General features: G+C 40.8%; 1 protein-coding gene and 1 non-coding gene across 4 annotated transcripts; both read left to right on the top strand.

Annotated features, from left to right (window-relative positions):
• The first annotated feature begins 34,384 nt into the window (after nt 1–34,384).
• On the top strand, nt 34,385–82,664 carry DAW1 (dynein assembly factor with WD repeats 1). Of its 3 annotated transcripts, none has more exons than XM_047721425.1 (13): nt 34,387–34,516; nt 45,779–45,851; nt 49,248–49,392; nt 51,053–51,111; nt 53,715–53,837; nt 57,911–58,010; nt 62,055–62,162; nt 64,275–64,381; nt 65,269–65,371; nt 66,113–66,227; nt 78,326–78,402; nt 80,261–80,423; nt 82,623–82,664. In XM_047721425.1, the coding sequence occupies exons 1-13, from the start codon at nt 34,435–34,437 to the stop codon at nt 82,655–82,657; spliced, it is 1,290 nt and encodes a 429-aa protein (XP_047577381.1). In that variant the 5' UTR covers nt 34,387–34,434; the 3' UTR covers nt 82,658–82,664. The 3 variants fall into 3 exon arrangements, with proteins under 3 accessions (XP_047577383.1, XP_047577381.1, XP_047577382.1); XM_047721426.1 differs by lacking the exon at nt 34,387–34,516 and adding an exon at nt 38,320–38,352; XM_047721427.1 differs by lacking the exon at nt 53,715–53,837 and having other exon boundaries at nt 34,385–34,516.
• An 18,356-nt stretch (nt 82,665–101,020) lies between these two features.
• Nucleotides 101,021–101,299, top strand: LOC125096692 (small nucleolar RNA U89). The gene has a single exon (XR_007126349.1). It is a non-coding gene; the product is annotated as a small nucleolar RNA U89 (small nucleolar RNA).
• Nucleotides 101,300–102,112: the final 813 nt, after the last annotated feature.

Below are 102,112 nucleotides of genomic sequence, written 5' to 3' on the forward strand. Positions count from 1 at the left end.
TTGTTTGCTTCTTTTTACTTCTAATGTATGCTTCTTAACCCCTCACCTTTGTGATTTATGTTTTGGAGAAACAAGGACCTGTTTTCTGTAGTTTCTCATCTTCAGGGTCTTGCTGAATTTGCATTTGTATGCTGAGATTTTGCCTGTTCCCTAACTGAGTTATAAATAGAGGCTGCATTGAAGCTCCATTTGAGGAAGGGACATTTTACAAGTGACATTGTGCCACCTTGGCATAAAGTTGCCTAAACTGTTATCAGCAACAGGTATAGAGGGGGAGACTGTGGACTTGGGCCCAAGCCTTCAAAGAATGTGAAGAATTGATTAAGACCTTCACTTGACAGCTGGGGGGGTGGTGTGTGTGGGCTAATGACATGCACGTATTTCAAAGAGGGTGATGGGGAAGGGGGACAGTAAGAATAGAGAAGCTCCATTGTAGAAGCACGGGAAGGCTGTTTTCCATCTGCTTCTGACCTTGTGCTTGTTTTGAGAAGACCCTAGGGGCAGTGATGTTCTTGCCATAGACTCAGGTTTCACGTGAGGGAAGGAGCTAGGGGAGGGAAAGATGGAAGGACAGAAAATAGTTGCCAGAAGAGGCCAGAGGGTGACATCATGGAGATGAGCTGGAGGCACCCAAGAGTACTGGAGTGGGAGCACGAGACGTGTGAGAAAGGACAGATGAATGCAAGGGTTTGGGCTGGGGTCCCAGTCATGTCATCAATAGTATCTAAGCCTCTGTGCTAGTATCACCTGCTAAGATCGTTGATGTATTATCTCATTTAAACACAAGGTATGTCCTATTTTGGGGTCCATTTTGCAGATAGAGAAACTGAGGGTCAAAGGAATTAAGGAATTTACCCAGTGTCATACAGTCTTGTGAAATACTGTGGAATCAGTTGGTCTCAAATTCTGCCCAGACATTAAGGCATAAAGGTGTTTCTGTGTCAGTGAAGAGACATCTGTGGTGTTTGATGCTTCTTCTTCTTCTTCTTCTTTTTTTTTTAAGAGTTATTTATTTATTTTGGAGGGCAGAGGGCAAAGGAGAGAGAGGATCTCAAGCAGTGATACGGGACTCGATTTTCCAACACTGAGATCAAGACTGAGCCAAAATCAGGAGTCCAATGCTCAATTGCCTGAGCCACTCAGGCACCCGTGTCCTGCCCGCCCCTACCCCCGCAGAATGTGTTTGACAGTTTTTAATGCTGTGATTTTTCTTTCTTATTAGATGGCTCTTTGTCATCATTCCAGCGACTTCCTGGCTTCCACATGGTGGGTGTGATCTCTGGTTCAGAAACTGTGTTTCACTACTTGAAGGAATTCCATTTCCTAGGTCTCCACCCTCAAGGTTCCCTGGGCAGAGTTTGCCCTCACCACCTGCATCTTCCTGCCACTACCACACCACTCAGCTGGGCTCTGGACCTTGTCTGGGCCTGCCTCGGCCTGCCTCTCTCCCTCCTTCAGTCTACAAATCAGCTTGACAAAGTTCAGATGTGAAACCTGCCTGCCAGTGAGTCAGCCCAGGTGGCAATGTCAGCGCAGTGAAGAAGTGTTTTCTGCTTTACAACAAAGCGGGGTAAAAATATTGCCTCCTAAAAGCCAAACTAGAAACCACCACCAACATGGAGTGACCAGGATTGGCTGGGCTGCCCCCTCTCTGAGCGTGGCTGCCTCTCTTCTTGCTCCCTAATCCCACTTTCTGACACCTGCTTTGCTTTAATCTCATGCACGTCTCGAATTTCTTGGTTCCTACCTTTTCTTTCAATCCGTCAGTAGGTTTCAGTTCTTGGCCCGATCAACCAAAACCTCATGATGGGTCAGCCCCCTTTCTGGCCACCTGATCTAGGTTGGTCTTCCTACTTATTTCAGAGCAGCGTATAAGTTGTTGGGGCTTCTGTTTTCACATTTCTGAAGTGGGTAATCTGGCGCCTGCCCTATAGGGTTCTTATAAGGATTAAATGAATTTATACTTGGAACCATTCTCAGCACCTCGTAGACACCTACATATTATCATTCTTGCCACTGGCACTACCTGTAAATATTTATTCATTTATGTACCAGTTAGCTGGTTTCTTGAGCATCTTTTGCTATTGTAATAGATGCTCATTGCTTCACAGATTTCCTTCTACTTGTTCACTTCTGCATCTCCAACACCTAAAACAGTGACTGCCTAAAGGGGATTCTCAATAAATAGTTAAGTGAAATTATAATACTAATCAGACATGTGTTCATGGGACATGCGCATATAGACAAAGAAAATCTGCAAGAAGAGAAATATATTTATTGTATGATCTTGTGTGATAAAAAATATATATATATGCATATTCATAGAAGAAAATGAAAAGAGAAACACCAATCTGATTATTTTTCTTAATTCTAGGCTTTGAAATAAGGGGTAAATTTTGTTTTTTTCTTAACATTTCTTTTTATTTTTGAAAAATTCTCCACCAGGAAATATCTGGACCTACTTAAAAATAGAAATAGAATAGAAATACTTACCTTATTTTATGTCTTACTTGTTAAGAGTAGACGTTTCTAGAGATTCTGCTTTATTAGGTCCTGAGTGAGGTCCAAGAATCTCTCTACAAGTGCCCAGTGGATTCTCACTATCGAGTGAATTTGGTTCCTGGAAAAACTCCATGAGTAAGGGATCAGATCTGTTTATCCCTGTGGAGGTTAGGGTCAGCCCAGAGGAGTACTATCTTTTTTTTTTTAAAGATTTATTTATTTATTAGATAGAGAGAGAGAGAGGAGGCGCATGCAGGGGGAGGGGCAGAGGGAGAGGGAGAGAGAATTCCAGGCAGACTCCATGCTGAGCACAGAGCCTGATATGGGGCTCAATTTTACCACCTCATGATCATGACCTGAGCTGAAACAGTCAGTCATTCAACCAACTGCACCATCCAGACACCCCTGTAGGAGTCTTATCTTCAAAGGGTCTCTAAACTGGGAGGTTGATTAAAGGAAAAGTTGATAAAAGCAAGAAAATTTTTGTTTTCTTCCTTAAGGGCTGGCCTTATTCATCTGAAGGAAATGAGTGAGGTTTATCTCCCTACACAGTTGGATCAGGTCACTCCCTGCTTCAAGGTGGTGCCCTGTGGGACATGTGTGCCACCTTGGATCTGTCCACCATGGGGACCAGGACTGCATGATCAGCAGGAGGTGAGGCTGGCAATGGAGCCCAGGTCAGGTTGGTCCCCAAACCCCCACCGTTAGAGCTACTGAAGAGAATGAGACCATCAGATTATTGGTAGCATTCCAAGCACATGTATCATATGCAGAAAACTAGGACCCTGTTCACCACTCTTTCCCGGAGCTCAACAGAGTGCCTGTCACATTCTAGGTTCCCAGGAAATACCTGTCAAGTCAATAAGTGATTATGAATCATTTCAAAATTTACAACATGCTCATTTACAACACTATAAATCTGTGGTTTTCTTTAACATTGAGTCTTTAATTTTCAGAGAATTCAATGCAGTTGATACCCAAAAGAGGGATAAGAAATTATAAAGAATTTGGGCACAGCTGTGGTCTTTGTCTGTCTTCAGCTCTTCTGGTGACCTCCATGTCACTATCAGAGTCAGAATATTGGAAGCAAACAAGTGTCCATTTTCAGGTATTTCAAAGGCTGTCAAAGGTGATGTGGGAGATTTGCTCCTCCGCCTTTACTATCTGATTTAAGTTCATTGTACACATACCCATGATCATGTGTCTTTTTCAAAATCACAGATTTCTGCTATATTTCTGTTTTTTTGTTTTGCTCTGTTTTCTTGTCCATCTTCAGTCAACTCTCCAACTGCTTAGGTTGGAGTTGGATCCGGAAGGCAAGGTTAGAATCTCAAGGTGAGACCCCAGGAAAAACTAAAGAATGATTCCATAGGGAAGTGGATATAAATTGTCATTTAATTGAAAAGAGGCCTGAATGAATTAAATACATTGTTCTTTGCTTAAGGTCACAACTGAGTAAAAGATGAAAGTAAAGGCCTCTGAGGTCACTTTTTAAAAAATGTCATTATTTTTAAGTTGTGCCTTCTACTCTAGGTCCCTGTTTTAAAATAATCCTCTTTAGGGGTGCCTGGGTGGCTCATTCAGTCAAGCTTCTGCCTTCAGCTCAGGTCATGTTCCTGGAGTCCTGGGATGGAGTCCTGTGGAGGGTTCCCTGCTCAGTGGGGTGTCTGCTTCTCCCTTTCCTTCTACCGCTCTGCCCCTCCTCCTGGACTCCCCCCCCAACCCTCGCTAATGATCTCTCTCTCTAGAAAATTTAAAAAAAAAAACTTTAAAAATAAAAATAAGTAAAATAGTAATCTTTAAGATTGCTTCTAATCTTATATTTTGTAATCCCATGAATCTGTGATGGACTACTTTTGAGATCCTGTTTTGGTATATTAACAATATCTGAAATGTGCTTTCAGCTAACAAAAATATTTTTTAAGAGCTTGGTAGTGTATCATATGCAATTATTAAGTTTATTTACATTCTGAGGAGCACCTAGCTGGCTCAGTCAAACATATGACTCTTGACCTTGCGGTTGTGAGTTCAAGCCCCATGTTTATTTAAAAATAAATCTTTTTTAAAAAATTTACATTCTGTAAAGTAAAATGTGGATTTGTAAGTCACAGTTTAACCTGGGCATTTCCTTTATTGCATGGTTTTGAAAGAAGTTATTTCATTCTTTCTGCAAAGCTGGCTATTCCTAAGAGAGAGTTCCTGCTAGGCTGATAAACTCCTGAAGACAATAATGTAATCCATAGGACAGGAAACTTTGGAAATACCAAAATGTTAGCATGGGGGTTCTTGGACCAGCTGGAACATTGACCTCATGATGTCTATAAGCCTTTACACCTTAAAATCCTACATACCTGGCCCTGGATTTCCATGTTAGGCAGGTTGCGTCATAATTACCTGGAGAGATTTTAAAAAATAGATGGTAGGCTCTATCTAGAGAGATTCTTACACTATGGGGTGGAGTCTGGGAATGTCTTTTTTGCTCTCAAGGGTCCAATGTGGTTTGATGTTCCAAATTTTGGGATTCCTGCCCAAACGTAAATTCCTGTTATTTCAAAATATCTTGTATTTTAGGATACATATTTCTCAGACCCAGAAAACTTTATCAGTCCACATTCAGTGTGGATGATAAAAACCACTACAAGTATTTTAATCAAAAAAGGTTGTAATACAGGAAATCAGGTCTTAGAACATTATTGGAAGGGCAGACAGAAGGCATTCCAAGTTGGGTCTCCAGGAATAAATTGAGAACCAGAAAGAATCGACCCGCCATGAGATTCGAGAATATCGATTGAAGTCACCCGCTGCTGGTAAAGTGGACCTTTAGACTATCTAGAACATGGAAAGTAGGCACCCAGGGCTGCAACCCAGGTAACAGGAAGCCTCACCAAGGAGCACCAATAACTTGTTACCCTTCAAGCTAGAGATGAATGTGGAATGCTAGCAAAGGTTCGCAAACCTCATGATTTCATGGCTTTGCTGGAGAGTACAAACTAGAGAAGGGCAATGTGAAAGTGAACCTGGCTCAGTTCTACATTCCAAATCTTGACCTACTACATCTATTAGGTTGATCCTGTCACACCCAGCATACTAGCTGTAAGGGGTTTGGAAAATGTGCCTTTAGCTTTCCAGCCTCTCTGATTATGAGAAGGAGGGTAGAGGGGAGGCTGAGGGGGTCCATCTCCGACAGCCAGCATACCAGAAAAACACATGGCTTGTACAAAGACCATTTCTGTAATGTAGAGCGAGGTCACTGGTCTGACCATCATGGGGAATATAGACGGGAAGATGTCAGGAGGCATGGAAGCGAACTTGGGATTTGACTCTGAACCGCTGAAGGGTGAATAACAACATTTGATTTTTTTGGCTGCAGGGAGTGGGATAGGGTAGAGGAGAGCAGGACCAGATGCCAGGTACACTGTGTTGCTCACTGTGGTTAGAATCATGGGCTTTGTTGAGCATATTCAATAATATTATTTTAAATATATTTGATTTGATACCATCTTATTTTAAATTATACTCTCTATTATGAGTTTTAAAAGATGATTTCATTCATTACAATTCCTTCCTTTTGTTAACATTTTTATTATAAAAATTTTCAGATATACAGAAAAGTTGAAAGGCTAGTAGGAACACCATGTACCGAATAACTAGTTTCAACACCTATGAACATTTTGCCATATTGTTCTCTTGCTCTGTTTCAATCTCTGTCTTCTCTCTCTTTCTCTGAATTATTGATTTGAATTATTCAACAGAAGTTGCAGATACTGTGCTCTTCGTACCATAAGAATTTAACAGGCATCTCCTAACAACAGTGAAATTCTCCTCCCTAATCAATAGGTCAATTATCAGCCCTAAAAAAATTAGCAATCATTTTGTAATATATCTAGTGCCTAGTCTGTATTATATTTCCCCCAAACTGTGCTTCACAGATTTTTTTTTGGTTATTTTTTTCTTTCAAATTAGTTTCCAACAAAGATTCACACATTGTGCTTGCTGACATATCTTTCGACCAAGTATTTATGTCAGACCTGCTCCATTTACTTTAAAATCATATTGTTTGAAGGTTTGTTTCATAAAACTGCACATTCTGCATTTGACGATTGCTTCTTTTAATTTCACTGTCTTTTTAAATTCTCTGTCCTCCATATTGCCTTTAGACCAGGAGTGAAGTCTAAGAGCTGATCAGATTCAGGTAAAATTTTCTGCCCTGATTTCATAGGTGAGGTTAACGTCACGTGCTTCCCTTCACAACGCACACAATGCCAGTTATTCCACAATTAATGATGCTAATTTGGTCACTTGGCTCAGATGGTGACAGACATCTCTCTCTTATAAAGGAGGTATCTCTCTTTGTAAAGAGTAGGCAGTCTGTGGGGTGGCACTTCTGATTCATGTCATGTCAGTATCCCCAGTGTAATTTACATAGTAGTTTTACATCCAGTGATGATCCTTCATGAATTAATTATTTCTTTGGTGGTTGTCATTCTCCCATTATTCCTTCTATATTATTGGCTGGAATTCCTCTGTGACGAAGAGCTATTCCTCAGCACTTTGGGAAGATTTTCCCAAAAAGGTATTAATATCCAGAATAATGTTTTGGTATGATAGATAACTGCCAGTAGTGTGGATTTTTATTTATTCAATTTGTCTCGATCATTTAGTATTTATGGATCCCATAGTCCTAAAATTTGGCCCCTGTGTGTTTGATATGCACCCACTGATCTTTGAACATTCCCTACTTTCAGCACAAGATGTCCCAGGCATTTTTTGCACTTTCTCTCCCTCAAAACTGGAATCTCCTATTTCTCCAAGAAATCATAGTTAAGTCTGGGCAAGTAGGAGGAGTCTATAGAAAGCACGATCTTTGTTCTAAGGTACTGATTGTCACTAGGGGTCCTGCCTGGAACATCTCCCAGGGGAAAAAAACCAGGGAATATATTTCTAAAAATATATGAGTTCCCATTGACATTTTCAATTAAGTATTACATTTTGCCGTTGTAATTAACATTACAGAGTTTTTACTTAACTTCTTGGATTTTAGTTTTGGTCTCTCTTTTTGCACTGTAAGTCTTGGCTCCTGACAATGACAGCATATTTACTTGCTTTATCTTACAGTATATATGAAATAGTTTCAAAATAGTAGCAATGTTGTTATTAACAATAAAAACCAATAAATGAAATTTGTAATTTCTTTTTAGGTCTATATAGAATATGTCCCACTAAGTTTACATAGACTGCTATGTTCAAAATCACTTCAAATAAATATTTTCTTCTGTGTTGTTATCAATTTGACAAACAATTAGGAGCATTGTTTCCTCTTTTCTTTTTCTTTCTGATATCTTTCTCTAACATTTTATTATAAGGTTCTTCAAACATGTAGAAAAGTTGAAACAATTGTACCGTGAACACCCATATACCCACTAACTAGATATCATGATTAACATTTGACACTATTTGTCCATCTCCATCAATTAATCTGACATATTTTGATGCATTTAAAATAACTTGCAGGCATTAGTACACTCCACTCCCAACCATTTCAGTCTGCATATCAAGAAAACTATGGTTTGATATTTGTTTCCACTACTCTAATTCTTTAAGCTAACTTACATAAAACAAAATGCACAAATCTTAGGGGTTCCTGGGGTGGCTCAGTGGGTTAAGCCTCTGCCTTCAGCTCAGGTCATGGTCTCAGGATCCTGGGATTGAGCCCCTCATCGGGCTCTCTGCTCGGTAGGGAGCCTGCTTCCCCCACTCTCTGCCTGCCTCTCTGCCTACTTGTGATCTCTCTCTCTCTGTCAAATAAAAAAAAATCTTTTTGAAAAATGCACAAATCTTAAATGTATCATTCCATGGGTTTTGACAAACAGATACATTTAAAGATCTAAACTGTGATCAAGTTGTATTCTCTTTTGTGTTTCATTTGTTTTACTTTGAAAAGTTTTGGGATTCTTCCATATTGAAGTATATATTAATATGTATTTATTTTTTATTACTGAGTAATATTCCTTTGTATAGATACACCACAGTTTGTTCATTCAATTCCCCTATTGATGGACATCTAAGCTGTTCCCAGTGTGGGGTTTTTACAAAGAAAGCTTCTATGAATATTCTTGTAAAGTCTTTTTGTGGGCATACGTTTTCATTTATCTTGGATAAGATAAGTAGGAGTGGAATTCTGGATCAGAGGCTAAATGTTTATTAACTTTATAAGGAACTACCATATTTTTTTCTGAAATGGTTGTAACATTTTAAAATGCCACCAACCATTTAGAAGACGTCCACAACCTTGTCAGTCTTTAATGTTATTATAAAAAAATTTTTTTAAAGCTATTCCAGTAATTGTGCAGAGGATTTTGTTATCATTGTATAGTTTCATCTTTTGAGTTTGTAAATATTATGATCTTATCTTGATTTTTTAAAAAGATTTTATTTATTATTTGTTTGACAGACAGAGATCACAAGCAGGTAGAGAGGCAAGCAGAGAGAGGGGGGGAAGCAGGTTCCCTGCTGGGCAGAGAGCCCGATGCGGGGCTCTATCCCAGGACCCTGAGATCATGACCTGAGCTGAAGGCAGAGGCTTAACCCACTGAGCCACCCAGGGGCCCCCTTATCCTGATTTTTAAAAAGGTTTTATTTCTTTATTAATTTTGGGGCTTCAGTATCAATTCATCACAGAAACTAAAGTCTGTGTGTGATTTTAGGTATTACTTAATTTAACACCTTTTAAAAGTATAGAAAAGGAGGATTAGGGAGCTTGTCCAAGTATATACCAAGAACCTTCTAGAATGTGAACTATGAGATTTCCATCCCAGTGCTTTCTTTTCTGCAATGCCCCTCCCATTTGACCATGTGCTTTCCCCCCTTAGTGATGACATCACCTTCTTGCAAAAAGTTGCTTGTTCTTGACTTTAAGAAAACAGTATGGCTGACCATGAGGACAAACGTGATCATTTTGCGTGACACTTTGATCTTTTTTTTTGTCCCATTGACTCTTAACTATAATCCAGTAAGAAGAATGTATTCATCAATTAAGAGGAAACTTGATGAAGGAGGAGGGGCAAATAATGGGACAGGTAGAAGCCTTGAAAGTCTTTCTTTTCACATATCTCAAACATCATTTTCTGAGTGTTATAGCAATTCACAAATCAACTCTTTTTAAAATTTATTTATTTGAGAGAGACAGAGAGACAGAGACAGAGAGTGAGCACAAGCAGGGGGAGCAGCTAAGGGAGAGGGAGAAGCAGATGCCCCACTAAGTTGGGACCCTGATGGGCTGGATCCCAGGACCCGAGGATCATGACCTGAGACAAAGGCAGATGCTTAACTGACTGAGCCACCCTGACCCCTCTCCTACCAACTCTTGAGGAAGATCTGCAATTACCTCTCTGCTAGACATGTACTTAACATTCAACTTGAAGAACATTTTCAAACCCTCATTGTCCAATAGAGGAGATATTAAAAGTGGGAGAGATTTGAAAATGAGAATTTTAAACTGGCTTCTCACAGATGCCCTAACCAAAAATCATTTAAAAAATTACAGAGCATTAACTCATACATTTAATTAACATCTAAATTAAAGGAGACATTTGTTTTTAAATGGGGAAATTTTTACTAGCAATACTTCACTGGCATTAAAATGAAGTCCCTGAACATATGTTTATGATGGCAATTCTTTAACATGTTGAACTTCACTCCATCTCACTTCTACCACCTCTCCAGTAATTGATCTCCAGAGAAGTATGAAGACACTTCTTCTGACACTGACACAGAGTCAGATCTGGCCCCATGTGTCTCCATTTGCATCTTTTAATTAAAAAAAATCAGTCCAGAAAGACTTGTACTATATGTTGGCTAATTGAATTTAAATAAAAAAACCTTGTAATTGTAGAAAATGTACTGGTGGGCATCTATTAATTGACAAGAAGGATGGGAGCTTCAGGAGGGGCCCCATGACATAGGTAGAAACAAACTCTTCTGTTTGCATCTTGCCTCAAGTGGTAGCAGAACTCCACAGAAAGTCCCTGGAAAGCCCAGATCTCTTGATCCCAGAACTGCTGGAATGGAAAGTCGGGATGGAAAGGCCCCTCCTGAGCTCAGGAATGTGGAGACTCAGTGGGTGCTGCCAGTCTTTTATCTTAGGGCTAAAGGCACTGGCATGGGATGTGTACCACAGCTTGCTTCCACCTGCTCAGCAAAAAGGCTTATACAAGCTTCATCCCATCTACCAGCAGTATCAGGGGAGCAAAGCTTGTTACATGTCAAAGAAAAGAAATTATCAGAGTAGGTGTCATCCATGCACACTTGACCCAAGTTCTCCTAAGGTAGATCCTTGGAAAAATTTCAGACTCAGAATAAGTCTGTAATGAATCATGAGCATAAGGGAATTTTATGAATTAATACATGCATGGGAACATATTCTATAAGCCAGTCATTTGGGTAGCTCGGGGCATTTAGAGATGAAAAATGCCCATCCTTGCCCATCAGATGGGTAAAGAAGGCGTGGCTCTGAATCAAAAAGAATTCCCATAGATGGCCAGTGGGAATGTAAATTGTTACCACCTCTTGGGAAGGTAGTTTGGTATTTCCTACCAAAGCTGAGCACAAGTGCGCTCCATGACTCAGCCTTTCTTGCTCATTCCTGACCTGGAGAAATGCAGGCGCCCATGTGCTAGGCTTCTTGTCCAAGAATGTTTTCAGCACCCGTGTTTACAGTAGCTCCAAATGGGTTCACCGACTTTATAATGAATAAATCGTGGAATGTCTCATGGGATTGAAATCTGGAGAGAGGGGAAAATAAGCAAGCTACACCCCAACACCATAGTCTGGAATCTTAAACATGGCCTGAGTGCAAGAAAGAAGACAAAAGAGAGAGATCTGCGTGTTCCATCCATGGGGTGATCCCATTTCTATAAAATTCGAAATCAGGAAAAATGAAACTTTGTTGTTTAAGAAGGCATAGACAGGTGGTAAAACTCTAATGAAGAGTGAGGAAGTGATTAGCATTTAGGACAAGAATAACAGTTATTTTCAGGAGGGAGGAAGCCACGTGTGTGTGTGACACAGAAGGATACACGACGTTTGGGGGAGTACAGACCCAGGTTTTTAAAAAATAATTATTCAATATATTGTATGTTTGTTTTGTGCATTCTTCCCATGTTGTTATATCTGACATTTCTTCTTTTTCAGAGAGAGAGAGAAAAAAGGATGAGCGAGGTGGGGGCAGAGGGAGAAGCAGGAAGCCCGATGTGGGGCTCTATCCCAGTACCCTGAAATCATGACCCAAGCTGAGGGCAGATGCCCAACTGACTGAGTCACCCAGGAGCCCCATACCTTTTTTTAAGGTTTTTTAAAGACGTTTAAAAAAAAAAAAAACTGGTCAATTTATAATCTCACCTTGAATTTTTATTGATAAGGAGGTTAAATTCATGAGGTAATAGAAGCAGAGATGACATTTGACTAACCAGGCTAGGAAGGTTGGGAGAAGTTGTGTTGGAAGAGCAGCAGGAGATACTTAGAGAAAAGAGGAAAGCATTGTAAGCAGAGTAAGACCGCTTCAGGAGAGTAAGTGATGGGCCAGCACCCCAGGTTTGTGGGTGAGAGCATAAGAAAGGGGCTGGCAAGGCAGGTCAGAGGCCAGATGTCCTGCTTGTGTTCAGGAGATTTATTGGAGGTTTTTTTGAAGCAAGGACATTCTTGTTATGAAGCAAGAACAAAAAGACCTAAAAAAAGAGGAAACTTTTTAAATGAAAACTTAGAAGGGAAAATGATACAAAGGAGAAAAGAAGGTAGGGAATGAGTCAGGAGGAAATTTGAGGGAAAGTGTATGAAAGGAATAAAATCTAAAAGTATAAGGAAGGCCTACAGTGAGAGACGGGAGGGTTGATAAGCCTAATTTGCTCTCAGATGCAGGAAGGGGAAGAAAGACACATGGAAGAGAATTGAGAAACCAAGTTTTAACAGAAAAAGAAGAGAAACTGATCAGACATGGCTAATGGGAATGAGAAAATTAAAAGGAGCAAAAATAAAACGAGGCTTATTTTTTAAAAGAACAAATATTTATAGGAAATCAAGGGGGTTCATATTTCAAAGATCAACAAAACCAAGTAATGGAAAAATCTTTAGAAAAAAAGCAGGAATGGTCTTAAAAGTCTGCTTAATTTACTCATTTGTAAATGCTGAAGGAAACCATCAGGCAAATGGGGCAAAAAATATGAGTTATGATACTAGAGAAAATATAGAAGGAAAAAAGAATGAAAATGGTTAGATTTTTTTAAGTTTCTGGTGTTCTTACTTCTTATTTTGCTAAGAAAAAAAGGAAAAAGAGGACAGAAAAGAAGAAAAATGAAACACACCACAACGCCAACCATTTGGGGTCACTCCAAGTCATTGAAACCAGAGGGAATGGGGATCGTCATCACCGTTGGGAGGAGGATGGGAAAATCATGAGTTCACTTTTCCTGGGGGCATGACACTCCTTCAACTGGAAAGGCAAGTTCCACTCAAGCTAAAGGAGCAGCTAGGAAGTGACCTCACAAAAATCTTCCTCTGCTCTAGGGTAATTTATGCCTTTCATGATTTAACTCAGTCTACCACATCTTGACCTAATTGAAAAGTGGGTCAGACTAGTTTTTTTTTAAGCGGAAGCCTAAAAAACCACCCTCCCTTCAACAAATTCATATTTTGCACTATTTAACATTTTTTTACATTTCTAACTTTTTGGAGATGCTCATAAAAACTGCTGGAGCCAGTCACAGACCCTAGACTCTGAAACCATAGAGAATTGGAAAGAAACTGGAAATTCACAAGATAGTAAGAGGACTTATTCACAGACCCTCCTGGCTTGGCCCTGGTGTTAACTTAGAAGACATTCAACTTTCTGATGTGACATTTCTCCTTCTCTGAGTGATCATGGAAGTGCCAATAAACCCCATTTGGGCTCAGAGATTTCTATGAGGGGCTGAAGGAAGACTGTGTGAGGGGAGTTAGGGAATTGAGGAGAAGTGAGGGAGAAGTGAGGAGAAGTGAGGCTGTAGAGTAAGTTGGGGGCAGGGACTCCCAGGCAACACAAAGGAGTTTATGAGGACTATAAAGATTGGTAATATGCTCAGATTTGACACTTGAAGCAGGTTAGAAGGGACCAGAGCCTCTGGCAGAATGATGGAGAAGAAACTGGTCTGAGTGTAGGTCTAGCGTGGGAAGCTGCTTACAGATGAACAAATTTCTTCTTGACCTGGACCATAAACTCTCCTGGGAGCATGAATATCCACTCATTTTCCCGTCTGCCTGGTTGAAACGAGTATGATCACCCAAGGAAGGTTGCCAGATAAAATAGAGGCCAACCACTTAATTTCGAATTTTGGATAAGCAACCTATTTTAGCATTATTATGTTCCATGCAATATTTGGAGCATACTTACACTAAAAATATTATGTGCTGTTTATCTGATATTCAAAATTAATAATAACATTTTGTATTTTTATGTGCTAAATCTGACCACCGTATCCCCAAGGCAGTCTTGGGAGTCGCAAATAGAAGAACATAGAGCCAAAATATGGAAGGAGCCCATGTCTCTGAATCAAAGCTGGCATGAGAACCATACAGGAGGGCTGCCTTGATTTTAGGACTCTGGCTTCCACAACAGTAAGGAAGTAAATTTATGTTTTAAGTCACCGGGGTGTGGCAATTTGTTACAGGAATTAATACATAGCCTAATACTTTGGAACTACTGAAACTCTTTTCCTCTGTTTTTCTTCCTTTTCTGCCTTCCATGTCTACCCCTTAGACACAGAGAATGCCAGCACTGGGAGTATATTAGTGGTAATGGAACTAATTTACTTGTTTTCAGATGAGGAAACTGAGGACATGAGGACCATTTAATTCACTTGGAGAGTAGCTCTCAGTGTTCTTCCTTCCACACTCTCTACACAATCTCATATATTTCTTGTCCTCTTCCTCTTGCTCTTCATCTCATCATCTCCCTCTTCCAAAATCTTTCTAGTCTTTCTGTTTCTAGCCCCCATTTTTTTCTCTATCATCCATCCATCCATCCATCCATCCATCCATCCATCCATCCATCCATCCACACACCCATCCATCCCTCCATCATTTATCCAACAAATTCTTCCCAATTTTTGTTCATTATTTATTCCAAGGAGCACTGTTCAGATTCACTAGTCCTCACATACTCCTCCCCCAAATTTAATCATTTTGTCCCTCCTTCATTATGGTGTGTCACTAGTTATAGATCGATTTGGGTCAAGAAATTTCCTTTTTAAAAAATGCAGTATCTCAAGGGAACCTGGGTGGCTTAAATGTCTGAGTCTTGATTTTGGCTTAGGTCATGATCTCAGGGTCATGGGAATGGAGCTCTGTGCTGGGTTCCCTGCTCAGCAGGGAGTCTGCTTGAGATTCTCTCTCCTCCCTCTCTTTCCTCCTCCTTGTCCTCCTGCCTGCTCACAGGCTCTCTTTCTCTCTCAAATAAATGAATAAATCTTTAAAAAATAAAATAAAAATGCAGTATCTCTAGTTTGTTTGTCAGGTTTCCATAGGCAAAAACCATCTGGGACACTTGTTAAGAACCCCACCCCACACCCACTATTTGTATATTGTTTCAGGGCTCTGTATACTTTGTATATTTGAATACTGTTTAAGTACTTTGAGGAGCACTTTGTAGAAACCACTGGTTTCCCAGACTCTGGGATTTCACAGATTGGTCTTAAAAAAAAAAAATGTGGGGGATTCACAGTGAAGGGGTATTGATTAACAGAGTTACCAAGTCTTTATTTTTCAAAACAAAATCATGAGACTATTGACCAAGTAAACATGCCATAATTTCATTTTAATAAGAATATTTTCACATCATAAATATGGGAAGAACAATTTCAGAGTAATGGAAACTCATCTTAAGAAAGCACAAGAAGTAAATTTCTGTGGATACCTAAATGTCTCTTTGAAAATAAAATATATGAAAGCATGTAGGTACATAAAAATAAAGAACAACACAGCAGTTTATTTTACTTGGAGTGTATTTTTCTTTTACACAAGCTTGTCAATTTGCACATTTATATTTGAAGTGGTGTGAAATGAGGTGACAATATCCTACTTCTTCCTGCATTTAATGTTTATCAGTTATTGCTGAAAATCTGTTCTCAGATGCATATGTTGACAGAAATAGAAACAACTTTCTTCAGGCGATCTCTCTCCATCTAAAATATCCTGGATAAAGATAAAGGAAGGACTTCACGGCTCCAGCCATTTCTCCTGATTTTTCACATTCTCAGTGATGAAAGCAGCTCTGCTTGGTGATTTGCCAGATTGGGAAAGAAAGAGCCAAAGGCTCCAGGGGTCCCTCCGATCCTGGTTGACCACTTCCACCCAGGGCTGGCCACCAGGGAGCTGAATGCAAACTTCTGGGTCCCCATATAGGTCTGGACAGGGGAAAACCTCTTCCCCAACAGAAACCACATCTTGGACTTCTGTTTGGGAGCTAACCTTTCTTTACGACATTTGGAAATCTGAGGAAACTTTTTTGGCCAGTGGTTCTCCGATTCTCCAGAATCACCTCTACAGTTTCAGAAATATTCAGGCACTTGGTTCCACTTCAGACCTATGGGACCAAAAATTTTGGAAAGGATATGTTTGACATATGGTTTTGTTTCGCTGTTGATTTTTAAACTGCAGAATGATCTGGTGCCCATTCTAATTAAGGAGCTTACTGTATGCACCCGTGGTTTTCACTGATGCCCATAAGTATGTTTACTTAGGGAGCAATGCCTGAGCCGTACCCCCGAGCACTCATATCAGAATATCTGGTGCAGGAGGGAGCCTGGGCATCCATAGATTTTAAAAGCTTTCCAGATTATTCTAATGTGCTGCCAGAGTTGAGAATAACAGGGGGAAAATGCTTGTATCCACATAATTTTGCACACCATTTCATGAGCCCAATATTAAGGAGCCCCACACATGACACTTGTAGACGGTAGCCAGCTACTCCTTATTGTGATTTTATAAATCACGTGGGCTTTTTTAGGAGGCAGAACCAGAGTAAGCCTTGTAATAGAAGCCAAAGCGTTCTGAATACTTCCTGAGTGCCCAATCCTGTTCTAGGGGTTTACATGTATTCCTACAACCCCCAAGGATGCCAGGAGGTTGGCACTATTATTTTCCTTGTTTTGCAAGAGAGAGGATGAGGGTTAATTCTGTTGCCTGGATTCATGCAGCTGAGTCATGAGGCAGTGTGGCTCCACACTTGCCCTCTTCCCCAGAAGGCTCTGAGGAGCACGAGGTTTGGCAGGGAAATGGTTGGGGGGGGTGCAGATGGTTAAAGAGGGCAGCGATTGTAAAGGCTTGTAACACCTTGGCAATGAGCGTGAGTCCAGGGGGCCCCTTGTGAAGGGTAGATGTGGAAGGGAGAGAGGGTGGGAGCATCCCTGGTGGGAAAGAGAATTGGTGCATGAAGGCAGCAGAGGCTGAGACAAAGACAAATGTCCTTACTCTGTCTGAATAATTTCCCTCAGCTTTGCACCCACAGAAGGGGAAGGAAACCATTATGCAGTGTAAGGCGTGCAAACTAGACTGCTCTCCATGGTGAACTGTTCCTATTCCCACGTGGCTGCCCAAAGAAAGCCATCTGAATTAACGGTACAGCATCAGACTTGGGGTCTCTAGAATGAGGGAGGTGGCAGCTCCTTTCCCTTGTGTTGTTCACACCACGTGCAGAGAATGAGCCATACTTGGAAGAGGAAAAGAGAAGAGGGTGTGAGGAACAAGCAGGGTTTCACAGTGACCTTGAAGGGCACAGAGCGCCAGCTGCTGTGAGATGTCTTGAAGGAGATTGATTAGACCCTCTGAATCTGGTCTCCAGGGCTGGACTGCAGGCAGATACAGACTGAGGGTTTATCCCATTAGAACAAAGCTATCTCTGACTGCCTTGAGAAGTGAATTACTTATTCCTGGAAAGAACAAAGGTAGGCTGAACCATGCCTGGGAATGGGGGTACCTTTCAAGGTCTTTGCAAGTGACCTTCTGTGATGATTCCTGATCCTCATTTAACTGGTGAACAACGGTTTATTGTCCTTGGGCTTGGCATGAGGGACGCGGTGGTGAACCCACAGACTTGGCAAGTAGGGAGGAAAGAGACACGGACAGTTTCATGCCTGTACTCATGATCACTTGCTCCTAAGACCTAGAATTCAGATTCAGATTAATTAGCACGATGTTTCCTTTTATATTTTAGAGGCAACCTCTCCCCCTCTTTCCCTTTCCCTCTTCCTCTCTCTTTGTTCACATGTCCTATGTATTTCCTCCTTCTTGGCCTATTTTTAATGCCTCCTCTTTCCTTGTCATTAACCATCTGTCTCTGTGACTTTTCTCTCTCTTTTGTCCCCTGTTCTTCCCTTTACCTCCTTCCTATCACCCACTAATAAATGGGTGAAATTAGTACCCATATTAAACAATATCTAAGCATTATATTTATATGGGCATATATCAAAATATCTGCTCATCATTTTTATATTTTCAGTTACATTAGAAGGATTGAAATATTGAAATAAAAGAGAAAATAGATTTCTTCCCTCCTCTCAGCCAATTCTCAAAGGTGAACTTCCTGTTTCCGCCTTGGGTATGGGAAGTACCGAGCAGGTTACACTATCAATATATCACATATCCTATGTTTTGTTCCTCAACAGTGAATGGCTTTCTTGTTCTGCTGTGGTTGATCAGGTACCCACATTTCTAGAACAATAACATCAGTAAGACAGCAAGTCCTGAAAGCTAACTTCACTTCATTGTTTCAAAAGTGGTGGTTTCCACAGTGAAGAAACGCAGTTTGAATTTTTGTTCTTTTTACCTGTGGAAGTTAACACTGTGAGTGAATTCTGAGAGCAAGCATTTCAAACAGTTCTGCTTTAACATGAAAATGGAGAGCATATAACAACATATTTTAGGAACTTTCACTTGGAAAGGACTAAAAAAAGATCACTCTCGGCATTGCTACATATTAAATAGCACTTTCTGCTCCAACAGAGAAATAAATCAAGATGGTAGAGGAAGCAGGGGGTCACATGAGAACCCAGTTCTACTATCAGTAACTAACTACTTAACAAACATATCTGGTTGAAGCCATGACGTAGTCTAGAAGTTTTAATGGGAAATTAGGCCAGTGTTCTAAAGGGGGCTTTTGCCCAGAAACTTTCTACTTCTAAAAAGAAATCAGATTGTTGTGATCTTTCCCCTGGCTCTATGCCCTGTTAGATAATATCACAAATTCTTTGCTTACCGTTCCTATAATGTTGCACATTTTTTACTCATTTTATTTCTGGAAAAGATATGACCAGTTGCCAAACTGCCAAACAGATCTGTCAATTGTTAAGGGATGAGGAACCACACTCGGTGATGTGTGCCAGGTACTATATTCGGTGGTTTACACTCATGATCTCACTTATTTCTCACGACAATCCTTCCAGGTAGAGGTTAGCATTATAGACACGGGATGCTGAGGCTCAGCTCTGGGAAGGTCAGGTCTGGGTAGTCGAGCAGGGATTCAAGCCCCAGTCCTGTGGCTCTAACAGCTCTCTGACCTTTCTATTGCAGCTGAGAACAGAGCCCTCATCAGAGTTTAAACACCCCTTCCCCCATTCTTTTTGAAAGAGGGCTAGGGTGGTGAGGTCACATAGGAAATGAGTCCTAGAAGGATGTCTGGGAGATGCAGTCTTGGTTTCCAGAACAGCCTCCAGCTTGCAGTAAGGCCTGATTCAACCCAAGGGGTTTGGAATGGACTAGAAGGAGCCTGTAGCCAATGCTTTGCCATAGACCACACTTTTGGCTACTCAACACCCACAAATACCCTTCTTCCCACATGTAAACTTTCGAACCACAGCAACAGCAACAAAAAATGCCCTCATTATTGTCATGAGACCATTCCCCAAAATGGAGACACCTTCCCTCCAATGTTACCCAGCATCAGCAATCATCTCTGGGTGATGTCTTTCCTCTTTCAGTTCAGGCTCAGTCTCTGTTGCTTTACTATAACCCACCAGCAACATTACAACCAAGCCCTCTGCAAAATAGTTGGGAAAGGGAGGGAGGAGGAAGCTATGACACCGCAGGGAGGGCAGGAGCCTGCTGCCTGCCGCAGTGCTCATTTCTGCAACTGATCGTGTGGCTTAATTTGTTATTTGTTATTTCTACCTTCCTAACTCCACTTCCAGTTCTGGGCTCCCTTTGTCTCCAGCCAGCCCCTAGGTTAGGGTTCTTTATTCAGGCAGGAACTGAAACCTCATTCTTGAAGGGCATGGATCTTAGGGAGGTCCTGGTTATATGGGTTCTCATGGTTATCCATTGACTTTTACCACCTGACGAGGTGTGGCATAGAGACTTTCCACAGGACTGCTTCGTTTGCAGAATGTCCTCCCATCATTTGCCTGACTTAACAGGAACTCCATTTCCCCTTGATAACCAATCTAATCCCCTCAGTCAATGCGGCAACCCTCTTTTTCTTCGACCTGTTTATCCAAGGACACAAGGAACCCAAAAGGGTCAAAAGGCAGTTCTTGGCCATAATTTTGTCCAATGGTGGAATACTTTTGTCCTTGGGATCTCAGACTTCTAAACTAGTAGAATAACAGCCAAAAAGATGTTGAGAGAACTTTAATGAGTGGATTATTAGATGGGATGTTAGGAGATGCCACGCTCATTTCCATTTCAGAGCAATACGTTCTGACTATGGGAGAATCAGTATACAGTATGGTTGCTGGTTCAGAGCGGATAACCGTTATCGGGAACAACACACCCTAATCTAACCCAGTGCTGCTTTCCACCCAGTGCTGGAACTGAATGCCCCCACGCCGGTTGCTTCCAGGTGGTGAGGCTTGGTTAAGAGGAGGGAATGCTTGGACTGCCTCAATTGTTGTGCATGGACAAGATTTTTGGCTCAGAAGCAGCACTGTTAGCTATCATGATGATATCTTAGCCTGTTTAGGCTACTATAACAAAATACCACAACTGGGCAGCTTATACAAGTAAAAATTTATCTCTTATTTATTTATTTATTTATTTATTTATTTATTTCTGGGGTCTGGAAGTCCAAGATCAGAGTGCCAGCTTGGTCAGATGAGAACCCTCTTTTAGGTCACAGAGGGCCCCTTGCTGCATTCTCATGTGGGGAAGAGGGTTAGGGAGCTCTCTCCGGCCTCTTTTTGTAAGTGCATTAATCTCATTCATGAGGGCACCACCCTCATGATCTAATCACCTCCCAAAGGCCTCCTGTCTGAATATCATCCCCTTGGGCATGAGGATTTCAGCTTATGAATTCAGTGATGGAGGGAGAAGGCCCCATTCTGTGTACAGCAAAGCATACGTCAGATTGTGTTGCAGGAAGAAGCATGGGTGGGAGAGAAGATTGCTTATCCTGCATGAGTGTCTTTTCCACTTTCCTGCCCTCTGCGATAAGAAGTTTCACTCTAATTAACCTTCTGATGGTGTCAGCCTGGACCTCGGGTTATGGTACACAAATGGGATTCAAGGTTGTTTACTGCTGTGGGTGATGGGGACACTCAGCGGTGGCAGCAGGCAGGCCAGCCCAGCGGTGAGAAGAAATCCTGTCTGGGCCATGTCTTACCTTCATCCCTGTCTCTACAGCTACTTCACTCATTGCCCACGAAGCCAAAAGTGGAGTTGGTGGGCAGGAGATGGACTGACAGCTCCAGAGTGGGTTTACTTTGTTTTGTTCTTGATCGCCAAGACCCTTCACTCTGGGGGTGGGGGGGGGTGGGGGGAAGCTGTGTCTTTGGTAAGCACTTACTTGGACATAACAAATATTCTCACACTCTGGCCCCGTTCTGAGATGCCCTTCTCCACCTTCGTCTTCTCTAGACTTCATTGTCACCAAACTCCAGCATTTTCTTTCTAATTCCCTGAACCTTTTTCCTAGTTATTGCGGTTGCTCACATACCAGGCCTTCCTTCCCACCCCGTGCCAAATAGACTTTGAGATGAGCTGTTTCATGTTCTGTCCTGAACTTGGATTTTCATTCCCCCACTGTCTTTGTGAGTTACTTCTAACTGGAACTGAAGCTTTGCAGCTGTCCACTTCTTTTTTTTTTTTTTTGGCATTTTGTAAACATATATTTTTATCCCCAGGGGTACAGGTCTGCGAATCGCCAGGTTTACACACTTCACAGCACTCACCATAGCACATACCCTCCCCAATATCCATAACCCCACCCCCCCAACCCCCCTCCCCCCATCAACCCTCAGTTTTGTGAGATTAAGAGTCACTTATGGTTTGTCTCCCTCCCAATCCCATCTTGTTTCATTTATTCTTCTCCTACCCCATTAACCCCCCATGTTGCATCTCCTCTCCCTCCCATATCAGGGAGATCATATGATAGTTGTCTTTCTCCGATTGACTTATTTCGCTAAGCATGTTACCCTCTAGTTCCATCCACGTCGTCGCAAATGGCAAGATTTCATTTCTTTTGATGGCTGCATAGTATTCCATTGTGTATATATACCACATCTTCTTTATCCATTCGTCTGTTGATGGACATCTAGGTTCTTTCCATAGTTTGGCTATTGTAGACATTGCTGCTATAAACATTCAGGTGCACGTGCCCCTTCGGATCACTACGTTTGTATCTTTAGGGTAAATACCCAGCAGTGCAATTGCTGGGTCATAGGGTAGTTCTATTTCAACATTTTGAGGAACCTCCATGCTGTTTTCCAGAGTGGTTGCACCAGCTTGCATTCCCACCAACAGTGTAGGAGGGTTCCCCTTTCTCCGCATCCTCGCCAGCATCTGTCATTTCCTGACTTGTTAATTTTAGCCATTCTGACTGGTGTGAGGTGATATCTCATGGTGGTTTTGATTTGTATTTCCCTGATGCCGAGTGATATGGAGCACTTTTTCATGTGTCTGTTGGCCATCTGGATGTCTTCTTGGCAGAAATGTCTGTTCATGTCCTCTGCCCATTTCTTGATTGGATTCTTTGTTCTTTGGGTGTTGAGTTTGCTAAGTTCTTTATAGATTTTGGACACTAGCCCTTTATCTGATATGTCATTTGCAAATATCTTCTCCCATTCTGTCAGTTGTCTTTTGGTTTTGTTCACTGTTTCCTTTGCTGTGCAAAAGCTTTTGATCTTGATAAAATCCCAATAGTTCATTTTTGCCCTTGCTTCCCTTGCCTTTGGTGATGTTCCTAGGAAGATGTTGCTGCGGCTGAGGTTGAAGAGGTTGCTGCCTGTGTTCTCCTGCAGCTGTCCACTTCTAATGTATGAAGGCACATTTAAATGATGTTTAAGTTTTTGCCTTCCTCAGTTTACTGGTGGGCTCCTCACATGGCTAGAGGTGTGGGTGGAAGAAACGACATCAGTGTAGCCATACAGACACCCTTGGGGTATAAACTTTGTTCATGCAACTGATTTATGCCTTCAGGATGGGCTCCTGCTGGATCCCATGAGTGCTGCTGGTTCCTCCTGACATTATAGCTTGACGAGCCAGATGTTATCCAGTTCAGGAGGGGCACCTCCATCTACAAAGCCAGCTGGTCTTTTGGTCAGGGATTTAGTCTCTGCTAGGGCTCCCGAGCAAGCCAAGCACTATCTTTCTAAAGAAGATGTACTTAAAGAAGAGGTCATGGTTTGCTTTGAAGCCCAGTGATTTTACCTTTATGGCTGTCCATAGGCTCTGTACGTCATCCTGAACATGCTTTGACCCTTAAGCACCAGGAGGTGGCGCTGTTTCCAGCGGGAAGAGTTGAGAAGACTCCTTTGGCCAGGCTTGCTCCAAGTTAGCCGCGGTAGAGGTTACTCAGTTAGAGTTGAGACTTTCAACTCAAAGCATCCTAATAGTCCCACAAGGTCTTTTGCCTTTTAATTGGGTGGGGGTAGGGTGCAACATCTTATTTTTCTCTTTGAAACTGATATCCCAACAAGCTTGAGAATGCTGGTCTCACACAAACATCTGTAAGGTGGCAGATCCTTACATTTAACAGAATTTATCTTTGAACCACTTTATAGATGGGTCATGGCAGGGTATCCTGCAGCTTGCTGCTCGCCGCGTCTTATCAGCCTGGTGTCATTACCTAGCGAACCAGCGTCATCTCGTGGGCCAGGTGGTGGGCGGATGGGTAGAGGCGGCGGATGGCCAAAGTCCCTCTGTGCTATGGACTCTCAGTATTTCATCCTGCAGTGGTTACTGCCCCAGCCTGGTCAGAAAGCCACTCCCAGATGCCTATCTTTGAGGGCGTGTTGCCTCCAGTCACTTTTCTTACCAATTAATGATGGGCAGGAGTTTATTTTGAACACAAAGGATTAAAACGGGGCGGGGGGATAAGTTTTCCAAGTCCCTCGAGGGCTAGAAGAACAGATTTTTTTTTTTTAAAGATTTTTATTTATTTATTTGTCAGAGAGAGATCACAAGCAGGCAGAGAGAGGAAGGGAAGCAGGCTCCTTGCTGAGCAGAGAGCCCAATGCGGGGCTCGATCCCAGGACCCCGGGATCATGACCTGAGCCAAAGGCAGAGGCTTAACCCACTGAGCCACCCAGGTGTCCCTAGAAGAACAGATTTTGACCAGATACTTCAGGCAGGTCGAAACTCCCCTGCAGAGTGGGTGAAGCAAGTGTGTGGCCAGCTCTGCCACGGTCAGAAAGCAAGGGATCGGGACACCAGCCTACAGCAGATGGCAGTGGCAGATGCCGTACTGTGGGCATTCTGGGAGGCCCGCACTCTGCTTTCCAGCAACCATGAAGTGAAAGACCCCATGTGGAGCTCTATTAAAGCTGCTGCGGAGAAACTCTCCCTGCTTCCAAGGCTGAGGGGCAGAGCTTGGCAGCTGCAGCAGGTGCTTCGTTGCCTGCCTGGCAGGACACTGATCAGCTCCCAGATGGCACAGGAGCCAGTTGTTTGGTGGAAGTCAGCCCCTCCCCCCCCATGGAAGCTGGCTCGGCTCAGAGGTGACCTGCAGGCTCCAGCAGGCACGAGGCCACCTGCCAGGGGAATGAAATAGAGCGGAGAGATCCTTCCTGCTCAGGCTGCCAAAGTGACCATGTGAGAGTTTGGGAAATACGAAGACTTATCAGCCAATTCCCTTTGAAGAAGAAGAGGAAGGGGAAGTCTTTCAAGTGCTGAAAGTGTCTGAAAACGAGCTGGTATGGGGAAAGGAGGCTGTCACATAGGTCCAGTGGGGGACCGCAATGTGGGACCGAAACGAGAGAGCTAAATAGATGGGAAAGGCAGGAGAAAAACTAAAGAAGCTTTGAAAGAGAAGGGAGTGTGAGTGGGGTCACAGAAAGAGAAGGGAAGGAGTAAAGGTCTGGACCCCCACTAATGGTAGAACAGAGATGTGGGTTCTGCTACCCCTTCTGGCCATTACCCACAAATATTGATGCTCTGAGATGTCGGACAGTCTAGGGGATTTAAGCTCTGAGGAAAAGAATGACAACAACAATGGCTATAGCACCATGGGTCTCAAGTTCTTTATTGTTGAAAGTATTTTTGCATATATTGCCACTGCAAACAAGGCTCAGTGAGGGCAGTTTGATTCTTTCCCTTTTCCATTTTGAAATGCCACCTGTTAGCCACCACCATGCATGGAGTGTAATTATCCCCATGAAGTCACAGTCCTGGCTGACAGAGAGCCACACTGTGGTCATGTTAGAGTGTGTCAGACATCACAGTCCTGCTGGGACCACGGCTTTTGAGTCTTCACAAACTCAATCTCTGGGAAGTAGTTCTTCCTTCATGGGGAAGGTGCTACATTCTTCAAAGGAAAAGCAAGAGAAAATGGAATTTTAGTTTTCTTTTTAAATAAAAAAATGTAGACTAAAAAGCAAAAAAGTTGGTTAAATAAGATAACTATTTTAAATGGCTGTACATAGGGGAGCCTGGGTGTTGCCATTGGTTAAACCTGACTCTTGGTTTTGGCTCAGGTAGTGATCTCAGGGTTGTAGGATTGAGCCCCGATCAGTGGGGAGTCTGTATAAGACTCTCTCTCTCTCTGTCTCTGACCCTTCTCCCCAGCACCCCTTCCCTAAAATAAATAAATCTTTAAAAAAACATAAAACGACCGTACAGCCAGAGAAGGAGGCTTAATCTCAGAGTCTCAGTTTCTCATTTTTAGAATGCGGAAAGTACTCACTTTCTAAAGGTTTTGTGAAGACTGAATCAGGTCATCTTTTGTGTAATACACTTAACCCAGTGACTGGCACAGAGTAAGCACTCAGTCAATGTTAATTATTATTATTATTATCATAACTAGCATATTTGGGTGTCATTAGCACCGCAGTGCAAACCACATATTTTGATTTCTTACAGCATGATCGTAAGATCAGGTAGCATGATCGTTGTTCTTATTATATATTTAATAATTGATTGTTTCTCTTAAATATATTAAATTGCGGCTAAGAATATAGCACTAACACATAGGTAAAGTTAAATGCAATAGAAGACAATAAGTCTAGCTCACCCATATCGAACATTCTTTCAAAGGCAAGAGAAACACACCTTTAAATGACAAAACCTCAAGAAATAAATGCAAACTTACGAGATAAACAGGAATCAGTCTTGTGTACTGTTTTGTTATATCCAGGGAATGGCCTTCAAAGACGGGTTTCTGAAAGCCAGAAGAAAGGAGCGTACACTGCAAGAGTGTGTACTTCTTTGCCCAAGGACATGGGCTCTGGACTTTGGAAGGCAACAGGTGTTAGGGCTCATAAAGAACGATGTACACTGCTGCCCCTACTGCCAATGAGGCAGCTAAATAACCATAACTGGATTGTAAGAATCCCTCAAAGTGGTCTTTATTCTGAATAGGGAGCTAGTTATTTTGTGCATGTATGCATCGTAGAGTTAGAGAGTTCAGTTGTAGAAGCAGATCATTGCAGGATGATGATATTTAAGGGAAAACAATTTTAGGTGCCTGGAGACTTAAAGGGCCGTAAGAACACTCCTTATATTTCTGTCATTAATCTGCACAAGAACTCCATGAGGCAGATACTATTATTATCCTCGCTGCAAGTGAAAGAAGCCAGAAGTCCTAAAAGTGACCCTGCTCTAGGCGTCAGAACTGGCATTCAACTTCAAACTCCTCGGACCCAGTTTTGCGTCCTTTCTTGGCCAGGATGCCTTCTTCTAAAGAGCACACAGTCGTCAACTGCATCCAAAGTTTGACGCTTGGGCAAGTCTAACCTAATCATGTAACTCTATCTCTCCCTCAGCCTTCCGTCACTTCTGCATGGAAAAGCAACTTGCAGGCAAATGTACTTCCCTCGCGTGAGGCACACAGGGAAGTTTAGATGGGTCAAGGCTTTTGTGTGGGTACCGTTGTAAGGATCAACCCTCCCTTGGGAATGCGTGGAGGACTGCGGGCAGTCTGTGCAGCACACTGAGCCTGGCCATGAGAAACCTGGCCCACACCCAGCCTGGGTTGGCCGGCTGTGGGAGCCTAGCCCTGGAACCCTGGAACCCTAGAGTGGTGAAGGGGCGTCATTTGTAGTTCTCCAGCCCAGAGGTGACAACATTTTTATAATCTGTGCAAAGGCATGGTGCGTGTTAGCGGTGGCTCTGTGTGAAGTGCTTGCTGGGTGTTTACCTGCCTGTGGGGGATTCCCAAGTCTGGGGGCTCAGGGGGTACCAGGGCACTGACTCCAAACCAACTCCCTTCACCAGCATATTTAGAAAATGACCCTTTCATCTGTGTAGATGGAGGAAAGATGGAAACGGTTTGTTATAAGATGTGGAAGGCTTACGGAGAACTCCTTTGGTGTTTTGGGATCCAGGAAGAAGGAGACCACCCTTCTGTGAGATGATGCTAGAATCCAGCAAGCCTTGCAAAGAAGCTTTCCTGCTTTACTGTAATGGGTGGAAATAGGGCAGAAATGGCAGCCCAATATGGATTAGAGGGAACCCCCTTGTTTCTTGTGGTCAAATTGGCAAATTTAGATATTTGAAAATTCTCGGGACCCATGAATGAGTCATGGGAGGTAACAAAGAAAGAGCTAGAGAGCCTTCCAGGATCTGCTGGCCTAGAGGAGAAAGAGCAGATGTGAGGCACACACTGTCCCACTGGGGTCCAGAGCAAGACATGGTCTCATCTCAGCTCCTGGCTGCAGTGAGGGGTGGGAAGCACCCTGGCAAGTGGGGGGAGGGATTGCAAAGTAGGCGGGCAGGACCCAGGGTAACCATGACTGAGAATTCTGGGTCCTTCTCCACAAGACATGATAAGTGGCTATGAGACGTTCAGAATAAACTCTATTTGAGAAGGACAAAGCAAATAACAGTTCTGAATGCAATGAGGTTTTAAAGATGAAAGGCTTCCAGAGGAATCCCTGGAATGATCTGGATTTGCCGAAAAGTGGCCCGGTGCAGTCTTGAGAATGGGAACTTGAGGCAGGAATGGCCTTATTAGCCTTGAGGCGAAACCCACACCCACCCCATACAGTTGAACTGATCATGTGGCGAAGGTGATTGGAGCCTGGTATGACTTTAGAGCAGATGAACTGGGAGTTTATCAGGTGGAAGGAATGACAGAATGAAAGCCCAGAGCGTGAAGAAGTTGGCACTGTTATGCTGGAACTGAATGGAATGAAGGATGATTTGCCGATGAGTAACTCTGGCTGAGGACAAGTGACTTGCTCAAAGGTCAGCGATGGGAGGGCCAGGACTGGAACTTCCAACTCCCAGGCTACCGTCATTCACCAGCCCAGGGTTACTCCTTTGTGAAAACACACAGGCAGCACAAAATGAAGGAACTACAGCATCAAAAGGGAGATGAAACTTCTTATCTAGTTTTGGCTTTCATCCAATTAACACTGAGTTCTGCAGTCATCCTGGCAGCTGGTCAAATTGTTTCAGCTAAAACACTTCCCGTGCTGGGAAATCTTCAGTACTTTTTGAGACAGCCTAGCCCATTACTGGACACATAGGTACAAAGTTCTTTGTACTGAGGCGAAATCTGTCTCTGGGGATCCGGCTCTCTCTCTCAACCCTGCCCTCTCTCTGCATGTAATCAGCTACTTCCTCTTCCACACGGATCCTCCAAGTTCTTAAGCATCAGACACTGATGGAGGACCCACTGTATCCTCCAAGTTCTTAAGCATCAGACACTGATGGAGGACCCACTGTGTATCAGGCACAGACATGGAAGGTGGTGTGAGAGGTCCATGGCCGCTCCCCTCGTTTGAACGTTCTCATGTCCTTACACAGCTGTATTCTTCTTTGGACAGTCTCTAGTGTTGTTAAGATCTATAACCCTCTTGCCCCTTCTAAGTCCTCATGGGCCATTTCTTTCTTTTTTTTTTTAAGATTTTATTTATTTGACAGAGAGAGAGAGAGAAATCACAAGTAGGCAGAGAGGTAGGCAGAGAGAGAGGGGGGAGGAAGCAGGCTCCCTGCGGAGCAGAGAGCTCGACTCGGGGCGCGATCCTAGGACCCTGGGATCATGACCTGAGCCAAAGGCAGAAGCCTTAACCCACTGAGCCACCCAGGCGCCCCCTCATGGGCCATTTCGTTAAGAAGACAAATCTATTTGGATCTACAGACAAAGTAGTTATGTCTTAAGGAATGTAAGCTCGTTTTACTATTCACACTAATTATACTAATACAAACATAACTAGAAAGGTGTTTCTATTGTCAGATATCATACAAAGGACTCCAAATTGCTTGTACGGGGGTTATCAGAGTAATTGTCGATATAGATTATCAATTTAGATGAGAGCAATGGGCATACACCCTTCCCCAATTTCAAACAAACCACCTTAGGAAAATAAATGCTTATCACTGTCATCATCAACCTTGATACTTGCAGAGTGTTTCTGAACAAGCCAAACTCGGAGATAACAACCCCATTAACTGGATGCCGGGATCATTCTTATCTTTCTGATGAGGAAACTGAAGCCTTAGGGCTTAGGGACCTTGTCTAAGAGCCCGCGGCTGGTAGATGGCCGAGTGAGGTCTCAGGTCAGGCATGCTGCTCTTCGTGACAGAAGCTACTGTGGACCAGCCCTGTTAATGCGGCCTGCAGGTCCCGGTAGGATTAACTCAGAGACTGTAAATGCAGTCCTACCTAGGGACATGCCCCCCACCCATAAACACAATAGTTTCAAACCCACCTGAAGTCTGATCCTCTCTAAGAACGACTTCCCCCAAATTATTGTTTTCAGAATTAGACCCTTTATACCTGAAACATGCCTGGCACTGGCAGGCCCTCTAAATATACTTAGTGCATCCATTAGTGGCCCTTGGTGTCACTGGTTTTCTAGTCCCAGATAAGAGCAGGCACTCCACAGGTCCTTCAGTGAGGTGGAGGCAGGAATGGGAAGAAGTTTCAAAAGCCCGGAGGCAGCCCCTCTGGGGCGGCTGTACTGGGGTCCCACCGCCTGGGAGGCTCAGCCGATCTCTCTTGGTGGTCTTGGAAGATTCAGATCTCATTCTCTGTACTTTCTTTCCAGGAAGCAACTGTGCCTCTCTTATCTATGGACTGGGTGTCCCCGAGACTAGTGATTATAGGGTCCCATTTATGCCAGGGCTCTTTCCAGGAGGAACTGGGTCAAATGGGAGCCACCATGTTCCACTGGAACTGCATTCCTGCCCATCAGTCTTGCGGCGGTGCTGAGCCAGATCCTCCAGGCTGACTCCTGCCTCCCTCCCTGCATCCTTCTTCCCCTCCTTCCCTCTCTCTCCCACTTGGAGACATTCCCCCACCCCCAGCCTTCCTTCACACTCTGATATCCACTGGTGTCTCTCAGCACATCGGAGCCTCTGAAACCCAATTAGGTAGAGAATTCCAGTTTCTTCCCACACTGTTTCTAGGTCTTACTCACATCCTCGGATGTGACCAAACCGCTTACTGCCCCTGACAATCAGGGAAGACTTCAGGATATATAAAAGGCCTGATGGTAGGGGCAGAGCGCCCACCTTCTCTCAGGTCTGGCCCACCATTGTAACATATTGTACCAACTGAGTGGTTTTCCAACTTTATTGTTCACCAGAATCACCAGAAAAGCTTGTTCAAACAGGGATTGTCAGGCATTCGCTACCAGCATTTCTGATCTTGTAGGCGGTAAGGTGTGGCAATAATTTACATTTCCAGCAAGTTCCCAGGTGGGACTATGCTGCTGGTCCAGAGACACACTGAGAACAGAAACCCAGTGTGGCTTTGATCCACCAGACAGAATTACTTCGGGGGAGTCAAGTTAATGATACCAAATTTTTTAAGCTTCTGGCTGTTCAAGGAAGCTGTCAGTGGGAAGAAACCCAGAGTCAAATGTTACATTTATATATACAAATCCATTATGAATGGCGATTGTTGCTCTAGTGAGTCAATGGTCAAATCAATACAGAATGCAGAATTGATGGAGAGTATGATAGGACTTTTAGGAAGGTGTCTAGAGTAGCCCTGTGAGAAAGTCATACCGCGTCTGCCAGACACTAGGATGAGCACCCTTCACTTGAACAATGTAGTTTTGTTTTTGTAGATTTCTGTACAGGATTCATGGCTAATGGCCATGAATTAGCATGAAACAGACATTTACTCAGGTTGAGAGATTCATGCAGCGCCTTCCAGGAATGAGTACATGGTAAGTCAATTAGGCATAGCTTTAACCTCAACGTAAGCCAAGGCCAGAAGAGAAATCTGTCCACACTCATGAACTTCACTTACTTCTCTTTGGATCACCACTTCGTTTGCAGAGAAGCCTATTGCCTCCCGAAACGGGGGCCGAGGGGACTTACACTGGATACTTGTGGCAGGATTCTGGGCTATTAAGTCAGAACACTAGGAATCCCATCAGCAGAGACTATCTAGGTATTAGGGAGGAAATGTGAGAGAACTTTGGGACAGTCGGGATGTTTTGACAGATAAATTACTCTGAAGCAAAGACAGAGAGGAGGGCTGCTGACCCCTAGTGGGGATGGGCTCTGGAAAGATGGGACCTCAACACCAAAGGCCTGTGCCCCAGAGTTGGTAAAGAGGGCCCTGGATATGACGTGAAGGTGGTGAGGAAGTTCTCTAACTTATGTGGGAGAACTTGGCTTAAACTCTTGGAGCCAAAGGAAGGACGTCAAAAGCTGCAGAGCTGGAATTTTTTTTTTTTAAGAAGCAAAAGTACAACCTGTTAAAGTTTGGTTCATGGAAGTAGGAGAAATCCTTTACCTGGAACAGAAAGACAAGAGCCACTTAGGAAGTGCAGGAACTCTGGAAATGGAAGGAGTGGTGATGATAGGTAAGTAACAGTGGTGGAGGCTCTTGGTCTCAACTAGAGGAAGATGGAGGTAGAATTAGAGGTGAAACAGGGAGTGAACTTGTACTTGGGGATCTCTTAACAAAAGTGGAGCCAGATGGTTCTGTGATTGTTATCTACATCCTGGAACATTATGAAGCCTGGCTTGTTCTGTGGAAAACAAAGGCCACTTTTTATTTTGTAAGAATTTCAAACTTATGGAGAAGTTGCAAGAGTAGGACAAGGAACTTCTCAAAAGGAGTCCTGTACCAGGCTGGATTCAGTATTTTTTTCTCAGTGGCTTTATTGTTTCTTATTCATCCACCTATCCAAACACACACACACACACACACACACACCCCTACACATAAATATAAGATTTTCAAAACCATTTGAGAGTTGATTGGAGGTATCATACCCCTTTATCTCTAAAGAAATCAGTGTATTTTTTCTAAGAACAAAGACATTGTCTTATATAATCACAGCACAATGATCAAAATCAGAAACTCATTATTGATACAATATAATCTAAGCTACAATGTCTCATTCAATTGTCCCAGTCATGTCCTTTACAGATAATTTTCTTCCTGGTTCAGGACCCAGCATCACTCAGTGCCTTTAATTGTTCTATGTCTTTAGTGTCTTTAATCTGAAGCAGTTTTCATTCTTTTTTTTTTCTTGGCTTGACAGTTATTTCGTACAATTTCTGTAACTTTGGCTGCCCTGATGTTTCCTCATGATTAAAGGGACAGGTTATGCTTTGCAGGAGGGAATTCCAGAGAATTGCTGTGTCCTTATCATTGCCTTGTATAGTGAGCTATGAATGAATGTCAGTTTGTCCCTACATTGGGGATGTTAACTTCTATCCTAATGGTTAAATAAATGGTGTCCACCGGTTTTCTCCATTGTAAAGTTACTATTTTTTTCAAAGGCCTCATTTAAAATGTCACAAGCATAAACAATAAATGGGGAAACAAAATCCACTAAAGACTTTGTTCTTTTTTTTTTTTTTTAAGATTTTATTTATTTCATTTGAGAGAGAGAGTGAGAGACCTGGGGGAGGGGCAGAGGGAGAGGGAGAGAATCTCAAACCAACTTCCTAGGAGCAGGAGCCCAAGGTGGGGCTCAATCCCATGACCCTGAGATCATGCATGACAAGGAGATCATGACCTGGGCGGAAATCAACACTTAACTAAGCCATTCTGAAGCCCCAAGACTTCTTGTTTCTATAGATGATCTCTTCACCCTTCCCCACTTAAACCTTTTCCAGAGTCTTAATGATTAGGGGAGACTTTGAGCTAGAAGGAATCTTACATTTCATCTGTTTTTTCTGTTTCTCAATTGTGGGATGCTAGGATTTTTATGTGCTTCCCATTTGTATTAGGCTTAATTTTTCCATGCAGAGGCTCTTCATTTCAATGATCTCTCCAGCCTTTTGAGTACATGAAGTAGAAAGGCTAAGTTGGGTGCTAGGCTATCTTGAAAATTTCAAATAGTTGATGATGCTTCCCTACTGTTTTGTAGGGAAGGCCTTTGGAAGGCCTTTGGTTCATAGTCTCTGGTAGGTAAGAGTATAGGATCATTCCATAGCATTTAAAAAAACGCATTTATTTTTACAGTTACCTACTGCTCCTCATCGACAACTGGGCAAAATTCTAATTTACAGGATTAACAGTAATTTTCTTGCAAGCTTGCATTTAAAAGTAAAGTGAAGTAAAATAAGTGAGTCAATTTGGAGAATTGACATGGAGACGATGAGGAGATGTGGCCCACAGTTGTGAAGACCACGGAGGAAGTGCTTGCCTTTGGGGATATTCTGACTTAGGAATTTAGGTCAAATTCCTTAAAGGAAATGGACAGTCTGGCCCCACTGATTCTTCCAGGACCGTCTTCCTCACGGGAACTGGACTTTACAGGCAAAGAACCGACTCTGGCAAGAAACCGAATAGGCCACAAAAAGGTCCGGGAAACCATATACCCTGGGTGGACAGTACCCTGTGGACTCCAGCTGACAGGCTTCTGAGGCGCCTGCCCTCCCATCCCGCTTCTGTGGCTCACTAGTTGGGGGTGGGTGGGGGGTCCTCACTTTTTCTGATGCTGGATTGTTGCGTCCGTGAGAGGGGGCGGGAAGAAATGGTGCACCACTCAAACCTCTGTTAATCTCTACAGAGACAGGTGTATAAGGCGCCAAGCGCAGCGCACCACACAGCATCAGGAAATGTAGCCTGATACATCGTGGTCCTAATTCTTTTGTGGGAACAAGGACAGGGCATAAGGAGAGGCCCGGAATGGTGACCAGGAGGGGACTTTTCTCCCGTCCCTTCTCCTTGGAAACTCAATGGGCCACAGTGTGCGCGGCCAGCACTCCGTAGAGTGCTTCGCCCGTTGTGAAGTCACCCTGACTGAGAACGGGAGGGGCCCCCCCGTCCCTGCGCAGCCCAGGCACCGACGGTGCAGACGGAGCGAGGGTGGCAGCGCTCTCTTCAGCGACGCGCTCTGGAGCCCCCGTCTCCCCCCCTACGAACAAGCAGGCAGGTCCGGGCACCCGCAGGGGCAGGGCGTGCTCCCTGGCCGCGCCTCGCCTAGCGGACGCCCCCCCCAACCCGCCACGGGTCTCGGGCGCCGCAGACCCCACTCCCGAAGTCTGTAAGCCCAGCTCCGCGCCCCGGATGCTCGCGCATGCGCGCCAAAGCACAGCTGCTGTTTGGCTGTTTCCATGGCTACGAAGAGCGTTGACCAGGGGTCTGGGAAGGAGAAAATGAAGCTCAAGGGCCTCCTACTCCGGTATTACCCGCCAGGTAGGGGCCGGGCCTCCTCCGTGCTGGCGTGGGTGCTGGGCTCTGGCCTTGGGAGGCTCCAGGGCGGTGGAGGGTGCGGGGACTCGAGGGGTCGGCGGAGTCCCCTAGCGGGTGATCCATGTTGGGGACAGAGAGCCAGGCGATTCCCAACAGGGCCCCTTGCTCCTTTGGTTGTTGAACACTGTTACTCAAAACATTTAAAGTGATTTTTAAGGAATTCTTTAAACTTTGAAGTTGCGGAGTTATAATGCTTTTCTGGCTAGTTAGGAATGGGGCGGATGAGGAGGGAGAGGTGGTGATCAGTCATGTCCCTAGAGATTGGTATCCGGAAGGGAAGACACTGACAAGGAGCACATTGCTTTTTATTTTAAACAGAGCAGAACGATCAAGTCAAGATGTGTTGAGTATGAAAAGGAAAATGCATATGCAACAAAGCATATTAATTGAGTGTCCGCATTCCAGACCATGCTTATCAGTTGACCTAACACGTTTATTGAGGGCCTGCCACCAGGCGCCCTGTGCCCCAGGGCTTTCAGCTTAAAGGTCACAGTCCTTGATTCCAATGAGCTGAGGAATTTCAAAATACACCCACAGAATCCTGTAGTTTTAGAGAGGGACAAACTTGTCTAGTTGTCTTGTTTCATAGGTGAGGACATGGTCACCTTTGAAGAATGAGTGAAGACCACTGGTCACCCAACTCGTTAGGCACAGAAATAAGGGGAGAACTCTTGGTTCCAATTCAGAGCTCACTTTAAAAATAAGAATAGGGGTGCCCGGGTGGCTCAGTGGGTTAAGTGTCTGCCTTGGGCTCAGGTCATGATCCCAGGGTCCTGGGATGGAGCCCTTCATGGGGCTCCCTGCTCAGCGGGGAGCCTGCTTCTTCCTCTCCCTCTGCCTGCCGCTCCCCCTGCTTGTGCTCTCTCTCTCTCTCTAACAAATTTTAAAAATCTTTAAAAAAATAAATAAAAATAAGAAGAATATAAAATTAAAAAGTCTACAAAACTTGCCACAAAGCAGTAGATGACCAAATATCCTTGCGGGATGAGAAGACTGGGCTTCCCTGCAACAGGAGGCCTGGCATTATCTCTCACCCATGTGAAGTTAACATTTGTAGTAAAATCATAACTCATTTCCTCCCTCTTAAAATTACAATTAAAATAACACGAAAAGGCCCTAGATGTGAGAAGTAGCATGTGGGAAATTGTAAATAGCTTGTTCTCTCGATGCATTCACAACTTTGGCTATGCTTGGTGTAGGCTGGGGCTCGTTCCCATAAATAGGCAGGCATGTGAATGACTGGCTTTCATTCATCCCTTTGCTGTGGAGTGTAGGTTAGGAAGATGAGCTCTGGGATCATAATATCTGGCTCTCACCGTATACAGATTTTGTAGCTTGGGCAATTTGTTTCGATCCATCAAGTCACACGTTGGTAACAACGCCCATCCTAACCTGTCTGTTGACCCTTTGCAGCTACTCCCCCATTTATCTCTTTCCCTTCAGAGCAAACCTCCTTGGAAGAACAGCGTCCCGATTTCTCTTCTCTTCTGTCTTGGACTCACTCCTGTCGTGTTTCCACCCTCATGGCTCCCTTGAAACTGTACTCTTCAAGATCCTCAGTGACCTCCAACATCACTCAACCCACTGGCCGCCTCTGCCTCCTTCTTGTCCTGACCTGACAGCAGCATCTAATGCATTTGACCACTCTGTCCCTTGGCTTCCAGGACACACTGGTTTTTAATCCCACTTTATTGTGGCTCCTTCTTCATCCATCTTATTGGTGTCTCTTCCTTCTGATCTTAATGTTGGAGTGTCCCAGCACTCTGCCCTTGGACTTCTCTATCTATACTCATTGGTTAGGTGATCTCATCTATTTTCTCTGTTTAAAAACCTGAGGGAGTAGTCCTGAGTACCTCATGGCCTGCCTGATTGTTCACTTGGATACAGAATGTGCGTCCTCTGCTGTTTTTTTTTTTTTTTTTTTTTTCCTTAGCGCTATCTCAGGGCCACGTACCACAGTTTTACCTATGTATTTCACCTGGTCACCCCAACTTAAAATAAAAGCTTCCTGAGGTTCTGGACTTCGTCTATTTTGTTTATTAGTGCATCTCTAGCACTTAGAGTAGATGGAGATGGGTCAATAAAGACGAGCTCACATATTTGTTGAATAAACAAGTTTAATGAGATAAGGTGTGTTGAGTAGAATGCTTTCAGCTCCTTCTGAAGTGGGAATAGGTGAGACAGATGATCTGTAAGATTCACTCCAGCTCTGAAAGTCCAGGATTCCAATGGCAATCTCCCATTCAATAATGCTTTGGACTTAAACTTGCAACTATTGCCTTAATGATTATCTTCTAATGAAGTCATATCACTTAGCATGTTAGATACTTAATTTCTGAATTCCAGTCTTTGGTGAGCCATGTGTTATATGCAAGTTTCCAAGGTACTACTGAATAGCAGGTGGGTGTTGAAATAACATTATCAAGGAGGAAAAAAATCACTCACCACTGAATCATTCTCGTGTTACCTTTATCCCTTCTGCAATTTTGTTTAATCTCTTAGTCCCCAGATTTCAGTCCTCCTACTTTCTTTTGAATAACATATGGGTCAGGAGCATTCCACTGTTGGCATCCATGGAATTTGTCCCTCTGCCTCCTAAAAGTACATGGCAGTGATATGGCTAATCAAGCATGGGCATTCTCTTTTTATCTCATTCATTAATTCATAAGCTCTTCACTTCATGAAGAGTAGGTGTTGCATACGTGCTTTTCAACTGACTCAGGCATGGCAGTCTTTGTCTTTTACTTCTTGTGTGTAGGCCCCTAGTGTTTTGGGCCATGAGGAGTTAAGTAAACATTAATTAGACTCATTAATATTCTGAGCACTCTAAGGGTCTTTGTTGGTTGAATGTGATCGGAGTAAGGAACACTCATATCTTTTGAAGCGTAGTCTTATAGTTCATTGCAGAATTTGCGGGGGAGAAGCTTCTTAAGTGTTCTTGGGAATCCTACCTACTGCACAAAAATTCATGGAGAACATTAAGATACTGTGGGCAACGATCACTGAAGAACAACATGTGCTCTGGGGAGCATCTTTGTCTGTTTTCTGCTTGTGTTCTTCACTATGCACGACCCAGCTTCTGCCTCAATACTGCAGCTCAGTGGTCATGGGGAGGGTGAGCATTTGACCTTGATGTTTTTTAACAGCGGAACCATCCGATGCACAGGTTTCAGATTTTGCACTTTGTTTTCTAAATCCATCTGTATAGTAACGCAGCTAATTTTTAGTAGTCGACTTTAAAGACTTTTATTTTATAAGAAACAAGATAACCGTGAAAAAAAGAATGCAGTATTTTGTGAATTTGCTAAAATTATTTAGTGCATCTCCTTAGAATAATGCTAATTCTTTCCAACCTTTCTCTGAGTTACAGATTAAGATTATATAATTTACCTACTGTTTACACATCATTTATTTACTCAACTATTTATCGAATGCCTACTTTCCTTAAGAATAAATAGTGCATATTGAGTACTCATATATAATGAAAAATACTTAAAATTACAGAACAGGAAGGAAGCAGTCCTTAATGATAGTGATACCTTAAGCTGATAGAAACTTCATATGTTATTCGAGTTTTCAAATAACCTTATGGAGATCTTGATCTTGATCTTCAGGAGTTTATATGTTAATAATGTTAATCTCTATCATTTTTCTCCCTTTTCCTCCATGTTCTAATTTTTCTCTCTCTTTTTTTTCTATCTTAAGAGTAATATTTATTTTTAACAAAATTCTGAAAAATACATAAAAGGATAACTAAGGGCATGCTCAACCCACTGAAGGTATGATGGTTTCTTTTTTTTTTCTTTAAAGATTTTATTTATTTATTTATTTATTTGACATAGGGGAGGGATCACAAGTAGGTAGAGAGGCAGGCAGAGGTGGGGGGGAAGCAGGCTCCCTGCTGAGCAGAGAGCCTGATGTAGGGCTCAATCCCACGACCCTGAGATCATGACCTGAGCCAAAGACAGAGGCTTAACCCACTGAGCCACCCAGGCAACCCAGGTATGATGGCTTCTTGAAGGGAGCCACCTGACATGTCTACCACCAGTAAGAATTCCTATTTCCTCAACCTGGCTAGTATTTAGTATTATCAGCCTTTGCCATCTTTGCAATTCTGATGTGTAAAAATTATATCTCTTTTTGTATTTTGTATTTCTTTTCCCAGTTAAAATATTGGGAATATTTTATTTTTGTATATTTATTGACCATTGTTGCTCTCTGTTTGCAAACTGGCCTTTCCTGCCTTTTGTCCATTTCCTTTCTAAAAATCATTTTTAGGCTTCTTTATAGTAAGTTCTTTAAGCTTTGTATTTATAGTTGAAATTTTTTTTGCTGATTATCATTTATCTTTAACTTTGTGGTATCTTTTCCTGTATAGAAGCTTCAATTTATTTCAGACAAATGCATCATTTTTTTCTTTTTTAGGTGTTGAGTTTCACATCATGCTTAAAAAGCCAGTTGCTGGGGCGCCTGGGTGGCTCAGTGGGTTGGGCCACTGCCTTCGGCTCAGGTCATGATCTCAGGGTCCTGGGATCGAGTCCCGCGTCGGGCTCTCTGCTCAGCGGGGACCCTGCTTCCCTCTCTCTCTCTCTCTGCCTCTCTGCCTACTTGTGATCTCTCTGTCAAATAAATAAATAAAATCTTTAAAAAAAAAAAAAAAAAGCCAGTTGCTGGGTGCCTGGATGGCTCAGTGGGTTAAGCCTCTGCCTACAGCTCAGGTCGTGCGTGATCTCAGGGTCCTGGAATCGAGGCCCAAATCAGGCTCTCTGCTCAGCAGGGAGACTGCTTCCCCCTCTCTCTCTGCCTGCCTCTGTCTACTTGTGCTCTCTTTCTCTGTTAAATAAATAAATAAAATCTTTAAAAAAAAAGCCAATTGCTTACACTAAGATGTAAATATATTCTATTATTTTGACCATTTTGTATTTTGTTTTTAATATTAAAAATTCAAATCACTCTAGAATATATTTTTGTATCTTGTGTGGTAGCAATCAGTTTTATAAATTTTTCCAAAATCCAACTTATTATTATATCATTATTTATTGCATAATTTATTTTTCCCCATTAATTTAAAATATTACCTTCAGTTTATTTTTAAACTCCCATATATAAGGGATTCTTTTATGTTGATCTAAGTCACATTTATATTGACTGGAGTCACACTTTTTTGTTTTACAGTTTGTTATAATATATGGTAAATTTTCAAATTCCAAAAAATAAAGTCATTATAATTACTTTAATCCATAGATTGATTTGACATGTTTATAATATTACATTTTCTCATCTAGAAATGTGTGTCCTCATTTATCACTGTTTTCTTTTATGTTCCATAGTACAACTAGGCCTTGCACATTTTTTGTTAATTTTATATTTAAATGTTCAATGCAATTATAGATGTGATCTTTCCTTTACTTGAACCTTCCCTTGTCAATGCATCTAATTCTTACTACTTCCAATCTTCACTTTTTGAATTTTATTTATTTTTTTCTAAGCCCTTTTAAATCTTTTCTAGAACACACAACATATAAATAGGTTTTTAAAAAGATTTTCACAATGTTGTAATTTTTTGAAAAGGTTAGTTACAGTTGTTTGCCTGCTGTATCCGGGTGCTCTGGTCATTAAAAGCACATGGAATGATTTTTTGGTTCTAAAACCTTATACTTCATTACACAACAGCTGCTTGGGTTTACCTACTTAAGTTGTGCCAAATCTGTGCAGCATGACTGTGTTGAGATGAATTCCTCCCAAGAGAGCAGCTGTGCTGTCATGTGAGTGGTGACGTCTGACCCTGGGAAATAAGCTCTGTAGGAGAAGCAGGATTGAAGAGGAAGATCCAGGACTTGTTTGAGGTACTGGTGAGATACACATGCATCTAGAACACAGAAGTTTAGACAGGAGAATTACAACTGGTAATTGTTGGCATACTGATGGTAATCAGAGCCATGGGTATGGGTGAATTTATACAGACAAAAAAAATGTAAAGTGAAGAGAGAATTCCTAGACCCGAACCGTAACCTAAATCAGTATTTAAAGGTCAGTTGTAAGAGGAGGAATCCATAAAGGAGAATGAAAAGTAACAAAAGCTTCTGCACAGCAAAGGAAACAGTCAAGAAAACAAAGAGGCAACCCACGGAATAGGAGAAGATATTTGCAAATGACAGTACAGACAAAAGATTGATATCCAGGATCTATAAAGAACTCCTCAAACTCAACACACACAAAACAGATAATCATATCAAAAAATGGGCAGAAGATATGAACAGACACTTCTCCAATGAAGACATACAAATGGCTATCAGACACATGAAAAAAATGTTCATCATCACTAGCCATCAGGGAGATTCAAATTAAAACCACATTGAGATATCACCTTACACCAGTTAGAATGGCCAAAATTAGCAAGACAGGAAACAACATGTGTTGGAGGGGATGTGAAGAAAGGGGAACCCTCTTCCACTGTTGGTGGGAATGCAAGTTGGTGCAGCCTCTTTGGAGAACAGTGTGGAGATTCCTCAAGAAATTAAAAATAGAACTTCCCTATGACCCTGCAATTGCACTACTGGGTATTTACCCCAAAGATACAGATGTAGTGAAAAGAAGGGCCATCTGTACCCCAATGTTTATAGCAGCAATAGCCACGGTTGCCAAACTGTGGAAAGAACCAAGATGCCCTTCAACGGACAAATGGATAAGGAAGATGTGGTCCATATACACTATGGAGTATTATGCCTCCATCAGAAAGGATGAATACCCAACTTTTGTAGCAACATGGACGGGACTGGAAGAGATTATGCTGAGTGAAATAAGTCAAGCAGAGAGAGTCAGTTATCATATGGTTTCACTTATTTGTGGAACATAACAAATAGCATGGAGGACATGGGGAGTTAGGAGAAGGGAGTTGGGGGAAATTGGAAGGGGAGGTGAAACAATGAGAGACTATGGACTCTGAAAAACATTCTGAAGGGTTTGAAGGGGGTGGGTGGGAGGTTGCAGGAACCAGGTGGTGGGTATTAGAAAGGGCACGGATTGCATGGAGCACTGGGTGTGGGACAAAAACAATGAATACTGTTATGTTGAAAATAAATTTTAAAAAATGGAAAAAAAAAGTAACAAAGTAGACAGATTTAATAAAAGCCAATGGATAATTGTATCTGAAGAAGGAGATTTGGTCATAGTGTTGATTATTTTGAAAGTCCGTGTCGTAAAGATAAGGACTATCAATTGCATTAAGCATTCTGGGGGTACTCATCCAATCATCTGTCAGTTAGCTCGTGTATTCAACAAGCTCTGTTTGAACAGTTCCTGTGCACCAGTTTCATGGTAGACACTAGGGATAAAGAGAAGACAGACCCAGGAGGGCATCGTCTGGTGAGTCAGATGTGGAGAGGATGGAAAACAGAAAGATCATAAAGACAATGGGGAGGGGCAGACCCCTCTGAGAGAGAAATGAAGGCCAGAGAGGGGAAGGTGTAAATCCATTTGACAGTGTTGCTTGTACTTGAAACTGGCCAAATCATGTGCTTACTGTGCGTAAATCATCACGACTCATTCCAAGGAGGATATCTTACACTTCCTCCTGGAAGTATAAAGAAGCATATGGTTTTCTTCTCAAAGATGTTACAGTCTCACGAAAGAGAGAAGGCATAGATGTAATTTAATTAATACAAGGTGACTATGTGTCACAAGGCAGTATTTGATTATTCACTAGATAATAAGAAATACTTAATGAGTTTCTAGATGCCAGGGGCTTTATATACATATTATTTAATTTCAACCAGAAAAATGAAAGTATTATCTATAAATGAGAAGACTGAGGTATAATGAGATTACTAGTTTCATGAAATAAGTAGGGTCTTGAGCTGGAACTCAAACCTGGATCTGTTTGATGCCAACGTACATGCCTTTCAACTCCACCTCATTCTATCTCAATGGTTCAGTGCTCTAGAACATAAATATGTGTTTGATGGAATTTCCTATTTTCTATTGATCTAAAATGCTTCTAGAATCACATCTGTTGTATCAAATATATGATCTTAGGGGAGTGATTCTCACATTGTAGGAGGACCCTTGGGGGCTCTTGTGCCTTTTCAGTGGGGCCTCAAAGCCAAACCTCTTTCCATAGTAACAGTAAGATACCTCTTGGTTTTTTCATGATGTTGACATTTGCATTACTGGTTACAAAAGCACTGGGAAGTGAAATCTCTGGAAATTTAACTCCACGTCAGGTGGTGGCAACAAATTTTCATAGTGATCATTGTATTCCTCACTGACACAAACTGGTGATAGGACAAAAACCTCCTCAGTTTCACTTAGGAATGCCCTTGATGAATTGGTAAAACTTAAAAACATAGTCAAAATCTGACCTGGGAGTACTTGCATTCTGCCTGATGAAATAGAAAGTTCTCATTAAGCACTTTTGCTGCACAGAGATGTTTGATAGTTGTTTTGAGGAAAACACTTGTATGGTCATGTGACTGAGAGATGAACCAGCCATTTTCTTCATGGAACACCAATTGTACTTGAAAGACTGAAAAAACAAATGCGGCTTTCAGACTTGGACATTTGGAAGACATTTTGTTTGCAAATGAGCAAAGTGAGCCAGGAACTTTGAGGCCAAACTGTCAGCATTTCTTGCCAGTGATAAAATTTGAGCCTTCAGGCAAAAATGAGAATTTCAGAAAACTTGGATCTACCATCATGAGTTGGGCAGCATACCGACCCTGAAAGAGTTTTCTGATGATAGATATTGGTAGTGATATTAACAAAAGTGATTTTTTGGGTGGATATTGTGTGATGATATATGTCAACATTTAGAAGATGTGTATAACTCAGTAAACGAATATTTTTCAGATATCTGATGCATGATAAATCATAGATGAATAAAAGATCCTTTGAAAGTGTGAGATAGAACAATGGATTTTAATATAACAGAATATGAAGAATTAATTGATGTGGTTTCAGATTCTATATTGCAACAAATCTTTATGAATTACTAGTTATTAAGTTTTAATGCAGTATTAAAGAAGATTATCTACAATTACCTGGAAATGCAATTAAAATAATTTCTCATTTTCCAACTACATATCTGTGCATGACCAGATTTTTTCTCATATACTTCATCTGAAACTCTGTGTAGAAACCACTTGAATGCAGAAGCAGAGATGAGAATCCAGCTGTCTTTCAATAAGCCAGATATTAAAGATACGTGCTAAAGTGCAAAATGATGCTACTCTTCTTATTTTATAAAATGTTATGTACATTAGCATGCTATGACTTTATTATTATTATTTTAAAGGAGTTTAATAAATAATTTAAAAATTTTCAATTTTAATATGGAAAATATTACAAAAACAAAACCTCTTTGGTGTCCTCAATAATTTAAAGAGTATAAAGTGGTCCTAAGGCCCATATTTATAGAGGTAGTAAAGTAAAGTGGGTAAGAGACTATTTTTTTTTCTCCTAGTAAATTATCTCTCTGTTGTTCAGAATGAATATATTCTATTGATCTGTCTTCAAGTTCACTGATTCCATCCTTTGTCATCTCCATTCTCTTACTGAACCTATTTAACAAGTTTTTCATTTTGCCCATTGAACTTTTTCATTCTATAATTCCCATTTAGTTTCTTTAAAAAAACTTTTATTTATCTGGGATTATTTTATTTTTTCATTTGTTTCACAGGAAATTGTAAGTGGTTGTTTTTAAGTATTTTCGACATCTCCTTTAAGGAGGTAGTCAGAAAATCCCAGCATCAGATTATACGTGTTTGTTGATCATCTTTCTCTGGTTCTTGGTGTGATGGGTGGTTTTTTAATTATATCCTGGGTATTGGGGTCTAGTGATTGTCTTTTCCTGTTTATTGTATCCTGGACATTTTGGTTCTTGCATTAGGAGACTCTTGATCCTATCTGAATCTACTTTGACAGACCTGTCACCATGTTTAGATTTAGCAAAGAGGTTCTGTCTAGCTTGTGGGCTTCCGTTCCAATGGTAGCTTAAGTTTATGAGCCCTTGCAATGTTAATCTGGTCTGTTTCATTTTTTTGGTGCTGCAAGGTCTCTGGCTCAGTTCTAGCTGGTGCCACCTGCAGGGTAGAAGGTAATTCCCAATATGCCTGCTCTCACTGAATAACCTTCCAGGACAGTGTGGGGGACAAGACTGTAGTCCTGGTGACACCATTGGTTGAAAGGCAGGAAGAGACCATTTCGGTACCTGGTTGTAGAGTGGGGTCTGGGATATCCCAGGACTTCATTGTTGTCCCTTCTGAGGGTGGATAAGGCTGCCCACCAATGACTTGGTTGTGAAATGGGTTTTGAGTGATCCTGGGACTTCCCAGTGGCTGCTAGACAGATTGGATAGCCCCCTGGGGCCCCCGCTGAGGATATTGAGGAGGACTGGGTCTTTGTGGCCAGGCTACTGCAGGCAGATCAGATTACTGCTGGGGCCCAGCTTTGCAGGGGGACTGGGACAGGGTTTCTTTCCACTGGGGGATCAAACTGCCTAAGAATCCCCAGTTATTGAGCAGTGTTTAGGGTTCCCCATTAGTTCTTAGTCTGACTTCCCTTTGTCTGGTCCTTTGGCCACAGACAGCAAACTTTGCTATTACTTGGTTTTTGTTGTCTATGCTTTTTGGTGGTTCCAGGCAGCAAGTTGCTCTTGTTTCCAGTTTGGGGGTATATAGGAGATAAACAGAAAATCCAGGGAACTTATCACACTGTCATTGCTCAAGTCCTGAGACCTCTAGCCAGTCTACCCTCTCTCCAACCTTCAATTATTTTAACATTGCCTGTTGAGTAATTTCAAGGGTGTGAGCTGTATTTAAAGGAAGCACTAGGAAAAAGTGAGTTCACACTATCTTGTTTTAGAATCAGACATCACTGCACATGTTTTATGCAGAGAAATTCTAAAATTAAAAAAAACAGAAATGGGGCGCCTGGGTGGCTCAGTGGGCTAGACCTCTGCCTTCGGCTCAGGTCATGATCTCAGGGTCCTGGGATCGAGTCCCGCGTCGGGCTCTCTGCTCAGTGGGGAGCCTGCTTCCCTCTCTCTCTCTGCCTGCCTCTCTGCCTACTTGTGATCTCTCTCTGTGTGTCAAATAAATAAATAAAATTAAAAAAAAAAGAAATGAAAAAAAATTATGGCAAAGTAGATTAACTTTTGACATTGTTGTCATCCTAAGTGGTTTATAACATGTTTGTTTATTTTTATAGGAATTATGTTGGAATATGAAAAGAGTGGAGAATTGAGGACCAAATCCATAGATTTGCTCAACCTCAGTTCCAGGTAAACTAGCTACTCAGTGCAACCTGGTTTCATATCCAGATTTTTTTTTTTACTGGAAAACGCTGACCCAGGATGATGTGTGGATGAGCTGCATGAACTCAGATTGCTAGAGCAATGTTCTAGTGGTGCTGTATTAACTCCTGCTTGCCTCAGTGAGGTCCGCTTGAATGTCTTGCTGGGTAGGGAGGAGGTGGGAAAAGGATAGTCAGTCTGCCCTTATTTTCACCCTAAATAGACCTGTTTTTATTGTTTTTAATCTTTTAGTTTAGAATAGTTTTAGAAAACTGTGAAGACAGGAGTTCCCACATACCCCATGCCCTGCATCCCCTATTATTAGCATCATATATTCGTGTGTACATTGGTCTTAACTAGTGAACCGGTACTGAAACATTCTTGCTAACTAAAGACCATATCTTAGCCAATTTTCCTTGTTTTATGTTTTTCTTCTATTATCTCTTTCTTTTCCAAAATACCACATTACATTTCATTGTCAAGTCTCCTCAGGCTCCTCTTGGTGAATGATCTCTCAGACTTCCCTCTTTTTGATGACCTTAACATTTTTGAGGAATACTGGTTATTGGAATTTTAAGAAGACAATGGAGCCTGTTACTTTCCTGGTAGATAAACAGCTCACAGGACTGATTGCATTACGTCCTCCTTATTAATTGTCATGGGGCAGAGTTAGGAAATCCTCTTATGAGATCATACTGCCCAGAATTCATTCTCTTTAGGAAATCCTATGCAAAACTAAAAAAAAAAAAAAAAAAAAAAGAAAAGAAAAGAAAGAAAGAAAGAGAGAGAGGGGAAAAAAAGAGAGAAAGAAAGGGAAAAAATAAATCAATCCTAGGCAAAACTCCACTTTGAGAGACAGAATCAGATTAGTGATTATCCTGCAGAAACCCATGTTCAGATAAAGTAAAGATAGTTTGAGTGGGAGAAAATTTTCAAATAGAACAAAAATATCATGAAGAAAAAAAATACCATGATACCTGTTTCAGAGTTGTTGACCCAGAGAAATAAGGGATTTCCCATTGTGACTGTCCTTCTTTGTCATGATTATCGGGGAGGGGAACAGAAACTGATAGCCAAGGGACCTCTCACATAACTGTAGGTAAATAGCAGATGAGCTGCTCTGGAGTTTTGAAATGAGCCCAAACAACATGGCTTCTCAGAACTGTGGCCACTAGAGAGGTCCAGAGCTTGTCTGAGGGTGAGGACAGGGAGTGGCTAGGGTGGTGATGGTTTACGTTGAGTTCTCTTCTTATTCCAAGTGACCACACAAAGAAGGTACTCAATCGTTTATTGTTTAACCAAAGAATAAATAGTGGCAAAGATAATGCCACTGAATTTCACGTGGAAGTAATTGGTTTTTTTGTTTGTTTGTTTTTGTTTTTTTTTTTGTTTTTGTTTTTGTTTTTATTTGACAGAGAGATCACAAGCAGGCAGAGAGGCAGGCAGAGAGAGAGGAGGAAGCAGGCTCCCCGAGAGAGCAGAGAGCCCGATGCGGGGCTCGATCCCAGGACTCCGAGATCATGACCTGAGCCGAAGGCAGCGGCTTAACCCACTGAGCCACCCAGGCGCCCCTGGAAGTCATTGTTTTATCTATTTTCAGGGAAGACAGGTCTAAGATCAAGTCAGGATTGTCAGTTATTTTTGTAACTGGCACATGTTACTGATTATGCCAGTGTGTAGAAAGTTCCTTTGTTAGACATTCATTTATTTGTTTTTATTTATTGAGTCTGTAATGAGGTTATCTGCACCTTCTACATGGAAAGCTCTAGGTTAGGGTCAATGAGAAGCTATACAAAATCTTAATCCCGACCTCAGTGAATGTGTTTTCCAGTTTGAGAAACAACTTGTACTGAGTGGGACATCATGTGAGTGGCACAGATTAATGTTTATATGAGAGAATAACTTTCAGCTAGAGAGGCAGAAAAATACAGATTTTATATTTAAAAAGGTATAGGTCCTTAGGATGCAGTAGTCATGCTTTGTAGTGTATAAATGTCAAGTAAAAAAAAAAGTATGGATGTTACTTCTGGTTCTGCTCAAGAATTTAGAAGAATTCTGCACATAAAAATATTTGCAAGATAGGGAACATTCTGGAGTTACTATATTGGAAAAGAACAATTAGAATTCACAGGCTTGGGATGTACAGATTAAATATCTGTACATCTGGTGAATATCTGGTGAATTTAGATCTTGCTGGGAAATCTGTTTTGATTTATAACAATGGTCGGAAAACTTTCCAAGAGGCATTATCATCATCTTAATTCTTAGGAAAGTATAAGCCCTTGGACAACTGACTCTCTCGGAATTTATCGAAGTCATCATTATAAACTGCCTCTGATTCATTTCTGTTCTAAATATTCATTCTGATTCCGATACATTGTATTTCTTGAGAGCTGGGACTGTGCCTTTTACCCTCCCAGGGCCTAAGCAATAGTAGGGTAAATGTTAGTCGGATGACTAGTCTTCCAGCTCAGTCCCTTACATGGACGGAACCTCAGGAACTGTTTATTTATGAAGAGGAGAGGCTTGCTTATCTGAGTTTGCATTTCTGAGAAGCAGCTGTTGAGACAGAGGTAGGAGAGATAGGTGGGTTATTGAGAAGTGACATCTGCGACAAACAGCTGATGAAGCAGAATTTGGCATGAGGAGCCAAAATGACCTATTTTGGTTGCTTTGTGGTTTATAGACATTACTCTTTGTCTTGAACAATTATTCCAGACTAGCAAAATTAATCAGCATTGCCATAGGCTATTTGAATATTGGGGGAAAGTTGAATTCATAATTCTCAGAGCAGCTTTTTTTTTTTTAAGAGAACGATGCTATAGTCCATATGAAATATTAATCATCATTGTTCTTTGAATGTCCATTTTTGGTTAGGTACTTTCTCTTTCCTTAAAAAATATTTAAAACTTAACCTTTCCAAACCTCAGTTTCTTCATCCCTGAAGTAATTATGATAAAAGCATTAAATTAGGGGGTTGTTTAAGCAAGAGAGCAAAAATAAGGTACAAAATATAGTGGTACCAGGAACATTCTGTAGGGGTTCATTAAAGAGACCAAAAAAAAAAAAAGGAAGAAAATAAAGAGCTCATGTATAGAACCAGTATGCACTTGGGCTTCTCAGGTGAGCAAATCATAATTCTTGCACACTTTCCACAGGAGAAGACCTGGTTCATGATGGTGCATTCTGAAGAACCTGAGCCACTTTTCTGCAGGCTTGATTTTACTGATTTGTACTCCCCACCCCCCGAAATCTCCTAATAAAGCTATGGTGTTTTGACATTTTATAGATGTGCTTCATAACACAATACAATTCTTCCTGCAATGTATGTCTATGCAAATTTTGGCATAGAAAAAAAGTAACTTTTTTTTTTGTGAATTTCAGCACTGATGTCAATGCCTTAGTAGAAGAAATACAAAAAGCAGAGCCTCTAATCACAGCTTCACGATCAGATCAAGTAAAGCTTTTAATACAGAGGTTACAAGATAAACTCAGACAGCACAGCAATCACAAATTTTATCTTTTTAAGGTAATGAGTATTTAAGAAAACTAAATACAAGAACTTCAATGAATTAGTTGGTATCCTACCAATTTGAAACAAAATACAGATTATATTTTCTCTTTCCCCTCTGTGCTTCACATATATTTGCTAAGACTAAGTCTCAACAAATGTTTGTTTATTGACTGACTAAGTGAAATTCTAACATTTATTTCTTGAGAAGTTAAAGAAAGATTTTTAGTAAGTTTGGCTCTTCTTTACAGTGTTATACTTAAAGGATGACCATTAAGGTTGTCTTAAGTTATTGAAGAATTAAATTTTTTTCCAGTTGGACTAATATCAAGAAGTTGTATTTCACAGTACATCAATAACTTAATATTTTCTGCTTCCATGTGAACTAAACTATACTTCAGTAAATTATTTATTGATATGACTTCTATAATAATTTAAATGCAGTGCAAATGTACCTATTTTTTCTAATCAGCTTTTGCTGGTTATAGTAAAAATATCACAAATATAGTCAATTATTCAGGACATTTTTAGTTTTTCTTATTTATTTAACAATATTTAATAGTTTAGTATTGCTTCATATTACACTGATTTTATTTTTATTATTTAAATAAAACTATAAGAAAATTTAATTATTATTTAGATAATTGACATATTCTATCTGAAAGAAAATATTCAATCTTTCGTAGTCATCCCTTCACTGTATTATTGAAAGATTAAGAAATTATTCTTATGATACCGCTTTGTTCCAGCAGGTGGCAGTATTTAACTTCAAATATGAGTTCTATAACTCACAGGACCTTGTAATTTATCCTCCAAAGGGAATATTTTTGATAGGGAAAGGGGACAGTATTAATAATTATACTCCTGCAGTAGAAATAACTGGGTTTGGCCCAGCCTTGGCAATCACTTTATCTATAAACAGACTATCCAATTTATGTATGTTCATTCGATAAATATTAAGCATCCACCATGTGCTTGACAATGTAGAAGTTGAAAGATAAACAAAAAAATACATATCCTGACTCTAGAGGAGTTTAGGAGTCCAAAAGTAATAAAAAATTGTAAAATCTATATTCAAAACATATTTGGTGTATTTTCTCTATATACTATTCATGCATATTTACAAAACCATGTGCAGTATTTACTATTTTCTCCTTTTTAAAGATTTTTTTTATTTGGTTTGCAGAAAGGGACTTAGAGAGAGAGGAAACACAGCAGGGGGAGTGGGAGAGAGAGAAGCAAGCTTCTCGCTGAGCCGGGAGCTCAGTCCGGGGCTTAATCCCAGGACTTCCAGACCCTGGGACCATGACCTGAGCCTAAGGCAGACGCTTACCCACTGAGCCACCAGGGGCCCCCATGTGCAGTATTTAAAAGAAAATATTATAAATTCGTGCTATTTGATATCTTATTTAATATCAGTAATTTATCTTAAAATCAAATTCATGGAAAACACAGATTTAATTTTGTTTTTGCAATTATTTGTAACTATCAAATGTCTTAATGGTCTGAATGGTATAAGACACAATGTATTTTTTTCTCATTTGTTCAGATAGTGACTATTGTCTGTTTATTTATAATTAAGACAAACTTGAATGTCTTCATTAGTTTGAAGTAAAAATTAATGAGTTAAACTTAATTTTTTTCAGTTTAAAACAAATTGTGATTTCTTTCATTGAAGGTTCTCAGAGCACATATACTGCCATTGACTAATGTTGCACTTAATAAATCAGGCTCATGGTAAGTTTCTCAAATTTATTTATTTAAAATTTAAAAATTTTAGTTTATTTGAATATTTTATGTATTTATTTGGGAGACAGCAAGAGAGAGAGCACGAACAGAGTGGCGATGGGGAGGGCAGAAGGAGAAGGATAAGCAGACTCTCCCCAGAGTGAGAAACCTGATGTAGGGATCAGTTCCAGGACCCTGGATAATTACTTGAGTTGAAGGCAGATGATGGTTAACCAACTGAGCCACCCAGGTGCCTCTAAAATTTTAAAATTTTTGAATGAAAGAAATTATTAGAATATGTTTTATAGAGGTTTTAGGTTTATAGCAAAATTGGGCAAAAGGTTCAGAGATTTGCCATGTACACCTGGCCCCCAAACACCCTCAGATTCCCTCTTTGCTGGCCCTACATTGACAAACTCATCATTATCACTCAAAGCTCATAGTTTGCATTAGGGGTCACTCTTGCTTTCATACATTCTAGGGGTTGATGAATGTGCAATGACAGGGATCCCCCATTAAGACATGACACAGAGCAATTTCTCTGCCCTGAGAATCCTCTGTGTGCCACCTCTTTATTTCTATATTTCCATTTCTAGTCTTTATTTCTCATTTTTAACAACCAAGGAATAGAAATTTCTTTTTTTAAATTAGACTTGTAGATATTTAAGGTGACATAATTTGACATACATATACATAGTAAAGTAATTGTTACAGTTGAGTTAATTAACATTATCTACTCAGTTACCACTTTTTTTGTGTGTGTGAAGGGAGCACTTGAAATGTATTATTTTAGCATCTTTCCTGTATTCAATCCAGTATTATTAACTACAGTCTTTATGCCTGTGGATTGCATCTCTAGTCTTATTCATCCCACATAACTGCAATGTTATACCCTTTGACCAGTGCGTCTCCATTTCTCCCACTCCCCACCCCTGGTGACTACTGTTCTATTCTATGCTTCTGTGAATTTGACTTTTTTTTAGATTCCACATATAAGTGAGGTCAGACAATATTTGTCTTTCTGTGTCTGGCTTATTTTATTTAGCATAATGTCCTCTAAGTTCATTCACGTTGTAGTAAATGGCAGCATTTCCTTCTTTCTCATGGCTGAATAATATTCCATTCATTTCTTGATGGACATTTATGTTGTTTCCATATCTTGGCTACTGTGAACAATGCTGCAAAGAACATGAGGTGCAGATAGCTCTATGAGATTCTGATTTCATTTTTTGGATATGCATCCAGAAGTGAGATTACTGGATCATATGGTAGTTCAATTTTTAATTTTTTTTGGAACCACCATCCTGTCTTCCATCACGAATGTACTAATTTACATCCCTGAAGAAGCTGTGAGGAGATGCCTAGAGAGGAATCATAGATACACTGTCTTGTCAGCTCTTTCATTTATTTGAGTTTCAATGTCAGGATTTGTGTTCAACTTTTATCATTATCATTTGACGTAGAGACTGGCTTTCTAATTTTGTGCATTTTTTTTTCCTGTGTCGGGGAGTATATTTCCTAATGGAATATTTGAGGGATAACTGAGATACTATTATTTTACTTTAAAATTTGAGAGGCCAACATGCTAATTATTCCTGTAGTAGGATAGTCATGTAAGAGGATTGCAAATCTTAAGCAAATGTTCACTGAACACTTACTAGTGTGCCAGTCATGTTCCAGGTCGTGCAGTCTACAGCAGTAAACCAGATGGGTGGAAGAACTAGCATGTGTAAACAAAGAAAAACAAGGGCAAAGTTGAAGTCCCAGAGATGGCCAGTACTGAGGGCCTTATGGGCCATGAGCAGAATTTGGATTTTCCTCTAGATTGCTAGGAAGCCATCTAAGGAAGGTTAAAAAAAAAAAAATAACTCCAGTTTCAGTGTGGAAAACAGACTTGTAAGGACCAAGTACCAGCCAAGACCCATTAGAAGATGGTTCCATTTGTGGAGGCAAGAGATGGAGGCAATGGAGCCTGGTGAGAAGAAGCCACACTAGGGATGTATTTTGAGATTGGTCTAACAGGATTTACTAATAGATTGTGTGTGGGATGTGAGGGAATTAAAGGAATCAAAGATGGTGCTCATAATTTTATGGTGGGACCAATGGGAAGAATGATGCTGTTTATTGAAATATGTTAGAATTTCAGAAAACGTTATGATTAATGCTCTAGTTATTAATTATTTATAAGAATAATTATTCTTTTTAAAAGATTTTATTTATTTATTTGACACAGAGAGAGACAGTGAAAGGGAACACAAGCAGAGTGAGTGGGAGAGGGAGAAGCAGGCTCTCTGCTGAGCAGAGAGCCCTATGCAGAGCTGAACCCCAGAACACTGGGATCATGACCTGAGCCGAAGGCAGAGGCTTAACCAACTGAGCCACCCAGGCACCCCTGGCAGGATTATTCTTTATTTAGTGACTCCTTTTTGAGTTAGGGATAATCAGAAAGTTTCTAATCCAAGGATTTAGATATTGTTCCTAATTTCCATCCAGAATTTCCATAGTAAAAACCAAGATAAATGGGCTTACAATGTTGCAGGTAAAAAAAAAAAAAATGAGGATAAACACCCTGCTATTGTCACTTTGTGATTCATTTATATTCCTTGTCTTAGCTTTATCACAGGAAGCTATGATCGGACATGTAAAGTCTGGGACACTGCATCTGGAGAGGAACTTCACACCCTGGAGGGCCACAGGAATGTGGTCTATGCCATAGCATTCAACAATCCATACGGGTACAGAGACATTCACTCATTCACTTATGCCTTTTTAATCCATTAATTTGTTTGTTCTTCTCCCCCTACGTGGAAAAAAGAAAACTAATTTGCCAAATGCCTGATGTGTGCATTGAAAGCCTTCTAAATACCTTCTTCAGTGTTTAAAGGGGTTTTGGGACAGGTATTACTGTTCTCATATAAAGTGTATAAAGTTCAAGTACCCTTCCCAGGATCACATAGTAAACAGGAAAGCGAGAGTCCAAGTTCAAGCAGAGCTCAGTCCCTTCCCTTCAGAGTTCTCTGACAGGCAGTTCCTACTGATGATTATAGCAATGGCATCTGGAGACTCTGACATACCCACATAGCACGGTTTACCTTGTTTAAAAGTTAATTTACCATCTATAGCAGGGAAAAAAATGTGTACAGTAACATGATACATAACAGTACAAAATATATTTGCATTTTCAACCAACCTCTAGTTACCTGATTCAACAGATTAACTTAGTTCTTTAGCTCTCCTTCTGCTCCCTGAATGCTTGCAACAACTGCGCCCCCCACTGGTATGCTCAGCTTCTTGTCCCGCTGTTTAGGCAACCTACCAAGAGTTAGTTGTGTTTGCCCTTCAGTCAGCTTATGTTGGCTGTGCTTTCATTTGTAATTATGGTATTTAATTGAGCATTGCTTAAACTAATGAAATATGACTATGAAAATAAAGCTGTTGGTTTTTTGTGAAAACATAGATGAGGCAAATCTTGGAAAAAATTACTACTGAATGAAGTTGTAGATGATATCAATGCAAAAATTAGAAAGCACATTGAAACATTTAGAAAACCTTTGCATTCAGATTGTTCTGCATGTATGTTTACATTCTCATCCCATTTTTAAGAAAAGAATTGGAAGTGGTAGAGGTTGGATATGATTTCTGAAAGATACTTAATGAGCTCTAGTTAGCCAAAGAAAAGGCCTTGGCCTTGCATATTTGAGTAAAAAAATTTTAATGTGTGTCTTTTACTTGATGACTCACCAACTTTTTCCATTCACCATGCTGTTTCAATAAATATAGGTATTATGATGACTAGAAAAAAACAACAAATGGTTTAAAAGTTAAGAGGAGAAAGATCCATGTGATTTCTCCTGGTAGAGGCTTTCAAGATGATGTGAGGCTCAAGCAGAAGCATGGAAAGTAGAAGACAGAGGGAAAGGGGAGGACATCCTGGGTGAGGGCACCCTGCAGCTCCGGAGGTTAGGTAGGACTCCGTCTGGCTCGCCCAGTGCCCCCGGCTCTCTAGTGGACATTTCCTGGTGAGAAACAAAAGTGGCCAAGATCATAGTGTTCTGTGTAGTTTGGACTCTGTTCTGGAGGACGGAGTTGTGATGAAAGCTTTGTGAACCAAGGAGGGACTCAATGAGAGTGCTATTCAGGAGGGCTGTTACGGCAGAGACAAGGGGCCAGAGGGTTTGGACTGGGAAGAAACAGGAGACAAGGAGATTGGTTGGAGGCAGATAAAGTGGTAGATTCAAGAGACATGAAAACAGTGTAAGATAGTGGCGAGGGCAATAATAAAAGGGAGTTTTATAAAAATTTGATGCACTTAGAGTCGAAATTTTATACCACAAATATTAAACACTTGATATGTAGGTTGCTAATGTCATTACATCTCTTTAAAATGCAACACACTTTTAAAACATTAATTGTGATGGCACAGTCAAACCTAATTGGTACATTAAAATGATTAAATATTCCAGGGGCGCCTGGGTGGCTCAGTGGGTTAAGCCGCTGCCTTCGGCTCAGGTCATGGTCTCGGGGTCCTGGGATCGAGTCCCACATCGGGCTCTCTGCTCAGCGGGGAGCCTGCTTCCCCCTCTCTCTCTGCCTAATTCTCTGCCTGCTTGTGATCTCTCTCTGTCAAATGAATAAATAAAATCTTTAAAAAAAATGATTAAATATTCCAATTGCATTACCAAAAAGTCAACTACGATGTGATGCAGTTTTACATTGCAGGGAATGATAATTTTTATAATTTCTTATTTCCCCAACCTGTGGGAGACAAAGATTTTATTGAAATTGTAGATGATCATGTTTTACTTCTAGTATAATTTCTATTTTAATTGCAATGTTATTTAAAGCACCTTAGAAGTATAGTCTCTACAATATATTACCATATCACGTAAAGTCTACTTAGAAGATATGATATTTTTGCATGCCTATCTGAGAACAAAGTTTTTTGGGGGGATAGAGAGGTCAGGAACCCTTCACTTTTTGGCCCTTTTATTGGATTCTACCAAGACCCCCTGATGGAAAAACTTTCCTGTCCAGTTACATAATTCAATCTTTATGTATGGATTAAAGCAGCATTTTCCAGGGCATTTTGGGGCATTGGGGTTTCAGCAGAATGAGTTCTAGATAACCACCAAAGAATGAGAGGGAGTGTGTGTGTGTGTGTGTGTGTGTGAGAGAGAGAGAGAGAGAGAGAAAGAGAGAGGAGGGAAAGAGAGAGAGACAGAGAGGTGAACTTCAGCCAGTTTAGTGTTTATGTGTTCTATATATTAGGTCAGGAGTAAGCTTTGATTCAATAAAGTAATTCTAAAAAAATATGTGATCAGTATTATCTTTTCTCATGTAGAGGCATATGTGTGTGACCAAACAGTAATTAACTGAGAAACAACAGCACTTGAGACAATATGTTTGAGGGGCAGGAGGGATGGGAAATGGAGAGAAGGAGCAGGAAAAGAGCACACAGGGCTCTCAGTGTGTCTGAGCAGAAGTTGGTGGACATCAGCAGCTGATGAGGAATGCCTAGACTGGATGGAGAGAGAGCCAGTGCAGACCTTGGGTTGACAACCAGCCTTGAGTGTAAGGAAGCTCTAAGTGGGTTCAGTGGGTGTTCTCCAGAAAAAAATAAATGTCCCTGGAGCATGGATAGAAAGGACCTCATTTATTTTATTTTTTATTTTATTATTTTTTAAAGACTTCATTTATTTATTTGACAGAGAGATCACAAGTAGGCAGAGAGGCAGGAACGGCGTGGGGGGAAGCAGGCTCCCTGTTGAGCAGAGAGCTCGATGCGGGGCTCAATCCCAGGCCTCTGAGATCATGACCGGGGTGAAGGCAGATGCTTAACCCACTGAGCCACCCAGGCGCACCCCTCATTTCCTTTAGAATCAGAGACCACAGAAACACTATGTGGGTGGCCTGAGAGCAAAGGAGATATACAGGGCGTTGGTGTTAGTTTAGACAAAATATGAATTCTGCAACTGTGCCAAGCACATAGAATTTGCTTTAGGATATGTATTTTGGCTCTTAAGACATTTCACACTTTTGAACGGTGAACCTGCATTGTAATTGATGACCCAGTTGGATGAACATTTGGACGACTTGCTATAAAAGACAGGAGTCAATGGTAAAGGAAAAGTTTTAGTTCTAGGATGAAAGCCAAACAGGCCAACCTACTCTTACCTGTTGGTTGTTGATAGTAACCCTGCTCCCCGGTATACACAGGAAGCCTCTTGTTTGCAAGGTACTGGTCTTCACCATATTTCTTCTCTAGACCCTCCCTCTTGTTCAAAGACCTTACAATTAGAGTAATATTAGCATTATTTTCCCAAGGAGACACTAAGTTCTCAAAACCTTATCTAGTCATATGGTATAAATTAAATTATTTATATATTTTCATTCTTCTTCTTTTAAATTCAAAATTATCAGTAGACCTGCTAATAGAATTTTTTTTGTGTCCCTGCAACTCATACATTATTTATTTCCATTTGGTAAGAATTTTCTAAACTAAATTTTGTACCATATTCATTTTGCTAATTTAAAAGCTTATTGTAATCCCAAACATAAATTTATTACTTTTTAATGCAATATTTTAATGTAAAATACTTAAAATTAAACATATAAACTGATACTATTGAAAAATTAGACCTTAATTTTGTTGTCCACTGAAACAAATGCCAGATTGCTTTTTGTTTTAAAAACAAAGTAAATTCCTGACTAGATAAACCCATGTATTAATATCTCTTGTCTTAATTCAGTGTATGATATACTGTGCTTGAATTTTTTTTCAAAATCCATTTTTTTTTTTAAATCTTAGTGACAAAATTGCCACTGGGTCCTTCGATAAGACTTGTAAGCTATGGAGTGTAGAAACAGGAAAATGTTACCATACCTTTAGGGGTCACACGGCAGAAATAGTGAGTATATTTATTTTATTGCATTTTCTTTCTTTCTTCCTTCCTTTCTTTTCTTTTCTTTTTTTAATAGACTTTATATTTTATTTTTTTAAAAAAGATTTTATTTATTTATTTGACAGAGAGATCACAAGCAGGCAGAGAGGCAGGCAGAGAGAGGAGGAAGCAGGCTCCCCGCTGAGCAGAGAGCCCGATGCGGGGCCCGATCCCAGGACTCTGATATCATGACCTGAGCCGAAGGCAGCGGCTTAACCCACTGAGCCACCCAGGCGCCCCTAGACTTTATATTTTAGAGCAGTTTTAGATTCACAGTGAAACTGAGTGGAGGATATAGTGGTTTCCCATATATTCTCTGCCCTGCCCCAAACATGTCCCATTATCAACAACCCCCACCAAACCTGTACATTTGTTACAACTGATGGACTTACATCAATGCATCATTTATTTCTTTTTAGTAATCCATTATACAAGGAGTGGTTCTACCTTTATGAATAATTTTCCAATTATATCTAGTATTTTCAGTTTGTATGTATTTTATATGGAGGCATTAAAGTAATTTATAAACTATTTGAGTTTTTATATCTTACAGTTGTTGTCAAAGACCCATATCCTACATTGACTAAGAAGATGTGCAAAGTGATAAATGTATTTGAATACCATATCCAACCTCACTTTTTCTTTTTCAGTGACTTACTTTTAAAGGACTGACTTAATGAGTGTTGATAAAATTCTTAGAATAGTTTTTAAAGTAACTTTTTTATATCATGTGAAATATTTAGCCTGGTTGTTTTCTGGATATCATTAGAACTCAAATTTGCATAAATAGTTTGCTACTCTAAATAGCTTTCGCTTTTGGGAAGACCTTGCCCTTGGCCAATTCTGCGTTACATCCTATAACAATTAGTGAGTTAATTGGCACCCTATGGGGAAAATGATAGCATTTAAAAATAAACAGGCCGCTTATTTTAGGAGTAAAATTTATAATTATCATTCGGATTCATGGTGTATTCATCCAATAAGGGCTCATGCTATGTTTAATATTTTGCTAGACACTGGGGGATAGTATAGTGTAAAATTATAACCGACCCGTTAATGGCACTCAGTGTGCACAAAAGAAAGTTTTGTGCTAATGTATAAGTCCTTTACATATATTAGCCTAGTTGCACCTCATCACTACCCTAAGAGCTAGAAATTTCCCCATTTTACAGTTGAAGATGCCAAGGCATAGAGAGAGTAAGTAACATGTCCAAACTCGTGAGAAAAACATGATCCTCATTCTCATGCTCCCTTGGAATTTTGAAAAGTTTTCTTTATATATAGTTCCAAGGAAGACTTTGATACTTTTCACAGTCAACAACATCAATCCAATAATTATTTACTACCTATTGAATGTGTCGAGCCCTGGCCTGTGTGCTTGGCATACCAAATAGAATCACACATGGTTCCTGTCCTGCAGGCACTTAGTGGTTCACTGGAGGGAGTAGAGGCATCAATAAATAAGTTCAGAGATGCATTGTAGCATGCTAGAAGTTGGTGGGGGGTTTAGTGTGGTCACAGAGGGGAGCACCCTGATGGTGGGGGTGATAAGGAAAGTATACGCAGGTAGATAGCACATTCTCTGGGCAGCAAGAGCTGCACTGGCCAATGCCCAGAGGGGGTGTGCAACAGTGGTGGGTGTTTTCAGCCTCAGATGACTCCATGTGGCCAGAGAAGTACTTGTCAAACGTCCCCACCTGATGACGTACACAGAATAGGCCAATATGGCTGTGCACCACACTGGGTCGGGGGTTGGAGGTTGCTGTCTGCTGCCATGGTCAGAAGTGCTGGCTGAGGATCCCTGGTGCTGCCCAGCTGCCTGGATTAAAGGTACCATGTCTTGGTGGACTTGCAACGCATTCAAAGCCATATCACATGGTGAGCGTGATCAAAGTGGGGGAGGCTGGCAAGGCCGTTGTATTGATTCGTATGTTGTGCTATGGGATTTGTACTTTATCCTGTGGAGAATGCCATGCTGTTGAGACTTTTTAGGTGGGAGATAGCGTGGTCATTTTTACTCTTTGGAAAGATCCTTCATGTGGCAAAATGACGTACGATCAGAAGCAGGGGCTAGCTGGCCATCTTGTTGCAGTGCAAGCAGAGACAGTGGAGGCCCGTCGTGAGGCAGGTGAAGAGAGAGTGAGAGAGGCTGGAGTGGAGGAGTAGGAGGGGGTTGTCAGGCAGATGTGAGGTGTGAAGGAGAAAAAGGGCTCCAGGGTGATTCCCTAACTTCAGAGAACGGCAGGGCATTTTATGTAAAATGTCTTGTCCATTTATATAAAAGGGACAAGCAGGTTTGTGGTCATATGACTTGCATGTCTTAGATTGATCCAAGCTGCCTATGCGATGTCTTCACAGAAGCCCTTTGGGGTTGAACTGAGAGTGAGGTCGGGGAAGGAGACGTGGGTGCGTGAGTCACAGGCATCAGGGTGGCCGCGGGTGCTGAGAATTGCAATTTCTGAAAGGAAAAGGTCAGTAGGGCGTGAAGTGTGATGGCACCTTGAGCACCTGGGGACGAGAAGAATTCTCCAAAAGATACAAAAAAGAGATAGGAGGTAAAAGAAAAAAAAGCAGAGCGCCATCAAAGTTGTTAAGAAGGAAGAAAATATGGAGAAGAAAGGAGTCAACACTGCAGGCATCAGGGAGCCTAAGTGGGGGTGACCAGCAGAGCCTTCCGATCATCTAGTCAGAGTGGTTCTTGCAGTTGAAATATTGGGGGATGGGCAAGCGGTGATGATGGTACACTATTTTTCCAAGGAATTTGGTTGTGAAAGGGGAAAAAAGGTAGCTAAAAATGAAGTACATGGAGTCAAGGGAGGATTTATTTTTATGTGGAAAGAGCTCGAACATATTTATGGGCCATTAGGAGGCACCCAGTATAGTAGGGAAAAATGAGTGGGCATGTCTCCGGTAGGCGTGCAGGGAAGAGGGCGTCTGAGAAGGGAGAAGGGATCCCTCTGCACCTGACAGTGGCGGGAAAGGAAGAGAGGACCAGGTGAGGAAGTTCCCCCCACAGGTGAGTTTTCTCAGGGAAGTAGTCGAAAGCCAGGTTATCCATGGGGAAGGGATGAGGACAGACAGGGAGCAGAAATGTGGAAAGGAAGAGTGGACGGAGCCAGAGGCACGTTCAAGTAAGGAGGAAATGCTGCTGAGGACACAGCTGCGGAAAGAAGGCACGCACAAGCAATACCTGTAATCTGCCAGGCGGTTTTCTTAAGCTGAGGGGTGAGGGAGGGCCAAGGCCTGGGTGAAATGCCAGCTTGATACAGTTGTCAGGAGTCGTAGGGACATGGATGGTGCCAGGGAGAGACAAGGAGTGAAGGAACTGAGACGCTGGAAGGAGTGATGCTTCCAGGGTGTCAGCTGAACAGAGGGTTGGCCAGGAAAAGGCGGGGGTCTCAGTGAGACGGGAGATATGCAAGGGGTGGCTTGGTAAGGACGAAAGTGGAAGCATTGGGAAATTGTACTGAGAGATGGATGTCCAGGTAGTGAATCTTCTAGGAAAAGTGACACTGAGGTCCAGGGTGTGGCCACGGGAGGGATTATGGAAGGGAGTCCAGGGTCATGGGTCTGGGCTACTGGAATGATGGCTCCCATGAAGGCCACCTAGGACTTGGAACTGAGACTGTGAGCCAATAGCCAAAGACCTTGACTGGTGAGGGAGCAGATGGGAAGGACTGTGACGTGAACAACAAGGAAGATGGGAGCCAGAGAGCATGAATCACAAAGGAGATGGATTTACTTTTATTCTTGCTCTTCTGTCCTCTGGAAGTGACAAGCCGTGCCCGTGCCTGAACTAGGTGACATGGGAGAGCAAAGAGACCTCTTCTCAAGAGGAGAGTGCTTCAGGATTCAACCTGCAGAACACAGGCCACCCAGAGGCCACCCTGGTATCTCACTGTGGAGAATTAGGCTGAACCTAAGGCAGTTGCCTCTTGAAGCTTTTCTATACAAAATCAACAATTCAAAACTCTTCTCTTTCTAAAATCTCTTCCATTTCCTGGAATTCAGGTGTGTTTATCCTTCAACCCTCAAAGCACACTCGTGGCCACTGGGAGCATGGACACAACAGCCAAACTGTGGGACCTCCAGAATGGAGAGGAGGTGTTCACTTTAACGGTACGTGCATCCTGTTGCCAGCTTGGAGAGTTCTGCGCTCTCCCTAGCTATTGCTTAGCCTAAGCCTATTACGGAGTTTGTTGTTATTCATATTCTAATCACAAAATGAGCTCCATGTCAGAAGATATTTTTGAGCTATTGGTTTTCAGACTGTGATGAAAAGTACGTCCCAGTGGGTTTGTTGGCGATTCCCAATGACTTTGACGAGGGAGCTGAGGAGGTCTGGGCTTTTTTATTTTGACGAGCTTCCGTCTGTAAATCCCACCAAGCACAGCTTAAAACCTAGTGCCATCTTTCCGGCCTAAAACCAAGGAGGTGGAGGCTGACACTTTCTGAAAGAGGCAGAACTGGAGAAACTTGCCAGAAGATTCCCTAAAACGACAACTGTCCACACTGTCCTCCACTATCCCCGGTTTCACAGGCCTCCTGTAGTACAAAGTCTGAAATGACAAGGAGGTAAGTGGCAGGAGGAGAAAGGCTAAAGGGCACTGCCCAGAGAGCAAGAGCTGGTGGTATATGTCCACGGGGGTCTCGGTCTGTCACCACCACGCGTCCAGCACTTTCCTCCCACCTGCTCCCTCTGCTTCCTCCTCTCTCCCCGCATCCAAACAACAGAACACACATAGGGTGATTCTCTGTGCCAATCAGTCAGAACAGCTAGGTGGGAAACCCAGTTCTTATCCTTTCAAATTATAAATGGATTCCAAATTAGGACTCCTTTCGTAGGAGTTTTTTCTAAGAAAGTCAAAATGGACTAGAAAGAGAGAAAAAGCACTCTTTTCAATGAACACCAAGGGATTTTCTGAATTCAGAGTGCCATCCTTAATTAACGTAAGTATATACACTCTTCCGACTTCGTTCTCATCATTTCTGTGGGGTGCTGCCTCTTCACTATCTCCTCTTTCAGAACGATGCCCAACAGTCTTCGAAAGGCTGCATCCCCCTTGGCACACCCACACCTGTCTGCCAGCAGGCCACACATCTGTTTTGTGCGCTTGAAATTTTCATGTTCAACTACATTTAATGTCTACCATTTGGAATCAGCCAGAAATTTGATGTGTAAATGAATATTTTCACTAGTGAAAAAAAAGTAATGTTAATTTGCTAAAATAATTTGGGAAACAAGGGCCATACTGCAAGCAGAGTCTACTGCCGGGAGGGGCTTCTTGCCCTTGCCTCAGAATGTTTGATGCGTCGGCCCTAGACAGTGACCAAGTGAAAGTCAGGCCAAAGGCCAGATATTTATTAATCTATTTTATGTTAGATCATCTTTGGAGGGGTACCTAGGTGGCTCGGTCAGTTAGGGGGGTACATTTGGCTCAGGTCGCCATCCCAGGGTCCTGGGGTTGAACCCTGTGGGTTGGGCTCCCTGTACAGTGGGGAGCCTGCTTCTCTTCCTCTTTCTGCCCTTCCCTACCCACGTCTTGCTCTTTCTCTCAAATAATTAAAATCTTTTTTAAAAAATCAGCATAAGAATAGTTAAATTTATTCTACAAACTTTTCTATCACCTGCTGTTAACTCATAAAGCATATAGCTTTTTTATTTTTTAAGAGACAGAAAGAGAGCAAGAAGTGGGAGGGGCAGAGAGAGAGAGAGAGAGAAAGAGAGAGACAAACAGACTCTCTGCTGAGCGGGTAGCCCTATGCAGATCTGGATGTCAAGACCCTGAGAGCCAAAACCAACAGTCAGACACTTAACCTTAACAGACTCAACCAACCACCCAAGTACCCCAGCCCCCCTTTTTTTTTGCATATAGCTTTTTAAAAAGTGTTTTCAAGACAATGTGGAAGAAGCCGTCTGATGATTTCCCACATATTGCCCTCTTCCTGTCCATTAAAACAAACAAAACCTAGGTTTATTAAGTTAAATGGACTTGATTTAAGTGTATAAGTCAGATTTTAGTAATTTACGGAATTGTACAACCTTTACCAAACTCCAGTTTTCAAAATTTCCCCCAAAAGATACCTATTACCACCCCCCAGCCAACCACTAATCTCTTTTCTATGTACAGAGTTTTGCCTTTCTAGCATTTGCTTTTAAACTAAGAATTGTGCCTTTGTAGAGATTGTTTTTCTGCAGGTAATACATGACAGTATCTGTTCTCTTTCTAGGGACATTCCGCTGAAATCATCTCTTTGTCCTTTAATACCTCAGGAAAGAGAATTATCACGGGATCTTTTGATCATACTGTTGCAGTGTGGGAAGTTGATACTGGAAGGTATTCTGTGTCTTTAAGGATTTTTTACTCTGGATCAGAGGGTTAAGAACACCATCTTTGCTGTTGATATCTATTAACTGTGCTTTGGACTCTATAGGAATAGGATACCCCCTGAATAAATTCATTCATTATTTAATTCTTTCATTAATCAGAAGTGATATTTCTGATCCAGAAAAAAATGTGTGCATTCTTGGAATTCTGACCAAATAATGCCACACAGAAACATAAAAGGAGAATGTTAACAATAGCCTGGTTGATGGCTATTATTCCTTCTGTATACTGTGTAATCAGATTTTAATGGCTTGTCAGTATGGCAGGCATGGATCTCATGAGTAAATAAAATCATGGCTAATTTTCAAAATTTAATTTAGTCCAACAACTTCAATTTCCTTCCTAATTATTTTGGGTTCTAGTTGCTGAGAAGTTAACTAAATTAGACTCTGCATTGGAAAGCTCTACTTGGACTTGCATCTTGATGGAGGGGCTAATTACCAGGGGTAGCAGTCAAGATATGAGGGGGAAGGAAGGGCCCTTCAGACATTGGATGGGTAGTTTCTGAACTACCAAGAGGTCTACTGGTCTGGTATAAGAATACTTCCAGGACCTCAGACCAACTGGATTATTTATTAGCCATGGCTTTCTGAAGTCTTAAGTAATGTTGTTATTTTTGAGTGCTTCAAATATAAGTATATGTTTGCCGAAATGAAATTAATAGCCTAGTTGGCTGTTTCTAAGCTGTACTAGAACCATCTTTGTTTTGTCATCAAAAGTATTATTTTGTGAAAACCAAAATTTTGACTCTCACACCAATGGGCTTGACATCATTATCTGTGCCCTTATCCTGAAGTAGGGCATCTTTCACCAATGTGAATCCTTTCCTTTTGTAGGAAGGTGTATACCTTAATCGGGCATTGTGCTGAGATTAGCAGTGCTTTATTCAACTGGGATTGCTCTCTGATATTAACTGGCTCTATGGACAAAACCTGCATGGTGAGCTCAAGAAATATCTTTGCTTTACAGTTCTCCTGTGTGCCCTTTTTACTGGGTCAGATATTCATTGAAACATTACACATTTCAAAGGTGCTGTAAAATTAGAATTTAATTTATAAATAATTGGCATTTTTAAATGTTAACTTTCTGATCCCCCAGGTTTAAAGGAATTATGATGGAGTAAAACCATGTTAATTGAATCAAATGTATCACAAGATCTTATTTTCAAAGACACGTTATTTTTCTTTAATGTCTCTCTGTTCATTTGTTAAACTTTGATTAGAGTGAATCTTGAGGAGGCTCAAAACAATGTTTCCCTGCCTTTAAATTTCTGTTGCTAAGAGCTTATGCTCTGGAATTAATATTTGATTACATATGTGATGTATTATAATCTTAATGTACTTTTTATTCTCTAGCATTATAGTTTTAGATCAAGCTTCTTATCATTTGATGACCTTCTTATGGAAAGAGGACATTTCCACTCCAATGTCACGTACTTTGAGATTTGCACTCTCCATTCTAAATGTGTGTCTCTGGTCTTCTTTTGTCCAGTGTGCCTTGTGAGTTGGTTGGCTGGGGTTTCTTGTCATGAATCCAGGTAAACTTAACAGAACATGTGGAAATTATACACATGATCTTGGCACAGTTATTCAGCTAGCCATAAGCATGTCATAATGAGTACTTCTTCCCATTCTTGCACTTCAGACAGGAAGTCACAGTCACCTTCTTTTTTTATTGTAGCTGTGGGATGCCACAAATGGAAAATGTGTGGCAACACTAACAGGCCATGATGATGAAATTCTAGACAGCTGTTTCGATTACACTGGAAAACTTATTGCAACTGCTTCAGCCGATGGTAGGTCATCTGTTCATACATTTAATTTGTTTGATAAACATGTATAATTCTATACCGTAGGTCATCTACCAGATAACCAGCTGTGAGAAACACTACATCTGCCTCATCTCTGTGATGCTGGTCATTACACTACGTTGGTATCATATTCTTGGTAACCACAGGTTACAATGTCTGCGTCATCTCCTTGACAACCACATCTGATGTTACACTGGGTCTTCACATCCCCTTGATGATCCCCTTCACATCCCCTATATATAATGGTATATTCTGGGTCGTCTCCCTAATCATGCATTATGCTACACCACATTGACCTCATCAACTTGACCACCATCCATGGCACTGTAAGAAATCTGCTTTATCTCCTTTATACCACATGTGCTGCATGTAGCACATCTTTGCGATGACATATGTGATGCTTTGTTGTACATCATGTTCTTGTTTACCACCTAGGACTCTACACTGGTCTGCATCATCTTACTGATAACTATGGGCTGGTGGTACCCTACGTGTACCTCTGTTCACTGAAGACCACAGATGATGCTCCCAATACCTCTATGTCATTTCCCTGTTGACCATGTATGCTATTCTATTATGCCCACCTCGTCCCTCCAGGACACATGCTCCATCTACTCCAGCCCCGGGTCACCAAATGAGATACTGCGTTATGTACCATCATTATCCTGATCACCATGCATGATACACCATACTCAAGTTTTCTTAAAAACCATGTATGATATTGCACTCTACCTATATCTTCTCCTCGATTGCTGCGTATGACGTAGACTACGTCAGCATCATTGCCTTGATAACTGTGTGTGCTGTGATACTAGAACTCATCCTGATGACAAATATATGTGATGCTGCACTGTATCTGTGACATTTCACTGAAAACCATATATAATGCTATGTGATGTCTGCATCATCTCATTGACAACCATCTGTATTGGTATACTACATATACAGTATGTCCTGGATGATAATTTATGATAGTAAACAACAGGTCATCCTCATAACAGCTATGTATTCCTGACAAGCATATAAGATGCTATACAACTTCTGCCTCATTCACTGCCCCCCCATCATTATATCATATCCATGATAACCACACGTGATACTGTGTCTGCATCATCTTCTTGACAACCACATGGGATGCTATACTTAATCTATGTCATCTCATGCCTGTCATACAACAATGTGTGATTCTGTTCTATGAGTCATCACCTTGATAATGAAGTAAGATGCTACAGTACACTACATGTCCTCTTCCTGAAGACTGCAGTTAATGCTACACCACCCCTGTGCCATCCACCTGATGGTCATGTATGGAGCTGTGCTAAGTCTGTTATCCCTTTAACAACCAAGTATGATGCTATATTGTATCTATATCATATACCTGACTGTTATATTTTATTTTATAGTCCTTGTCATTCCCCTTAAAATCATGTATGATACTATACTATATCTTCATGTAATGCTTTATAACCATATATAATATTCTACCATACCTTCACCATTTCATAGAAATTTATGTGTGATGCTATAATATTTCTACCTCATCACCTTGATAAACACATCTTCAAGGTCTGCTATGTCTGGATCCCTTCATTTACAAAACTACATGATTCCATGTTATACCTGGATTATATCCTTGAAGTCTGCTTATCACACTATCCTTTAAAGGCATCTCCTTGAGTGCTATGTGTGGTGTTATTGTGTGTGTCATCTCCACAGTAGGCTCATATGTTATGCTCTCTGTGCCCACAATTAATGAGGTTATGTGATGTTAAAGTGTGTAACTTCACTGACCTCCATGTATGATGCTACACTCGGATTGTCTCATCTCTCTGATAACCACATTATCTCTGACAATTATTAAGATGCCATGCTATTTCTGTGTTATTGCCTTAAAAACACGTATGGTGTTATACTATGTCTGTATCATGTTCTTTACAATGACATCTATATCCTCTTCTTGAAAATCATGTGTGATGCTCTACTATGAGAGTTTTCTCAATTACCACACATGAGGCTACATAATATATGCATCATATCCTAGAAAACCATGCTATGTTATGCAAAACCTCCCAGACAAGTATGTGTGATGCTTTACTTTCTCATCCCTTTAACAACCCTGTAAGCTGGTAGAGGATGTGACTAGATGATTTCTATATCATGTCCATGATAATCATGTATGACACTATACCATGTCTAGTGCCATTTGGAAAACAGTATGATGACACATTACTTTTGTGTTATTTTCCTTTTTTTTAAATTTTTTATTTTTTATTTTCTTTAAACATATATTTTTATCCCCAGGGGTACAGGTCTGTGAATCGCCAGGTTTACACACTTCACAGCACTCACCATAGCACATACCCTCCCCAATGTCCATAACCCCACCCCCCCAACTTCCCTTCCCCCATCAACACTCAGTTTGTTTTGTGAGATTGAGTCACTTATGGTCTGTCTCCCTCCCAATCCCATCTTGTTTCATTTACTCTTCTCCTACCCCCTTAACCCCCCATGTTGCATCTCCTCTCCCTCATATCAGGGAGATCATATGGTAGTTGTCTTTCTCCGATTGACTTATTTCACTAAGCATGATACCCTCTAGTTCCATCCACGTCGTCGCAAATGGCAAGATTTCATTTCTTTTGATGGCTGCATAGTATTCCATTGTGTATATATACCACATCTTCTTTATCCATTCGTCTGTTGATGGACATCTAGGTTCTTTCCATTGTTTGGCTATTGTAGACATTGCTGCTATAAACATTCGGGTGCACGTGCCCCTTCGGATCACTACGTTTGTATCTTTAGGGTAAATACCCAGTAGTGTAATTGCTGGGTCATAAGGTAGCTCTATTTTCAACATTTTGAGGACCTCCATGCTGTTTTCCAGAGTGGTTGCACCAGCTTGCATTCCCACCAACAGTGTAAGAGGGTTCCCCTTTCTCCGCATCCTCGCCAGCATCTGTCATTTCCTGACTTGTTAATTGTAGCCATTCTGACTGGTGTGAGGTGATATCTCATTGTGGTTTTGATTTGTATTTCCCTGATGCCGAGTGATATGGAGCACTTTTTCATGTGTCTGTTGGCCATCTGGATGTCTTCTTTGCAGAAATGTCTGTTCATGTCTTCTGCCCATTCCTTGATTGGATTATTTGTTCTTTGGGTGTTGAGTTTGCTAAGTTCTTTATAGATTTTGGACACTAGCCCTTTATCTGATATGTCATTTGCAAATATCTTCTCCCAATCTGTCAATTGTCTTTTGGTTTTGTTCACTGTTTCCTTTGCTGTGCAAAAGCTTTTGATCTTGATGAAATCCCAATAGTTCATTTTTGCTCTTGCTTCCCTTGCCTTTGGCGATGTTCCTAGGAAGATGTTGCTGTGGCTGAGGTTGAAGAGGTTGCTGCCTGTGTTCTCCTCAAGGATTTTGATGGATTCCTTTCTCACATTGAGGTCCTTCATCCATTTTGAGTCTATTTTCGTGTGTGGTGTAAGGAAATGGTCCAATTTCATTTTTCTGCATGTGGCTGTCCAATTTTCCCAACACCATTTATTGAAGAGGCTGTCTTTTTTCCATTGGACATTCTTTCCTGCTTTGTTGAAGATGAGTTGACCATAGAGTTGAGGGTCTATTTCTGGGCTCTCTATTCTGTTCCATTGATCTATGTGTCTGTTTTTGTGCCAGTACCATGCTGTCTTAATGATGACAGCTTTGTAATAGAGCTTGAAGTCCGGAATTGTGATGCCACCAACTTTGACTTTCCTTTTCAATATTCCTTTGGCTATTCGAGGTCTTTTCTGGTTCCATATAAATTTTAGGATTATTTGTTCCATTTCTTTGAAAAAAATGGATGGTACTTTGATAGGAATTGCATTAAATGTGTAGATTGCTTTAGGTAGCATAGACATTTTCACAATATTTATTCTTCCAATCCAGGAGCGTGGAACATTTTTCCATTTCTTTGTGTCTTCCTCAATTTCTTTCATGAGTACTTTATAGTTTTCTGTGTATAGATTTTTAGTCTCTTTGGTTAGGTTTATTCCTAGGTATCTTACAGTTTTGGGTGCAATTGTAAATGGGATGGACTCCTTAATTTCTCTTTCTTCTGTCTTGTTGTTGGTGTAGAGAAATGCAACTGATTTCTGTGCATTGATTTTATATCCTGACACTTTACTGAATTCCTGTACAAGTTCTAGCAGTTTTGGAGTGGAGTCTTTTGGGTTTTCCACATATAGTATCATATCATCTGCGAAGAGGGATAGTTTGACTTCTTCTTTGCCGATTTGGATGCCTTTAATTTCCTTTTGTTGTCTGATTGCTGAGGCTAGGACTTCTAGTACTATGTTGAATAGCAGTGGTGATAATGGACATCCTTGCCGTGTTCCTGACCTTAGCGGAAAAGCTTTCAGTTTTTCTCCATTGAGAATGATATTTGCGGTGGGTTTTTCATAGATGGCTTTGATAATATTGAGGTATGTGCCATCTATCCCTACACTTTGAAGAGTTTTGATTAGGAAGGGATGCTGTACTTTGTCAAATGCTTTTTCAGCATCTATGGAGAGTATCATATGGTTCTTGTTCTTTCTTTTATTAATGTATTGTATCACATTGATTGATTTGCGGATGTTGAACCAACCTTGCAGCCCTGGAATAAATCCCACTTGGTCGTGGTGAATAATCCTTTTAATGTACTGTTAGATCCTATTGGCTAGTATTTTGGCGAAATTTTTGAATCTGTGTTCATCAAGGATATTGGTCTGTAGTTCTCTTTTTTGATGGGATCCTCGTCTGGTTTTGGGATCAAGGTGGTGCTGGCCTCATAAAATGAGTTTGGAATTTTTCCTTCCATTTCTTTTTTTTTTTGGAACAGTTTCAGGAGAATAGGATTAGTTCTTCTTTAAATGTTTGGTAGAATTCCCCCGGGAAGCCATCTGGTCCTGGGCTTTTGTTTGTTTGGAGATTTTTGATGACTGTTTTAATCTCCTTACTGGTTATGGGTCTGTTGAGGCTTTCTATTTCTTCCTGGTTCAGTTGTGGTAGTTTATATGTCTCTAGGAATGCATCCATTTCTTCCAGATTGTCAAATTTGTTGGCGTAGAGTTGCTCATAGTATGTTCTTATAATGTCTGTATTTCTTTGGTGTTTGTTGTGATCTCTCCTCTTTCATTCATGATTTTATTTATTTGGGTCCTCTCTCTTTTCTTTTTGATAAGTCTGGTCAGGGGTTTATCAATCTTATTAATTCTTTCAAAGAACCAGCTCCTAGTTTCGTTGATTTGTTCTATTGTTTTTTTTTGGTTTTTATTTCATTGATTTCTGCTCTGATCTTTATGATTTCTCTTCTCCTGCTGGGTTTAGGGTTTCTTTCTTGTTCTTCAGCTCCTTTAGGTGTAGGGTTAGGTTGTGTACCTGAGACCTTTCTTGTTTCTTGAGAAAGGCTTGTACCACTATATATTTTCCTCTCAGGACTGCCTTTGTTTTGTCCCACAGATTTTGAACCATTGTGTTTTCATTATCATTTGTTTCCATGAATTTTTTCAATTCTTCTTTAATTTCCGGGTTGACCCATTCATTCTTTAGGTGGATGCTGTTTAGTCTCCATGTATTTGGGTTCTTTCCAAATTTCCTCTTGTGATTGAGTTCTAGCTTTAGAGCATTGTGGTCTGAAAATATGCAGGGAATGATCCCAATCTTTTGATACCGGTTGAGACTTGATTTAGGACCAAGAATGTGATCTATTCTGGAGAATGTTCCATGTGCACTAGAGAAGAATGTGTATTCTGTGGCTTTGGGATGAAATGTTCTGAATATATCTGTGATGTCCATCTGGTCCAGTGTGTCATTTAAGGCCTTGATTTCCTTGTTGATCTTTTGCTTGGATGATCTGTCCATTTCAGTGAGGGGAGTGTTAAAATCTCCTACTATTATTGTATTATTGTTGATATGTTTCTTTGATTTTGTTATTAATTGGTTATATAGTTGGCTGCTCCCACGTTAGGGGCATAGATATTTAAAATTGTTAGATCTTCTTGTTGGACAGTTCCTTTGAGTATGATATAGTGTCCTTCCTCATCTCTTATTATAGTCTTTGGCTTAAAATCTAATTGATCTGATATAAGGATTGCCACTCCTGCTTTCTTCTGATGTCCATTAGCATGGTAAATTCTTTTCCACCCCCTCACTTTAAACCTGGAGGTGTCTTCGGGTTTAAGATGAGTTTCTTGTAGGCAACATATAGATGGGTTTTGCTTTTTTATTCATTCTGATACCCTGTGCCTTTTGATTGGGGCATTTAGCCCATTGACATTCAGGGTAAGTATTGAGAGATATGAATTTAGTGCCATTGTATTGCCTATAAGGTGACTGTTATTGTATATTGTCTCTGTTTCTTTCTGATCTACTACTTTGAGGGTCTCTCTTTGCTTAGAGGACCCCTTTCAATATTTCCTGTAGAGCTGGTTTGGTATTTGCAAATTCTTTCAGTTTTTGTTTGTCCTGGAAGCTTTTAATCTCTCCTTCTATTTTCAATGATAGCCTAGCTGGATACAGTATTCTTGGCTGCATGTTTTTCTCGTTTAGTACTCTGAATATATCATGCCAGCTCTTTCTGGCCTTCCAGGTCTCTGTGGATAAGTCTGCTGCCAATCTAATATTTTTGCCATTGTATGTTACAGACTTCTTTTCCCAGGCTGCTTTCAGGATTTTCTCTTTGTCACTAAGACTTGTAAATTTTACTATTAGGTGACGGGGTGTGGACCTATTCTTACTGATTTTGAGGGGGGTTCTCTGAACCTCCTGGGTTTTGATGCTTGTTCCCTTTGCCATATTGGGGAAATTCTCTCCAATAATTCTCTCTAATATACCTCTGCTCCCCTCTCTGTTTCCTCTTCTTCTGGAATCCCAATTATTCTCATGTTGTGTCATCTTATGGTGTCACTTATTTCTCGAATTCTCCCCTCGTGGTCCAGTAGCTGTTTGTCCCTCTTTTGCTCAGCTTCTTTATTCTCTTGTCATTTGGTCTTCTATTTCGCTAATTCTCTCTTCTGCCTCATTTATTCTAGCAGTGAGAGCCTCCATTTTTGATTGCACCTCATTAATAGCTTTTTTGATTTCAACTTGGTTAGATTTTATTTCTTTTATTTCTCCAGAAAGGGCTTTTATCTCTCCAGAGAGGGTTTCTCTAATATCTTCCATGCCTTTTTCGAGCCTGGCTAGAACCTTGAGAATCGTCATTCTGAACTCTACATCTGACATATTGCCAATGTCTGTATTGATTAGGTCCCTAGCCTACGGTACTGCCTCTTGTTCTTTTTTTTGTGGTGAATTTTTCCGCCTTGTCATTTTGTCCAGATAAGAGTATATGAAGGAGCAAGTAAAATACTAAAAGGGTGGCAACAACCCCAGGAAAATATGCTTTAACCAAATCAGAAGAGATCCCAAATCGTGAGAGGGGAGAAAGGGGATAAAAAGAGGTTCAGAAAGAAAAAAAAAGAAAAGAAACAATTAAAAAAAGAAAACGAATAAAGAAAAAAAATATATATATTAGATAAACTAGTTAAAAAGTTAAAAAAGAAAAGGGTAAAAGTTAAAAAAAATAGCAGACGAAGAGAAAAAAAAAATTGAAAAAGAAAAAAAAATTAACTGCAAGGCTAAAGAATCATGGGGAGAAAGCCAGGAGTTCCGTGCTTTGCTTCCTGCTCCTCTGGAATTCCGATGCTCTCCTTGGTATTGAAACTGCACTCCTTGGTAGGTGAACTTGGTCCTGGCTGGATTTCTTGTTGATCTTCTGGTGGAGGGGCCTGTTGCAGTGATTCTCAGGTGTCTTTGCCCCAGGCTGATTTCACTGCCCTTACCAGGGGCTGGGCTGAGTAATCCCTTCGAGTTCGCTTTCGGGAGCTTTTGTTCCCTGAGCGCTTTCCGTAGAGTTCTGGAGGACGGGAATGAAGATGGCAGCCTCCCGGTCTCCTGCCTCTAATGAACTCATGTTAACCCATTTCTTCTTTAAAGTCCCAAATCTCCCTACTAAGTCAACTTCTAAGATACTCGGGGTTAGGAATTCAACATAGGAGTTTTGTGGGGGACACAATTTGATGTGTAACACCATGTGGGACAAACAGCATATTTCCATTTTCTGCCTAAAGTCTTCTCTCCTTGTAAATCCAAGGATATGCCATGTCTGACCAGGTCTTTGATAATCATATGTGAGTCTATGCTATAGGTCAACTTTCTGACAACCACCTATCATGCTACACTACGTATTATCTTTTAACCTGCTCTATATGATCCTACACTGTGACTTCCCCCTGTCCTGATAGCCATGGATGATGCCCAACTATGGGTAAGCTCCCTGAAGACAATAAGTGATGCTTCATGATGTTGGCATCATATCCTTGCCACACTCTGTATCAACTTTAAGTATGTGTTGTGGTGTGTCATTACGACTGAATGTTTCGATAAATACATGATGCTGTGTCATTATTCATGTCTTTGATAACCAACTAGGGATAGATCTTATATATGCTATACTATGTTTATGTCATCTCCTTGATAACCATGTCGAGTGCTACTCTATTTTGAATCATCTCCCGGATGACTGTATTTGATGATATAGTATGTGTTATATCCATGATGGCCTTATGATGATACAATGTATCTGTCCCATTGGTTGATGACCCCATATGTTGCTACACTGGTATGTGCCATCTTTCTATAGTCCATAGATGACTCTACACACCATCTCCATTATCTTTTTGATGTCATGTATGATGCTATGCTGTGTGATTTCATCTCCTTGACAACCACACATCATACTTCACTATGTCTGCATCATCTCTGTGATGACCACCTATAACACTATATTGTATCTGTGTCACCTTCCCATGAATGCATATCATGCTGTTCTATGATTATGTCATCACCACGTCAGCACACATAAGCCTACACTGTGTCTAAGTCATCTCTTTGATAATCACACATGATGCTTCACTATGTCTAATTCCCTTAATGACTGACCCTATGTGACTCTCCATCATGTCCATGTAAACTTAACAGCCATTTAAGAAATTCTAGCAAAAATGGGATGCTTTTTTCCAGATATGATTTGTTCTTTGTTTGCCTGCATTTGCTCTTTGTGACTAACATACTGTTAGGTAGTCACATATACTTTGTATTATAACCAGTTATGGAATTTTGCCAGTGATTCATTTTAATTACACAGTCTTTATTCCAACTTTCTCTCGCTTTTCAAAATTACATTTGCATGATGTTCCCTTACTCACTAGGATTTTTCAAAGGTGATCTTTTGATCATACATAAATTTCTTTCTATATCCTGGAATATAAATGCCCTGAATTTGGAGAACTCTCTTTTTCAGAGTAACTACTTACTTTTTCATCTTACAGAGCTTTGCTTTTTAAAATCATATCTCAACTGTAATTAATCTACCCTTTTTATTTTAAATATCATTTTTACTTATACCAAAAAAAAAATCATTCAGAAAGAATAGGGAACCTACTTTGTGCCAGGAATTGTTTTAAGAACATGGGCTATATCAATGAACAAAAGAGAGAGGAATTCCTCCCCTCCTGAAGCTATATTATGGAGGAGGAAGATATGAAGAATATCATATATGTGTTTTCCATAGAATGTTAGAATATAGAGTATAAAGATTATACTTTATATATAGAATATATAGATTATGGTATATAGATAATAGAATAAATGAGTTACATATAATCTATGTAATATAGATTATAAAGAATGTTAAGAGTTTGTCAGCACTATGAGGGGAGAAACAAGGAAGGTCTGGGGATCAGGATACTGAGAGATGGATGAGAATTAACTGTAAGTTCAGTAATTCTTCTGTTTTCTCTATCATCTGTTACGTCCCCTATCAGTGATTCCATTCTTTCCTTGCTCTATAAGACATTACTTCAAAAAAACTTTTTTTTTCTCTTGGTATGTTTTGTAAACCTCTTCTCATTCTGCACCTTCTAAGAAGTCTTGATGTTTGGAGAAATCTTGTTTACTTAACTCTGGTTCTTGCTTCTCATTCCCCTCTTAAAACTGGATCCATTCAACAGGAGTTAGTTGAAGCTGTAAAAGTGAAGATAAATGTTTCTTCACATTAATCACATTTTACTTCTTCATTTGAATCATTCTCAAGGCTGGATTATTTTTTGGTGTCTTATTCATATTTCTATCTTTTAAAAATGTAGTTTTAGGTTATATTATTTCTGTGTTTTCTTAAGTTTAAAAATCTTTTGAGCAATTTGGAGAATTAGTATATGTAGGATTTTCATTTTTGTTGTATTAACACTTCCTTTTTTTAAGAGATATTTATTTGAGAGAGAGAGAAAGAGAGTGAGCAAGTGAGGGAGGGACAAAGGCAGAGAATCCCAATCAGACTTCCTGCAGAACACAGAGCCCAATATGGGGCTATACCTCACAACCCTGAGATCACGAGCTTAGCTGAAACCAAGAGTTGGATGCTTAGCTACCTGGGCCACCCAGATGCCCCAATATTAGCACATTCTTTTTTTTTTTTTTTTTGAAGATTTTATTTATTTATTTGACAGACAGAGATTACAAATAGGCGGAGAGGCAGGCAGAGAGAGAGGAGGAAGCAGGCTCCCCATGGAGCAGAGAGCCCGGTGTGGGGCTCGATCCCAGGATCCTGGGATCATGACCTGAGCCGAAGGCAGAGGCTTTAAACCACTGAGCCACCCAGGCGCCCCAGCACATTCTTTAAAAAAAAAAAAAATTAGTGATTTGAGAGAGAGAGATCGTGAATAGGGGGGAGGAGCAGAGGAAGAGGGAGAAGCAAATTCCATGCTGATCAGGGAACCTGACATGGGGTTTGATCCTAGGACCCTAGGGTCATGACTTGAACTGAAGGCAGATGCTTAACCTACTGTGCTACCGAGGTGTCCCATTAACACATTCTTAAAACGCATCGGTCATTTTAAGGCTTTTGAAATGTTCGACTAGTAGTTTTATATTTTTAGTCATATTAATTGTAAAATAACAATTTTCATCTACTTCCCTCTGAAGTTGACATTGTCAGAAGGGCAAGTAAAAATTAAACTAAACTGTTTTGCTCTTCTCTGAATGAAAATTAAGTAACCAAAATTCCCTATCGTTACTAATTTTGCCTCTATGTAATTTTGTATTGTAATAAGAGAGCAGCCTTCATCTGGCCAGAAAAATTTTAACATTTTTTCTGACAACAATTTTACTACTGCTGTTTTTCTCCTTCTACATTTGTTTAGCTCCTCCATTCCTTAATTCAAAGGAAATTTCTATACCACTTCTTCCTTCCTTCCTTCCACTCATCCATCCATCCATCCATCCACCTTCCCACCCATCCATCCACCCACCTGTCCATCCATCCATCCATCCATCCATCCATCCATCCATCCATCCACCTTCCCACCCATCTATCCACCCACCTATCCATCCATCCATCCATCCATCCATCCATCCATCCACCTTCCCACCCATCCATCCACCCATCCATCCACCTACCCACTCATCCATCCACCCACCCATCCATCCATTATCCACTTATCGTCTACTGGGAGTTTGGCACGTCTGGCCCCTAGGGATACAACAGGGAACAGACCATTCTACCAACTCTTTCCTGGCTTCCCTGATGCCTCTTCTTTGTCCAGCAAGTAGTGGCTGTTGCTCCATTTCAGGAAGACCTCTTGAACCTTTTGTCACCCTTGACTCCTATTTGGTGGATGATGCTGGTCTGGCTGTGTGTTTCATCACCGCCTCTCAAAACTCATTTTAATCCTCCCTTTCCCATTAAAAGCTTTTTCTTTGTGGATTCCTTCCCCCCACCTTTTCTACCTTGGAACCCATCATTTCTTCTAATAAGCTTGGGGCTTGAGGGGCACCCTGTTCCCATTCTTCTCCTACCCTGGCACCAGCTTACATTTTAGGTGGTGGCTGTCACCGCAGGCAAGGAGACAAGCAGCACAGAACCCGGACGTCAGAGGGATGGATATTACATAATTCAGGGGACATGGCTCAAAAGGTCTGTATTTCAGACGAATTTATGTATTTCCACTCTTTCGAAAAGGAACAGCAAGAGTTTTCAGTGCAGCCACAAGAAAATGCATGACCAAATTGGAAGGCCATGAAGGAGAAATTTCAAAGGTGAGTTGCTTTCTCACTTGGAGCAATTTAGTTTTAAAAACATAACATGCTTAGTGTAAATAGATCTGTTGGCACTAGGGTTTGTCCAATTATCTCATTCTTTCTAGAAATCAGCTACCTAAAAACTATATTTTTAAGTGGGACCTCAAACTTAGCTTAATAAATCATTCCTAAAACCATTTAAAAACTATAAAACAGCATTTTTCTCAGCCATCAGCAAAATATTGAGTTTGTTGAAAATACTTATTAAAGCTATTTAAGAAACTCATAAAGTGCTTTTCCTGGTCCAAGCAGACACACAAGTATGTATTATGCAAAAAACATGCTGTGCAGCGAGTATCAAGTGTTTTGTAAATTAGATGCAATTGAGAAAGTATTTCCTGGAAATATTTAACACTTAACAGAGTTTAAAATGACCTACTTTGAAACTTCAAAGCTGTAGCTTAAGATTTTGTCTAACCTCCTCCCACAAGCTGATTCACAGAGCAGGGCCTTCCAGTCGTTAATCTGAGGTTTAGCTGTGTCCTTCGAAAACTCTGGAAAGGTCAGAAGTTGGTGACTCTCAGCTCCCACACAGCTCAGCCCAGTTCCTTGGTCTCATACCTAAGATCAGATTTGCTCCTTCCTTTTAAAGGATCAGGTTGATGGCTTCAGGTCCTGGAAGGCTGCTCCTGGACCCTGGAACCACCCCCTGTTGTGCTTTCTCTACTCCTCCCTCCTCTACACCTGCCACTGTGGCCAGGAGCCTCTGCCCTTCAAAGTTGGTCTCTGAGGCTGCACTAAACACATCTCCTTCATAGGCTACTAGGCCTTAGGGCCTGGCAGGAAGAGAGATGGGGAAGTATGGATGTGGGGGCAGCCTGGGAAGAGAACCCAGGCCTTGTTGCTGAGTGACTGGTCTGATAATGATTGACATGCATGATGTGGCCCACTCAACAACACATATTTTTGTGCATGTGTGAATATAAAGGGTTCTCTCACTCTATATTGCATTTTAAGATATGTGATACATTACTTATTGAATTGCCATTCAGCAGTGGCATTTTTATGGATTAGAAAGTTAAGGTATTCATTCATTCATTCATTCATTCACTCAAGAAGTGCTTTTTGAGAGCTTTCCCTGTGCTGGGCATTGTACCGGGGACACAGGGACAAAAAAAGCCATGCTCTTGAGCTTTGTCCTCATCAAACCTTCAATCATAACGGATGTGACCCAAGTCATTGTCTTATGATGATTTAGAGAGTGTTATAAGCATGGAACCCAAAGGAATAGTGAACTAACCATTTCCTTTGACAGTCGCTCAGATACTATATGACAATGCTTGACACATAAAAGGCACTCAGGAAATATTTATAGAACCTACTTTACTTTGAATGGAAGTAGAATGAAAGTCCCCCCAACATTCACTCATTCTGAGGCACAGATTGAAAGAGGATCTATATGCTTTTGATTAGAGAAAGTTGAGTTATAGGGATGACATGGGGGCTTGGGTTTGAAGGAACCTGACTTGTGTTCTCATCCACACCAGGGCTCTGTCTCTTTGTGTGGAAAGACTTGCATCTTGAGTTTTTGGAAAGAAGCTAGGTGGGGAATACTCGAAATAGAAGGGAACTTTGGTCTTTTTCCTTAGAACTGTGGGGTGGGTGTGGGGTGCCCTGTTATACTCTGCTGTATAGCCTTTAATTTTCATGTATTAGTCCCTGCAGTTTTTCCCCCTTCAGGAAGGAACTGTTCTATGTAAGAATAAATGCCAAGCTGGGAAGATGACAGGTGCTTAGTCATGTCCCCTTTCTGCTGATTAAAAATATATCAGGAATCAAATTACACAAGCCTGTCATTTTCCTTTCTGTCTTGTAGATTTCTTTCAACCCCCAAGGAAATCATATTCTGACTGGCAGTGCTGACAAAACAGCGAGAATCTGGGATGCTCAGACTGGTCAGTGCCTCCAGGTCCTTGAGGGGCACACAGATGAGATCTTTTCATGTGCTTTCAACTACAAAGGCAACATAATCATTACAGGTATGGGAGAGAGAAACACATACACTTGGTTTTCTTTTTCAGTTGGCTATTAGCGTTTCCAAGCTGAATACCAAAAGAGTTTTACTGCTCTCCCCTCCCTGTCTTGCAGGGTCCCTGGTGTGTGCTCACGTTTCCCATACCCGCGATTTAATTTTAGTAGCATGTGGGACCACAGGGGTGAGCTCTGACTGTAAGGCTTTGTGAATTTTGAATTTTAGTTGCTCTTAACAAAGAGCTCAGTAGCCTGCCTTACTGGTTACCGCATCTCCCCAGGAAGGACCCACCGAATGGTTAATATTCAGTTGTCAGTAAGTGTTAGTAACTAAAACAGGCTAGGACCCACGTTCTGCACAGTTGGACTTCCAGCCCATGAGAGATTTATTTTTTGAGCTAAGTTGTTTTCTCCTTGGATACCCCCCACTAACAAATTAATATTTAGGAAGAGAACCCATATTGAGCATTTTTCAACCGTTAACAATTTATTGTGAATTAATTATATTAGAAATGTTTTTTAAGAACTGAATTGAGAATAGGCTAACTTTGATTGTGGAAAGTGACAAGAGTATGGTGTAATGTTAGTGTGGTGCCTCTGGAAGGAGGCCCTGGTGTGGAGTGTGGTGGTAAAGTCGTGTGGGGTAGGGGCACCCTAAGGGGACACAGAGGACAGAATCTGCCTAACTCCCAGTGATTCTTACTATGTTGAGCAATTTCAAAATTGCTTAACTGGTCTAATAAATTAAATGTCCCATGCACAAGGTTGGCTTTTTATATTGGCTGATTAAATAGCTTCCTAGTCATATAACTTGAGGGGTGCTTAGAATAATCTCCCTTTTTGCCCTAAAAAATCTCTTCTTACTATTTAATTGTGGATAATTTCTAAAATTATGGATTACTTTCTGGAGTTTATGATTTGCCAATGTCACTAAAATGCAGGTACTCTTAAGACAATGCCATAAGAATCCACATATTTTATTGTGAGCTCAATTTCAAATCCTTTCCTAGGATGAGGAAAGAGATGGGAGGCAGTGATGGGGGCACCAGAAGCTGATGTAGGAAGCTCCTGGCAAGTAAGGAAAAGGAAGCCGGCACTGCTTTGTCAGAGGACCAACCTTTTCTAGTCTACAGGGCTCATGTTAGACCAGCTGTATAGTGCCTCTTCCTAGAGTCACAGGAGGTCCTAAGAGACTTTAGGGAAGAAATATTGTCTATCTCTTGTTTTGGGGCTGGCATTTACATTCCTGAGCTCGTTAAGACATTATTGATTTATTTAGTGTCTCCCAAAGCACTGAAGTGCTAGATACTGGCCTACTAAATGGGGGAGTTTACTACAAAGGGGTAACACTTCTGTCTTGTCATCAGCAGAGCAATCACTTTGTTTGAATGGACCTACCCCCTTTTCTTGATGGACCCAGGTATGATTAACTACATGAGTTTTCATGGACCGAGGTCGGACTTGAATAAAAAATTGGAAGGAACTTGGCCAGTGTAGTCATTAATTTTTTTTAGAAGGTGAGGTGCCTTTTGGTGGAATGGACAGTTTCCATAGCCTCTCTCAGTCCGTGTAAACAGCACATTTCTTATACTGATGTCAAGTGTTCCCAAAGATCAGGGAACCAGCAGTGCCCGGTGCTGCTCCATACCAGGGTGGTCATTTCCAAAAGCATAATGAATGTGAACAGTGCCCTTGGGGACCAGTCAATCAGAGCTGCTTTGGAAGAGTGTCTATCATAGCAGTGGGGAGGGAGAATGCACATTTCACATTTTACCAACAATGCGAAAAAGCCGTTGACATTTTGAAATGTTCTGAAGTGGATTGTGTTGCCTCCTTATAAATTAATCACCCAGATCTAGAAATTTTCAAATTCACTGTCTTTCCACTTGACTGTGTTGTTTGAGGGGAGGGCGCAAGGAATGAGCAGAGGGGAAGGCTGCATTCTCAGGGCTCCAATTCTGAGATGCCATGAATCTCACACGGGTGAGTAGGACATGAACTTGCCAATTGATGACTGACAGGAATCATTAAAAACATTTTTTTTTTTTTTTTTGCCCCCTAAATGCTGGAGCAGCTCTAAGACTCCACAGCTGGGTTCACTGAGTGCACTGATCATTCTTGATGTCCCAGAGAAGGTCACCTTGTAAAAAGGGAGAATTAATGAATGAAATAAAGAAATAATAACTTGGTGAAATTTGTTTTATTAGGTAGCAAGGATAACACGTGTAGGATATGGCGCTGACTGAAGAGAAAAGGCAGTTGATGAGCAGATTTGCTAGCAATGGAGTTCAAGACCTGGAGCTTCACATAGTGCAAGCAAGCTGTTTTTTATATATTTCACATTTTCTCTCTTTCCAAAAGTCAGCTTCATGGATATGACTATTAAAACTGATAAATTTATACCGTTTCTTGATATTATTTGATGGGAATGACAAGAAAGAGCATAATGTCTGGCAAATGTCACTGGTCATTTCAATTTTGTTTTTATTTTTAGTAGCATCATGATAGTGAATAAGGAAACCAAAGTGATTTAACAGTATGTCTCCTAGATTCTACTCTGAAGGCCGTTATAATTTCTGTTGACTAAAGTTTTGGGAAGCAGTTTTTAGTGAATCGTACATCTGTATTTATGGGGTATGTGTTTCCCTTTTCTTGTGATGAGAACTTTAAGTCTATTCTTGTAGCAACTTTCAAATATACGATACAGTATTATTAACTAGAGTCATGATGGTGTCCATGGCATGCTCAAGGTTTATTTCTTTTTTTTTTTTTTTAAGGTTTTATTTATTTATTTATTTGACAAAGAGAGGGAGAGAGTTCACAAGTAGGCAGAGAGGCAGACAGAGAGAGAGGGGGAAACAGGCTCCCTGCTGAGCAGAGAGCCCAATGCGGGGCTCGATTCTAGGACCCTGAGACCCTGACCTGAGCCGAAGGCAGAGGCTTTAACCCACTGAGCCACCCAGGTGCCCCGGTTTCTTTCGTTTTTAACTCTAAGTTTGTATGTTTTGATAGCCTTTACCCGTTTTACCCATCCTTCCAATGCCCTGCTTCTGGCAACCACAAACCACCAATCTGTTCTCTGTATCTATGAATTCAGTGGTTTTTTTTTTCTGTTTTGTTTTTCTTTTTAGGTTCCGCATATGAGTGAGAACATACATGTGTTTCTCTGTCTAACTTATTTTGCTTTTCAGAATGCCCTCAAGGTCCATCCGTGTTGTTGCAAATAGCAAGATTTCCTTCTTTTCTATTGCTGAGTAATATCCCACTGTATTTATATACCACATTGTTCTTATCCATTCATCCATCAGTGGACGCTTAGGTTGTTTCCATACCTTGGCTATTGTAAATAATGTTGCAATGAACATGCGGGCACTTACATCTTTTCCAGTTAGTGTTTTCATTTTCTTTGGGAAATACCCAGAAGTGGAATTGCTGAATCATATGGTAGTTCTATTTTCAACTTTTTGAGGAAACTCCATGCTGCACAGTGGCTATGCCAGTTTGGAATCTGACTAGAAGTTGTATTACTTCTTTATTGATTTTACTTTCTGCACCTAAGAATGAAAAAGGCAAAATTGGAAGCCTAATCTTTCCTCACACTCACAAGTATATCTACACCTCCTTCCCTCAGAAAAAAGTTGACAGCCTACACTGAGTAAAATGAGGGTGGCATATAGGGAAAGCAAAATGAATGTCACTTACTAGGAAATAAATTTTGAATTCATAGTGGGTATCAAATATATGGGCAGGTTTTTCTCTAAAAGAAAAGTTAAACAGAATAGACCTTTGAATTATTGAATTAAAAAATTTGGATAGGAAACAATTGAGGTACCAGAGTAAATCACCAAACATCAACCCACTTGCTGCTGAAATACTGAAAACTATTTTTAAAAGGTTTTTCTATGTAAAAGTGCTCTAATGCCTATTAAAAATTATTGTTAAAAGATAAAGCACACACACAAAAAAGATAAAGCACGAGATAAAACCAGTGATGCCTGAACCCAGAACTAGAGAATGCGTGAGGATCTTCTGGAGCCATTTTCTCAATAATAACAACCGTAGTCAGGGTGGCTGAGCATGTGCTACCTGCCAGGCACTGCCCACCCACTCCATGTAGATCAGCCATGCAACCCTCGCAGCAAATGTTTCTGAGCAGGTAACTGTCGTGATCTGAAAATGAGGTGGTGAGTCACATTGAAGGGAAATAATCTACCAAAGACAACACATGTTAGGGATTCTGATTCCATTACATTCTCATGGGTAGAGAGTATCATATGTACTGGTAGGAAGGTCAGGGCTGAGAATTACCCTTCAGATCATCAATGGATGTCTAGCACCCAAGAAGAAAAATAAAAGCAAAGCACAACAAAAACAAAACAACAAAACTTTCAGTGTAGCTGCTGGAAGGAAGACACTCATAGATGGCAAAGCCCAGGAGAGCTTGGATTAGAGAAACCTGCGCCAAAATTTAGCTACTTCTTAGGAAACCAAGAAGCTGATATTGACTCTTCCTCTTTGATGGTTTGATGGCTTTAGGGAAGGTGGCAATACTATTTTGTTATGTCATTCAATAGAGAGAATGAATATACAGTCATGGAGATCATTCTAAGCCTCATTGACCTATTTAGCTTTTGGAAGCCCCTCAGAGAAAGTTCCTCTAATTTTTTTAAGCTTCCTCTAATTCTCATGAAGAAATATTTCTTTATAGAATACTTATTAAGGTTTCCAATAGTATTTTTTTTTTTTTTTGAGAGAGAGAGAGAGAGAGAGCTCACACATGCACGAGCTGGTGGGAGGGGCAGAGGGAGAGAGAATCTTAAGCAGCCTTCATGCTTGGTGTGGATCCCATGTGGGGCTCGATCTCATGACCCCGAGATCATGATCTGATCTGAAATCAAGAGTCTGATGCTTGACCATCCAGTAGCATTTTTTTTTTATTATTGAAGTGTAGTTGACATACAATGTTGTATTAGTTTCAGATGGACAACATAGCGATTCAACAATTCTGTTCATCACTCAGTGCTCACCATGAGATGTGTCGTCACCATCTGTTTCCATACAACATTATTATAGTATTATTTACTATATTTCTTATGAAATAAGTACTTCTCATGCCTATGACTTATTTTATAAGTGGGAGTTTGTTCTTCTTCCAGTAGTATTTTTTAAGCTACTTAAAAAAATAAATGTTTAGATATTTAAGATCATAGAATAAGTGATAATACCCTCACTTTTTTTTCATCTGGAGTATTATAGGGTATAAGTGAGGTGCATGTGGAGTCTGGAATCAGAGTGCCTGGATATATATTCTGATTCCAATTCTTTTTTTTTTTTAAGATTTTATTTATTTTTCAGAGAGAGAGGGAGAGAGAGCGAGCACAGACAGACAGAATGGCAGGCAGAGGCAGAAGGAGAAGCAGGCTCCCTGCTGAGCAAGGAGCCCGATGCGGGACTTGATCCCAGGACGCTGGGATCATGACCTGAGCCAAAGGCAGCTGCTTAACCAACTGAGCCACCCAGGCGTCCCCTGATTCCAATTCTTAATTGTTGGGAAAGTTCCCCTACCATGCTTCCTTCATTCTTTCAGCCAGAAGGGGTGATAATAATCATTCTTGTTGTGAGGACTGAGAATATCTGGCACATCACAAGCATGATAAATATTTCCTATTACTCTTATAATCAGTAACTTAGCCGTCATCTTAAAAAACTGACATATGAACACATTTCTCAGAAAGGAACATAGCATTAATTACTCTGAAATGATAGCTGAAATATAACTTTAATGTATTATAGGTATCCCGGGGAGAAATATAGCTCAAATTTTTATCAATGAAAATTTAAGAACCCTGGGAACATTGTCCTTTTAAGGTTTCTCTCTTGAACAGAGGAACTGAGATGTGAGGCCATCATCAGTATAAATGATTGTGGTTTAATCCATCTTCATATATTCAGATTCAGGATAGGATTTTAAGAAAGTGAATCATCCTCATAAAAATGAAATATCTTTTCTAAGAACTCATATCTAAAACTGCAGGAGCTCACGATTTAGCATAATGCCTGATTTAGAGATAAAATAAATGCTTTTCGAACTAAACAGTGCTTTCTAGACATGCAACTTCTGCATTGCCTTTTAAAAACACATCAGTAATCTTTTAAATCACATGCAGATTATCTTCTGTCTTTCCACGGGTGCTGTTATCTTCAGTTTACCTTCTTGGGTGTCCAAAGGGGGGAAATCTGTAATAGAAGGAAAAAGCAATTACTATATTTGAAGACATATCCCTTCTCAAACACGAAGAATCATAAACTGACTCAAAATATCTATAACCCTTTTAGTTATCTTACCAAGATTATTTTATTTTTTGTTCAACTACACTGTTACATTGGGTAGGGTGGTTTTGGCTGTAAGTGTCAAAATGCACAGTTAAAACAAAGTCAGCCCCAAAGTTGGTTACTTCGTGGCAAGATGACCCAAGGACTCAGGGTTTGGGGGCATTCCCCTTTGCCATCCTTATTGGCTCATCCTCAGTGTCCTTCCAAGCTGCAAAATGGCTGACATATTTTCTTTGGTCTAATCATCTTGTCATCTCTTTAATCTCACCCAATCCAGAAGAGAACATCTCACTTCCTTTTCTAGGACTTCCATTTATCCTGATATTTTAGCAGTTCTATTCCTGCCGCTGATGGCAATAATCTCGTTTTTACACTATTTATTTTCTCTATGTGCCCACAAAATCACAAATGTTTTCCTCAATTAAAAAACAAATCCTGGGGCGCCTGGGTGGCTCAGTGGGTTAAAGCCTCTGCCTTCGGCTCAGGTCATGATCCCAGGGTGCTGGGATCGAGCCCCACATCGGGCTCTCTGCTCTGCGGGGAGCCTGCTTCCTCCTCTCTCTCTGCCTGCCTCTCTGCCTACCTGTGATTTCTGTCTGTCAAATAAATAAATAAAATCTTAAAAAAAAAAATCCTAGCTATCCAGTCTTGTTGCCAATTTTTTTAAAAGATTTTATTTATTTATCTGACAGACAGAGATCACAAGTAGGCAGAGAGGCAGGCAGAAAGAGAAGGGGAGCAGGCTCCCCGCTGAGCAGAGAGCCCAACATGGGGCTCCATCTCAGGACCCTGAGATCATGACCTGAGCTGAAGGCAGGAGCTTTAACCCACTGAACTACCCAGGGGCCCCTTGTTGCCATTTTTATCTGTAATCTCTAATCCCACTACCTCTGTACTAGAAATCAAGACAATATTCTAGTTAATTATCCTGGCTTCCTTTTGCTATATTAGATGATTGCTTTCTAAAGCAAACAGGGAGAAAGCAAAACAAAACAAAAAACCTTTCCAAATATTTGCATGTTTTATGGTTTACAAGACATTTGCCTCAGTTCATTTAATAAAGAAGAATGATGTAGGAATTAATAGAACCTGAATTTAGAGTTGGTAACACATAATTGAGGAGAGGGAGGGTGGCTTCCCTGGATCAATTGGTCAGTGGGTTGCCAGACATGAATTCAAACCCAGAAAGGCTATGTCCTATATATAGCTCAAAGAGGTCTTAAATAACGATGTGCTGCCTGAGTTTTTCCACATGATTTTTGTGCTGTACTAGCATTATGTTTTTAATTGTCTAGATTTCTTTTAAATCCCCTTGAATAACTTCTAAAACATAAACATTATGAAGGATGGTGTTTTCCAATTAATTAAAGTTTGAGTTGGAACCTTTATTATGCATGCAATTATTTAGTAATGGGGTCCCAATTCCTGTGGCCTGGTAATCATAAATTCACACTTCTCCTAGCAATTATATCGCAACAGAGTAGAATTGTTTATTCCAAACTTTACAGATACTAAATGAAAATTAAAAATAAAAATTTTTGGAAGTAGAAAAGAGCAAGTGCTCAGATTCTTGTTATTCACACTTGGTGAGTGGAAAGTTAGACGCAGTAATGACCTAGGAGTTCTGCTTAGTAATAGGATGACCTGTGTGAACTTGTAAGAGTGAGTTGTTTATTCTCACTTGGAAGTTTCCTTACCAGCATCAACAAGCAGAGTAAGGCTGGATCCCCACTCATTCTTACTGTGGAACCCATTTCACAAATGCAAGGTGTTGAAATCATGCCAAGACAATGAGAACAAAGGTGAAGTCACAAGTGTATAAAGTAGGACTGCTCTTCTTAAATGTGTATTTGTTTAATTGCATGGTTAAATTACCTAATCTCAACATAATGGTATATATAAAACAAAGCATATGAAAAATACTGAAGGGTTTAGAAAACTCAGAGCAAAAGAAACCACAAAAGCCAATGTAAAAATACTCCTTATGTGAAGTAAATTGAGTTAATTTTGTTTAATGAAATCAATGTTTCATTAAAAGGATATGATTAATGGGAAAACTATATCATTTTTTTCTCTGATTCATGTAACTGCATTTCTGACACTGGCTATTTCTGTCATGCTTATTTATTACAGAGGACTTCATTTTTAAATTCAGTTTGTATCCAAGGTAACAAATTTTGACTTACTAATACAATAAGTCAGTGGCAGACTATGATTCACATATATTTCTTTCCTTTCCCTCATGTTAGAGTGAGTTTATCATTTTTTTTAAAGATTTATTTATTTATTTATTTGACAGAGAGAGATCACAAGCAGGCAGAGAGGCAGGCAGAGAGAGAGGAGGAAGCAGGCTCTCCGCCGAGCAGAGAGCCTGATGCGGGGCTCGATCCCAGGACCCTGAGATCATGACCTGAGCCGAAGGCAGCGGCTTAACCCGCTGAGCCACCCAGGCGCCCCGAGTTTATCATTCTTAAATATAGGCCAGGTCCATCGATATGGTTAAAGGGAGTAGAGATTCTACCATAGTAAAATGTCCTCTCCACAGGCTGTACTCCTTTTGGTGAAATCCCTGATCCCAACTAGATTAGATTACGGTTGGTTGTGACTTCATTTGTCTCTGCTATTGGCAAGCTCTATCTTTTACTTTGTTATTTTTCTTGATTTAAAAATCAAGTTTGCAGGGGCGCCTGGGTGGCTCAGTGGTTAAGCCTCTGCCTTCGGCTCAGGTCATGGTCTCGGGGTCCTAGGATCGAGTCCCGCATCGGGCTCTCTGCTCTGCGGGGAGCCTGCTTCCTCCTCTCGCTCTCTCTGCTTGCCTCTCTGCCCGCTTGTGATCTCTCTCTGTCAAAAAAATAAAATCTTAAAAAAAAAATCAAGTTTGCAGATCCCTCAAAATTTAACCATGAAATTACCAAATGACCCGGCAATTGCTCTCCTAAGTAAATGCCCCCCACCACCAAAATGAAAAATGGCACTTAAGCCTATGTACCCTCGTGATCCTGGCAGCATAATCACAACAGCTCACACATCTGCCCATGGGTGCATGGGTAAACAGGCTGTGATACATCTTTACGATGGAATATCATTCAGCCATAAAAACGAATAAAGGACTGATACATGCTACCACATAGGTAAGCCTAATGTTTAAAACATTATGCTAAGTAAAAGAATCCAGACACAAAAGGCCATGTACTGGGTAACCCCAATATATGGATATGAAACATCCAGAATAGTAAGGCCATAGAGACAGAACACAGATCCGCAGTCGCCAGAGACGGGCAGTAGAGGGCCATGGGGAGCGGTAACTCAATGGGTGCAGTTCTATTTTGGGATCATAAAAACCTCTTGGAATTAGGGGTGGTGATTGTACAACATTGTAAAACTACTAAATGCTAATGGATTGTTAAAACGGCTAGTTTTCTGTGATGTGAATTTCATCTCAATAAAAACTTATCAAATGCTCAGTCTGTTTTCACCATCTTTTGCAAGTGGTAAGGGGTCGATTTTTTTGGTTTTTGCAGCATTGTATACCTGGGGTTTTTTGTCTTTTAGAGGCACATTATTTAAAGGGGGAATCAAGCATTGACCTCATGAGGAAAAAGACATAAGCCTTAAAGATATTTGTATTAACTCTTCAGAAAGATTCATTCATTGTGGGATCATGTCTTTCGACAATTAATTACTTACTATCTCTGAGACACTATGCTAATTACAAACAACTTGATTAGGTTTTTGGTGGGAAAGGAGGTTGTGAAAGTTTGGAAATTTCTTTTCTTCTTTTAGAATTGAGAGTATATTTTGGACGAATATACTTTAATAAAAAAAAACAACAACAACAAATAAAACCTGAAGGATGAAATGATTGAAACATGACAAGAAAAACATTTTCTTATTTTAGCATAAAATCTGGTCCAGAAAGGGAGGATCCGGTTGGTATTTGATGCTTTTGTAATTACAAGACTCAGAAGCCTTCAAATGTTTTCTCATAACAGTTCCTGGTTTGATACTTTCTGAGTTTGGGTTTGTGATAGGAGAGTAGTCTACATTTGGGAATGCTACTTTTAGGAGTACCCTGCTCTTTTAGGGTGAACCTAGCGAAATTTTACAGACCTCTGAGGCCAATTCATTATAACCTCTAGAAGACTCCAACAGGGAGTTGGTGTAACTTTGATTTTTTTTACCCCTTTTTACTACCCTTCCTCCATTTTTTTTCTTCCCTGAAACATGCTGGTTATCCCCAAAATGGATATTGGTTTAACATATGGTGAGGAATTGATAAAGGTGTGTGTGTGTGTGTGTGTGTGTGCGTGCGCGCACGCGCGTGTGTTTGTATGCCTATGTGTATATGTGTGTTTCACAGGGCTTTTTGAGTTCTTCACATTAAGGCAAAAGCATTAGTTTCTCTCTACTCCTAAATTTCCTTTTGAGTTCAGAACTTCAGTTTGCATTACCTTGAACTTAAAAATGAGTTTTTGGGAATGCAAGAGATGGAAATCCCAGAAAAGTTGTCTGGAAGCTAAATACATCAAAGACCAGGGCTGATACTCATTCTACCTTTTGAGAAATGTTGGATGCATCTCTTTGGACAAAGTTGTCTTTGCTACTATTTTCTTGGAACTCTAAGATTTTTTTTAAAGTTTTTATTTATTTTAGAGAGAGAGAGAGTGGGGAGAGGAGCAGTGGAGGTGGTGGTGGGGGGAGATTCTTGAGCAGACTTGGAGCCTAGATAGGACCCCAATGCGGGGCTCCATCTAACAACCCTGAGATCATAACCTGAGCTGAAACCAAGAGTTGGACGCCTAACCACTGAGCCGCCCAGGCACCCCAAGACCATGAGATCTTAATGAAGTAATTAATGCTCTCACTAATGAAAAGCAGAAAATGTTGCTATGTTCTTCAAGTGCATAGGCTTGCATGCCTTTATTCTCTCATTTCAGTAGATGGCAGTGTTTATCTTTTAGCAGATAAATTGTTTCAAAAGCTACAAATGAGGAGTATAAAGAGTAAACTTTTTATTCTATGTCCTTTAATGACCAGGGTTATGTGGGGATATATAACAATGCTCAGATTTTGATATGGATTAAACTTAGGACCATCTTGGCATATCTGGGGCAGATGACAGATCTCATTAATTTTGATACAGTGTAGGGATATTTTTCCATCTATGAGGACTCAGACCAGTAAGGGGAATGAGAGTTCCTTTTTTCTCTATAAATCCCTCAATTGGAAACCAGTTTTAATATCTTAAAATACAATCAATCAATCAAGGAATCCAACATTCAATTATGTCTTTTAATGGTAATACCTGATCAGAGTATAAAATGAATTCTGTTTAAATTTTAATAAAGTTTATTGTAATATCATTGGGTTGAGAGTCTAAGAATTGTAAATACTTTGAATATTAATTATTTTAACATAACCATAAGTCAAAGGGTCAAACTGGTTTGTGTTGGGTTATCAAAGATAAAAGTAGGTCTGAGACTAACTTAACAAAGGCTGCTTAATCATAAATTTGTCGCAAAGAAAGCCATCTGCTATCACTTCCATTCCAGCAGGAGTTTGAGGTTGCAAAGGAGACTCAGTTTCATAGAGTGAAATGATGAAATACTGAGTTTCTGATAAGTGTTCTATTAAGATGGGTACTTTGGAAATGAGGTGACTTTCTAATTGGTCTTCAGCTACCTTTGATAGCTCTTGGTTGACTGCAAGGGAGCATACAAACAGCTTGAGGACATTTCAAAAGAAGAATAGTTCAATGTTGTGGGCAGAGTTTCTTTTTTCTTCTTTTTTTTTTTTATTTTTCTCTTTCTTTCTTTTGTGTGTGTGTGGTGGCTATTTCCTATAATAAGTGAGGGCCAATTGTGTTTTGTTGTCATCAAACTGTCATAATATTCCATATTTGGTGGTGGTGAGGAGGTGGCTGCCACAACAGCCACTTTCCCAGGAAGGGACAGTGTTTTGGAAACTAAAAACATAGATTCAAGAATCAGAATGCCTGTTTTAATATGCTATTCAGCTACTTCTTGGATGTGGGACGTTGAGAATTCAAACACCCCCTGACTCTGTTTTCTCACCTATAAAATAAGACTAACAATAGTATGGGGGGAGTTTGTGAGGATTAAGTAAGTTAACTGGTACATAAGGAGGCTGGCACATCATAAACATTCACTTAATGGGTAGCTTGTATTATTTGTGGACACTGCTTCAATGATTTGATTTAAAGGATTTAAGAATTGAGAAGGGATTTGCACATTCAAGGTAAATTTTCTTATTAACTTATTATGGTTTGGGGCATCCTTGCAATAGACAAAAGACCTTTCAGTTCACTTTCTCCTAGGAAACTAAGAGGGAATAAAATAAATGCAGGGGATATTTTGAGTGCTCATCTGTCATGGATTCTCACGGACTCAGGCATGTGAATAAAATTTTGGTTCACCTTAATAAACATGTTTTGTCTGTGGCTCTGAGTCAGCCCAGGTTTTCTGGATTTTTCCCCTTTTGCAAAATTGTGCACTTCTAAGTAAAGCCTTGTCCAGCCTGCACAGCCAAGGAAATCATAGTTGAAGAAGAGGCAAATGCCATTAATTAAGCAGAATTCTAAAATTCTTCTTGAAATCCTCCTCTCAGTACTTGAGAAGATGTTCTTATTAGGAAAATTAGAGGGAATTTATCAAATACTTCTCAAAAATATCTTAAGGGTGAAAACAGTCCCCAGGATGTGCTGATGGGCCCATTACAAGTTTAGTGACTTACATGTATTCGGGGAGTTGTCTGACAAATGCCCCCAAATTTGGATTTTAACACTTATGCTGTTAAAGAAGCTGGTGTCCCTTCAGTATGAGTGACTACAGTCATACTTCCTGTAGTTACCTCCAGTAACATTTCGGGTTTGGACTTATCTCAAATGTGCAATAATCCCCTTGGAATCTTTTGTGATGTGTTTCCTAGGTTAGTATTATTCATCATCTGAAACCCTTGTTATTTGCAAGTATTTCTTGGACATACTCTCATCTTTAAATATGGAAATGGAAATTCGGGGAGGAATGCCTAAATTTCTGCTCCATTTAGATGTGGTTTTTCCCTGTTTTCCCGGAGGAGTGTACATTCCTACAGTGGAAGATGACGCTGGGTATTTTCCCCCAGGCAGGAGAAGACCTGTTTTCTAGGTGTGCCTGAGGCAAAAGGACACATACAATTATTTTCTAGGCTAGAAAATCTCCAATGTAAGTTATATAAGTTATTAACCCTTGGGCTATCACCATGAATAATCCATTTGGTTGTGTCATATGAAATTGCCATTTTTGACAAATTTTAATCTCCAAAAAGTAATTTCATCTGGTTCACCCTAGTATATTGCTGTATGTGTGAAAGGTGAGAGATTTTATGTCCATGTTTGTTCTCAAAAAGATCCTTGATGGTGACCCACAATCCATTATGGCAGTCTGGTGTCCTCCTCCTGCAGGAGGCAGAGGGCAGGGGCAGAAGGCAAAGGGCAGAGGGAATTTATCAAATTAATTTTGATAAATTTAATTTTATCAAATTAAATTTGATAATTTGAATTATCAAATTCATCCTGAAACAGCTGATGATATCTTGCGTGATCATAGGAGAGAAGCCCCACTTAATACACTGTGTGGCATAGAGTGTGCACTTTGGTCTGAGAGAGTGTTCAACTCCTCCTTCTATTGTTCTGGATAAGTCTTTTTACCTTCCTGGGTTTGTTTCCTTATCTCTACAATGGAAATATAACCAGAGACTGGTTCATACTACACATGAAGAAAAACTAACTCAAAGGCTGTGGTATATCTGGCAGTCAGTAAGTGTCCTTGACCTTGCATTGCTCCATTGAGAACAGCCAGGTCAAGGTTGGAATCAGTGCTGACTTGAGTGATGGGAAAGACGATCTTGCATGACCTGCCCTTGTGGATGAGAGCCAGGACAGCCTCCCTGCTTTTTTTTTTTTTTTTTTTTTTTTGAAGGCCAGAGCCCTCTCTTCCCAAATGTGCTTCTCTCAGCCATTCAGATTTTACTGACTCCCTTGGGAAAAGCAGGTGGCCTATATTTAGAATAGCATCAGCTACTTTCTTATGCATTTGAGCTAATGCTGACAAGTATTAATCACAAAAACTTTTTAAACATTGGCTAAATGTAAACATTTTGTTTCAGAAAATCTAAATATCTATAGGGTCTTTCAGATTTGGTTTGAGAAGAAGGATAGAAGTAGAAGAATGTCAATACATATATCTGAAAATAAGTCTCTCTTGAGGGAAGTCAGTTGCTACAAAATATATCGTATAACCTATACTGATAATTTATTAGTAATGAATCATGTTAGCAGGTCTCACCTTCAGTTTTGAATAGCTTGATGAGTGGATGTCATGTCAGGCATTCATATAGTTCACTGTTTAAAGAAAAGGCTCAAATTTCCCATTCTTATGTTTCAAGGTATCCATGAGCTAGTCTTAATCTACATTTCTGGCCTAAACTTCCCTGCTCCCTGTTATCCCAGATGTTATCGGATGAATTGTATCCCTTCAAGATTCATAGGTTGAAGTCCTAATCCACTTCAAAATGCAATCAAAATGGAATTATATTTAGAGATAAGGTTTTTAAGGAGGTGATTACGTTAAGGTCTTTAAGATGGCTCCAAATCCAATCTGACTGGTACCCAGAGGAGAAATTTGCATACACAAAGAGACACCAGGGAGGCACACACGCAGAGATCAGACCACATGAAGTCATAGTGAGCAGGTGGCTAAGACAAGGAGAGAAGCCCAGGGAGAAACTAAACCTGTTAACAGCTTCATCTTGGACTTCCAGCCTCTAGAACTGTGAGAAATACATTTCTACATCTTAAGCCACCCAGTTTGTGATTTTTTTTATGGTAGCCCGAGCTGACTGATATAACAGATAATGAGTCCACTCATCAGGTCTTAAATACATGCCAGACTTTCCTCTCTTTGTGATTTTACTTTTACTTACAGTTTTATTCCACTAGGCTACTACAAAAGACTATCATAGATATTGGGGTATGGGAGTGGAACTATACACACCAGAAATTTATTTCCACAGCTTCAGGAGCTGGAAAACCCAAGATCAAGTCACCAGCAGGTGCAGGGACTGTTGAAAGCCTATTTCTTGGTTCATAGATGGCCATTTTCTTGCTGTGTCCTCACATGGTCATGGGGCAAGGGAGCTCTCTGGGGTCTCTTTTATAAGGACATATGATCCCATTCATGAGGGCTTTACTTTCACAATCTAGTTACCACCTAAAGACCCCACCTCCTAATACAATCACATTGGGGGTTAGTTTTCAGTAGATGAATTTTGGGGGTAGGACACCTATCTGCCCTAAAACTCCTTTTTTTATATCTCTGGCTGGCAATCTGCCCTCCCCCCATGCTTTACAATTTGCCCCAGATATCAATTCTTCCTTGAATTCTTGTTTGATCCCTACCACCCAGCCTTACCCCTCCAAGGTAGAAAAGGTCTCTTTCCCAAATTCCATTTCTGCATGCCTATTTTATCATTTTAAATTATGTTATTCTTGAAAATAGAGACTAAGTTTCCAAGACTTGGTCTGAAGATGGAAAAGATGAAAGGCCATGGGGCCATCAGATGTCCCCATGGTTTGTTTTAAAATGAACGAGACTTACACCCAATTTTAGACTGAGAAGTTGTTCTAGTGGCAAAAGGAAGGTTGAAGAATTAGAAGGAAATTGAAACTTGTTAGAACCAAGGGTTAAAGGAGACAGAAGAGGTGGTCGAAGAACAGACAGAAGGAGGGGTTGACATTGAAATAAAAACAGCTCATGTTCTGGGACTAGAGGGGATGATGTGAGAAAGAAACAAATTTTGTTAATTTTGTGGATTATTATTTCTAAAATCATGCGAGCATGAGCTCCAGAGACACATTCCTAAGTCTCTTCATCCATCATGTTGAATCTGTGACCCAGATGGCTTTTAAATTCTGTTCAGTCTTCGTGTTTCCAGGTCCACAGTGGGCAAAATTGTCACTGTCATCAAGGGATTAAATGAACAACATGTGTGAAGTACTTAGAACAGAACCCGACAACGGTGATAACAGTAATTCTTATTGCTATGCCAGTGCCCTCTTGCCAAAGAACAGATTGGGTGGATTGCTCCTTGGAGGGAGAACACACTTGCCTGGGGAATCGTGGAGCATCTCAGAAAGAGAATGTCAGAAAGGATTTATTACAGGGTTTGGGTTTGTGTTAGGTTCTCTGGGGGAGTGTTTAGGGACTTTGCTCTTTGCTCTAGATTGGATGCTGTAAGGAAGCAGGGGGAATGCTATTATTGTGTATATTCATCAATTCTATTCAATTGGTAAATTTTATGTAATTTAGTAAGGGAAGAGGCACCATTCATATTCACCAGGAGAGGGGGCTCTTTGGTCATTTTTGTGCTTGAACAGTGCTCTTATTTTTGCTGTGTTCAGACTTCTAATGGAGTGGTTTTGTTTTTGTCTTTATGTCAAGGCAGTAGCAACACTAAGACCTGGCTGATAAATGATGACCTCGGGTTCTATAGGGTTGTTGGTTGAGAATGCGGTGTTTAGAGACCAAGGGACATTGACTTTTTTTTTTTTTTATAGTTACTGAAGGAAATCAAAAAGGCTGATGGGCTGTACCAAAGCTGGGACCTCAGATGTTTGTAGCCATGTGTGCTATGATTGTGTGATTCTCTCCCAAGGTGTGTGGCTGCACAGCACAGGTGTGGAGAAGGCATATCCTATAAGTGGTTCTGGGCTGGGGTTGACAGAAAGACCAGGACACAGGACAGGAGTCAAAATTGAGAGTGCTGGTGAGCAGTCTCGACTTGCTGTGATGTATGGGCAATGCAGTGAGCAGAGACAGGAGATGAAGGGAGTTACCACCGGGAGGAGTCTTAGAAAACTCTCTGGTGGAAGCCCTTCTAGGTAATGAGAAGCTCTTCAGCTAGAAAGAGTCCAGGGCATTTGGAATCAGAAGGTTGGGGGTGTAAATGGAAAATCTGCATTGCAAAGTCAACCAACCAGGTAGATTGAAGTCTCCTTGGGCCACTTTGGATTTGTCGGTCTGTGTCTTCTAAGACAGGATGCAGTTGAGGTGACGAGTACTCCTGCCTCTGCAATGACCCTCACCTTTCCCCCATCTGATGGGTAACATTCTTTCATATTCCATTTTTAGAATATGTTCCACTTTAAGGGAAGAGGATACCCTCTGGCACTGGTTTGCCATATAGTCCTTCCCCCAGAGTCTCAGAGATTTTCATGATGGAGTATTTAATTTTTGCATCCTCTCCCCAGGGCTCTGGCACATTCGTGGTGGAGAGAAGAGGTCAGATAAAGACCTGGTAAGCAAGATCCACAGTTTTTATGGAACTCTGTCTCCTCTATCAGGAATTGCCTTTGGAACAAACCACAAAACCCTTAGGAGGCCACCCTTCAGGACCTCAGGAGCATAATCACTGCCTCTCATCCTGGGCCTACCACCAGGAGACACAGTCTGCTCTTCACCCTGAAGTTCTCCAGAATGTGGCATGGTAGAGCGCTTGAAACAGTGAATGACTGATGGACTGGTTAAATGAGTGAATTAATACTGATATGGCCTGTTACTTAAGCGCTAATTTTCAACAGATGCTTTATGGGACATTAGCTGTTCTTTAGGGGTTTCTTAAAGGCATCCACGCCAGTGAGTGAGAACCATGTCCTCCAGATCTTTCTTTACCAGAGGAACTTAGCTTTTTTGGTTAGTCCTGATTTTAGTCTGCAAATAAAATGCATTCGGAGAATGGTTTTGGAATCCTTAAGAGTAGGACTGAGAGACACCACTGGCTAAGAGATTGAAGTTCTGCATTTAATCATGCAAAATCTGGCCATGATTGATTCTTCCCAATTCATTTTCTTGTCCTTGCTCACATAAATTCGTCATCTAGTCTAGCTTGTATAATGTGTCTGTGCTTGCCATTTCTGATCTCCATATTTTTCCTCCCTGAATCTCCATCCTGCAACCGCAGGTCATGTTGCAAGTCTTCCCTGAAACCCATGCCTGGATGTGCTCTCTCCTTATGCTGAATTGCAAAGCATTAATGGTGTCTCATGGCCAACCCTTTATGTTGCATACTCTACTTCCCCAACCAGATGGTTCATTCATTCACTTACTTGATAAGTGTTCATTGGTACATGTTAGGGAGCAGGCATGGGGCTGAGATTCATGATGAATAACACAGATACTTCTGCCTTCAGAGTATATAGTCTAGTGAAGGTTGGGGTGTATTAATCAATATTCAGTCAGAGAAACAGAATTGGTAAGGAGAAATACATTAAGAAATTCATTGCAAGGCACAGATGATTTGGGGCCTCACAAGAAAAGTCTGAAAACCTGAGGGCAGGCCATCAGGATGAGCTGGGTGAAACTCTCAGGTACAAGCTGAAGGAGCTGCTCATGTGTAGAATTTCTCCTGAGAAGCCTCAGTTGTGCTCTTAAGATCTTTTAACTCATTGGATCAGGCCCATTCAGATTATTTAACATTCCTTACTTACTAAAGGTTAGCTGATTATGGACTTAATTTATTATTAATGGGGGGGGCACCTGGTGTCTCAGTGGGTTAAAGCCTCTGCCTTTGGTTCAGGTCAAGATCCCAGGATTCTGGGATGGAGCCCCGCATCGGACTCTCTGCTCATCAGGGAGCCTGCTTCCCTTCCTCTCTCTCTGCCTGCTTGTGATCTCTGTCTGTCAAATAAATAAATAAAATCTTTAAAAAAAGAAAAAAGAATTATTTACTGGGGTGCCTGGGTGGCTCGGTTGGTTAAACGACTGCCTTTGGCTCAGGTGTTGATTCCAGGGTCCTGGGATCGCGCCCCGTGTCAGGCTCCCTGCTTGGCAGGAATCCTGCTTCTCCCTCTCCTACTCCCCCTGTTTGTGTTCCCTCTCTTGTAGTCTCTCTCTGTCAAATAAATAAATAAAATCTTAAAAAATAAAAAAGAATTATTTACTTAGTTGAGAGAAAGAGAGAGAGCATGGAAAGGGGCTGAGGGAGAGGCAGAAGGAGAGAAGCAGACTGCCCCCTGAGTAGGGAGCCCAAAGATAATGAGGGTGGAGGGTGGGGCTTGATCTCAGGATTCTGAGATCATGACCTGAGCTGAAATGGAGAGTCCAACACTTAACTGAGCCACTCAGGCGTCCCTGTTAATGGACTTTAATCACCTCTACCAAATACCTTTACAACACCCTTCACAGCAAGTGTTTGATTGAATAACTGGGGACTGTGGCCTAAATTGACCCAAACTGACCATCATAGGGAAAAACATTAAAGAAACCATGCAAAAATATTATAACTTCCAGGAAGGAGAAAAACATGATCTATTTTCCTTTGTTTACCTGGAAGTTAAGAGTTAAATTTGATGTTCACTTTAAAACTTAACTTGAGAGACTTTATCCCAGGAGCTTAATGCAACTATCAAATAAGAAATCTTGCTAAAATATACTAATGCCTGAACCCTAATCTGAACCAATTAAGTTGGAATCTCTGGGGATTAGGGCTTCAGGCACTGGCATTTTAGAGATATTCTAACAGGTAACCAGAGTTGAGAACAACTGCTCTGATGAACTTGAAATTTCTAGTTGTCTTGTTTTATATATGTTTTGATATTGATAAAATTTTCATCACCCTTGGACATATACCTATACAAATTAGAAATAGTTTTTTTGGTTAAAAATGGATGCTTCCTGAAGCCACTGGAATACCTAAAGTTACCTTCCTGGATTGTACACCTGTCACGGGCAACATGCCATGTATTCTTAGTCATCAGTCAGGACAGATAAGGTCAAGATGCCATTAAATAAAGAAGACCCCCCAATTCTCAGGCAGTTAATAAAGATAAATGTATTTCTCACTTATGCAAAATCTGCTATGGGTCTAGGCAACTGCCCAAGGAGGTCGTTCTCCCTGGATGGCTCATTAGTAAGATCTAGTTGATTTGGTTTGTTATCTCTGCATTTAGCTCAGTAACTGGCACATAGTAAATGCTTACTCGGTATTCAATGAATCCACACACCTTGTTTTCTTCTCTCTTAGAGACTGGGCGATTCTGTGTATGTGCATGCAGTCAATCTACTTTTCCTCTCCAGGCAGGTACTTCTTACCTCACTAGCTCTTCAGATCTACAGGTCCACAGATTCGGGACTCCTGGGAGTAGAAGAACAGAGACATGTAACTGTGAGAACTTTATGATTCCAACTGCCATGACAGCATCCATAAAGAGAAACTCCCTGTGATACCACAGATACCCAACTACTCACTGACCCTCATCTCTTCAGAATTCCTCTTTTTGACCCAATAAAAAAGCAAAAAGCCCTTCCAGAAAGTACCCCATTAAAAAGTCTATTTGCTTAGCCAGGTGCCTGAGGCCTGCCCCTCTCTGTAAGGCAGATCAATAGCGCTGCTGGCCTTGTCTCTGGTTCCTGGCTGCTGCCTGCAGGGGGTCCCACCGGTGGGGAACAAAGTGGGACCAGGCAGGAGCCATCTGAGTTCAGCCTTGGATCTGACAGCAAAGAGAAGGGCTGGAGTAGTAAAGGATGGGGCTGGGGTTGAAAATGGGCTTAGTGTGAACCCATACCCCAATCTGCTCACGTCGGAGGAGCTCTGAGCAAGAACTCTGGCTATATCAAATTGCACAAGATCCAGACAGCCCAGAACATCTCCAGGAGGATTGCCACATCACAGAAACTTATCTGTCTCACTGCTGACAACCTTGTCTTGAAATCTGCAGGATGAAAGTTTTACTAAGGGCAGTGACAAACTCATCAAGGATAAGAAATGAGCCTGGTGACCAGGAATTCCATTTCCAGAGAAGAAGTAGATCTTTTTCTCTCCCTGCTTTTTGAGGACCCTGCTTGGGGTGCAGCACATCTTATCTTACCCTCAATATCATGTGACAGTCCCTTCTGTATCTGTCATCCCACCTTTTCTTGGATGAACAAGGCTTGGCCAATTTCCCAGGCCAATTTCTTGCTCCTCCCTGTATTGGCCAGAGGTGTTGGGAAGTGTGATTTCTGAGTGATTCCCTGTAGTATTGGTTCCTCCTTCTAGGTTGGGAGGCAATAGACACCATCCCAGGAATTCTCAATAAACTTTTATTAATATGCTGAAAAAAAAAATCTATTTTCAGTGAACCTGGCTAGGCTTTGCAGAGAATCCATAATGCAGTTCCAGGATTCCTCCCCTGGTCAGGTAAATACCACTGGCCAGTGCTGCCACATGTCTCACATCTGAAGATTGGAGGCTTGCCTAAAAAGGAAGACAGGCTGCCCTATGCTCAGGGCCTCTCAAACTTCTGCATTTCCTCGTGCATCCTATATGG

This window comes from Lutra lutra, chromosome 3 (assembly GCF_902655055.1).
Source record: "Lutra lutra chromosome 3, mLutLut1.2, whole genome shotgun sequence".
Lineage (NCBI taxonomy): Eukaryota > Metazoa > Chordata > Mammalia > Carnivora > Mustelidae > Lutra > Lutra lutra.

What these genes read in the sequence shown, in the direction of transcription:
- DAW1 (XM_047721425.1), top strand. Translation starts at nt 34,435, where the DNA reads ATGGCTACGAAGAGCGTTGACCAGGGGTCTGGGAAGGAGAAAATGAAG. An exon ending in CTTAATAAATCAGGCTCATG is followed by an intron (nt 51,112 to 53,714) that starts GTAAGTTTCTCA and finishes TCCTTGTCTTAG; the next exon opens with CTTTATCACAGGAAGCTATG. An exon ending in AGGCAACATAATCATTACAG is followed by an intron (nt 80,424 to 82,622) that starts GTATGGGAGAGA and finishes TTGTTTTATTAG; the next exon opens with GTAGCAAGGATAACACGTGT.